The following is a 139,950-nucleotide window of genomic DNA, read 5'->3' on the forward strand; positions in this document are numbered from 1 at the left end:
GTGATGTGACCCCCCCTGCAGGTGGGGCGCTGTGAGTTCGAACTGGGATCCTTAGGCTAGCCCTTGCACTTTGCACCATGTGTGCTTAACCTGCTGCGCCAGCTCCCCGAAAGTTTTTTTAAGTATTTTATTTATTTAATTAAAAACTATTTTATTTATTTATTCCCTTTTGTTGCCCTTGTTTAATTGCTGTAGTTATTGATGTCCTTGTTGTTGGATAGGACAGAGAGAAATGGAGAGGGGAGGGGAAGAAAGAGAGGGGGAGAGAAAGATAGACACCTGCAGACCTGATTCACCGCTTGTGAAGCGTCTTCCCTGCAGGTGGGGAGCCGGGGGCTCGAACCGAGATCTTCATGCCGGTCCTTGCGCTTCTCTCCGTATTTATTTTATTTTTGAGAGAGATGCAGAGAGAGAGAAATACCAGAGCACTGCACAGCTCTGGCTTATTGTGGTGCAGGGGATTGACCCTGGGACTTCGGACCCCCAGGCACAAGAGTTTCTTTGCATAACCATTATGCTATTATTTTTATTATTACCCCCATCCTTAAAAGTTTTAACATTACTCTCTTTATACCTTGACGATCTCTCAAAGGTAGAATCCTTGCTGTATTAGGATTTCATTTTCTTTAATCCTAAACTTCACCTTTTTTTAAATATAATTTTTATTTATAAAAAGGAAACACTGGGAGTCAGGTGGTAGTGTAGCGGGTTAAGCGCAGGTGGTGCAAAGCGCAAGGACCGGCATAAGGATCCTGGTTCGAGCCCCCGGCTCCCCACCTGTAGCGGAGTCGCTTCACAAGAGGTGAAGCAGGTCTGCAGGTGTCTGTCTTTCTCTCCCCCTCTCTGTCTTCCCCTCCTCTCTCCATTTCTCTCTGTCCTATCCAACAACAACAACATCAATAACAAAACCAACAATAACTACAACAATAAAACAACAAGGGCAACAAAAGGGAATAAATAAATAAAATTAAAAAAAAAAAAGGAAAGACTGTGGTCCCAGAGGTGGCGCAGTGGTAAAGCTTTGGACTCTCAAGTATGAGGTCCCGAGTTTGATCCCCGACAGCAAATGTGCCAGAGTGATGTCTGGTTCTTTCTCTCTCCTATCTTTCTCATAAATAAAAATAAATAATAATAATAATAAAAGGAAACACTGACAAAAACCATAGGATGAGGGGTACAACTCCACACAATTCCCACCACCAGATCTCCATATCCCATCCCTTCCCCTGATAGTTTTCCCATTCTTTATCCCTCTGGGAGCATGGGCCAAGGGTCGTTGTGGGTTGCAGAAGGTGGAAGGTCTGGCTTCTGTAATTGCTTCCTCGCTGAACATGGGCGTTGACTGGTCGGTCCATACTCCCAGTCTGCCTCTCTCTTTCCCTAGTAGGGTGTGTCTCTGGGGAATCGGAGCTCCAGGACACATTGGTGGGGTTCACCTGTTTTCTTAAGATTTATTTATTTTTATTTATTACATGAGAAAGTTTCACAAGAGGCAGAAAAGAGAGAGGAGAGATGAAAGAGAGAGGGAGGAAGGGAGGGAAGGAGGGAGGGGGAGAGAAAGAGAGGGAGAGAGGGGAACCAAAGCACCACTTTGACACAAGTGGTATTGGGACTAGAACTAAAAACCTAAGTTGCATACTAGTTGATGCCATTTCCCCAGCCGCCATTTATTTATTTATTTATTAGAGACAGAGAGAAACTGAGATGGGAGGGGGAGAGGAAAAGAGACAGGGACACCTGCAGCCCCACTTCACCGCTGGTGAAGCTTTCCACCCTGTAGTGGGGGCCCAGGGGCTTGAACTGGGTCCTCGCGCACTGCACTGTGTGCAATCAACCAGGTGCCTGGCGCCCCAGCTCCCAATTTTTTGCCTCCAGGGTTATTGCTGGGGCTCAGTGCCGGCACTACAAATCCACTGCTCCTGAAGGCTATCTTTCCCCTTTTGTTGCCCTTGTTGGATTTTGCTCAAAGCCCTCTTCGTTTTGTTCCCTAATTCACAAAATACACCTCTCCCCTCAACCCCAGTCGCCTCAAATAAACAGTTAAAAAAAGGGGGGCGACAGGCAGCCGCAAAAAAATCCGAAAACTTTTTTTTTAAATTTATTCCCTTTTGTTGCCCTTGTTTTATTACTGTAGTTATTATTGATGTCATTGTTGTTGGATAGGACAGAGAGAAATGGAGAGAGGAGGGGGAGACAGAGAGAGGGAGTGAAGCGACTCCACTGCAGGTGGAGAGTCGGGGGCTCGAACCGGGATTACACCAGTCCTAGCGATTTGCGCCACCTGTGCTTAACTCCGGGAACTTTTATTTTAAACTGGCTAGACGTCAGGGGAGAGGACGCTCAAGCACATACGGTACTTCCGGTTAGCCCGGAAGTAGAGCCTCCTAAACTCCGCTGGCGGAGTGCCAACGTGAAGTGATGGCGGGTCGGATTGCACACTTAGTTCTGCTGGCTGGGGCAGCCGCGCTAGCAAGCGGCTCCCAGGGCGACCGAGAGCCGGTGTACCGCGACTGCGTGCGCGGGTGCGAACAGCGGAACTGCTCCGGCGTCGCACTGAAACACTTCCGTTCCCACCAGCCAATCTACATGAGTCTAACAGGTAAGCCCCACCCCTCTTCTGGACACGCCCTTTTATCTTGGCCACGCCCCTCACGCGCCCCCAGCCCCCTCTGAGGCCTTTGAGAGTTAGTTTCCTGGCTGCCAGACCCTGGCCCCTTTTTGAAAGAGAGGGGGGAAAAAATCTTTTTTTTTTTTTTTTTTTATTAATGAGAGAGAAAGAGAACCAGAGCATCTCTCTGGTACATGCGAAGCCAGGGATTGGCTCAGGGACCCCGTGCTTGAGAGCCCCGCCTTTATCCTCTGCGCCAGCTCAGGGCTGCATGCAACACAGAGTCCTTATATAAGTGCATGGAGCTACAAGGTGAGGAAAGCCTCATCAGCCAGGCTGATTTTCCCAGAAGCTTTTTGTTTTCTTTTCTTTTCTTTTCTATGTATTCAGTCACATGGGCATTTGTTTATAGTTACTGGGTACAGAGCCCTGGAATGACTCTGAAAACAGACCTGGACCAGCCCTCTGGGGACTCACAGTTCCCACGGGGACATTTGTCTTCTCAAGTGCAAGGTAGAAGATGATTTCAGCCTTAAAGGGCCTTTATATTAAGCAATAAGAGATTGTAGGGAAGGAAGTCATTTCAGATGTTGAGGGGGTGGCAACAGTTCTGTGAAGGGAGGATTTCCAAAGGGACACAATAAAATTTTATCTGTAGCTATAGAGGACACCTACTGTGTCATATGTCACAATAGATAGTTAACTTTTACAACAACCCTTTGCAGAAATGTCTCTGAATTCGATTTTTTTTTAAATTTATTTATGAGAAAGATAGGAGAAGAGAGAAAGAACCAGACATCACTCTGCACATGTGTTGCCGGGGATCGAACTCGGGACCTCATGCTTGAGAGTCAAAGCTTTACCACTGCACCACTTCCCTGACCACTCTGAACTTGATTTTATAGACGGGGAAACTCAGAGAAGTACCTGTGTCTTACAGCCATACTGTAAGTTATAGAGTATGGAGTCATACAGTCAGACTGGAAAAGTTTCCAATTCTGGCCCATTTGAATTGCAGTCTGTTCGCTTTACTTTCCATTTAAATTCCAGAAAGGAACACAGAGATGGGGCAGATAAGGGCATATCCAGCAGCTTGATTTATTCAGGGAGCAGGGTGAATGAAAAGGACTAATGAGGGAGGCGGGCCATAGCGCAGCCGGTTAAGCGCAGGTGGCGCAAAGCTCAAGGACCGGCGTAAGGATCCCGGTTCGAGCCCCCGGCTCCCCACCTGCAGGGGAGTCGCTTCACAGGCGGTGAAGCCTGTCTGCGGTGTCGCTCTTTCTCTCCCCCTCTCTGTCTTCCCCTCCTCTCTCCATTTCTCTCTGTCCTATCCAACAACGACGACATCAATAACAACAACAATAAGACAACAAGGACAACAAAAAGGGAATAAATAAATATTTAAAAAAAGAAAAGGACTAATGAGAAATAAAGTAGGAAAGACAATTTGGATCCAACTATTTGGGCATTATTTCCAAAGGAGGCAGATAAGCCTACAAGGGCACCTGTCTGGTGAGTGAGAACAGCTCTTGTGTTCAAGGAAAGGCCCTCAGAAATGCAGGTTCCTGGGAATCGGGCGGTGGCACAGCAGGTTAAACGCACGTTGTGCAAAGCGCAGTGACCGGCGTAAGGATCACGGTTCGAGCCCCCAGCTCCCCACCTGCAGGGAAGTCACTTCACAAGCGGTGAAGCAGGTCTGCAGGTGTCTATCTTTCTCTCCCCCTCTCTGTCTGCCCTTCCTCTCTCTGTTTATCTCTGTCCTATCCAACAACAATGACATCAATAACCACAACAATGTTAGACAACAAGGGCAACAAAAGGGGAAAATAAATAAATACATAAAAATTTAAAAAAGAAAGAAAGGGGTCGGGCGGTGGCGCAGTGGGTTAAGCGCATGTGGCGCAAAGTGCAGGGACCGGCGTAAGGATCCTGGTTCGAGCCCCCGGCTCCCCACCTGCAGGGGAGTCGCTTCACAGGCGGTGAAGCAGGTCTGCAGGTGTCTGTCTTTCTCTCCCTCTGTCTTCCCCTCCTCTCTCCATTTCTCTCTGTCCTATCCAACAACGAACAACATCAACAATGGCAATAATAATAACCACAACGAGGCTACAACAACAAGGGCAACAAAAAGGGGGAAAATGGCCTCCAGGAGCGGTGGATTCATGGTGCAGGCACCGAGCCCAGCAATAACCCTGGAGGGAAAAAAAAATGCAGGTTCCCATAGATGAATCTTACATCATAGAGGATCTGTGGCCCCGACTTGACTTACCTTGTTGCAGTGTTTCCCACCATAATGTACACTGAGGTCAAGTTCCTCATTCTTGAGTAAAAGAAGTGTAGCTATTATCTTTCTTTCTTTCTTTCTTTCTTTTTTTTAAGATTTTCTTTTTAAAATTAAAAAAAATTTTTCTATTTACTGGACAGAGACAGAAATCAAGAAGGAATGGGGAGATAGAGAGGAAGAGAGACGGAGAGACACCTGTAGCCCTGTGTCACCACTCATGAAGCTTTCCCCCTGCAAGTGAGGACCAGGGACTTGAACCCAGGTCCTTGTGCATTGCAACATGTGCCACCACCCAGCCCCCACTATTTCTCACTGTATATCTCTACCCCTTAAAACACATCTTTCATATATATTAATTATTTGCCTCCAAGGTTAGCACTGGGGCTCAATGCTAGCACTATGAATCCACTGCTCCCAGTGGCCATTTTTTACATCTTATTTGACAGGACAAAGAGAAATTGAGATAGGAGGAGGGAGATAGAAAGGAAGAGAGAAAGATAGATACCAGCAGACCTGTTTTACTGCTCGTGAAGTGTTCCCCTTGCAGAGGCTCAAACCTGGATCCTTGTGTAGGTCCTTGTGCTTCATACTATGTGCACTTAAGTGAGTATGTCACCTCCCAGCCCCCTGTCCCAATATGCTGTGTACATCCAATTGGGAGGTTAGTTTCTTTCTTTCTTTTTCTTTCTTTCTTTCTTTTTTTCCTTTAGGGTTATTGCTGGGGCTTAGGTGCCTGCACTATGAATCCACTGTTCCTGGAGGCTATTTTTTCCCTTTTTGTTGCCCTTGCTGTTTATCGTTGTTGCTGTTATTATTATTATTGGTGTTGCTATTACTGTCATTGTTATTGGATAGGACAGAGAGAAATGGAGAGAGGAGGGGAAGACAGAGAGGGGGAGAGAAAGATAGACACCTGCAGACCTGCTTCACGGCCTGTGAAGCGAATCCCCTGCAGCTGGGGAGCCGGGGGCTCTGAACCAGGATCCTTATGCCGGTCCTTGCGCTTCGCGCCATGTGCCTTTAACCTACTGCACCACCGCCCAGCCTTCCCTTTCTTTTTTTCTTTTTCTTTTTTTTTTATTGTTGTTATTGATGTCGTTGTTGGTGAATAGGACAGAGAGAAATGGAGAGAGGAGGGGAAGACAGAGAGAGAGGGGAGAGAAAGATAGACACCTGCAGACCTGCTTCACCACCCGTGAAGTGACTCCCCTGCAGGTGGGGAGCCGGGGGCTCGAACCGGGATCCTTACACCTGTCCTTGTGCTTAGCGCCACATGCGCTTAACCCGCTGCGCCACCACCGGACTCCCCCTTTCTTTTTTTCTATCTATCTTTTTTTTTTTAAAGCATAGTCCCTACACATGTGCAATTTCACCACTACAGGGTTTTTTGTTTGTTTTTTGTTTTGTTTTCTCAAACCAGAGCACTACTTAGGTCTGTTTATGGTGGTGCCTGGGATTATATTGGGGACTGTGGAGCCCCAGGCATGCAATTTTTTTTTTTTTTTTTTAAACCAGAGCACTGCTCAGCTCTGGCTTATGGTGGTTGGGGGATTGAACTTGGGCTTTGGAACCTCAGGCATGGGAGTCTCTTTGCATAACCATTATGGAGTCTCTTTGCATAACCATTATGCTATATACCCCCATCTAGCATGCAAGTCTTTTTCATAACCACTGTGCTATCTACCCTGGCCTTCAGACAGATTTTCACATTCAGATGTAAACAGAGACAGAAGAAAAGACACTAAAGCACAGGAGCTTCCCCTGATGCCATAGCACCTTCCCTTGTGGTGTTCCCATGTCAAGCACATGCTCTGCCCAATGAGCTACCACTCCAGTGCAAAAAGCTAGACTTTTGAGATATCTGTGCATTCTTTTTTACCTGCAGACCTTCATGGTCTGCATTTGAGTTTTAATTCCATTCAGGCTCTCTCCATGCCTCCCTATGCTGGGGAGTTCACCAGGCCATATTTATCTGTTCCAGGTTGGACCTGTCGAGATGACTGTAAGTATGAATGTATGTGGTTCACCGTTGGCCTCTACCTCCAGGAAGGTCATAAAGTGCCTCAGTTTCATGGCAAGGTGAGTTGGAAGGTTGGTACAGGATAGTAGTGTATTGGGAAGAAGATGACACCCCTCTAGTTTGGATCACAATATCCAAGGCAGTCAAAAATGTAGGGTGCTAAATGTGTGTTTGGAGCAGGTACCTGTTCTTTTCAAGATATACTGGTTTGAGCCAGCAAGATAGCTCACTTGGTAAGTTTGCTTGCTTTGTCAAGCACAGGACCCAGGTTCAAGTCCATCCTCCAGTGCACTCAAGGAGCGGTGAAGCCCCACTGAGGACAAAACTAATTAAATATAGATATTTAATTATTATAATATTATTTCATATATATCACAGAATTAGATGAGCCCAATATATCCTGTTTCCGGACTTAGAATAGCAGGGTCTAGAGGGCTTTGAAGTGTCCTGAGAGAGTGGTGCTGGGGTGCTTGAATGCTTACCTTGCTATAATGATGCATTTCATGGTCTACTATGGCATAATCTTTGTGCCTTCTCCACTAGGAACCTGGATAATAATAGCTCCTGTGTAATAACCCCTCAAATTTCCCGGCAAGGCACAATTTACAACTGCCTTTTGACCCAACATCTTCTTCTAGCCTGGTGAGGTTGCCAAAGATCATTCTTCCCAGTATGTTACAGTCAGCTGAGCTGGGGGGAGATGAGGACCTGTGTCCTCTAGATTTCAAGTCCATGGTGTTTCCACACTGGCCCACATAGTCTTCTCAGAGACCAGTCTTGAAGCCCTGTGAGTAGTGGACAATTATAATACAAGTTGTGGTCCTCAACCAGGGACTGGAGGGGACCTCAGTAAAAGGAGGACTAAACCTGAGCTGTGGCCAAGATTCCGAGCTGAGGAGCCAGCTGAGGACTTGATGTTAAGAAGAGCTGGGTTGGCCCAGTTGGGTCTTACATGCCTCACAGCACCCACTCCCTGTGCTTTTTTTTTTTTTTTTTCCAGTGGCCCTTCTCCCGGTTCCTGTTTTTCCAAGAGCCAGCTTCTGCTGTGGCCTCTTTCCTCAATGGCCTGGCCAGCTTGACGATGCTCTGGCGCTATCGTACCTCTGTGCCAGCATCCTCCCCTATGTACCCCACCTGCATGGCCTTTGCCTGGGTAGGTATCCTCTCAGAATTCCTGTCCTCCATTCACATCTAGGAAGGAGGAGTACGTAGATTCCCAACAGGATGCCCACCTACCTAGCCCACCCTCTTTGTTTTCTAGGGTTTTAACTTGCTGCTGTACAGTGAGCAGTCAAGGGAGAAAACAAGAAAAGTGTGGGGAGTCAGGCGGTAGCACAGCGGGTTAAGCTCACATGGCACGAAGTGCAAGGACCAGCATAAGGATCCTGGTTCAAGCCCCCGACTCCCCGCCTGCAGGGGAGTCGCTTTGCAAGTGGTGAAGCAGGTCTGCAGGTGTCTATCTTTCTCTCCCCCTCTCTGTCTTCCTCTCATCTCTCTGTCCTATCCAACAATGACATCAATAACAACAACAATAATAATAACCACAACAACGATGAAACAACAAGGGCAACAAAAGGGGAAAGAAAAAGTAGCCCCCAGGAGCAGTGGATTCGAGCCCCAGCAATAACCCTGGAGGCAAAAGAAAAAAAGAAAAGAAAAGAAAAAGAGAAGTGTGACTTAGGTCTTACTTTTCTTTCTCTCTCTCTCTTTTTATTCTACCAGAACCATGCTCAGCTCTGGATTATGGTGGGGGCGGGGATTGAACCTGGGACTTTGGAGCCTCAGGCATGAGAGTCTCTTTGCATAACCAGTATGCTATCTATCCCCCCCCCACCCCATCCTCAGGTCTTACTTTTCTAATAGGCTCCCAGACCAGGTTCTCTGTCCTGAAGGAAGGAGCTACTGACAGGCTCAATGGATGATTTATAAATACAGATGGGAACATCCTGGGACCGTGGGCCTTTTCACAGACCTCTGTAGGAGCCTCAGAGCAATCTCAGCCCCAGCCCAGGCCTGGAGACAGTGGCAGCCAGTCTGGCCTTGTCTTGGCCTGGTGTCAGACCATCCCCGGAGAAGCTAACCTACTGTATGCTCCATCAGAGTATCCAGAGTGAGTTCTGAGCTTCACAGAGTGACTGGTTAGAGAACCAGCATCCAGCCCGGTGTGGCTGTGTGAAGGGGAGCAGAGAGGGCCTTGAGTGCCGGGTGGAGGAACAGGGATACTTGTGGAGACGCGGAGCTGGCATCAGCACACCCTGGCACAGACATGAGTGAGACAGAGCCACCACTTTCTGATTATACCTCTTGTGGATAAGGGGACTTGGCCAAGAAAGCAGGAGGGGCAGAGAAATGAAGGAGGGTACACCTGTCTTCTTTCCCTTGGGGTTCTTCCAGGGACATGGTCAGCACACCCGCACCCATTGTCCCTGTGCCCCTCCTCTGCTAGAGAGACCATGTGGCAGTGCTCCCTGAGCTCTGGTACAACTCTGCATCTCTGAGGAGGCCGGCAGGCCTGAGGGACCTCAGAGCGCTTTATCTTTTGTCTTCAAGACATGGACCAGTACCATGGTCACTTCACCACTCATCTTTGCTTTTGGTTTATGATTTATTTGTTTGATTTCTTTATTTCTTTTTCTTTCTTTCTTTCTTTCTTTCTTTTTTTTTTTTTTTTTTGCCTCCAAGGTTACCACTGGGGCTTGGTGCCTGCACTATGAACCCACTGCTCCTGGAGGTCATTTTTCCCATTTTGTTGCCCTTGTGTTTAATTTCTTTTTAAAAATCACATTTGAGAGAGAATTTTATGAGTGAGAGAGAGGTGTCAAATCCACTGTGTATATGTGGCATATGGGGTGCTGGGGATCAAACCAGGAATCTCAGTAATACAAGGCTGATGCTCAACCATTTGAGCTATTCCCCAAACCACACAATTCATCTTGACCACTGTGGTCTTTCATCCTATTGGCATCTGCTACTCAACTTTCTTGCTGGTGAGACAATGCAGGGGATGCTGGATTGGGAGAGGACAGATATTTAAGGGCTGTCTTAAGGCCCCTACAGGACTTGATGTTCTGGGACTTGGGATCCCCTTATACCACCAATTCTATGAAATTGTCTTAGTGCCCACATTGACTTTAATGTTCTAGATTGGACTTTATACTTGAGCTATAGTCTGTGTGTGTGTGTGTGTGTGTGTGTGTGTGTGTGTGTGTGTGTGTGTGTGTGTTTGAGAGACAGAGAGAGAGAGAGAGAGAGAGAGAGAGAGAGAGAAAGAGAGAGAAAGGGCCCTAGCAAGCAGGAGGGAAAGATACTGAACTGAATGGAGGGTGTGGCAGTGGACCTTGTCCTGGGCTGGGTCTTTTGGTGAGAGAGTGGCACCTGCTTTCTGTTGGGGTGAGGCAGAAAGGGCCCTCACCTGCTCCAGGTCAGATCTGAGAGAGCTCAGTTCTTTTCTCTGGGAAAGGAGGAGACCCTTTCCCCCCAGCAAGGCTCATGAAGTTTTGGCACAACAGGACAACTGTTGCCCTGGCATTTTGGCCTGGGCTTGGGCTGGGCCATGGGCAGGCTTTGGGGAAAGCCTGCCTCCTATGTCACAGACCTTTGACTTCATGGAGCTGGACCCTTACTCTGTGCCAAAGCTAGGAGGCCAAACCAGTTCTCTGCCCCTTCATCCAGTAAGGAAAGTTTCTGAAGGGCAGAGGTGAGAAGGTGAGGGTAACAGGAGAACCCAGACCACCTCTGCAAGATGACTGTGTGGTGAGGACTGAGTGCGAGCCACCTCTGCAAGGCAGTGATGAGGAGACACAGGTCGAGGCTGCAGCAGAGTGATGGTTAGGCTGCAGGAAGAACTTCCTAGCTGGCAGACAGATGTTAATGGAGCAGAAAATGGCAAGAAATCAGCCCCTCTGTCCCTCTCCCTCATCTCTCTCTCTCTCTCTCTCTCTGTACAGTGCCAGAGAGGAAACCCAGGGTCTCACACATGCACATTACCACTGAACCAATTCCTCAGCCCAGCTTTTTTTTTTTTTTTTTTTTTTTCTATTTTGAGAGAGAGGGCAAAATAGCACTCCACTTTCCATAGAGTTATCCTTGCTGCTTTTGTACGATGTCAGGGATCAAACCCAGGGCCTCACACATGTGTGTTGGGTGCTGTCCCACTGAGCCACCTTTCTGGATGTAGAACCAGTCATTTTTGATGGTGGAGAAAGCTGTCCTCTTCCCATTCCATCCACCTCTTTTCCCTGAGAAGTGAGCTAACAGGCCTGCCCTGCCTGAGGCAGGGGGTGAGATACCGTGACCTCTGGGAGGGCCCGGATGGCAGCAGGCATCATAGTTAACATTCTGCCTACACTGCTTCTGAGACACCGAGTTATTTAAAGACCCACTTGTCCCCACCGCCATGGTGTCAATGACAACCCTGAGCACTGGGGCTTAGCACTGGGGTCGAATTCTTGACAGATCTGGCTCACTTGGCATGCAACCAGTTTCACGGCTATGATATTTTTGTCTCCGTTTTCTTATTTTCCAACTGACTGCAACAGCCTCCTGCCCTCCCTCCACCCTGCCTTCTTGGTCTCTGTCCGTTCCCACCCTCCTTGGTACTGGGTCCCTATCCTCCCCGTCTCCTGTGTGTTTACTCGAAGTTCTTGGTGTCTGCTGGGCCAGCCTATCACCTTCTGGCCTGTCTGACTGACCAGTTGCCCTCTCGCCCCCCCCCCCCCCTTTGGGCTGAGGAGTCGTCTTGGGGGCTTTCCCCTCCTCCCACATTCCATCTGTTCTTTGCCAGAGTCTGTCCCCCACCCCCAAGATTCTAATAAAAGCAAGAGGAATCAGGTTCATCCTTAGTGAGTGACTCAAGTGGTGTCTCAGGCTTAGAGAGGCCACTGAAGACTTGCTCACCTGGGGCCCCAAACTCCCCAGGTTTCTTCATCGCATGAAAACAAATACGCACTAAAATAGACAAATCCGCATAAGTCCTACCCAAAGTATGACTATTCCCATTTTACAGATAGGAAAACTGTGGAATAACAAAGCTAAATAACTTGGCAATGACCCATAGAAAATATAGTCAATGGGAGTCGGGCTGTAGCGCAGCGGGTTAAGCGCAGGTGGCGCTAAGCTCAAGGACCGGAGTCAGGATCCCGGTTCGAGCCCCCGGCTCCCCACCTGCAGGCAGGTCCCTTCACAGGCGGTGAAGCAGGTCTGCAGGTGTCTGTCTTTCTCTCCCCCTCTCTGTCTTCCCCTCCTCTCTCCATTTCTCTCTGTCCTATCCAACAACAACGACATCAATAATAACTACAACAATAAAACAACAAGGGCAACAAAAGGGAATTAAAAAAAAAAAAAAAACAAAACTTAAAAAAAAAAAAAAAAGAAAATATAGTCACTGTTTTTTTCAAGAGATTTATTTATTTCTTGGGGAAAGGAAGATAGCCAGAGCATGACTCTGGCACCTGCAGTGCCGGGCTTTGAGAGTCTAATACTTTATCCATTGCGCCACCTCCTGGATGCATAGAGTCATAATTTGAACCCTGGAAGCCTGGTCTTAGGGCCTGCATTAAAAAAAAGTATGTATGTATGTATGTATGTATGTATTAATAAGATAGGAGAAGAGAAAGACTGAGAACCAGAGAACTATCCTGGTACATGCAATGCTGGGGGTCAAACTCGGGATGTTATGCTTCAGAATCAAAGGCTTTATTTACTGTTATGCTTCTGTTTTTGTTTTTTACCAGAACACTGTTCAGCTCTGGCTTATGGTTGTGCCGGTGACTGAACCTGGGACCTCAGAGTCTCAGACGTGGGAGACATTTGCATAACCACTATGCTATCTTCCAAGTCTAGACCTGCATTCTTTAATCAACCAGTCAATCAGCTTATTTATTATCAGACCTGCATTCTTTCTTAATATTTATTTTTCCTTTTTTAATTTAAAATGTTTTATTATTTTTATTTATCTCCTTTTGTTGCCCTTGTTGCTTTATTGTTGTAGTTATTGATGTCGTTGTTGGATAGGACAGAGAAGTGGAGAGAGGAGGAGAAGACAGAGGGGGAGAGAAAGACACCTGCAGACTTGCTTCACAGCTTGTGAAACGGCTCCCCTGCAGGTGGGGAGCCAGGGGCTTGAACCAGGATCCTTACCGGTCCTTGCGCTTTGCACCATGTGCACCTAACCCACTGTGCTACCGCCCGACTCCCTTATTTTCCCTTTTTTATGCCCTTGTTGTTTTTTCTTGTTGTTGTACTTATTGTTGTTATTGATGTCATCGTTGTTGGATAGGACGGAGAGAAATGGAGAGAGGAAGGGAAGACAGAGAGGGGGAGAGAAAGACAGACACCTGCAGACCTGCTTTGCCACCTGTGAAGTGACTCCCCTGCAGGTGGGGAGCTGGGAGCTCGCTCGAACTGGATTCTTACACTGGTCTTTGTGCTTTGCGCCACCTGCGCTTAACCCGCTGCACTACCGCCCAACCCCCCAAGCCTGCAATCTTAATGACACTGTTTCCCAAGTCTAGGGAGAGGATCAGAACCATATTGAGGCACTCCCCAGGGAGAGGGGACTTTTCAGGGGTGCAGAGTCCAGGGTGTATATCTCTCTACAAGTACAAGGCAATCTGAGGACAATAGATCAAGAAGTCTCCTCTCTGGACCAACCACCATTTAACTCAGTCCTTTTTGTCACCTCCCCTTCTGTTGTAGGTGACAGAGAGGGCTGGCTGGCTGCCAGTCTCTGCTGTCTTCCCCTCTACCTCCTTCTCACACTAAAGATGTCCCTGAACTTGACCCACATGATTCCTAGCACCACATTGAACAGACTCTGGGAGTGGTGTCCAAGAATGGCCTAGAATAACCACCTAGCATCAGAGTCAAGAGGGGCGAAGGATCACTTAACCTGGCCCCAGGTTTGTCCTAGGAGAAACCTGAGTCCACAAGGGCACCCAGCCTTTGCCCAAGGCAGGAGAAGCATAAGCAGCAAGACAGCCTAGGACACAGGGCAGACAGGCTTCCCCCAGGCTCCCTGAACCTCAGGGACTTCTTGGACTCACTGGCTTTTGTAGTAAAGCCCTGCCTCCACCTTCACCTCTTGTATGGTCTCCTGTTTGTCCTACTGTAGTGTTTGGTGGAGCATGCCTTCTCACCCTGTTCCCTCTGCCCCTGCCAGGCCTGCACAAGTGGCAGTGTGTATGTCTCTCTTTTAAAATTTTTTTATATTTATTTATTCCCTTTTGTTGTCCTTGTTGTTTTATTGTTGTAGTTATTATTGATGTCGTTGTTGTTGGACAGGACAGAGAGAAATGGAGAGAGGAGGGGAAGACAGAGAGGGGGAGAGAAAGACAAACACTTGCAGACCTGTTTCACCACCTGTGAAGCGACTCCCCTACAGGTGGGGAGCCGGGGGCTCGAACTGGGATCCTTACGCCGGTCCTTGCACTTTGTGTCACCTGCGCTTAACTCACTGCGCTACTACCCAACTCCCCTAAAAAAATATTTTATTTATCTATCTATTTATTTATTTATTTAGTTTCCAGGGTTATTGCTGGGGCTCAGTGCCTGCACCATGAATCCACTGCTCCTGGAGGCCATTTTTCCCCCTTTTGTTTCCCTTGTTGTTGTAGCCTTGTTGTGGTTATTATTGTTGTTGTTGATATTGTTCATTGTTGGATAGGACAGAGAGAAATGGAGAGAGGAGGGAAAGACAGAGAGGGGGAGAGAAAGATAGACACCTGCAGACCTGCTTCACCGCCTGTGAAGTGACTCCCCTGCAGGTGGGGAGCTGGGGGCTCGAACCAGGATCCTTACGCCGGTCCTTGCACTTGGCGTCACGTGCGCTTAACCCACTGCACTACTGCCCAACCCCCTTTATTTATTAATGAGAAAGATAGGAGGAGAGAGAGAGAAAGAACCAGACATCACTCGTACATGTGCTGCCAGGGATTAAACTCAGGACCTCATGCTTGAGAGTCCAATGCTTTATCCCATCTCCAGGACCACACAGTGTGTATATCTCCATGCCAGCCCACTCTTCTTTCAGTAATGTGAAATCCCTGAGAAAAATGCCCCAACACCGGCCCTACAAGATTTGGAGTCCATTTGCATGATTTGTACTCTCCTTTACTGTTAACTTCCAGAAAAAAGTTCCCTCAAAGTTCCCCTGAGCCCAGCCCCTCCAGCCCACAGCTTGGTTTCCCCTAGAGCTCTGAGCTGGACTGTAAAACAGCAGCCGCTGGTCTGGCGGGTTGGGCCGGCCTGCCTGGAGGGAGCTGGGCTTGGTCCTGCAGCTCCTCCCCAGCGATTTGGCCCTAGTGGTATCTGCTTGATCTCCCAGCTTTGCCTGCCTACTTTGGGCACACCCCAAGCTGGCTGGAATCCTTCTACCCCACCCACTTCATTCCCACTCCCAGAGGCTGAGGTCACTGGCTTCCTAGGCCAGGTAGGGCTGTCATCACCAACTTGTTAGAGGAGGAGGCCAGGCCCCCCCACACACACACACCACACACACACACACACACACACACACATACACACACACACCGCACCTCCATTCCTGGGAGCTGTTGTCTTAATGATTGAGTAACCTTGGAACTCAGCTCTGCCAGAACCTGTGGGGGCTGCCGCCATGGCCCAGGGGGTTTGGGAAGTTGAGTCTGAGGAAGCTGACACTGGTTTGGGGGTCATTCAGTGGGCTCCAGAGACAGGTGGAAAGTATTTCTCTGTCCCCAAGAGCCCTTCCCAAAATGAGTTCTGGGGGGAAGGGTCTTTGGCATTTGGGGGCTGGCACACTCACTGCCCCCTCCATCCCTAGGTCTCCCTCAATGCTTGGTTCTGGTCCACAGTCTTCCACACCAGGGACACCGACCTCACTGAGGTGAGTGTCCCTCCTGCTTGCTCTTCTGCTGGGAACAGTCAGGGGAGCTCTGGAGGGTTAGAAGGCATTTTATTTTATTTTATTTTATTTTGCTTATTTTATGACCAGAGCACTGCTCAGCTCTGGCTTGTGGTGGTGCCTGGGATTGAACTCAGGACTCCTGAGTCTCAGGCATGAAAGTGTTGTGTAAACCACTGTGCTATCTCCCAGCCCCTGTGCTAGGCATTCTAAGCCCTTGAGTGCTCTGAACCTCGTCTGCCCTGTGTGAGGTGGGTGTGATGATTGATTGATGAGGGAGATGAACCTTCAGAAGGCAAAAAAAGTTGCCCCCAGGATTCCACAACCAATAAAGGGGTGGAACCCAGATTTGAACCCACAGCTGTGATGTCCTGACTACTCTTTTTATTTATTTATTTATTTTTTACCAGAGCACTGCTCAGCTCTGGCTTATGATGGTGTGGGGGATTGAACCTGGGACTTCAGAGCCTCAGGCCTGAGAGTCTCTTTGTATAACCATTATGCCATCTCCCCCTGGTCAGACTGCTCTTGAACAGGTGTACTCTGATCTTCAGTAGACACCCTCCACCTCCACTGCTTGTCTTACCATTGTTTTGTTATCATTAGGGCTTCACAGCTCCAAGCCAACTGTTTCAGCACAAAACTTCTTTCAGTGCAATAGGGGCCAAGCCTGAGCCTGGGTTGTATTCATGACCCAGCAGGCACACTATCCAAGTGAGCTATCTTGCCTCTAAAGTGCCTCCTGTGCCTCTAAAGTGTCCTCGCTGCACTCTTCAAACATTGTGTCATATGTGAATGCAAGGGCCAGCCCACTCATTTCTGGAGCACAAGACAGAGACCACCATGGTCTCAGGCCTAGCACTATGGTGTGAGATGCCAGCTAGGCCTCTGCTGCCCCTCCTTGCCCCCATCCCTGCTGGCTTCTCCCTGGACTCTGCCCTCCACAAAGCCTGTTCACCTCTTGCCTCCTGACATGGGTCCCTCATCTGGCTCTCCCTGCTCTCAGAAAATGGACTACTTCTGTGCCTCTACCGTCATCCTGCACTCAATCTACCTGTGCTGTGTCAGGTGAGCGGCTGCAGGGCCAAAGCCAGTGTGGTGGGGGAGGTAGAAAGAGCTCACCAGCTCTCCTCCAAGGGTGCTGCCCCCAGGGCCTTCCTCATTGGTCCCACAGTGCATGCGCACATACATCCTCTGCGCTGTCCTGGATGGGGCTGGGGGCTCTGGCTCTTTTTCATGCCTCCTGGGGGTGGGTGGCCTGCCCAGTTGCTGTGGGAGCAGGAGAGGGGTGCCCAACCATCTGCTGCTATTGTGGGGGGATGCTGCTCTTTGGGGTGGGGCCACCTCCATCTGAGCAGCTCTGGGTGTTGGGCAGGACCGTGGGTCTGCAGCGCCCGGCTGTGGTCAGTGCCTTCAGGGCCCTCCTGCTGCTCATGCTGACCGCTCACGTCTCCTACCTGAGCCTCGTCCACTTTGACTATGGCTACAACCTGGCGGCCAACGTGATGATCGGTGAGATGACAGCAGAGCTGAGCTGCTGGCTCAGAGTGGGGGTCAGGGTGGCACTGTTCCCTGAGAAGGCTGTTCTAGTGAGTCCCTTAGAGTGGGGGCAGAGGGAAGGGATTGGAGTGGGAGGGAAAGGAGGGTGATAGGAGAGCCTGAAGGTCTGGGGTCAAAGAGCCAAAGAGCATGGTGGTGATTGGGAAGCCTCAGCAGGGAGAGGGAGGTGGACAGAGCGAGCCTGTCCCCGCCCCCAATGGCGCCCAGGTCTGGTCAATGTGGTGTGGTGGCTGGCCTGGTGCTGGAGCCAGCGGGCGCTGCCTCACGTGCACAAGTGTGCGGCGGTGGTGCTGCTGCTGCAGGGGCTGTCCCTGCTGGAGCTGCTCGACTTCCCGCCACTCTTCTGGGTCTTGGATGCCCATGCCATCTGGCATATCAGCACCATCCCCGTCCACATCCTCTTTTTCAGGTGAGTGCTCCTCCCTGCCTGGTGTTCACCATCTGTGCGGCCTTCCTTGCCTATTCTCAGGGGGGACAGGGGGGTCATGCACTGGTCTCCCCCCACACACCCTTACGTCCTGATTTGCCGGTCTGCACCCACCCCACCCCGTTCCCCAGAGGTGCTCTCAAAGCCAGGCCTCAGTGGACACCTCTCTACCCACAGCTTTCTGAAAGATGACAGCCTATACCTGCTGGAGGAGTCAGAGGCCAAGTTCAAGCTGGACTGAAGGCCTGGAAGTGGCTCCACCCCAGTGGGGGTCCAGACCCTCCCTACTGGTGCCTGGCCTGCTCTTGATCTTTGAGATGGCTTTTTTCCCTTTGCGTCTTAAACTTGGATGTGAAGGTATAGGACCAGTCATTTGAACTGCTCATCCCCTTGTTCACCCCTACATGACTCTAACAGGTCTTGGGGCCTGTTTGGTCCTGGCCTGCCAGCATCTGGGGCTATAGAATGGCCAACCTCACCCCTGTTCCTGGAACCGAACTGGGGCAGGACTGTCTTCTCGGCTCCACCAGCTAGAGCTGCCTTGTCTCCTGCTCAGATTCCTCCACATAGCCCTTCCCTGCCTGCTTGGCTCCCAGAGCCCTTTGTCTGACAGGGAGGCCAGGTAGCACACACACCTTTGGGGATATACTGGGTCACTGTCACACTCCCCACTGCCCTTCCCCAGGGCACCACTAGGTGTCACTAGTTACTTGTTCTTTGGCTGCTTGCATGTCAAGGCAGGTCTCCCCTATAGGACCTTGAGGGCCCAGCTGCTGGGTTGCAGACATGTCTCATTAGGACCGCTGCCCCAACCAGGACCCCAAGAGGTTTTGTCACACTCCCCTTCGAGGCCAGAGAGCCTGGGACAGGAATCCCATTGGCCCGTGTGTTGCTGCTCTGGTTGGGGCCCGCACATGCATGTGTAAAGGAGTGAACTATGCTGAGTGAAGGTGAGGGACTTGGGGATATGAATCTGGGGTGTGTGAGTGCCAGCCTATGCAATGTGCAGAGGAGGGAGGGGGTGAGTGGTTTTGAAGAATGTGTTGGGGACAGGTGGATTGGCATAGGTGACAGGAATGTACGTAGACTGAGTGTGAGTGCAGGTGAGTATGTAGCACAGTGGGTGGAGGTTAGAGCCAAGTGCGTTTATATGTGTGTAGGGGGTGGGGGGATCTGACTCACCATCAACAGCTATTTATGGGACTCCTCTAAGAAATGGCTCAGCTGGTAGAGCACAGGAACTGCACACCTGCGGCTCCCGGTCCAATCCAATGCCACATGTAATGGGGTGGTGCTCTGGCTTCTCTCTCTTCCTTGTATGAAATTGTCTCTGTCTTGAATGAAATAAATCTTTTTTTTTTTAAAGCTATCTGTGGAGCTCTTGTTTTACACAAACTTCCAAGCCAGCCTCTTAAAGACAATGGATTTATCCCCAAGATCTGGCTGGGGGGAGTCGGGCAGTAGCACAGCAGGTTAATCGCAAGGACCGGCGTAAGGATCCCCGTTCGAGCCCCCAGCTCCCCACCTGCAGGGGAGTCACTTCACAGGTGGTGAAGCAGGTCTGCAGGTGTCTAACTTTCTCTCCCCCCTCTGTCTTTCCCTCCTCTCTCTATTTCTCTCTGTCCTATCCAACAACAATGACATCAATAACAACAACAATCATAACTACAACAGTAAAACAACAAGGGCAACAAAAGGGAATAAATAAATAATAAAAAATTAAAAATATATATCTGGCTGGGATTACAGGCATCTAAGCCACACATGTATATATGCACTGCATCCCATTTGCAAACCTCACAGGGCACCCACACAACTAACATCACCATCAACACCTTCAAGAAGCAAAGAAGGAAAATAAGGATCCTCTGGGCCCTAGCTGGCTTCTCAGTCCCTTTCCCTAAGCATGGTCAGCCTCCCCACTGTTAGGTCCCTTGGTCACGGCCTGGCCTTAGGAGGGGTTGGGGCAACTTCCGGGAAGAGGGGAAAGCCTTGTGGCTGGGGCTAGTTTCTGGCCTCCTCAGAAGCAAGGGTCCCACAATGACTTCACCTGGTGAAGGCAACCCCACCAGTTGCCTGCAGTCTGTGCACATTTCTGCTCACAGAATGGAATGTAGAGCTCCAGAAACTTCACATTCAGAGACAGGCTCTGTGACTAGAGAAGGGTGTCTGGATTCTTGCTCTTTCCAGACCTACTTATTTATGAGAGAGAGAACCACAGTACTGCTCTAGCACATGGCAAGCCAGAGACTGAACTTGGAACCCAGTGCATTATCTACTGCACCACCTTCAGGGTTCCTCTCTGCCCTACTGCTGGGACTCCAACTATGGGAACTTAGGTGGCCTGTGTTACTGTGTTTCTTTTTTCTTTTCTTTTCCTCCCTCCCTTCCTGCCTTCCTTTCCTTTTCTTTTTTTTTATTGCCACCAGAGTTGTTGCTGGGGCTAGCTGCCCACACAATAAACCCACAGTTCCTAGCAATTATTCTCCTTCTCCTTCTTATCTTCCTTTGATATAGAGAAACCGAGAGGGGTAGAGGAGATCGAGAGGAAGAGACAAAGACAGACACCTACAGCACTGCTTCATCACTCATGGAGCTTCCCCGATGCAGGTAGGGACCAGGGGCTTGAACCTGGGTCCTAGCAGATGGTAATATGCAGGGTGTGCCACTGCCCAGCCCTTGTGTTAGTTTCTCTAGATACTATGAACTATTTTAAGGTAGGAGGATAGCAAAGGGCATTCTTATTTATTTATTTATATTAAAGAAAACTAGACTATCACTCTGGCATGTGTGATGCTGGGTAAATGAACTCAGGTCCTCGTGATTTCAAGTTCAGTGTTCTATAGTCACTGTACTGACTCTGGGGCCACACAGGACATTCTTTTATATTTTTGTTTTATTTATGTTTTAATTGCCACCAGGATTCTCCCTAGAGGTCAGTGCCAGTAATACAAATCCACTGCTCTTGGCAGCCTTTTTTTTCCTTTTTCTTTTCCTTTCTGTTATATGTGACAGGACAGAGAGAAATTGAGAGGGGAGCGGGAGATACAGAAAGAGAAAGGCGCCTGCAGTACTAGCTTCACTCCCAGGCTCATGAAGCATGCCCCTCTGCTGGTAGGGACTAGAGGGCTTGAACCCAAGTCTTTGCACATGGTAATACATGCTCTTAACCAGGTGAGCCGCTGCTCAGCCTGAGACATTCTTAATAAACCAATATTCAACTCATCTACCTTTGCTCTGCTCACTTGTGTGAGCAGGATGCACTGGAAGGAAAGAAGAGATTGAGCTGGCTGGGGCAGCAGACAGGGTTCCGCCCTTCCCTTCTGGCTGGAACTAGGTTCCATTAAGATGTGTTCATCTTTCTGAGCGTCACCTTTGAGCAGGGTAAAAGGCCTGCTGCTGAGTGTGAGGACTGAGTACATGTGGTAGCTGACTGGTACCTCGTAGATGCTCTATGAGGACTCCTAATGATGGTATTCTTAGTGTGAGAAGCAGTGGTACAGAAATCTACCCTTGAAATCCAGGCACCTAGGAGAGACTTGGCCTGCAGTCTGAGCTCCCAAGTTCAAGCCCCAGCGTCACATATGCTAGAGTGATGTCCTGTCCTCTCCCTCTACTTAAATAACAAATCAGAAAGAGAGAAAGGAAGAAAGACAAAAGATGAGATGGGCCAGGTGGTAGTATACACATTATCATGCACAAAACTGGGTTCAAACCCCTGGGTTTATTGCAGGTGTCTCTCTCCCTCTCCCTTCTTGCTCAATCTCTCTCTCTTTAAAATTATCTTTATTTATTGGATAGAGACAGTAAGAAATCAAGAGGGAAGAGGGTGATAGAGAGGGAAAGAGAGGGTAGGGGTAGATGGCATAATGGTTATGCAGAGACTCTCATGCCTGCAGCTCTAAAGTCCCAAGTTCAACCCCCTGCACCACAATAAGCCAGAGCTGAGCAGTGCTCTGATGTTTCTTCTATCTTTCTCTCTCTGCATCTCTCTCAAAAATAAAATAAAATACTTTTTAAAAAATAATTTATTAAAAAAGAGAGAGGGACGGGCTAAGCACAGGTGGCGTAAAGCACAAGGACCGGCATAAGGATCCCGGTTCGAACCCCGGCTCCCCACCTGCAGGGGAGTCGCTTCCCAGGCGGTGAAGGAGGTCTGCAGGTGTCTGTCTTTCTCTCCTCCTTTCTGTCTTCCCCTCCTCTCTCCATTTCTCTCTATCCTATCCAACAACGACAACAACAATAATAACTACAACAATAAAACAACAAGGGCAACAAAAGGGAATAAATAAATATTAAAAAAAGCTTTAAAAAAAAAAGAGAGAGAGGGGGAAAGAGACAGAGAGACACCTGCAGCCACTCCTGAAGCTTTCCCCCTGCAGGCGGGGACCAGGGCTTAAACCTGGGTCCTTGTGTACTGTAACATGAGTGCTCAACCAGGTGCACCACCACCTGATCCTCTTGCTCAATTTCTCTGTCCTATCAAATAAAATAAGAAAGAGAGAGAGAAAGAGACAGAGAAAAAAAATCAACCCTCATGAAAGCTTCTGAAACAAACAAACAAAAAAAGCAAAAACTTAGGGTGGTGACTCTTACACCCACACAACATAAGAGATCTCTAGGCCCTTATCTTCCCACCCACCCAGCTCCAGCTTCTCAGCCCTCAGAAGCAGATGTGGGAGTTGGGCGGTAGCGCAGCGGGTTAAGCACATGTGGCACAAAGCACGAGGGCCAGCTTAAGGATCCCAGTTCGAACCCCCAGCTCCCCACCTGCAGGGGAGTCGCTTCACAGGCAGTGAAGCAGGTCTGCAGGTGTCTGTCTTTCTCTCCCCCTCTGTCTTCCCCTCCTCTCTCCATTTCTCTCTGTCCTATCTAACAACAACTACAACAAGGGCAACAAAAGGGAAAATAAATAAATAATGTTAAAAAGAGAAACAAAGATGTACCTCTTTATTTGTCTCTTTATTAGGTGTCACATCATATTTGTCTCTATTAAGTGCCACATCATATAGGGTGTCTGGGTGGATGAAATGCGTTAACACTGGGGGGTCTGGGCCCTTACACTCTCTCCTTTTGAGCCCAGGCAAAGAAGACACCTTTGACATCATCCACACCTGTGCGCTGGTGGGTGGGCATGAGGTAGGTGCGCAGGTCCCGCACCTCGTAGCCACTACGCACCAGGGCCTCCCTCACTTCCCTCTCACACACTGGTACCACCACCAGCCTGGCCTCCCCGGCCAGGTACCAGGATTCCTCCAAGCCCCCGATGAGCAGGAGGTGACCCCCCGGCCTCAGCAGCGTGGTGATGTGGTCTAGGGCCCTCTGGAAGCTGGCCAGGTCGGGACTCACAGACTCCAGGCAGAAGGCAGAGACCAGGGCATCAGCAGGCAGGGGCACCAGGCTCCCTGTGCCCAGGGGCTGGGGCTGATGCACGTCGATGGGCACAACCCGCTTGACCCTGGCTCGAAGCTGGCGTTCCTTCTCCTGCCAGGACTCACTGTATGGGGTGGAAGGCAGGCTCAGTTCTGTCACACACACACACACACACACACACACACACACACACACACACACCCCTTTCCCTGCTGCTCCCTGTGAAACTCCCTGCCCTCCTTCCAACCCTCAGCTCTTACCCCTTGCCCTCGATGAGGCAGACATGCTGGCTGTAGGCGCTCCAGTCAAAGGCCCCTGGCTCTTCCCGCAGCCAGAGCCCCAGCTCCTGGCGGTTCACCGCCAGGAAATCTGTCATGGTGATGTCCTCGAAATGGGCACAGGCGCTGAGCAGCTGGTAGATGGTGGGGCCTGACCCAATATCAATGAGAGTGCGTCCTGACACTTCACCTGGGTGTGGGGAGAAAGTACAGGTGCCGTCCTTGGCATCTCCCTCCCTCCCTCGCTCCCTCCCTCCTCTCCCTTCCTCAGTCTCAGTGTATCTCCATGGAAAGAGAATTCACCCTGGAGTTAGACTAAGGAAGCTCCAGCACTCAGGGAAAGCGTGAACCCTTTCTCTTTCCCACTTGTCTCTCCTCTCAGCTCTCTGCCTCCGCCCTTTTTAATTTTTTAAAAAATATTTATTTCCCCTTTTGTTGCCCTTTTTGGTTTTCATTGTTATAAATATTGTTGTTGTTAATGTCATCACTGTTAGATAGGGCAGAGAGAAATGGAGAGAGGAGGCGAACGAAGATAGAGAGGGGGAGAGAAAGATAGACACCTGCAGACCTGCTTTACCACCTGTGAAGTGACTCCCCTGCAGGTGGGGAGCCGGGGCTCAAACCGGGATCCTCATGCCGGTCCTTGTGCTTTGCACCACCTGTGCTGCTTAACCCGCTGCGCTACCGCCCAACTCCCTCCCTCCCTTTTTTTTTTTTTTGCCCCCAAGGTTGTTGGGGCTTGGCACTACCAATCCATTGCTCCTGGCTGACAATTTTTCTCATTTTACTGGATAGGACAGAAAGAAACTGAGAGGAGGGGGAGATAGAAAGGGAGAGAGAAAGCATCTCTCCTTCAGGTGGGGAGCTGGGGGCTCAAACCCAAATCCTGCATGGGCCCTTGAGCTTCATACTATGTGCACTTAACTGGATGTGCCACTGCCTGGCCCTCTGCCCCTCTCTCCATCTTTTCCCTTCCCTCCTCCCCAATTCTCCCTCTCAATTCTGGGCATTCTCGACTCCCCCCCCCCCCCCCAGCATCAGAGACCTGACTCCTGTCCTCTAGTCTCACCTCAAGGCTGCTAAGCTCAGCGTCTCAATCGCCATCTGGCTCTCTCCCCCACACAGCTCCCTTCAGCTCCTTTGACTTATTGTCCCCTGCCTGCCTCGGTTTCCCCTGGCTTTCCCACGCTCACCTGTGGCGAAGGTCTGTGCCAGGCAGCGAAGCTTCCAAGGCCCAACCCCGTCCAAGCGGCTCAGGTCGCCCCGTGGCGGGCTATAGTTGTTGCGGAGGTAGGCCTGGGGTTCAAAGCGCTGATAGGCCAAGGCCACTGGCTCCAGGCTGGGGTTCAAGTGACTGGCCATGTCTGCAGTGTCCTTCTGGTCTGCCCCGCTCATGCTGCTGCTGAGCTTCGTGTCCCTCAGTCTCCTGGAGGCCCCTTTATCTGCACCCAGACCCCCGCCCGGATGCCCCTCCTGCGGGGGTGGTGAGCGATGTGCTGCCCAGGGCGGCTGCGCTGCAGCGTCTCCCCACCCCATCCATCTCCGTTAGTGTCCACCCGCTTGCAAGGGGTGTTGGGGCGGGGGTGGCCGCTGGAACATCAGGCCCCGCCCCTGCTCGCTCCTGCAGCTCTTCCTCACCTGGCAGGCCCTGTTCCAGCTGTCACCCCAGCTTCTTATCCCCAGTTCCTAAACCCCCCACCCCAGTTCAGCTTTCTCCCGTTGCTCTTTTGTTCAACACCCCAATGCTCCTCTTCTGCCATAACTCAAGTTATCCCTTTCCTCAGGTCCCTTCCTCCAAGGACCCAGTCCCACTATGCTCCCCTTCCTCCTGGACCCTTTCCAATGTCCACCCACTTTCCCTAGTAAGGGCAGGCCAACTCTTCTCCGCCCCTCTATCCTCCAGGTCTGTTTCCTCCTTTCCTATCCCACCCCTGTCCTCTAACCCTGCTCTAGAAAGGACAGTCTGTTCTGGCCTCAGAACAGCTGCCCTGGGGCCCCAGAACAGGCCTCCGGTCCCTCCTGTCTGATCTGATGGCAGTGTGATAGGGGAGGCCTCAAGTGAGGTGTTCAGGGCTAATGCACTTTAGAGCTAGGCCACCCCGTGGGCTCCCAGTCACTCACCAGGGGCTGCTGGGGGGAACGCTCTGGATTTTCTAAGCGCCTGCGTCGAGGGGCACGAACGCTGAAGGGACTGGTCAGTACACATCCTAGCTGTGGAGCCAAGGTCTTTGGAGTCCCTCTGGTCCTGGGTCTCTGACCTCTTCTCCCAGTTCACAATCCATCCTGTTCTGGGGGAACCAGGCCTACAGATCCGCTTGGCTGTAAAGATGCCTAGATTTTTCTCTCCTGTGTATGGCCATACCACCCTGAACACACCCGATCTCATAAGCTAAGCAGGGTCAGACCTGGCTAGTACTTGGATGGGAGACCTCTCCTAGCCACCAAATGGAAGATGGATTTTGTGGGGCCTGCTCCATGATCTTCCTGCAGGGGAAGTCCCTCTAAGTCAGATCCCTGCAGCTCCTGTATAGGCCCCCAGACTCCTCTGTGCCAGCCCCTCCCTTTGTCCCAAGGAGAAAGTGTTTCTTTAGGCCTAATGACCAGGTTGGGACACTGGGACATGAGTCACTGCAACAGCTGCAGGGGTCAAACAGGAACCTGACCCCCCCCCCCAACCCTGCCCCCATGTCCAGACTCCCTGGGCAGAGAGAGTGGAGCACCTGACCCCAGCCAAGGTTGGGCTCTGTCTGGATTAAGGACTGAGAGGTAAGTCAGCTTCAGGGTCACTAACCCTGTCACACCCTGTACACAACCAGGGCGCTAGTTCCCACCCTCTTCTCCATGAGATCATTTAAAGCAATGCTGGGTGCCAGCTGGCCTGCTGGGCACTGCCCAGTGCCAGGGGCTGGACACAGAGGTCAGGACTGTGCAGAATTCTGCCAGGGACAGAAGGGGCACAGACAGATGCCCTATTCACAGCTCTCTGCTCCTACTTTTCTACCCCCACCCCCACCCCCAAGTGCCTGGGGTTTACCTGATAGCTCTGCCATATTTAGCTCAGCTGCAGACCTGTTCTCAGAATCGAGCACGGGGCAGACACTAACGCCCGCCCCCCCCCCCCCCCCGCACCCCAACAAGAAACCAGATTCTGGAATATGACTCAGCATTTATTACAGCGCTAACAGGGTGCTGGGGGCCTTGCCATGCCTCTGCTCTACTCACATCCCCCTTCCACCAATCTTCTTCAAGCCCCCTCCCCTGAAGGATCCCAGGCCCCTGTACACTTTTCCTCATCCTTCTCTGAAGTGGAAGCCCAGGTCAGGCGCTCCTCACACAGGGCCTCCTGCCCTCACCGGCACCTTCCATCTGTTCTCCAGGGGCTGGTGGTGCTCAGCTGTGCTGGCCCCCAGCTTGCCATGTCTACTCCCCTCCCTGTGGGAACTCCGGAGCCCTGAGCACCCTGGGCTCTAGCTCCTGCCTTTCTTAGCCCCCAACTCTGGCAAACTACAAAGCATCCACGGCCAGCAGCTTTGCTCTGTGGTCCTAGCCGGGAAGGGCCCAGCCCAGGGCGGGCACAGGGCAGCCCACAGTCCCTCTCAGCCTCTCTGTGCCTCCTGGGACATAGAGCGGGACAGGGAGCGGCGCAGGGCCCCAGGCTTGCTGACAGCCACCACGGGGGGCAGCTGCTTGGTGATCTCCGCCACATCCTGGCGCTCCACACACTGGCCGCCCAGGGCTGCCTCCAGGGCCAGGATGTCCCGCAGCTGGTCGGGGGTGTCTTCGCGCTCCTCTTTAGTGGTGCCCACCTTGGTGGGGGTGAAGATGGGCAGTGGCAGCACCCGCTGGTAGGGCAGCAGGTACTCCTGGAGCCCTTGGCCAAGGATGCCCATCCGCATCACCAGCCAGGGGGAGCGCTGCACTAGCGTCTGGCACTGGCCCTGCCTGTGGTAGGTCTCCCGCTGCTGGGCATCCTCCTCATGCAGGGAGCAGCTGGGAGAGAGGGAGTGAGAGGCGCTGAGCGCCTGGGAGCTTCCCTCCAGGCCAGGCAGGAGCTGCCCTGGGGCTGCGGGAATTAGGGAACATGAGGGGCTCCCCTTTACCCAATGGGCACTCTGGTTGCAACCCCCCACCCACACTTCAGGGCTGCAGTGCTTTGGCCTCACAGGGCTGGGGGAGGGAGATGCTGGCTAGCACTCACCCCTCCTCAGGCCGCGTGGATAGTGTCAAATCCTTCCACTCGGCCCAGAAGGCCTCTCTGCGCTCCTGGTTTTCCTCCGACACCTGGCAGCTCAGCTCTGAAGTGGCCATGATCGTGCCTCACTCTCTCAGGCTCTGCTGCTTCTGGGTCCTTTAAATAGCCCCCCTCTCCCTCCCCTAAGGGGCTATTTTCAGCCCCTCTGGCGTCAGAGGCTATAAGCAGTGCCAGGACTCACAGATAGGGGACTGGACCCAGGGCTGGGGGTACCTATACTTTGATACTCTAGCGGTCCCCAGGTCAGAGGTCATCTTCTAAGGAGATCCAGGTGCTGGAGTAGGGGCAGAGGTCCTCACAGCGCCATGTCCCTGTGCCTGACACTCCTTAGACACTATCTGTGGCAGGGCACATGCCCAGCCTCGTGCCACCTTGGCACTTACCCACTGCCCCACCCCCGGGAACACAGCAGCTCACTCAGTAAACACAGCCGGCAGAGCAGGAAGCAAGGCCCCTCTGGGCACTCTACCAGGCCTCAGGTCCTGGCCCCGTTGCTCTCCTCTGTCTGGGCTCAAGGGCACCCCACCTCACTCACTGCCGGTGCCCCTCCACAGAAGGGAGGTCTAACTGCATCCTCAGGCACTCACTCTCAGGCCTGACCTCCACCCGAAGCAGGTAACCAGGAAGCTAATTCCACACCTGGGACCCCAAGTGCCAGGATGCTAAGTGTTTTCCTTTCCCACAGCCAGTGGCAGAAGTGGCCTCCCAGGTTGAGCAAGGCAGGGTGGAGAAGTGACCCCCCCCAGCTCTCCCCCAGGGGAGGTGAGACAGGAGACCAGGGCTTCCAATGAGTGGCAGTGGGAAGATCTCACCCCAAATCGGTCATGAACAGGCCGTGTGACACTGGGCCAGCTTCCCCCTACCCGGGTAGCATGTCCCCTACTCCTTGGTTACAGCAGCCTGACAAGAAGAGCTCTGGGGCCTGCCAGCCAATGGTGCCACCCTGTAGGGGACAGCTCACTCCCAGGGAGCAGACAAGGACAGCTGGTAGGTCTGCCTGGCACCAAGGTCAACAGCAAAGGGTACAAGAGGCTGGCATCCGGGGTAGACACAGGGCACCAGAAGGCAGTGACATGAACACAGAGGACTGTGGGGACAGCCAAGCGCCCAGCAGCTGGCAAGACCTGTGGGTGCCCACTCAGGGCAGAAGTGCGCACTTGATTGGTGAGGTGGATCTGTCCTCACAACAGCCCCATGACCTAGTCTCAATTCTACAATGCAGGAAATGGGATTCAGAGAGCTAGACCTACCCATGGTCACACACCACCCACCACCCAGGGTTGAAATAGGACCCTTGCCTCTGCCTGGGCTCCAGACTCTGGCCCTGGTGAGTGTGTGTGTGTGTGGGGGGGGGGGGGGACAAAAGTGGGCCCCAGGATCCTGGGATCAGTCCAGGTCTGCTGCAAGGACTATGGTGCTCTGTCTCCTCCACCCCCACACCCTGGGCTGGAGAACTGTACTGAGCCCTCTTTAAAAGAGGCCTGGTGGGAGAAGGGGGCACATTTATCCAACCAGTCATCTGCCCAGCTGAGCCATTTCAGAAAGATACGGGTTCCAGGAACTGGGTCCCCGCGGGTTTGAGCCTCTAGTCGGCTCAAGGCAGGTTGAGTAGGTGGGTGATGGCTTGGCAGCGCTCACTTTCACCCCAGGGTGTACCTTCTCTTTCCCCAAGAGGCCGGGCAGATGGGACTGTTTATTTATTATTTGAGTTCATGTTTTTAATTGGCTCAAATTACAAAGTTCTCCAAGGAGGTCCTGGGGGAGGCGGAGGGCTGAGAGAGGCAGAGGTTCACTCCCAGCACCCACCAACCCCACATGCTATCCACCCCCCTCAAGTGCATGTGGAGAAAGGGTCCTGACCCTTGAAATTCTACCCAAAAAAGAAAAAGAAAAAAAAAAAAAATATATATATATATGAGGAGAGAGCAGGTGAATGAAAGGGCTCCCACACCTTAACACTGGTGACTTGGCTGCCCAACCTTGGGCCTGCCCAGGGCCCTGTCCTCCTCCACCATGACTGAGGCTCCTACTCCTACCTTGGCCCTGGTGAGGGAAGCTCGGTGGCTCTTCTCCCCTAGGCTGGAGCACAGTGCAAACACCAGTGGGACAGAACCCACCTGCCTCAATGGCAAAGGCCCGGGATCCAGATGTCAGACTCTGGACCCCACAACAGCTTCCAGCTGCCAGCACAGCAAGGCCTGCCTGAGGGTGGCAGCCTGGAGAGCACAGGAGTGCTGCCTCGGGGGGAAGCCGTCTCCCTGATGCTTGAGGCCAGGTCCTCTGTGGGTGGCAACCCGGCTGACTCTCTTCTGGCTCTGGAGGCTATGGTGACGGGACCCTGGCCCGCAGGGTGGCGAAGGGCACGATCAGGCTCGGGCCCCCAGCTCTCCGATGCGCTGCCGCAGGTGAAAGGCAAATTCAAACATGGTGGCTGCAAGGCTCTGGTGGATGAGGTACCGGGGCAAGCGGCCCTGGGGGAAGGTGGGGAGAAGTTCCAGGAGGGCCTCCTATCAGCAGGGGTCCCCCCTCAACAACAGGCACCATCAGGGGGCACTCTGGTTCAGAATGCAGGTGCAGTTCCGGGAATGCAACCTGGGCGGCCTCCTCCCTCACCCCAGGCAGGAAGGACATGCTGTGCCTGGGGTTTGGCTCCAGCCACACAAACAGACCCAGGAAGGGCTGGGTTGGCAGCCAGCCACCCCTCCTTCAGGGCCCTGGAGTTAGAGGGAAAGAAGGGAGGCGCAGGCCCTCCTCCAGCAACTCAGGGTGAGAAGACCATCTGGACTCTGCTCCCAGTTTCAGAGTAAGGAAACAGAGCAGGGGAGGCCCTGGGCAGGCACCAAGTTCATATGGCAGAGACCCCTTCACAACTCTGAGCCAGCCTTGCAGGCCAGCCCTCTACCTTGAGATCTGTATTCAGGATCCAGATGAAGGTGCAGACTCGGGGATTGCTGGCCGACTTGAGCACGATGAAACCCCCTGGACCATTCTCTCCCCTAAGGACAGAGGAGCCATTTGAAGGGGTAAATCCAGAGCCAGACAAGGCTCCCGTGCCCTGGTTCCCACTCTTAGTCCGCCTGGGACATGGGTACAGGAAGTAAGGGAGGGCCAGGGAGGTGGCTCAGCAGCAGAGTGCCTGACTTGCATGTGTGAGGCTCTGGATTCAATCCTCGGTACCCCACGGGAGATAGTGGAGCAGTGCTTTGCTCTCTCCTTGTATCGGTCTCTCTATTGCTCTAAAAATAGAAAACTGTTGGAGGCGGTTCAGTGGCAGTGCACTAGCCAGACAGACACCTTGTGCTCAATATCTAACACTGCGTAAGAGTGAAGGGAAGAGCTGGTCTAGGACCTGCTGCTCTGCTTGAGCAGGTCCCAGAGGCCACATGATACAACCTTCCACCCCATCCAACTCTGTGACACTTGGACACTCTTATAATAGCCTGCCAATATTTACACATCCCCAGAACACCCAAACAGGGAGCTCCTCCTCTGCCCACTGCCACTCTGCCAGGGATTCTATGTCAGCTCTGGCTGTGAAGGGGTGGGCTGGACTTCTCACTCCTGCCCAGCTTCAGGAGCACTGCAGTACCAGTGGGATCCAGAAGGGGGAACCCTCACAGGAGGCAGCCCTGGGCTGTTATGTTCACATGGCTTGGCCATTTACTTTGCCCATGCCTCTTCTCCTAAGTGAGCCCTCCTAAACCCACTTCCAGGATGAGGAAGTTGGCACTCAGAGAGGAAATGGTCTGTGGTGATGCCAAGCTCAGAGCCCCGGCCTCATATTCTTTTTGTTCTTTTGTTTGTTTTCTGCCCCCAGGGTTATTGCTGGGACTCAGTGCCTGCACTACGAATCCACTGCTCCAGGAGGTCATTTTTTCCCCATTTTGTTGCCACTGCTGTTGTTGGACAGGACAGAGAGAAATTGACAGAGGAGGGGAGGACAGAGAGGGGGAGAGAGAGAGACACCTGCAGACCTGTTTCACTACCCGTGACTCGATTCCCCTGCAGGTGGGGAGCCAGGGGCTCAAACCGGGATCTTTATGCCCGTCCTTGCACATGTGCTCAACCTGCTGCGCTACCGCCTGCACCCTGCCCCCAGCCTCATATTCAATAGTGGTCTCTACAGAATCCTATGGAAGAGGAGAGCGTGGGGCAACTGGGAAGAAGTCACTCGCAGTACTAGAGCCTGTGATGGCGACAGGAGAAGATCCTGACTCTCTTTCCTCTGAGGGACTTCTGTGAGAAAGGAGAAGCAGGAGGACAGAAGAGCAGAGTCAAAAGGATCAGCATCTCCCCAGGCCTCCCAGCCTCCCTCCCAAGACTGGTCTGTCCCAGAAGCAGCCCTGAGGTCTGGTGGCATGGTACCAACCATTCTTCCTCCACCTCCAACAGACAGAGCAGATCAGTAGGATTAGGGCCTGGGAGGGAGGAAAGCCCAGCAGGACAGGGACACGATGCAGCCTTCCCAAGAGGAAAGGCCTGGCTGTACACACTGTACCCTGTGCAGGCCTCACTGTGGGCAGGGGAGGGGGCCACAGGGGTGGCCCTGGGCTGTGCATGCCCACCTGACGTATTTGTGTGTCGGGGGCTTGGCACAGTGGGTGGTGGCGATGCCCGATGACAGATATCGGTCCCTGCGCCGCTCGATGCGTCGGACATTCACGAAGTCCCTTGGGGGGGGAGGGTAATGGAGATCAGGGGCATCGAGCCCCAAACATAAGGGAGAGGGGCCCCCTGGGAAGAGGGGGCTGGTGGTACTTACCTGGGGGAGACCACACCGCCAGCAGCCCCTGCAGACACATCGTAGGAGACGAGGGTGTTGTCTTCTACCCGCTGCAGGATCTGTGGCCATCAGGACAGATGTGAGGAAAGGCCCTGGGGCTGCACCCCAGCACGTCTGGAAAACCCCTGGCCAGTATCCTCTCTGCCCAGTTCCCTAAGAGCTGTTCCCATCACAGGCCCTGGTCTGGGTGCTGAGAACTTCTCCCTTCCATCTTTGTGGCTCCCTGCAGAAGCCACCATGGCCATCAGCCCCACTGTGCAGAGCAGTTCAATGACGGCAACCTGCCGCCAGCTCTGCTCACCTGGCAGGCAGTCACTGTCTTGTTCCAGAGCACCATCCTCTCGGGCTGCAAGATCACCTCCTGGTAGACCAGCTCTGCGGTGCACGGCAGGAAGGTCTGGGGCAGGGCAGGCACAGAGCTGGGGAGTGGCTGATATGCTTGGAGAACACCAGCCCTGCCCTCTCCGTGGGGAGAAGCCAGGCTCCAGGACACTGTCCTCTCTCACTCACCTTCATGATGAAGGTCTTTCCATGAAAAGGAACCTCAATGGTGTACACAGTGTCCCCATATTCCTGTGGCAGGGCAGAAGGGTGGCAGGGAGGTAGGTAGGAGGCAAGGAGAGGGCATGGAGTGGGATGGCAGGAATGGGTGACAAGCAGGGCAGCTTTTTGATGGTTCAGAGTAGAAAATGTTAGGAGCCTGGGGATATTTGAGCAGCCATGAAGAGACAGTGCTTCTGACAAATGTGCAACAATGAAGAGAGAAAGGCTCTGAGTATTAAGTTTAAAGACAGATGCACAGCTGTGGTCACAACCACAGAAAGTGTGTTTCTAGGCTGACGAGGGCTGCCAGAGGCACAGGCCAGAGGAAGGGCCATGCAAGCTTCCCTCCGTTTCCCAAGCTTGCTGCAACCTTTTCAGATAATGTTGTTTTGATCATGAAACCAAACACCGGACACAGGGCAGAAGCCTGGCGTCTATTCAAAGCTTGGAGCCAGGGAGCTGAGCAGCAGGGAGGTGAGCCCTGGGGGGAGGCAGCCACAGAAGTATCTAATCCAGCCTGGCCTCTTGCCAAGTGGGTGACCCTAGGCCCCAGCCCCCCTCCTGGGGCAGAAATATGGTTGCTACCCATGGGCCTCTCGGGCCTTGGAAAGGGGGAGTGAAAAACTCCCAACATGCATGGGTGGGTTAAGTGGGCTAACTGTTTTTCTTACATTATTCTTCTCAAACTTCCAGTTCTCCTCCTGGGCGAGGATCTGGTCCACCACTGCCATGGCCTCTTTCCCCTGGCGGATGTATTCCCGCTCCTGGCCAGAGAGGGCAGGCAGGAAGGGGTCAACCTGGGGCCTCCACCACAACCTGGGGCTTCTACCATGGCCTGTTTTTTCTCTAGATGCTCCACACCCCTCTCATAAAAGGCTGACTGGGCCAGTTGAGGGCTAGTCTCCCAGACCCTGCGGGACTCTAGCAGCCCAAGCTGGGACAGGTGCCCCCGCCCCTGGCATGAGGCAGACCAGGGGTCTGATGGACACCCAGATGGGCACTTTGGCTACTTGAGGATCACCTTCTTGTAGGAGCCCCTGTCCAGCCTGGCTAAGCCCAGCATAGCCCTTCCTCTGGAGGCCCACCCCAACAGGGTGGCAGTGGGCTGCCAAGTACCTGGGCAGAGATGCTCTTCTTCCCAACTTCTTCATCTGACTCATTATCAGACCCTGCGGAAAACACGCACAGATGACAATGGGAAGGGGTGGGGAGGGTGGGGAGGCAGTGGGGTTCGGGTACGGGAGTACAAGGATGTGGGGGAGAAAAGTGTGTGTGGGAGAAGACTGCTGGCTTTCCCCAGGGAGATGACAGAAGGAATAGAAAGAACAGGCTCAGCCCACCCTGCTCCTCTGAAAGTCCCTCCCTGAAGAGAGCTCCCCCCATACCAGCCCTTACCGGCAAAGGACTCCGGAGGTGAATAGAACTGGCCTTCAGACAGAGCACCGGAGAAGAGGAGGGGTCCTCGGGCAACAGCAGCCTGGGCAGCAAGATACCCTGGGGGGGCAGACACAGCAGCCATTGTCTCCGAGACCAAGGACAGGCTCTTAGTACTCCCACCCAGGCCATCTGTAAGCTCTCAGAGGCTGTTCAGAGTTGGCAAGACAGCTCAGAACTTGCTCTCAAGCCTAAACCTCTCCTCCCATGGGGCCAGACTGACCTTAACAGCACCCCTGCCCCCCAGCACTCACATCGCTCCTCCTCAGCCTCCTGGGGTAGGACTTTGAAGTCAAGGAACCAGGTCTCCAACCAGGCGAGGACAAAGGAGACGATGGGAAGCAAGTAGCCAAAGGCCCCTTTGCTGAGCAGCTGTGGAGGGAGGGGGCTGAGCTCCATGGTGGGGGTCACAAACCCAGAACCTCCTCCTTGGACACCTAGCAAAAAAGCCCACTCCCAGTGCCAGCTGCTTGGGGTGCTCTGAAGCACATGCCTCTGGGATGGATTAATGGGTTCTGCAGCAGGGTAAACCAAGGTTAGGCTGGAGGAAGGTGCAGCTTCTATTCTTAGGGTTGCAGGGAGGTAAGAGGGAGAAGTCAGTCAAGATTGGTGAAGGTGACTCTCGGAAATACTGAAGGAGAGCATTCTCCCTCACCCCAATGCTGACAAAAGGGACAGATACCCCAAAGCAAGAGTTGTCCCCTTAGAAGAAGCCCATCCCTCAGACCCACTGACCTCCGAGAGGATGACCTTGACAATGAGGAATGCACTGGACACCAGCGTGGTGACCTGCCCGGGAGAAGGAAGGAGGCAGAGGGAGGGAGAACAGAGGTTGGGGAGCGAGTCCTTCTCCAGGCCAGCCCCAGCAGGCCCACCAGCTGCCAGGAAAGCGCCCTCTTACCGCAATCACCCACCAGTGCCGAAGCCTCAGCACGGCATAGCCCAGGAGCAGTCCCGAGAAGCGGAAGAAGGCCAGGACCTGGGGGGGGGGGGGGCAACAGGCACGCTGGGGTCCCTAGCCCTTGCCCCTGCCCCTGCCGAAGGATGACCACCACCTTCACCCCTGGATTCACTTCACACCCCTGCACCTAACATGGGAGACAATGGCTAAGTCAGCATTGCTTTGGGGACAATCTGGATATGACCTTCTTGGCCAGGAGTCTTCTTCTCTCCCTTCCCATCTGGGGTTCTAACTCCCCCAACCATCTTCCCGCCCGCCCGCCCCCCCCCCAATAGAAGCCTATTCTCTCCAGTCAGAGTCAGATGTATATTGCAGAAAGAAAACAGTCCAGCCAGAGAGTCATTCCTCGGTTCCCTCTCTGTTCCCAGACTCACAAAGATGTCAAAGAAGGAGGATTTAAAGTTGTAGTGGACGATCTCCTGCTCCAGGTTCTTCCGGATGCCTGTGTTGGTCTGAAAAAGAGCACAGGAACAGCTCTTGGGCAGAACTGGGAGGAGGGGGCAGAGTGTGGAACCAGGAAGAGAGGCTGGCAGTGTTAAATCCACCACCCAAAGAAGCCCCCAAAGCAACAAGGGAACCTATCCTGAGGCCCGAGACTCCAGGCACTAGAGCAGAGAGGTGGTAGAGTAGACAGAACTCACCTGACTTGCAAGCATGAGGTCCCATGTTCAATTCCTAGCATTTCATGTTCCAAAGTAATGCTCTGGCTCTCTCTCTTCCTCTAACTATCTCATTAATAAGTTTTTTTGTTTTTTTTGTTTTTTTTTCTTTTAAGGATCCTAGACAGGCAGGGCAGGGCTCCAGTATAGACTTGTGGTTCATGGGCACAGTGCCTGGGAAGGGGCAGACCTGAAGGGCCTCAGGCTGTGCAGATAGGCAGGGTTCTGGGAGCCAGCCTCACACCAACTGCTTCGGAGCTCCATCTTCCAGCCAACCATCCATCTAGGGTGATGGGGGCTGGGGGTGGGCAGGAGAGTCAGACAGGGCCCCAGGTGGCAAATCAATTGATTAGGTTTGGGCTTAATGGGTGAAATCCATCACACTGCTGGAGCGGGTGGTGTGGATAGTGAGCAGACATGTCTCCTGTTTTTGTTCCAGTCCCCCTGCTCCCCAATTGCCAATGTTTTTACCAGCAACCTAAAGACCCTGGCTTGGACACCAGTGTCCAGGGGCCTGGGGAGTAGGAGGGTGATCTGGACAGCCCTTGAAAGCCTGATTCCTCAGGAGGAATGGGATAGCAGGCCCAGGCTTCTGCAGGTGGGGTGGCAGGGCCATTGAAGAAGGGAGGGTACAAGGAACCCTTGGAAGCAGACCCTTCATAACTATCTCAACCAGGGCCGCATCAATCTCTAGGAGATGATCCAGTATGTATGTGTGTGTGTGTGGGGGGGCTTGCTAAAGATAAAAATGGTCAGATCACTCACTGAGTGTGAGTCTCAGGGTCAGCTAAACATCTGGATTTTTTTTTTTTAAGGTTCCCAAGTGATTCTGAAGGTCATGCGTGTGCGTAATCAGGTGCACCACTGCCTGGCCTCCAGAAGCCGCCTCGCTAACATTTGCACACACCTGTACCTCAACTTCAGAACCACCTTGGGCCCCATGAGTCCTCCTTGACCCCACTACCTGAGGACTCCCCCTACCCCACTCCACCTCACCCCAGCCTCTTTCTATGCCACAGAATGATTTTGTTTGAGCTCCAGAGCCTTGCCCACCCCTGCCAGCCGCCAGCTCTGGGATCTGTGTCCTTCACCCCTCTCTCTCTCCAGAGAACCATCCTTCCACCTAGGTTCCCAGCAATGCAGGCAGCACCAGCCCAGCCCAGCCCCTGCTTTGCCCTAATCCCTGCTGGGGCCTTTGTTTTCATTGACAATGCACAGTCTGTCAGAGCACTGAAAAGGCATAACCTCCAAAATATAAACACAGCACTACAAAAATGAATGTTAACAGAAGTTTAAGTATCTAGCAAGTGAAAACATATTAACTCTACTAACTGTTAAATCCAGCTTAAATAAAAAAAAAAAACATTTATTTATTCTGGATAGAAACAGAAAAAAATTAAAAAGGGAGGCAAGATAGAGAAGGAGACATACACCCACAGCACAGCTTCCCCAGTTGAGAAGCTTCCCTTCTGCAAGTGGGGACCAGGGGCTTGAACCTAAGTCCTTGCAAACTGTGATGGGTGGATTCAACCAGGTGCAACACCACCCTGCCCCTGATTCCAGCTTTCTAAAACTGTGCATTACATCTGAAAACAATGTGAAAGTTAGCTCGGTTTGCCTTTTTATGTGTGTTTGTTTTTTAAACCCTGCAAGAATCCCCATGTATGCTAAGCTACTATAATACAGTAAGAAGTGTAGAGAATTATTATTATTATTATTTTGCCTCCAGGGTTATTGGTGGGGCTTGGTGCCTGCACTATAAATCCACTGCTCCTGGAGGCTATTTTTTCCCTTTTATTGCCCTTGTTTATTGTTATTGTTGTCGTTGTTGGATACAACAGAGTGAAATCAAGAGAGGACGGGAAGACAGAAAGGGGGAGAGAAAGATAGACACCTGCACCTGCTTCACCATCTGTGAAGTGACCCCCCTGCAAGTGGGGAGCTGGGGGCTTGAACCAGGATCCTTACACCAGTCCTTGTGCTTTGCGCCAAGTGCACTTAACCCGCTGTGCTACCACCAGCCCCCACAGTCAGATAAATTTAGAAGCAAAATTATCAAAAACTTTCCTGGCAAGAAAATATGTATTGAGTGGTGGCCTGGGAGGTGGCACAATGGATAAAGCATTGGACTTTCAAGCATGAGATCGTGAGTTTGGTCCTTGGCACTGCATATGCCAGAGTGATGCTGTGGTACTTACTCATTAATTAAGCAAACAAATCTTTAAAACACATGTACATATTGAATGAAGGATGTAGGTAACTTTTAGTGTTGGCTTTGATGTTGCATGGGACCTTAAGAAAGAAGACAGCCAGCATAGGAGGCAGTTGGCAACATGCATGAGGTCCTGGGTTCAGTCTCCAGCACCAGAATTACAAAGAAAGGAAGGAAGGTCGTCTAAAATCAGAGAGGTCTTCAAAAGACCCTTAATCCTTGCTGCGCCTCAAGCTACTCCATCAAGAAGATGGACCTTAAGTCCCCCGGTTTCTGTGGCTCCATCTCACTGAAGGTGTCGATTCAGCTCCAGTGCATAAGACAGTCGCCCTCAGAACCCTGCCTAACCCCCTACCTCAACATACCCAGAGTTGAATGTATCCTCTTTGCCCTAGACCAGTTACCTCTCCAAACTCCTCATTTCTTCTTCTTTTTTCTTGTTGCCTGGGCTTCATTGTTCCAGGCTGACTTTTTCAAGAGAGAGAGAGAGAGAGAGACGGAAAGAGGGAGGGAAAAACACCACAGCACTAGAACTTCCTCCAGTTTGGTGGGGTCAGGCCTAAACCTCAACCGCGTGCATGAGAAAGCAGGTGTACTACCTGGGGAAATCATCTCCTGTGCTTTCTTTTTCTCTCTTTTCTTGCCTCCAGGGTTATCGCTGGGGCTCAGTGCCAGCACTACAAATCCACTGCTCCTGGCAGTCATATTTTCTATTTGTTTGGATGGGACAGAGAGAAACTGAAACAGGAGGGGGAGGTAGAAAGGGAGAGAGAAAGAAAAATACCTGCAGACCTGCTTCACAACTCATGAAATGTCCTCCATACAGGTAGGGAGCCAGGGGCTAACCTAGATTCTTTCTTTCTTTATTTTGTTAATTTGTTTAAAAAATATTTTATGGGAGTTGGGCAGTAGCACAGCGGGTTAAGCGCACGTGGCGCAAAGCACAAGGACCGGCGTAAGGATCCGGTTCGAGCCCCCGGCTCCCCACCTGCAGGGGTGTCGCTTCACAGGCGGTGAAGCAGGTCTGCAGGTGTCTATCTTTCTCTTCCCCTCTCTGTGTTCCCCTCCTCTCTCCATTTCTCTATGTCCTATCCAACAATGATGACATCAGTAAGAACAATAATAACTACAACAACAATAAAAAGACAACAAGGGCAACAAAAGGGAAAATAAATAAATAAAACAAAATAAATTGTTAAAAAAGATTTTATTTTATTTTTGAGAGAGATGCAGAGAAAGAGAGAGAGAGAGAAAAAAAAAAAAAAAAACACCAGAGCACTGCCCAGCTCTGGCTTATGGTGGCGCGGGGGATTGAACCTGGGATTTCAGAGCCTCAGGCATGAGAGTCTCTTTTCATAACCATTATGCTTTCTACCTCCACCCTCTTTTATTATTTTTAAAATTTTATTTTTTTGAGAGAGATGCAGAGAGAGAGACACACACAGAGAAACACCAGAGCACTGCTCAGCTCTGGTTTATGGTGGTGTGGGGGACTGAACCTGGGATTTAGGAGCCTCAGGCATGAGAGTCTGTTTGCATAACCAGTATGCTGTCTCCCCGGCCCCTAACCTAAATTCTTGAGCGGGTCCTTGCACTTAGTACTATGTGCACTTAACCAGGTGCACAACCACCAGGCTTCCCGGGTGAGTAGCTTTTTGACCCCCCCCTTTTTTTTTTAAAGAATTTATTTATTCATGAGAAATGATAGGAGAGAGAGAACCAGACATCACTCTGGTATATTTGCTGCTGGGGACTGAACCCAAGACCCCATGCTTGAGAGTCCAAAGCCTTATCCACTGCGCCACCTCCCGGACCACCTTTTTTTTTTAAATATTTATTTATTCTCTTTTGTTGCCCTTGTTGTTTTATTGTTGTAGTTATTATTGTTGTTGTTACCGATGTCATTGTTGTTGGATAGGACAGAGAGAAATGGAGAGGAGGGGAAGACAGAGAGGGGGAGAGAAAGATATTCTCTTTTGTTGCCCTTGTCTTATTGTTGCAGTTATTTTGTCGTTTCTTTTTTTCCTCCAGGGTTATTGCTGGGCTCGGTGCCTGCACCATGAATCCACCGCTCCTGGAGGCCATTTTTCCCCCTTTTTGTTGCCCTTGTTGTTGTAGCCTCGTTGTGGTTATTCTTCTTCTTCTAGCGTTTGCCCTTCTTCCGTAGCCAGTCAACAGCGTCAGGTTGAGCCTGATGTAAAGTTTCGAGACCTCCTTTGAATCTGGAGAGGTGGCAGTCGTTGACTATGTGGGTCATAGTCTGTCTGGAGCCGCAGGGGCAGTTCGGGTCGTCTCTGGCTCCCCAGCGATGGAACATAGCGGCGCACCGGCCATGGCCTGTTCCATAGCGATTGAGGAGGGCCCAATCATAACGTGCTAGATCAAAGCCGGGTTGACGCTTGCAGGGGTCTGTGATGAGGTGTTTGTTCTTTACCTCAGCTGACTGCCAACTCTGTTTCCAAGAGACTGGAACAGAGAAGTTCAGTGTAGGCGTAGGAGACCAGATTGGATGACGAGACGTCAAGCGTTGAACAGGGTGGGCGAAGATATCCGCGTATATTGGCAGGTCCGATCAAGCGTAGACGTGGGAAATGAACTTAGATGATGCCACATCCCGACAAATATCTGGCGGGACGATGTTGCTAAGAACTGGCAGCCATGGAACCGGGGTGGAATGGATGGTTCCAGAAATTATCCTCATGGAGGAATATAATTTGGAATCGACCAAGCAGACATGGGGGCTACGGAACCATACTGGGGCACAGTATTCTGCAGTGGAATAGCATAATGCCAGAGATAATGATCATAGTGTGGAAGCGCTCGCGCCCCATGAGGAGCTGGCCAGTCTTGCAATGATGGTTATTATTATTGCCATTGTTGATGTTGTTCGTTGTTGGATAGGACAGAGAGAAATGGAGAGAGGAGGGGAAGACAGAGAGGGAGAGAGAAAGATAGACACCTGCAGACCTGCTTCACCACCTGTGAAGCCACTCCCCTGCAGGTGGGGAGCCGGGGGCTCGAACCAGGATCCTTACACCAGTCCCTGCGCTTTGCGCCACATGCGCTTAACCCACTGCGCTACCGCCCGACCCCCTATTGTCGTTGTTTGATAGGACAACGATAGGAAGGGAAGACAGAGGGGGAGAGAAAGATAGACACCTACAGACCTGCTTCACCACCTGTGAAGCGACTCCCCTGCAGGTGGGGAGCTGGGGGCTCACACCAGGATCCTTACGCCAGTCCTTGCACTTTGCGCCACGTGCGTTTAACCCGCTGTGCTACTGCCCGATCCCTGACCCATTTTTTAAATAAGATGTTTGTTTATTTGTTTGTTTTTTACCAGAGCACTGCTCAGCTCTGGCTTATGGTGGTACAGGGAATTGAACCTGGGACTTCAGAGCCACAGGCATGAGAAGAGTCTCTTTGCATAACCATTGTGCTATCTATTCCTGCCCTTGACGGATTTTTTTTTTTTAAGTTTTTATTTATTTATGAGCTGGCAAAATAACTCATTTGGAGAGTGCGATGCTTTGCCATGTGTGTGACCCAGGTCCAAGCCTGTCCCCCACAGGATTGAAGGAAGCTTCAGTGCTACTGTCCCTTTCACTCTCTTTGCCTCCATCTTTTTTTTAAAAATTACTTATTTAGGAGCCGGGTGGTGGTGCACCTTGTTGAGCGCATGTATTACAATGTGCAAGGACACAGGTTTGAGCCCCTGGTCCCCACCTGTAGGGGGAAAGCTTTGCAAGTGGTAAAACAGTACTGCAGGTGTCTGTTTCTCTCCCTATCACCCCCTTCCCTCTTGATTTCTGGCTGTCCTTATCCAATAAATAAAAATTAAAAATAAATAAATAAATATACTTATTACTGGATAAAGGCAGGGAGAAATCGAGAGGGGATGGGGATATGGAGAGGGAGAGAGACAGAGTGACTGACACCTGTAGCCTTGCTCCACCACTTATGAAGCTTTCCCCCCGCAGGTGGGGACCAGGGGCTTGAACCTGGGCCCTTACGCACTGTGATGTGTGTGCTTAACCAGGTGCACCACTGCCTGACCCTGTCAAACTCCTCACTTGTATCAGCAATGTCATCATTTCCCTATTACCTAAAATTCAGATTAAGTGGTAGGAACACGCCCTCTAGAATTCCTGCCTACACTACAGAAGGAAAACAAGGAATGCTTCATACAAGCTGAGTTCCTTGTTGAAGTCACAAAGTTAGCAGGAAGGAGGAGCTGGGACAGACCAAGCAATGGGACCCCTACCCCAGCTGGCCAGGGACTGTAGGGGGCAGGCTGGGAGCAGGCCCTGTACTGACCAAGAAGTTGTTCCCAGGCTGCTAGGCAACATCTTACCAAATCAGAGAGGCTAAACTGGGGGGTACTGGACAGTGCTTAAAACAGGGAGGGCAGGGAGTCGGGCAGTAGCACAGCAGGTTAAGCGCATGTGGCGCCAAGCACAAGGACCAGCATGAGGATCCTGGTTCAAGCACCCGGCTCCCCACCTGCAGGGGAGTCGCTTCACAAGTTGTGAAGCAGGTCTGCAGGTGTCTATCTTTCTCTCCCCCTCTGTCTTACTCTCCTCTCTCCATCTCTCTCTGTCCTATCCAACAACAATATCAATGACAACAATAATAACTACAACAATAAAACAAGGGCAACAAAAGGAAATAAATAAATATAAAAAAATTAAAAATAAAAAAACAGGGAGGGTGAGCCAGAGGGCACTAGAAACTGGGAGTTGTTACTGTTTTGCTTGTTTGTACCTTCTGTTTTTAGACCAGACCCTGGGATAGAAGGGTCAAAAAATGTTTGCTGATGCAGCCCAGCAGGTGGCACAGTGGGTAAAGTGTTACACTTTCAGGCATGAGGTTCTGAGTTAGATTCCCAACAGCAGATGTGCCAGAGTCATGTTCTGGTTCTCTTTCTCCTCCTCTTTTCTCTCATTAATGTGTAAATAAATCTTTTTTTTTTTTTTCTCCAGGGTTATCGCCTAGGTTCAGTGCCAGCACTATGAATCCACTGCTCCTGGAGGCAATTTTTTCCCCATTTTTGTTGGCCTTGTGGTTGTTACTGTCATAGCTATTGTTGTTGTTGTTGGGTAGGACAGACAGAAATCGAGAGAGGAGGGGAAGACAGAGAGGAGAGAAAGATAGATACCTACAGATCTACTTCACTGCCTGTGAAGTGACCCCACTGTAGGTGGGGAGCTGGGGACTCGAACCAGGATCCTTACGCTGGTCCTTGCACTTTCCACCATGTGCGCTTAACCTGCTGCGCTACTGCCCAGTCCCCTTTGTTTTTTTCTAAACATGTGGTTGTGTGTGTATTATCTTTATTTATTATTGGATAGAGACAGCCAGAAATTGATAGGGTAGGGGGAGGTAGAAAGGGAGACAGAGAGACACCTGCAGCACTGCTTCACAACTCAAAAGCTTTCCCCCTACAGGTGGGGACAGGGGGCTTGAACCCGGATCCTTGCACACTGTAATATGTGCTCAACCAGGTGTGCCACCACCTGGCCCCCAAATACATCTTTAAATAAAGTTATCTGGATGAAGGAACAGAGTCAGAGAGCAATGCAGACCAGAGTCAAGAAGCTACAATAGTTCATGCAGAGCCACTAGGTTCTCTCCTTTCTCAAAAGCATCCATTATGGGGCAGCATAAAGCACCAGCCAAAAGTGTGGCAACCAGCTATAGAGATAGCATAATGGTTATACAAAAAGACTTTTATGCCTGAGGCTCCAGGTTCAATCCCCAGCACCACCATAAACCAGAGTTAAGCAATATCCTGGTGTATCTCTGTGTGTGTGTATCTCATGTATCTTTCCCTCTGTAGCTTTCATTAAAAGAAAGGAAAAAAAGAGGGGGCGTGTGGTGACACACCTGGTTGAGCACACATTACAGTGTGCAAGGACCCAGGTTCAAGCCCCCTGTCCCCACCTGCAGGGGGAAAGCTTCATGAGTGGTGAAGCAGTGCTGCAGGTGTCTCACTGCCTCTCTCCCTCTCTATCTCCCACTTACCTCTTGATTTCTGTCTGTCTCTATCCAATAAATAAATATAATGAAAAAATTAAGAAAAAAAAAGTGTGGCAACTGGGAGGTGGCACAGTGACTAGGGTGTAAGCATGAGGTCCCAAATTCAATCTCCAGCTTCACATATGTATGAGTGTGCTCTGGTTCTCTCACTTTCATGCTAATAAACAAACACATCTTAAAGAAAAAAAGAAAGAAGGAAAGAAAAAAAAGAGAGAATAGAAGAATAGAATAGAAAAAGGGCATGGGTTCAAGTCCTACCTCCTTTGCATACTTGCTAAGAGACCTTGGGCAAACGACTCAATCATTCCAAGCACCAATATTTTCATTTAAAGGACAAGAGAGGTAACACTCCCAATGGAAAATGAGGCCCAAATGGCCCCTACGTCCAACACTGAGTGTGTGACAACTCCACTCCCACCCCAGCACCCCCACTCACATTCAACTCGATGATCCAGAGCAGGGAGATGAAGAGCAGGTCGAAGGTGACGAAGAGACAGAAGGTGCGGCGGACATCTGAGATGGCCTGACGCTTCTCAGGAGGTGGTGGCAGGAAGTGCGAAGCGAGGCTCTGGCTGTGGGACAGCGAGGAACCCAGAGAGGCCACCGCCGGCAGGCTGCGCTCCAAGTCTGGGGCCAGCTCCCTGGACAGTTTGTTCATCCTGGTGGGCTCCCACCTCAAGGCAGGGAGGCTGTACCTAGTGGCAAGGCTGGGGGTGAGGCAAGTGGATGGGTCAAGCCCTGCAAGGCCAGGCCCTGCAGGTCTCCTAACTTGCTCCTCCCTTCACACCCAGCCCCTAGGGGTTCCACTCCTCTGAACTCATCAGGCTCCTCCTGGTCCAGCCCCAGGCCGAGAGTTAGCAGGCTGCCCAAATTCCCTCTAGAGTCGACTTCCAGACTACAGGAGTTTGAGCAACCCTCTCACTCTGCCCACGACTCTGCCAAGCCCAGCAGCAAGCCCCCTCCCATGGTTCACCCTTGGGGGGCTATGGGGTTCTCCCCAGTGCGGGGCCACAGCCATGTGCTGTCAAGCTCAGTCCTGCTGTTCAGCCTCAGGTCCAGTCAACAAGCCTCCCAGGCCTGCCCCCACCCTCAGGAGCACAGGCCCCAAGCTCTTGTTCTTTGTTTTCCCAGCACAAAGCCACATTCCCTCCCAGCAACCAGCCCTACCCTCCCACCCCCTAATCCATGGCAACTGGGAGGGGCTTTGAAAGCTGTGTCTGTGTTCAGAGTTAGGACAACAGGGCATGGTCCCTTCTCTCTAGATCCACCCCAGGACCAACCTACATATGCTGCTAAAGGAAGTGTCTCCAGATTGCTTACAACCTAAATCAGATCCTGCCACTTGCTCTGGGCCCTCCAGTGACTCCTGATCCACCCTACGCCCTTACCCTCCAGGCCACGGTGGACATGACTTTGCCCCACCCCAACAACACCAGCCTTCTTTCAGGCCCCTACGTGCAGCAGCCTGGGATGTGGACCCAGCTTTCCCTGCTGAGCCTTTTCAAGTGACACCTCCAAGGGGTCAGGCAGTAGCGCAGTGGGTTAAGCTTAGCACATGGAGCAAATCAAGTAACATCTCCAAAGTCCTCTCGTGGGAGCCTCCCACTCTCCTGTCCCCTGCCACAGTTCCTGTCAGGGGCTTCTACTCTCTCCCATGAATTTGTCACTCTCTGAGACCCTCTGGTTTACTGTTCTGCAAATTCCCAGGTACAGGAGGGCCTTTATCTGATGGGTCACAGCACAGTGCCTAGCACCTAGTAAATAACTGGGTGCTCAGCTCCAGGCTGCACAACAGAGGGGCCAGGCAGACCAGAGAAAAAGAAGTGGCCATGATCAAAGGCCATCCACTTCACTGCGCACAGAAGACAACCTGTGGCCGTGTGTCCTGCCCACATGGGCTGGCATGGCTCCCGCTGCCTAGCAGAGCAGAAACTGGGCTTAGAGAGGTGATGGCTGCCACTTAACTGTGACCCACTGTGCAGCCATGGGACTGAAGTTCCCATGAACCCTAGAGACAAAAGAAGCCCAGAGCAATCCTCCACCTCTTGTCCTAATCAAGAGGTCCCTCCACCCTGGGGCCCCAGGTTCCTCCTCCAATTCTCTGGCAACAGGTTCTAAGAGACCCTGCCCCTGGGAGGGTGAGTGGGTGCAGGGGAAGGAGAGTGAAAAGCTCTGTCCAGAACCAGAGGAGCTGACTGACTGGCTTTGGAGGCCTGAGCTGTTGGGCTCCATCAGGAGATTTGTGAGTCCTCTCAGGCCTGGTAGCCCTTGGAAGATGGGTTCTGAATGTCTTTTGAGGCCATCCCTCAGCACCAAGTCCTGTGGGCCCCATGGCAAGCTCATCTGGAGGGACTGAGAGAAATCTGGGCCTGCTCAGGAAGGAAGACAGTCAGAGGAGGGGTTGTGACAGACTGCCTCCTGGCAGTGGGACCCCTGACATCCGTCAGCTGGGCCTGGTAGCAGACCTTGCACCTGCATCCCTCACTGTGGCAAGCACGCAGCTCCAGGGTGGGTGGCATTTCTTTGTCTCTAATAGCCCTTTTGTCTCCTGCCAGCCCAGTCTCCATCTCTCTTCCTCCTTCCGGTCTCTCTCACCAATACCTTTTCTCTTCCCTTTGTGTCTTCATCTCCACCTGTCTGGGTATTCCTCTCTACCTCTCTCTCCCCTCTATGAATCTTCTGAGTTTGTCTCTCTCCTCTCCCCCACATCCCTCAGTTCTCTCTACAGGGTGCTAGGGCTCCCTACTCCCAATCTGCTCCTGTGTCTGTCTGTCTGTCTTGTCTTTCTCCCTCCTTCCCTAGGGACAGTACTCGGGTGGCAGCAGCCTGCTTCTGAGATACACTGGGAGTGGCAATGCCACTGACACTCGCACACACAGACAGCCCTGATGAGGCGACAGACACAGATGGGAGCTGAGAGCAGAAGTGTTGGAGAGCCTGGGAGAGCTGCAGGCGCAAGGTATATGGGAGCCAAAGCTGGGGGCCCGGAAGCAGGGGCAGTGGCTAAGATGGGGGACAGGCAACTAAGACAGGGACAAGCGAGGGGACACTCCACAAAAGCACCTCAGAGAGGCCAACAAGCCAGAGCTTGTGGAGTAGTAGGAGCAGTTAGTGGCCAGGGTCAGGAGACCTGAGTTCCAGTCTGGGGGCAGCTACTCATACCCAGTCCTGCTCAACAAGCCAATGTCTCTTCACTGGGGAGAAAGGGTAGTGGTTTCATGAAACCCTCTTTTTTTTTTTGTTACTTTTTTTCTTTTTTCCCTCCAGGGTTATTGCTGGGCTCGGTGCCTGCACCATGAATCCACCGCTCCTGGAGGCCATTTTTTCCCCCTTTTTGTTGCCCTTGTTGTTGTAGCCTCATTGTGGTTATTATTATTATTGCCATTGTTGATGTTATTCATTGTTGGATAGGACAGAGAGAAATGGAGAGAGGAGGGGAAGACAGAGAGGGGGAGAGAAAGATAGACACCTGCAGACCTGCTTCACTGTCTGTGAAGCGACTCCCCTGCATGTAGGGAGCCGGGGACTCGAACTGGGATCCTTACGCCGGTCCCTGCGCTTTGTGCCACATGCGCTTTTAACCCACTGCGCCACCGCCCGACCCCCTTGAAACCCCCTTTTTAATACAAGAGAAACAAACAATACCTTACTTGGAAACTTGAATACAAAAACAGACCTTTTTTGGGGGGGAGGGGGATGAGGACAGCTAGGGAGACAGCTCAGCAATAAAGTACATATAGGGCATGCATAAAGCCCTGGGTTTGATTCCCAACACCACAAACCCATAAAGATAATAACACAGTGGATCGGGAGGTGGCGCAGTGGATAAAGCATCTGACTCTCAAGAATGAGGTCCTGAGTTCAATCCCCGGCAGCACATGTACCAGAGTGATGGCTGGTTCTTTCTCTCTCTCCTCCTATCTTTCTCATTACTAAATAAATAAAATCTTAAAAAAAAAAAAAAAGAATGAGTACATCTTAGAAAAAAAAAAAGACAATAACACAAATAGAATATCATAAATGGCAACTCAGGAGGTGGCACAGTAGATAATGCACTGAACTGTGAAACTTGAGGTCTTGAGATCAGTCCCTGGCATGATATGTGCCAGAGTGATGCTCTGGTTCTCTCTTGCTTCACTTCTCTTTTAATAAAGAAAAAAAAATCTATTCTTTTAAAAACGACATCAACAACAATAATAACCACAACAAGGCTACAACAACAAGGGCAACAAAAGGGGGAAAAAAGGAAAAAAAAAAAAAGGCCTCCAGGAGCAGTGAATTCATGGTGCAGGCACCCAGCTCTAGCAAATACCCTGGAGGCAAAATATATATCACAAATGGGGTAGGGGAGAGAGCACATCAGTCTTGCATGCTTGAGGCCCCAGAGGTTAGAGGTTCAATCCCTAGCACCACCAGAGCCAAGTCAGTGTTGAGCAGCTCTCTGGTCTCTCATAAAAGTAGATCTAAAAGCCATACATCAGACAGGAGGCAGATTACCAAGATATATGAAGAGCTCACCAAACTCAGCAGTAAGAAAACATGATGGGGGTCTGGTGGTGGTGCAGTGAGTTAAGCACATGTGGCGCAAAGCGCAGGGACCGGCGTAAGGATCCCAGTTCGAGCCCCCGGCTCCCCACCTGCAGGGGAGTCGCTTCACAGGCGATGAAGCAGGTCTGCAGGTGTCTATCTTTCTCTCCCCCTCTCTGTCTTCCCCTCCTCTCTCCATTTCTCTCTATCCAACAACGAACAACATCAACAATGGCAATAATAATAATAACCACAACAAGGCTACAAAAAGGGCAACAAAAAGGGGGAAAAAATGGCCTCCAGGAGCGGTGGATTCATGGTGCAGGCACCGAGCCCAGCAATAACCCTGGAGGAAAAAAAAAAAAAGAAAACAAAATGACGGGCCAGGCAGTGGCGCACCTGGTTAAGCGCACCCATTACAATGTGCAAGGACCCAGGTTTAAGCCTCTAGTCCCCACCTGCAGGGATAAAGCTTCACAGGTAGTGACGCAGAGCTGCAGGTATTTCTCTATCTCCCCATTCCCCTCTCAATTTCTCTTTCTCTATCCAATAATAAATTAATTTTAAAAAAGAAGGAAAACAAATGATCCCATCCAAAAATGGGGATAGGGTATGAACAGAATATTCACCATAGAAGAGATCCAAAAGGCCAAGAAACACATGAAAAAATGCTCCAAGTCTCTGACTGTCAGAGAAATGCAAATAAAGACAACAATGAGATACAACTTCACTCCTGGGAGTCGGGCTGTAGCGCAGCGGGTTAAGCACAGGTAGCGCAAAGCACAAGGACTGGCATAAGGATCCCGGTTCGAACCCCGGCTCCCCACCTGCAGGGGAGTCGCTTCACAGGCGGGGAAGCAGGTCTGCAGGTGTCTGTCTTTCTCTCCCCCTCTCTGTCTTCCCCTCCTCTCTCCGTTTCTCTCTGTCCTATCCAACAACGACGACAACAACAATAATAACTACAACAATAAAACAAGGGCAACAAAAGGAAATAAATAAATAAAATAAAAATATTTTTAAAAAATTTATCACAACTTCACTCCTGTCAGAATGACATACATCAGAAAAGATAACAGCAGAAAATGCCGGAGAGGGTGTGGGGTCAAAGGAACCCTCCTGCACTGCTGGTGGGAATGTCAACTGGTCCAACCTCTGTGGAGAACAGTCTGGAGAACTCTCAGAAGGCTAGAAATGGACCTACCCTATGATCCTGCAATTCCTCTCCTGGGGATATATCCTAAGGAACCCAACACACCCATCCAAAAAAGATCTGTGTACACATATGTTCTGAGCAGCACAATTTGTAATAGCCAAAACCTGGAAGCAACCCAGGTGTCCAACAACAGATGAGTGGCTGAGCAAGTTATGGTATATATACACAATGGAATACTACTCAGCTATAAAAAATGGTGACTTCACCGTTTTCAGCTGATCTTGGGTTGACCTTGAAAAATTCATGTTAAGTGAAATAAGTCAGAAACAGAAGGATGAATATGGGATGATCTTACTCTCAAGCAGAAGTTGAAAAACAAGATCAGAAAAGAAAACACAAGTAGAACCTGAAATGGAATTGGCATATTGCACCCAAGTAAAAGACTCTGGGGTGGGTGGGTGGGGAGAATACAGGTCCATGAAGGATGATAGAAGACCTAGTGGGGGTTGTATTGTTAAATGGGAAACTGGGGAATGTTATGCATGTACAAACTATTGTATTTACTGTTGAATGTAAAACATTAATTCCCCAATAAAGAAATAAATTTAAAAAATAAATAAATATTCACTTTCACTCCTAAAAAAAAAGAAGTTGAAAACCAAGGTCAGAAGAGAAAACACAAGTAGAACCTGAACTGGAATTGGCGCATTGCACCAAAGTAAAAGACTCTGGGGTGGGTGGGGGGAGAGAATACAGGTCCAAGAAGGATGACAGAGGACCTGGTGGGGGTTGTGTTGTCATATGGAAAACTGGGAAATGTTATGCATGTACAAACTATTGTATTTACTGTCTAATGTAAAACATTAATTCCCCAATAAAGAAATTTGAAGAAAAAAAAAGAAAAGAAAAAAAGAGATCCAAAAGGCCAACAAACATGAAGAACTGTTCCAGGTCACCAACTGTCAGAGAAATGCAAATGAAGACAACAACGAGATACCAATTCACTTCTGTGAGAATGTCATACATCAAAAAGGACAGCAGCAACAAAAAAAGCTGGAGAGGTTGTGGGGACAAAGGAACCCTCCTGCACTGCTGGTGGGAATGTAAAATGGTTCAGCCTCTGTGGAGAGCAATCTGGATGGCTAGACATGGGCCTTCCATATAACCCAGTAATTCCTCTCCTAGGGATATATATATATACCCCAAGGACTCTGTAACACCCAACCAAGAAGATACGTGCACACCTATGTCATAGCAGCATAATTTGTAAAAACCAAAACCTGGAAGCAACCCATGTGCCCAACAACAGCTGAGAAAGTTGTGTTATATATTCACAGTGGAATACTACTCAGCTATTAAGAATAATGAACCCACTTTCTTTGACCTATCTTGAATGGAGCTAGAAGGAATTATGTTAAGTGAGAAAGACAAAGGCGAGTATGGCATGATCCTACTCATAAAGAGAAGTTAAGGGAGTCGGGCAGTAGTGCAGCAGGTTAAGCGCAGGTGGCACAAAGCGTAAGGACCGGCATAAGGATCCCGGTTCGAGCCCTGGCTCCCCACCTGCAGGGGAGTCGCTTCACAGGCAGTGAAGCAGGTCTGCAGGTGTCTATCTTTCTCTCCCCCTCTCTGTCTTCCTCTCCTCTCTCTGTCCTATCAAACAACGACAATAATAACTGCAACAATAAAACAAGGGCAACAAAAGGGAATAAATAAAACAAATATTTAAAAAACCTGAAAAAAAAGACATACGAAAGAAGAGCAGAAAGGGATACTAAAAGCAGAGTCTGGCTGAGTCTGGAGTATGGCACCAAAGCGAAAATCTCTGGGTGGAGGGTGAGAGTAGATTTTCAGCTTCACCGTGTGTGTGTGTGTGTGTGGGGGGGGGGGGGCCACACACAAAGAACTTTGGAGACGAGAATGGTGTTAATATACACTCCTACTAACTTATAGTTTCACAAATCACTATTTAATCAAAAGTGGGTTGAATGTCTCAAACTCTTTGATGCGTAGACCACAGTTCTGAGTATATGTCCCTTCGTTCTTAGCACTTAAGACTTCAAACTGATAACCTGACTGAATTTTAACAGTGGGCTTTAACTGTTAATACATTTCTAATAATGAAATTTTCTTTGAAATATTAAATTACCTACAAATTGTTCTGCTTTATAGCTTTTTTAAAAATTTTTCATTATCTTTTTTTATGGCTAGTAACAGTCAGAAATCAAGAGGGAAGGGGCAATAGACAGGAAGAGAGACAGAGAGACATCTGTAGCACTGCTACAACCCCTCACAAATCTTGCCTCTGATAGTGGGGACTGGTGGCTTGACCTGGGTTCTTATGCATTATAACATTATAACTCAACCAGGTGCGCCACCACCCAGCCCCTGCTTTATATCTTAATGCTTTTTCAGCCACCAAGTTGTAGATGCTACCATGACACCAACCTGGCTTCCCTGGGCAGACGACTTCACCAATGTGTCCTGGAACCCCACCTCTCCAGAGTCCTGCCTCACTAGGGAAAGAGACAGACAGGCTGGGAGTATGGATCAACCTGTCAACAACCATGTTCAGCAGGGAAGCAATTACAGAAACCAGACCTTCCACCTTCTGCATCCCATAATGATCCTGGGTCCATACTGCCAAAGGGATAAAGAACAGGAAAGCTTCCAAGGGAGGGGATAGGATACAGAGCTCTGGTGGGGGAACTGTGTGGAATTATACCTCTCTTATCCTATGGTCTTGTCAATATTTCCATTTTAAAAATAAATTAAAATCAATTAATTAAAAATAGGTATAAAAAAACAAGGCGGGGGAGGGTCACATACAAGGAGACAGCACAGTTGTTATGGAAAAGACTTTCAGGCCTGCAGATCCAAGGTCCCAGGTTCAACCCCACGCAACATCATAAGACAGGACTGAGCAGTACTCTGGCTTAAACATTTCCTTTAATTATTAAGTGTTGAATTCTCAAGTATGAGGCCCTAAGATCAACTCCAGGTATCACATGTGCCAGAGTAATGCTCTGGGTCTCTCTCTCTCATAAATAAATTAAATAAATAAATAAATAAATAAACCTTAAAAATAACACATCTGGGAGCGAGAGGTAGCTCAGTAGGTTAAGCGCACGTGGCATGAAGCACAAGGATCCCAGTTCAAGCCCCCGGCTCCCTACCTACAGGGGGTTGCTTCACAAGCAGTGAAGCAGGACTACAGGTGTCTTATCTTTCTCTCCCCATCTCTGTCTTCCCTTCCTCTCTCGATTTCTCTCTGTCCTATACAACAACAATCACAATGGCAACAAAACAGGAACAAATGGCCTCCAGGAGTAGTGGATTCATAGTGTAGGCACTGAGCCCCAGCAATAACCCTGAAGGCAAAAAATAATAATAGTAACACATCTTTTTAGGTGAGGAAAATAGCATAGTGGTGGTATAAAGAGATTCTCATGCCTGAGGATTCATAGTCCCCGGCTCAATCCCTTTTACCACTAGAAGCCAGAGCTGAGCAGTGTTCTGGTAAACAATAAGATAATATTAAGCATTAAATAGGATCATCATAAACGTTGAAGTGGTACTCTGGTACCTCTCCCTCTCTCTCTCTCTTGCCTCCAGGATTACTGCTGGGACTCAGCGCTGGCACTATGAATCCACTGCTCCTGGAGTTCATTTTTTATTTTATTGGATAGGACAGAGGGAAACAGAGAGATGGGAGAGATAGAGAGAGAAAGACACCTCTAGACTTGCTTCACTACTTGTGAAGCATCCCCCTTGCATGTGGAAAGCCAGTGGTTCGGACCCAGATTCTTGCATTGATCCTTGCACTTAGTACTATGTGCACTTAACTGTGTGTGCCACTGCCCCACCCCATATCTCTCTTATTAAAACAAAAACAGGGCTGGGTGGCAAGTGAGTAAATGGAAGATCATATGCATAAACTCTCAGGTTTGATCCCCAGGACCACTTAAACAAACACACAGACAAGTCACAGAGAGCCTCCATCTCTCCTCCCACACCAGGGCTACCTCCAGGCATCCAAATGACTTTTTTGAGATCTGCTCCCCGCCAGCTTAAGAGGTGAGAACCATCTTGGCCTGGAGCTGCCCTCAGCAGTCCCCTCAGCACTTGTCCTCTGGGAATCCAGGCACCCTGGCCCTGGAGGATGGAGGGTGGAGGCTAGCAGCTGCCAGCAGAAGAGCTGGATCTGGCTTCTCCTGCAGAGCCCACCCTCTGGATGAGGGGAGGGATGAGTGGTGTGAGGCTGGAGACAGCAGGGCTGACACCCAATCCTCTGGGAGCAGCACCCCCTTGCCAAGCCTGCCTGTCACCTGCCCTCCCAGCGCCTTCAGAGGTGTCAGGCATGGAGCAGCATGTGTGGCGTGAAGGAGCCGGCCTGGGACGCTGTAGACTTGAGACGTGTGTGTGTGTGTGTGTGTGTGTGTGTGTGTGTGTGTGTGTGTGTGTGTCTCCACGCACATACTCAGAAGCTGAGCTGCTAAAGCTTGTGAATGGAGGAAGGGAATGAAAGGCTTTACCATCCACAGCTGAAAGGGAAAGAGGGGTGAGGAGCAGACAAGTCAGGAATCTGGGCACAAGGGACTGATTATTCAGGTTGATGCAGAGAGAAAGGGTCAGTATAGGTGCTCAAATACCCACGGGGGTGGGGGGGGAGGGAGGAAGCGGCAGGGGCAGGTCCTCTCTCACAGATGGCTGTCCAATTGCAAAGGGGCTTTTTGGATGGTATCCTGGATTCAGGTCAGAAGGAGATAGTAGTAGAGAGAATGGTCCTCTGAGGTCTGGGTTCAAATCTCCATCAACCCTCATTAGCCGTAAACTCTCAAGTAAGTATTACCCAAGAAGTTATATTAAATAGAGGCAACAATGATATATATGATGCAATAGAGATACCGTGTACACTTTAAAATGGATAAGGGAGGGAGTTAGGCGGTAACACAACAGGTCAAGCGCAGGTGGCACAGAGCACAAGGACCAGCGTTAAGGGTCCTGGTTTGGGCCCTGGCTCCCCCACCTGCAGGGGAGTCGCTTCACAGGCGGTGAATCAGCAGGTCTGCAAGTGTCTATCTTTCTCTTCCCCTTCTCAGTCTTCCCCCCCTCCATTTCTCTCTGTCCTATCCAACAACAACGACATCAATAACAACAACAATAATTAATAACTACAACAATAAAACAACAAGGGCAACAAAAGGGACTATATAAATAAATATTTTTTTAAAGGCTATAAAAAATGGTGACTTCACCGTTTTCAGCCGATCTTGGATGGACCCTGAAAAATTCATGTTAAGTGAAATAAGTCAGAAACAGAAGGATGAATATGGGATGATCTCACTCTCAGGCAGAAGTTGAAAAATAAGATCAGAAAAGAAAACACAAGTCGAACCTGAAATGGAATTGAAGTATTACACCAAAGTAAAAGACTCTGGGGTGGGGTGGGTGGGTGGGGAGAATACAGGTCCATGAAAGATGATGAATGACATAGTGGGGGTTGTATTGTTAAGTGGGAATCTGGGGAATGTTATACATGTACAAACTATTGTATTTACTGTTGAATGTAAAACATTAATTCCCCAATAAAGAAACAAATTATTAAAAAAAAAAAAAAAGAAAAAAAAGATCAGAAAACACAAGTAGAACCTGAACTGGAATTGGCGTATTTGCACCAAAGTAAAAGACTCTGGGGTAGGTGGGTGGGGAGAATACAGACCCAAGGTGTCTCTCTCCCTCTCTATCTCCCCCTTCCCTCTCAATTTCTGACTGTCTCTATCCAACAAATAAAGGTAACTTAAAAATGGCTATGGTGGGGGTGCACCAGGCAGTAACACAGCAAATTAAACGCTCATGGCGCAAAGCACAAGGATTGGTGTAAGGATCCCAGTTCGAGCCTCCAGCTCCCCACCTGCAGGAGGGGTCATTTCATGGATAGTGAAGCAGGTCTGCTGGTGTCTGTCTTTCTCTCTCCCTCTCTGTCTTCCCCTCCTCTCTCCATTTCTCTCTCCTTCCAGGTCTCCATTCTGCTTGCTCATTCTAGAACAAGCTCTTTTTCCTGGGGCAAACTCTTAATTTGCTAGAGATCACTTCAAACGTCATATCCTAGAGGTGTTAGAATGGATGTCAAAACCCTGAAGCTGTTTTTTTTTTTTAAGTTTTTTTCTTCTTTTTATATTCATTTATTTTCCCTTTTGTTGCCCTTGTTGTTTCTTATTGTTGCTGTAGTTATTATTGTTGTTATTGATGTCGTTGTTGTTAGATAGGACAGAGAGAAATGGAAAGAGATGGGGAAGACAGAGAGGGGGAGAGAAAGATAGACACCTGCAGACCTGCTTCACCACTTGTGAAGCGACTCCCCTGTAGGTGGGGAGCTGGAGGCTCAAACCGGGATCCTTATGCCAGTCCTTGCATTTTGCACCATCTGTGCTTAGCCTGTTGCACTACCGCCGGACTCCTGAAGCTGTTCTTTAGTAGGCATTGTGCCCCTGCAGTGAGTCTCTAAACTTCAGTCACCTCATCATTTATGAAACAGGCATAGAACAGTGCCCACCTCATAGGCTATTGAAAGGACCAGCAATGGCCATTTGCTCAATTAACAGTAGCCTTTGCTATTAGGGGCAGCAGGTACAGTGTTAGAGCAGGGTCCAGGGCCAGGCATACCTGGCATGGCACTTGCCCAAACAGGATCCCATCAGAACTGGAAAAATGGGCATTGGCCCTGGGGATCTGACCAGAGATGGTATGCAGTAGGTTTTACTGTAGTTTAGGAATCAGTGCCTATACCATCAGGCTGGGGGGGGGGGGGGGGGGGGAGTCCCTAACACACCACTCTAAAGTAATTTGAAAAGTTCTCTATACAAGTGGGAGTTTAAGGAGAGGAGGACATGGCAACCATGATAAATAATATCTCAAAGTTGAAGCAATGGCCAGGGAGATGGCTCAGTGTTAGTGAACAGGACTCACAGGTTCAAGGACCCAGATTTGAGCCCCAGCATCACCAAATGCCAGAACAGAATGCTCTGTTTGTCTCCTCTCCTCTCTCTCTCTCTTCTCTTTCTCTCTCTCTCTCCCTCCCTCCCTTCCTTCCTCCCTCTCCCTCTCTCTCTGTGTGTGTGTGTCTGTGTCCAGACCACCACTCAGCTCTGGCTATTGGTGACACCACGGACCAGATCTCGGACTTCTAGTATGCAATTCCTATCAATATGCTATTTCTAGAGCCCTTTTCTCTGTCTTTTATAAAAATAAAAGGGGGCTGGGTGGTGGCACATCTAGTTAAGCACACATAGTACTAAGTGCTAGGTTTGAGCCCCGATCCCCACCTGCAGGGGTTTTGCTTCATGAGCGGTGAAGCAGGTCTGCAAGTGTCTTTCCCTCCCTCTCTACCATCCCCTCTCAATTTCTCTCTGTCCTATGACATGAAAAGAAAAAAAAAAAAAACAGCCACCAAAAGCGGTGGATTAGTAGTGCCGGCGGTGACTAGAGGAAATAAATAAATAAATGCCCAAGAGGTGGCATAGACTTGGAAGTATGAGGTTCCAAGTTCAAGCCCCAATATCCCATGCACTAGAGATGCTCTGGATCTCTCCCTCTTCCTATTTTAATGTTAATAAATAAAAATTTTAAATCTTTAAAAATAAAATCACAGATGGCATGGTACTATAAATAGTGTTGAACTCTCAAGCATGGGGTCCCAACTTTAATCCCTAGCATCACATGTACCAGAGTGGTGCTCTAGTTTTCTCTATTTCTCTCTCTCAAATAAACCTTTAATTAAAACACAAACAACAACAACAAAAAGCTGAAGTTAGCCCCATTTTTCCTTTCCTTCAAGGGAAGTTGAAAACGACAAGTCAAATCAAAACAGAAGCTGTACTGTGTACATTTCCCTCCCCAGCTGGGAGGCAGACAGTAACATTTACTGGAAAGCCCTTAAAAACCCATCTACTCAGCCTTCCTGGCCCGTATAGGCCAGCCTGTGAAATGTTGGGGATGTCTCTGACCCCTAGCCTACTCAGGGGACTCATGAGTCAGGCTCACTCCACCCTTTTGCGCTACTGGCTAAAACTTGGGGCCAGTAAGGTCAGGCTCTCAAGGGCAGTCTGAAAAGACTCCATCAGCTTCTGCAAAAGACCTCAGTTCTCTCTGCCCACTCAACAGAAGGCCCATGTGGCGGGAGTAATTCAACACAAACTCTTCCTAGCATATAGGCCTGACACCAAAAGTCAGGGTCAGTCTCTTCCTCGTCAGAGTTCAGAGGGACACACAGCTGACCAGCTGTTCCCTGATCCAGTGATGAGGCAGCTGCTTCCAGGCGGGGCTGGGACTCGTGACAGCTTCTGGGAGACGGTTCTTAAAAGTCTCGACAGCTAAGTGGTCTTGCCCTGACCTGACTCAACTCCTTCACATGTGAGATGGAGCCGACAATCCCTACCAGGCAATGGAAAAAGGGTGAGCTGTCAAATGAACAGGAACTCAGTTGCCCACCCCAACCCCACCCCCCAGCAACAAGTCTAGGTGTGTGAGCACATGGACTAAAAGCCTACAGTGGGCTGCAGTGTCGTGGTCCATGGGACACTTCCTGCTGAGGAAGGCTGACGGCTAAAGGCTATACAGCTTCACGCTGTAATCAGCACTTCAGAAAGCTAAACAGGAATGTGGGTTCCCAGAGAACTTCTGACCCAGGCTGGAGTAAGGTCTGGGAAGCCACTGGGAGTAGGAGCCCTGTGACCAGGGCCTTAAAGAATCAGGCTCTATCAGCTGAAGGCAAGGGGACCCACATTGGTCAGGCAAAACAGCTTGGTCTAAAGCCCAGGCCAAGTCCACAAAGTGTGCATTCAGACCTGACTACTCCACGGCCTCCCCCAAACATCAGGTAACCAGGCGTCCCCAGGACATCTTCCCTACCAGCTCCTCACTCAAAGGACAGCTCTTCACGATTAAATTGGGAAAGGAACCTCTAGTTTCATCAGAAGGGGCAGTCTCTGCTCACCATTCCAGCTCAGCCCCATCCACTGCCTCACCCCCACCCTCCAGTGCTCATTCAGGGGGTCCAACTCTCCATTCTCTAAGCCCACCCAGTCTCTATGTCCCTTAGGTAAACTCATGTTTTAGGACAGAGCTCTCACTAATTCTCAGCTTCCCTGGGAAGCTATTCTTAGCTTTCTCTCCCTTGGCTTCTCAGAGCTCCATGTACACGCCTCTCGAATTAAGGCTTATCATGTGACATTTATCCATCGCACATTCATTTTCATTTCCCACCCTCAGGTATTTCCTGTTGTTGTTGTTGCTGCTGCCACTCGAGAATCATCAGACTGGACTGACTTTTTCAAAGAGAAAGAAACAGAGACACACCACAGTACCAAAGCTTTCCTCAGTGCCATGGAGGTGAGGAGCTGGACCCTCGGTCACACATGGCAAAGCAAATGCCCTCCCAGATAAGCTATGTCGTTGGCCCATAACCCCAGGGCTTTTCCACCCCTTTTCCACTTGGTAAATCCAGACCTGGCCCCAACACTCTCCACCTCAGCTTTTTATTTCACCACAGTCAAGAGTGTGGGTCTCTGAGACAAAATGAGAAGTAAGCCATGCTAGTTACCCTCAAGCAGATTATGAAACCAAGTCGTACCCACTGTTCTATACTGTTTTTATATAAACAAGAATGGTTGGCAGTTACAAGCATTTATGTGCTCACTGTTTTAAGCCTTCACAGTGACTTTAGAAGGCAAGCATGCCACTATTTCCATTTTACAAATGAGGAAACAGAGTCACTGGTTTTATCAAGCTCACAAAACAGTATCAGAGCCCAGAAAATCTGATTCAGGATCCACATGCTCAACCACTGCATTATTACAGTCAGAGTTCTGCAAGGACAATGACAGCAATATTTAGGGGGGAGGAGGAAGAGAATGTGCGTGTGTGTGTGTGTGCGTGCGTGTATGTGCGTGCGTGGCTGTGGAACATGCAGACTCTGCTGCCTCGGCAGAGAATGAGGGACAAATACAGGCAGCTTGACAGACAAAAAGAGAAGAGGTGGGAGTCGGGCGGTAGCACAGCGGGTTAAGTGCACATGGAGCAAAGCACAAGGACCCGTGTGATGATCCGGGTTCCAGTCCCCGGCTACCCACCTGCAGGGGAGTCACTTCACAGGCGGTGAAGCAGGTCTGCCGGTGTCTATCTTTCTCTCCCCCTCTCTGTCTTCCCCTCCTCTCTCCATTTCTCTCTGTCCTATCCAACAACGACATCAATAATAACTACAACAATAAAACAACAAAAACAAAAAGGAATAAATAAAAAAAAAATTACACAGTCTGCAGAGTCTTATTACTGAAACCTAGAGTGCACACCAGAAACTGGAAGTTGAGGAGGACCCAGGTCACAGACTCCCATCTTTTACCACTGGCAATGTAATCAGAGTTTTCAGCGAGAAAGTGACTATTTAATTTCTGTGTCTTAAAAGGATGACAAGAGTTACAGGTTGGAGACTAGGTGCTGACAGCCATGACTGAAAGTTGCTGAAAAGCCACTGTGCCATCCTGGTGAGAAACACATCAACAAGGTTGCTAACGGAAGAGTGGAGCCGTGGGACCAGGGTTGAAGCCTGCTCAGGAAATGAACTGGATAGATCATCTCAGAAGTAGAGCTGACAGAGAAGAGGAAGTGTGAGCTATTTCCCAGGATTCTGGCTGGAGTGGGGATGGCAGAGGAAGGATGAGTCTGCAGAGGGAAAGACCAGTTCAAGTGGAGACACCCGAGCTCCAAGTGAAGTGGAGCTGTCCAAACTGGGAGCGAGAGGGCCAAGCTGTTCTGAAGATGGGGATCTGGGAGCATTTCCAGTGCTTAGCAGATGAAACGCGATTCAGTGCAGAGTGAGGGGCTGAGCAGAAGAGCAGAAAGTGAAGTGCTACCTCTGTCAGGAGAGTATGAAGAAACTGGAGCTGCTGACACTAAGGAAGGCAAAAATAGGTGGGTGGGTGTGTGGTGGACTGTCAACTAAGTTAATGAGAAATGAGTGTCACTGGTGTTATGTTCCTCTAGGAACTTTTTTTTTTTTTTTTTTTTTACCAGAGCACTGCTCAACTCCAGTTATGGTGTTGCGGGGGACTGAACCTGGGACTTTGGAGCCTCAAGCATGACAGTCTCTTTGCATAACCATTATGCTATCTAAAAATACTTTCAAGAAAAATACTTTCAAGAGCACTTTGCTGATAGGACATTTGCACAGTAACTAAAGCATCCAATTTGCAACCACCTCCACCTTTCCTTTTTAAAAAAATTTTTTTATTTATTTATTCCCTTTTGTTGCCCTTGTTGTAGTTATTACTGTTGTTGTCGTTGTTGGATAGGACAGAGAAATGCGCAGAAGAGGGGAAGACAGAGGGGGAGAGAAAGAGAGACACCTGCTTCAGACCTGCTTCACCGCCTGTGAAGTGACTCCCCTACAGCTGAGGAGCCAGGGGCTTCAACTGGGATCCTTATGCTTTGTGCCATGTGTGCTTAACCCGCTGCGCTACCGCCCAACTCCCCCCCCCCTTTATTTTTTTACCAGAGCACTGTTCAGCTCTGGCATATGGTGGTGCAGGGGATTGAACCTGGGGCTTTGGAACCTCAGGCATGAGAGTAACTTTGCATAACTATTATGCTCTCTACCTCGGCCCAGCCTCCACCTTTCCAAGCCACACCTGTCACTGCTGCCATTTTCAGGGCAGCACCCTCCAGGTACCTCCTGTCCCTCAACTGAATGCTTTCCCACATGTCCTCTAAGGGAACTGGATAGACTAAGTGTTTTATTACATTGACTACATTCATTCTCTCCACTGTGAGTTTGTTGCATGTTCTGAAGAGAACTAGAATAACTGAATGCTTTTCCACACAGTTTACATTAATGAGGATTCTCTCAGCAGGGGTAGATAGCATAATGGTTATGCAAACAGACTGTCATGCCTGAGGCTTCAAAGTCCCAGGTTCAATCCCCTGCACCACCATAAACCAGAGCTGATCAGTGCTCTGGTAGGGAAAAAAAAAAAAAAGGGGGGGGGGTTCTCTCCATGGTGAGTTTGCTCATGTGTCCAAAGATTGTTTACATTCATTGGGTTTTTCTCCACTGTGCATTCTTTCATGTTTCTGGAGAAAACAGGAATAATCAAATGCTTTCCCACACTGTTTATCTCTCTCCCTTTTCTATAATCAATCAATCAACCAATCAAATTTAAATACTTAAGAAAGAAAACCCTTTCGAGGTCAAGCAGGAAGTCATTCCCAGCAGTTTCCAAAGGAAGTTGGAGGGACAGGATGCCTGTGAAACGCATACCTACCCGAACGTATAAATATTTTCCTCCTCATTCTCGAAACCTGACCCTCCAACTTGCGCCCCTGGTGTCCCACCTCTCAGACCCCGCAGACCTGAGAGGTCGATCGGGACCTCTCGGGTGGGTGGGGCGGACGGGACCCCTGAAGCCCGCGCGGGGCGGGGCAGCGCTGGAGGGGGCGGAACCTGGGACACGACGGGTGAAGAAAAGGTCGGACAAAACCTAGAACGGACTCCGGGCAGGGCAGCGCGCTCCGTAGCAACATAGAGCCTTCGTACCATCACCCCGTCCCAGTGACCTCGCCAGGACCCACCTGCTCCATGTCACCCCGAACTCCGGCTCTTTCAGTCTCAGCCGCCGCAGTCCGGCTCAATCGGACCCGGCAGAGCCTCACAGCGGAAAGGGATTTTCCGGCGACGCCACTTCCGCCACGGAATCTGCCCCAGAGGGCGAACCCGGGCGTGCGTTGGTCTGAAGCCCCGCCCCTTCGCCTTAGACCACGTTTATTTACATACACACCCCGCCCCTCGCCTCAGGTCCCCCTCTAAGCCCTCCCGCTGCGCAGGGCCGGAAGTAGGGGTCGCCGCTGAAATTAGATTTTGTTTATTATCCTTTTTACTAGTGGTTTAATAATGATTTACAAGACTATAAGATAACAGGGCTATAATTCTGTACAGTTCCCACCACCAGAGTTACGTGTCCCATCCCCTCCACTGGAAACTTTTCTATTCTTTTTTTTCTTAGATTTTTTTTTATTATCTTTATTTATGTATTAGATAGAGACAGCCAGAAATTGAGAGGGAAGGGGGTGATAGGCAGGGAGAGAGAGAGAGAGAGAGAGAGAGACACCTGCAACACTGCTTCACCACTCGTGAAGCTTCTCCCCTGCAGGTGGAGACGGGGGCTTGAACCTGGGTCCTTGCACTCTATAACACATGAGCTTAACCAGGTGCGCCACCACCCGGCCCCCTGAAACTTTTCTATTCTTTACCCCTCTGGGAGTATGTATGGATCAAAATTACTTTGGGGGTGCAGAAGGTAGGAATTCTGGCTTATATAACTGCTCCTCCACTAGACATGGGGGTTGGCAGGTCGATTCATACCCCCAGCCCGTTTCTATCTTTCCCTAGTAGAGTAGAGCTCTGGAGAGGTAAGGTCCTGGTCATCTGCCCAGGGAAGTCAGAATGGAATCATAGTAGCATCTGCAACTTGGTGGCTGAAAGGTGGAAAGATATAAAGCAAGGCAATTGTTTAACAAACAGGAACCCAAAGGTAGGAATAGAGCAGATGAAATAAGGGGTCTTGAAAAATTCATGTTAAGTGTGAAATAAGTCAGAAACAGAAGGATGAATATGGGATGATCTCACTCTCAAGCAGAAGTTGAAAAACAAGATCAGAAACGAAAACACAAGTAGAACCTGAAATGGAATTGGTGTACTGCACCCAAGTAAAAGACTCTGGGGTGGATGGGTGGGTGGGGAGAATACAGGTCCATGAAGGATGATAGATGACCTAGTGGGGGCTGTATTGTTAAATGGGAAACTGGGGAATGTTATGTATGTACAAACTATTGTATTTACTGTTGAATGTAAAACATCAATTCCCCAATAAAGAAATAAATTTAAAAATAAAAAAAAAAAGAAATAAAGGGTCTTCTGGTGGGAAGGAACTAGGAAGTCTATTTGAGGTATGTTCCAAGGGAACCATGACTTTAATAATTTCTTTTTAAATATTTTTGTTGTTGTTGTTGCCCTTGTTGTTTTTATTGTTGTAGTTATTGTTGTTGATGATGATGTCGATGTTGGATAGGACAGAGAGAAATGGGGGGGAGGCAGAGAGGGGGAGAGAAAGATAGACACCTGCAGACCTGCTTCACCGCCTGTGAAGCGACTCCTCTGCAGGTGGGGAGCCGGGGGCTCAAACCGGGATCCTTAAGCCGGTCCTTGCGCTTTGCATCACATGCACTTAACCCACTGCGCTACTGTCCGACTCCCGACTTTAGTAATTTTTACCTGAGCTTGACAACAAACATGCAAGTAGACTAAAAATATTTTCTGGGAAGATGGTTTTAGAGTTGAGAATAGGGCTTAGAAAGCTGGATTAAGGGAGTCAGGTGGTAGTGCAGTGGGTTAAGCGCACGCACGTGATGCAAAACGCAAAGATCACCATAAGGATCTGCAGGTGTCTATCTTTGTCTCCCCGTCTTCACCTCCTCTCTCCATTTCTCTCTGTCCTATCCAACAACGACGCCAAGAATAACTACAACAATAAAACAACAAGGGCAACAAAAGGAAATAAATAAATATTTTTAAAAACTGTATTAGGGCAGAGAGTAGCCCCCAAACATGAAGAAACATAGATACCATTAACTGTTGAAATTATATTTTAATACGGTCTTCTGAAGGGTGTTAGGACTGGGAAAGAAGCCTTGAGGTGTCTTTGTTATTGGGTTACCTAGACCTGATACTGTTGGAGGGAAGGGGAAACCTCAGGAGGGAGTCCTATGGTGTGGCCTTTGGCGTTCTCTTTCCCCAGTCAACCTCCATCAGTCATCCCCTACAGGGATCAAAACTTGTCTGGTCCTTCCTAAGAGCGACTTGAGTTTGATGCCTGCAGGAATGACTGCTAGATGAGGGACTGGACTCTAGGGTTGAGGCCCTGACCTCTGGCTGTCCTATTAGGAACCCTGTGCCCTCCTCCTCCCACTCCTTTTCCCTGAAAGAGGAGTCTCGGCACAATTATCTACAAAGGTTTATTACAGCGCAGAAGCAATTCAGGCCTGGAGTCGGGGAAGAGGGGAAGGGAGCAGAGCAGCTGGAGGACAGAGGGAACCAGGGTCCTCCCACCATGTGCCCCCCACAGAAGGGTATATACTAGGCAGCATTCCTGGCATCAAAGCACAAACAAAACGCAACAAAGCACCCTCTGCCAGTCCATCTTCCAGGAACCCAGGCTGGAGAGGAGCAGGGTTAGAAGAGTAAGATTTCCAAAAAATTGAAGCTATGGAGAAGGATGTCTGAATCCTGGCTCCTGGTATAAGCCAGTGAAGGGAGAAGAGGGAGTGATAAAGAACTAGGGGCACCTACAAGTTCTCAGCACCCCCTTCCCCCAGATCTTGGGGTCCTGCCCTGTGGGTTTCCTGTGGCCAGGGGGAGAGGATCTGGGGAGTAGGATCAACCTTGGTCCCATCACTGAATGTTCCAATGCAAGCTCTTGCGTTTCCTGTTGGGTGGATGGATGGGGGTGACTGGCAGGGGGAGGCATCAGGCAGCAAGTGCCCAGGGTCTCTGGGCATCAGCCAAAGGTGGGCAAACAAGCAAACACAGACCAGCCTTATTCTTCTAGAAGTCAGAAGCCTCAGACCTAGCAAGTGAGGAGATGGGTACAAAACAGGGTGGGGACACTCAGAGTGGGTTTCTGGGGAACAGTGATGCCCCCTCCACTTCCTTCCAGGAGATGCAGAGCTGGGTGCCTATGTGCCTGGCTCAGGTAGGGCAGGATGGTGCGGCTCCTCCCCAGGCTCTGCAAAACAAGCAGAAAGACTCAGATCTACCTGTGTCCACAGTAACCCTGCCACCCAATCTCCCAGACCCAAGCCTCACCATTTAGTGCCTGGTCTCCCACTTGGTCCTCAGAGGTTCCATCTCTCTCAGCCTCATCCAGAGGGGGTGGGCGCTCCCAGGTTCCCTCCAGACCCTGGCTACAGGTTGTCTTCTGCCCAGCTGTGAACAGAAAAGAGGCTAGAAGCAGTCTCTGGGTCTCTCTGGCTGTGTGGAGCATGAGCTGTGTCTCTTGGATGGCTGGAGCTAAACTTTCTTTCAGTATTTTTTGTTATTGTTGTTTCTAGAGCTTCACTGCTCCAGAACAGTGATTTCAGGTAGATAGATAGATAGACAGACAGACAGACAGACAGGCAGGCAGGCAGGCAGACAGACAGACAGAAAAACAGACAAACCACAGCCTCAAGGTGTCCTTCAGTGAAGTAGAAACTGTGTTAGGGGGCGAAGTGGTGGCGCATCTGGTTAAGCGCACATGTTACAATGCACAAGGACCCAGGTTCAAGTCTCTGGCCCCCACCTGCAGGGGGAAAGCTTCACAAATGGTGAAGGAGGGCTGCAGGTGTCTCTCTGTCTCTCTCCCTCTCTATCTCCTCCTTCCCTCTTGATTGCTGGCTGTCTCTAGCCAATAAAGATAATAAAAAATATTTTTTTAAAAAAGAGAGGGAGTTGGGCAGTAGTGCAGCAGGTTAAGCACAGGGGGCACAAAGCGTGAGGATAGGTGTAAGGATCCCGGTTCGAATCCCCGGTTCGAGGCCCCGGCTCCCCACCTGCAGGGGAGTTGCTTCATAAGCGGTGAAGCAGGTCTGCAAGTATCTGTCTTTCTTTCCCCCCTCTGTCTTCCTCTCCCCTCCCCATTTCTCTCTGTCCTATCCAACAACGATGACATAAATAACAACAACAATAATAACTACAACAATAAAACAGGGAAAATAAAAGGGAATAAATAAATATTAAAATATTTTTAAGAAAGAAAGAAATGGTGTTAGAACTCAATCCAGGTCAGCTATCTTGATGGTTCAAATTTTATTTTATTTATTTTTGCCTCCAGGGTTATTGGTGGGGCTTAGTGCCTGCACTACAAATCGACTCCTGGAGGCTATTTTTTCCCTTTTGTTGCCCTTCTTGTTTATCATTGTTGTTATTATTGTTATTATTGTCATTGTTGTTGGATAGAACAGAGAGAAATCGAAAGAGGAAGGGGAGACAGAGAAGGGTAGAGAAAGACACTTGCAGACCTGCTTCACTGCTTGTGAAGTGACCCCCCTGCAGGTGGGAATCCAGGGGCTCAAACTGAGATCCTTATGCCGTCCTTGTGCTTTGTGCCCTGTATGCTTAACCCAGTGCGCTACAGCCCAGCTCCCTATTTTATTTATTTTTTAGGTTTTTTTCTTTTAATATTTATTTATTCCCTTTTGTTGCCCTTGTTGTTTTATTGTTGTAGTTATTATTGCTGTTGTTATTGGTGTCATTGTTGTTGGATAGGACAGAGAGAAATGGAGAGAGGAGGGGACGACAGAGAGGGGGAGAGAAAGACAGACACCTGCAGACCTGCTTCACTGCCTGTGAAGCGACTCCCCTGCAGATGGAGAGCCAGGGGCTTGAACCGGGATCCTTATGCGGTTCCTCGCGCTTTGTGCCACGTGTGCTTAACCCGCTGCGCTACCACCAGGCTCCCTTTTTTTCATTCTTTTTTTTTTTTTAATTAATTTATTTATTTATTTATTCCCTTTTGTTGCCCTTGTTGTTTTATTGTTGTAGTTGTTGTTGATCTTGTTGTTGTTGGATAGGACAGAGAGAAATGGAGAGAGATGGGGAAGACAGAGAGGGGGAGAGAAAGACACCTGCAGACCTGCTTCACCACTTGTGAAGCGAGTCCCCTGCAGGTGGGGAGCCGGGGGCTCGAACCAGGGTCCTTACACTGGTCCTTGTGTTTAGCGCCACCTGTGCTTAACCCGCTGTGCTACTGTCCGACTCCCTTTTTTCATTCTTTATTTCAAATAGAGAGGAAAAGGGAGAAACAGTAGCACACTACTTCACTGTCCAGGGAGCTTCCCTCTGGTGTTATAGTGTTTTCATGTGGTGTTGGGCTGGCTTTATGCATGGTAAGGCACATGCTCTATAGATGAGTTGTCTCCCAGCCTGGAAGCTAGGCTCACAGTGTAGTGGAGAGAGCACTGAACTAGGATAGCTCTTCCAATGAGTTAGCTTTTAACCTATCGCATAAGGCTGTCTGTGTCTTTATGAAAGGGATGATGGGAGATAAATCCTTTAAGATCATAATTAGGGCCTAGAGGTAGATCACTGGGTAGAACACATGACTTGCCATACATGAAGGCCTGTTTGTTTGTTTTTTAACATTTTATTTATTTTAATGAGAGAGAGATACCAGAGCACTGCTCAGCTCTGGCTTATGATGGTGCTAGGGATTGAACCTGAGACCTCAGATCCTCAGGCATGAAAGCCTTTTGCATAATCACTATATTGCCTCCCTAGCCTAAGACCCTGGGTTTGACCCCTCACACCACATGGTGGCACCATGAAGCTTCATGGTTGGTGGAGTAGGTGCCGTGGTGTCTCTCCTCTCTGTGTGTGTCTTTCCCTCTCTCGATTCTCTTAAAGAATGAAGAAACTGATTCAAGGAGACTAGTCAGTGGTATCACACATGCACAAGTCCCTAGGTTCATTCCTTTATGATACACTTAAGAAGAAAATAAAGGGTTAAGCGCATGTGGTGGGAAGCACAAGGACCGGCATAAGGATCCCGGTTTGAACCCCGGCTCCCCACCTGCAGGGGAGTCACTTCACAGGTGGTGAAGCACGCCTGCGGATGTCTATCTTTCTCTCCCCCTCTGTCTTCCCCTCCTCTCTCCATTTCTCTCTGTCCTATCCAACAATGACAACAGCAACAACAATAATAACTATAGCAACAATTAAAAAAGGGCAACAAAAGGGAAAATAAATAAATAAATATAAAAAAAGGAAAGACTGGCTAATGATCTACCCTGCCCAGGTAACCAGGAGCGCCCGAGGGGTGGTAGTTGCTATTTCTCCTAGGAAGCCCTATTTTGACTCTTTGTCCTATTGCTGAAAATGCATTAAAAATGTTTTTATTGGGAGTTGGGCTGTAGCGCAGCGGGTTAAGCACAGGTGGCGCTAAGCTCAAGGACCGGTGTCAGGATCCCGGTTCGAGCTCCCCACCTGCAGGCAAGTCCCTTCACAGGCGGTGAAGCAGGTCTGCAGGTGTCTGTCTTTCTCTCCCCCTCTCTGTCTTCCCCTCCTCTCTCCATTTCTCTCTGTCCTATCCAACAACAACGACATCAGTAATAACTACAACAACAAAACAACAAGGGCAACAAAAGGGAATAAATAAATAAAATAAAATAAAAAATTTAAAAAAATAAATAAAATGTTTTTATTTATTTCTTAATTGTATAGAGACAGAAATTGAGAGGGGATGAAGTGATAGAGAGGGAGAGAGACAGACACCTGCAGCCCTGCTTCACCACTCACAAAGCTTCCCCCCCCCCCCACAAGTGGAGACCAGGGGCTTGAACCTGGGTCCTTGTGCACTATGATGTGAGCACTTAACCAAGTGGGCCACCACCTTGACCTTTACCCTATTGCTTTTCCTAAAGGAACAGCTTCCTTTCACTTCCTCTCCACCTGCCCTCGGGGTGGGGGTGGGGGAGTGTCTCAGCACTAGCTGATGCAACTTTTCTAGCTGGAACTTTTGCACCCATGGCTCATACTCTTTCCCCCTATGCCAGAGATTCCAACAGGAGGCCCAAGCCATTTTGTTTGGGAGAAGAATTGGACAATTTAAGCAGGGGTAACTGGCTGTTTATTCATCCCTACAAATCACAAGACCAATTTTTTTTTCCCCACCAGACTTATTGCTGGGGTGCTGGGGTTCGGTACCTACAAGACTCTACCATTCCTGGCAGCCTTCTTCTTTTTTGGAAGAGAGTGAAAGAGCAGGAGAGAGAGAAAGTCAGAGATGGAGAGAAAGGGAGACACTTTTCCTGCAGCATTGTTCTACCACTCATGCAGGTGAGGATTAGTGACTTGCATCCAGGTCCTTGTGCATGGTGACTTCTATGGATGCTCCAGTGGCTGAACCACCACCAGGCCTCTAGGATTTTTTCCTCCTTTTTTTTTTTTTTTTTTTTTTTACCAGAGCACTGGACAGCTCTGGCTTATGGTGGTGCAGGATTGAACCTATTGAACCTGGGACTTCAGAGCTTCAGGCAAGACTGTTTGCATAACCATTATGCTATCTACCCCTGCCCCTTTTTTTCTCCTTCAAACCAGTGGGTTAAGCACACATGAGGCAAAGCACACAGGACCAGTGTTAGGGTCCTGGTTCGAGCCCCCAGCTCCCCACCTGCTGGGGGGGGCAGTCACTTCACAAACAGTGAAGCAGGTCTGCAGATGTCTATCTTTCTTGCCCCCTCTCTGTCTTCAGCTCCTCTCTGGATTTCTCTCTTTCTTATACAACAACAATAGCAATGGCAACAACAACAAGGGCAATAAAATGAAAAAAAATGACCTCCAGGAGCAGTGGATGCATAGTGCAGGCACAGAGCCCAGTGTTAACTCTAGAAGCAGAAGAGAGAGAGAGACAGAGAGACAGAGAGGGACAGAGACAGATGGGGAGACCAAACTACCACTCCACCACTTATGACACTTCCCTTGGCATGATGCTCTCAAGGGGCTTGGGCCCAGGTTCTTACACATGGTAAAGTGTGTACTCTACCAGGTTAGCTATCTTCCAGCTCCCAAAACCAAAAAAAAAGTAATAATTAATGTACAAAAAGAGGGATAGACATGCCACAGCCTCCTGTGACCAGGCATGGAAGAAAGTTTAAGGTTTAAACCCTTCCTTCCTAGCAATTCTATGGGTCTTGGTACAAGATATTCTGTGGGCATTTTTTGGATCTGGGAACCCTAGCTCTAAAGGCTTTGGGAAAGGCCCTGGGACATTCCTGGTATGGTCACTTCCCAGGCAGTGGGGGCAGAGGTACAAAGAACCAGGTTGGCTCTTGAAAACCAGGTTCTCCATGTAGACACTAGAGGGCAGCATCTCACCTCCAACCTAAGAAGAAAAAGCAGAAATGCTCAGCAGCCAGCCCTCTGCTCCCAGCGGAGATTATATCCTACATTCAGAAATCTAGGTGGTGGCTGCACTCGACAATGTCGGTCTTTTACCTCCTTGCACCCCCTAAGTGCCATGAATGGGAGCTCTAGCCTTGGGTTTAGCTTCAATCTCACATGTTCTTGCCTTAATTCTAGGGCCTGAGAAGAACAATGCTGAGGTTAAGGAGGCTAATCCCTTCAATGTAGAAAGTACATATGCATCATATTGATGCCCAAAAACTTAATCACAGGGTGGCTGGAAGGTGGTTCACCTAGTAGAGTGCACACATTACTGTGCAAAAGGACCCGGGTTCAAGTCTCAGGCCACCACATGGGAGCAACTACCTACAGGGTGGGGAGTCGGGGAGCTTCACAAGCAATGAAGTGGTGCTGCTATGTCTCTCTTTCTCTCTCCTTCTTTCCCTCTCTGTCTCTCACCCTCTAGAGGAAAAAAATGGTTGCAGGGTAGTGGAGTCAAGCCCTAGTGATAAACCTTGTGGTGAAAACAAACAGGGGCTAGTTGGTGACACACCTGGTTAAGTGCACACATTACAGTGCACAAGGACTCAGGTTCAAGCCTCTGGTCCCCACCTGCAGGGGGAAAGCTTCATGAGTGGTGAAGTAAGACTGCAGGTGTCCCTCTGTCTCATGCCCTCTCTATCTCCCCCATCCCCTCTCAATTTCTCTCTGTCTCTAATAATAAATAAATAAAAATATGAAAAAACTAAACTGTTATTCCTTGGCATTCACAGGAGACTGATTTCAACAGAGCCCTTCAGATACCAAAATCCACAGATGCCAAGTCCCTGAATGTTGGCCATCAGTATCCACAGCCAAAGAAGGTTGGCTGAATCCGGGAATCTGGAACCAGAAAACAGAAAAAAAACTCCAACGTGGACCTGGAGGTGGATAAAGTGTTGGATTCTCTAGCATACAGTCCCAAGTTGGATCTTTAGCAGCACATGTACCAGAGGATATCTGGTTCTCTTTTGTTCTCTCTTCCTGTTCCCCTTGCTAATAGATAAATCAAATATTTTTAAAAAGAAAGTTGAAAAAAAGAAAACAGACATAGAGAGAAAAAAGAAAGAAAGGAGAAAAACCACTAGGTAGGGACCAGGAGATGGCTCACCCAGCAGAGTGTGTGCCCTATCAACGGTGAGGCCCTGGGCTTGAACCCCAGCATCATATGCAAGTACCATAGATAGCGTCAGGGGGGGCACCTTTGGAGAGTGGAGCGATGTTGTGGTGTCTCTCCCTCTCTCCTCTCTCAAATTAATGAAAAATAAGCTTGGGGAAGCTACTATACATGTAAGGTTCTGGACTTGTTCCCTGGTGCCATAAAAAAGAAAGAGCTGGGGGCCAGGCAGTAGTGCAGCAGCAGGTTAAGCGCACATGACACAAAGCACAAGGATCCCAGTTCGAGCCCTCAGCTCCCCACCTGCATGGGGGGGGTCACTTCACAAGTGGTGAAGCAGGTCTGCAGGTGTCTCTATCTTTCTCTCCCTCCTCTCTCCATTTCTCTCTGTCCTATCCAACAACAACAACAGCAATAACAACAACAATAATAATAACAACAGTAAACAACAAGGGCACCAAAAGGGGAAAAAATAGCCTCCAAGAGCAGTGGAATCATAGTGCAGGTACTAAGCCCCAGCAATAACCCTAGAGGCAAAAAAAAAAAAAAAAAAAAAAAGAGCCCCTGATCTAAGTGGACACCTGTAGTTCAAGCCCATGTTTGTTAAACCCTGCAGCACAAGGGGGCAAGTGGTAGAGCACCCGACTGAGTGCATATGTTACAATACACAAGGACCCAGGTTCAAGTCTCTGGCCCCCATCTGCAGTAGTGAAGCAGTGCTGCAAGTGTCTCTCTCTCTCACTCCCTCTCTCTATCTCCCCCTTTCCTCTAGATTTCTCTGTCTCCATCCAATAAACAAAATAATTTTTAAGATTTAAAAAATATTTTTACTCATATTTATTTATTTATTCCCTTTTGTTGCCCTTGTTTTATTGTTGTAGTTATTATTGTGGTTGTTACTGATGTCGTTGTTGGACAGGACAGAAAGAAATGGAGAGAGGAGAGGGGGAGAGAAAGACAGACACCTATAGACTTGCTTCACCGCCTGTGAAGCGACTCCCCTGCAGATGGGGAGCTGGGGCTCAAGCTGGGATCTTTATGCCGGTCCTTGCGCTTTGTGCCACATGCACTTAACCCGCTGCACTACCTCCCGACTCCCATAAAATATATTTTTAAAGAAAGGGCATAAAATATATTTTTAAAGTACTAGGGCAGGGCAAGTCTCACTGGAAGAGGTGTGTGCCAAGACAGGGAGCAATCAGGCCTCAGGCAAGCTGAGTGTGAGGCATCTATGGGTGAGAGGATGGGGAGGCGCTCCAGGGTTCCCGGCCTTTCAGAGCTGGAGGGACATGTCCCAGGACCCCCCCCCCCCAATCCACCACATAAGCCAGGTTTCACAGCCCCTTTGCTCACCAGAGCCCCTGCTGCCCTTCAGAATTTCAGCCTGGCTGTCCTCCTCCTCCTCGTCCTCGTCCTCGTCCTCCTCATCCTCATCTTCATCTTCCTCCCTTGGGTAGCCCAGCTCTCGAAGCTCTCCCAGTTCATCCTCCTCCTCTGAGGCCGGGTTCTCGCTCAGGTTGCCAATGGACTGCAGGTGGGACTCTGCGATGCGCTGCACGGCTGGCACATGGACCGAGAAGGCAAAGGTCAAGGCCAAGAAATAGTCAACGGAGCTGGAGCAGCATGTAGCCCAGCCTCCTTCCCATGGCTGGGGCAAAAGCCAACTCCTCAGGGGCCCAATTAGAAGGCTGAAGGCTGGAGGTCAGCGTCCAGGGGATGGGGGTGGGGGGGAGTGGTGGGGGTAGCCTGTAGACCAGAGCAGAAGCAACAAGGAATAAACTCTTGATCCTAGTTGACCTTTAAGCTGCCCAAATATGCTGCCGCCATCCCCAGAAACTGGCATTAGGCAGGCCCCCCCACACACACACACACACCACAGGGTGTCAGACTGGGCAAGACCAGGCAGACTCAGCTTAACATTCTCTGGCTGGGGGACTTGCTCCTCTAGGGAGTCACTGGAGACCATGTCCGACCGCTACTGGTCCAGGCAGAAGGCCCAGGGCCTGCGCACAAAGGGCTGGAGGATCTTATCCCTTTTAATTACTGGGGGTATTCCCAACCTACTCACCCAGCTCCATCACCACCCTGTGCTGACCCCACCCTCTGGCCTGGCTCCATCATAGACATCACCCCACATACACCTGTTCCAAGTTCCAAGGGGCAGAACAGTTCTACAACTTGGAACATAGCAGCCTGCAGCCAGCAGAGTCCTTGCTTGGGGATGTGGCGTGCTCACAGTCCCCACAATCTTGACCCACATCCCCAAGCTTCCAGCTTCCTCTGTGGTGACCTAGAAAGCAACAAACACCCCCACCCCCCCAACACCACCAAAGCCTGCTGGGATAGGGCCTAGGAAGAGAAAAGCGTGGGTAGCTAGAGAGAAGTTACTAAAAGGAAGGATCAGCAGCTTAGGAGGAAGCCCCAGGACTGGGGGGGGGGCTCTATGCCCGGGGGGGGGGGCAGGGGTTTCAGGGGCAGAGGCACAAGGGGTATAGGAGCTGACTGAATGTGAGAGCATGAGAGCACTTCACAGCCCAGAGACAAGAGGTGGACAGACTGGGGGGAGTGTTGCAGCAGCACCAGCAGCACACACACACACACACCCCAAAGCCCAGAATAGGTAGATACAGGCTGGAAGTCCCCGGTGCCCTGAGCAGGGCACTATCCTCCTGCCAACTTAGGGACTGAGCACAGAGGCCGCATTGTGTGCTTGCTGCCCCACCCTGCCCCCAGCTCATAGCCTAGGGCCTCCCGCTGGCTCCAAACAAGCTACCCAGGCAATAAAAGCCCAATAAATCACCTTGTCCCGGTCTTGGGGACACAGCAGAGCTTCACCTTGAGCCAAACAGGAGAGCTCAGCCTTGGGGAACCTTCCCCCTCCAGGTTCAGGATTGAAACTCAGTCTGTGCTTACACTCCCACACCCCCATCCCAGGAGACATCAGGAACTTTGCTTTGCTCCCAAAGAAGCTGAAGCTGGCAAAACTGTGCCCTTCCAGAACAGAGGGTCCAGGGAGGCTGCAGGAAGGGAGGAGAAGTGGAGGCAGCTCCCCCAGCAGCCGGGGGAGAACTGAGTTCGTGAGCCAACTTGAACGGTGACAATAGGTGTGTGCAGAGCCTGGCTGCCTCCCGCGCCTCCTCCCTGCCTCTTGCCTCTCAGGCTCTCTGGGGTCTCTCCCTCACCCTCCCACCTGTCTCCTTAATCTGCTTTCTTATCTTCCTCCAACCCAACTACCCCTTCATGAGCTCCAGGGCTCCCGAACACCCCCAGATGGCCTGCCCTGTCTCTCCTAGAGGCCCACCTAATGTACAGCCAGTTGCTAGGATCAGTTGGGGGCCAGGGGGATATTAATTTCTGGCCCTGTGCTTTCCACCCCAGTCCTCTAGTGCCCACAATGAAGTGTCCATCTGAGATGACACGCCTCCCTCACACCTGCTTCAGAGGCTACCCTTCCTCACTCTTTCAGGTGGGGATTCCTTCCTGGGGCTTGCTGTCCCTTCACCTTCATATCCTGCAGGAAGAGAACAGCCCCTGCTGCCCCTCTCCATCTCCCCTCCCTGCTCCCTGCTCCCTGCTCAGCCTGGCTGACAGTTACACCTGTTGACCTTGGCAGGTGTTGGGGACACATTCAACCCACCCCAGAAGGGAAGCTCAACACACCCTTCTGGTCTCCCTCCCTCCTTCAGTGGGAGGAGGAGGTGGCCACACCCCGTCTGTCCCACCTCCCTCTCCAGGTGCACAGTCCCTTTTCCCTCAGGACGGCCTGTGATTCCTGGTGCCTCCCCTTTGCACAGCTGTGGCCTCCTCCTGGAATGCCCTTCCTCCCCTCCCTGCCTCCAAACTTCAGCTTAAGCATCCTCTCAGAGTCCCCAGGAGTAGAGGCCCAAACTCTCTATTAATCTGCCCAGTGCCCCCCACCAGTGCAGTCTGGCATACACTGGGGTACACTGGGCATGGAATAAGTGTCAGCTATAGGGACAAATCACCTGCTCCTGCAGAAAGAAAAAAGCAGCCTGAGAAGCCCCCAGTGAGCAGATCTGGTAAATGTCACTCAAAGGAGAGGGAGAGAGGGAGCATGGTGGGCGGTCAGAGCACACTAGTGCTGGGAGGAGGGACTCGCTGCTGGGTCTGTGTGATGCCTGCTGATCACCTGAGGCCAACTGCTTCTTTTCTGTCCACAAGCTGACTTCAAGACCCCCAGTCATCTCATCTGGCCCCTGGGTTCCATTATTTTTTTCAAGGTCAAATTAAGAAGGTGGTGTCTCAGGGCCAGGTGGTAGTGCAGTTGATAGGTCACACATGCTACAATGTGCAAGGACTTGGGTTCAAGTCCCTGATCCCTACCTGCAGGGAGAAAGCTTTACAAGTGGTGAAGCAGTGTTGAAGATCTCCCCCCCCCCCCGCCCCACTTCCCTCTTGATTTCTCTCTGCCTCTGTTCAATAACTAAGTAAACAGTGGTCTCTCAGTAGAAATTGAGGATACACAAGACAATGGCCTCCCACAAACAATGGTCAACATTTCACCACCACTCCCCCAAGTCAGCCCAGCCCCAGGGGTCAAGGAGACAGACAGACAGACAGGTGGGGGGAAGAGTACCTTTCAGTGAGGGGGGTGTGTAGGCACAAGGATTGGGTCTCTTCGATTTGTGATGGTGACCCTCTCCTGAGGCTCTCTGCAGGGGTGGGGGACAGGTTAAATAGGCTGCTTCCCTCAGCCTTCCCTCCACCCATGGTAGCCTAAGCCCCTTAGCCTCTCCTGAGGACCCCAGACTGTGCTGCACCTTGGCTGAGCCTGGGGTGTCCCCTTTGCTGGAGAGAGCCTCCAGAAGTAGTGACCTGGCTCCCATAAGACCCTTGATTGCCTTTCCATGGCTCTCACCAAATTTAAACAAAGGAAAGATGAAGGCAAAAGAGCATCCACTGGTGGCCCCGACACCCAGACTCTCACTGGAGGTACCTATAGATGTGCTAGTGGGCACCTAGGTGTCTTTCTGATGTGATTTTGTAACTTAAAAGTTATCCTATCCACCCAACCCCAAGGGGCCCTGGCATCCCTCCCCCCAACTGGCTCTGAGAACTCACCTGGTGGGGGGAGGCTTCCTCCTCTGTGAGAAGAAAGAAAGAGAATCCAGATTACTTTCCCAAAGGGCAGGGTGCCCTTTCCTTCTAGGTGCTGGGAGGTGCCTGGTCAGTAAGTTAACCCAGCAGAGGGAACCCCCACACACACACACCTCACCCACCCATCCTCCATCTTCAGCTCCATTATGGGACTTCACCAGGGCTCCCCAAAAGATATTAATGTCAGGGTGGGCTGGGGGGAAGTGGGCAGGGGAGAGGCCCACCTGGTGAGGAGTGCTCTGAGAGCCGGAACAGCATGGCAGGGGTTGGTCTCCTGCGCCGAATCTGAAGGAGATGGGAAAGAAGGGGGAGGGGACAGAGAGGTGGAGGGAGGTGGCAGGACAGACACCTGCAGCCCCCCACACCCAGGCAGCAGGGAACAAACAGTGCTTTAGAGTCCCTCAGGGAACCTTTGAATCAAAGGCTGTCAGAATTGAAAGGAATGCTTAACTCATACAGCCCCCTCATTTCACTGAAAACTCAAGGCCCAGAGAGGCTGAGCAAAGAGCTCAAGTGACACAGCACACCAAAGGAGAGAAGAGGACCAGCCACTGACTCAGCCTGTTCCCATAGCTACTCCAGATATGGCATCGTCCCCAGCCAGGACTCCTCATCTCTTGTTTTTGAAGACAGAAGACCCCTGGAGCTGACTTCCGTTGGCTGCCCCATGGGCCATGGCACCCATATAAACCTGTCACCAAAGGTCAACTCAAGAGCTGCAAAGAAACTGGAGCTGGCTGCTGAGGGTGGCTGAGTTGGGGCCTGACAGACACCATAACCTCATACTGGCAGGCGAGAATTCTACCACTGAATCACCAATGCCCTCATAACCGCATACTGAAACTCAGCTGCGGGCCTGAGCCTCAGATTCAGAGGGGGCTGGCGTCAGGGTGGGCTTCTGGGCACCAAGTCTGGACACCTGCTGCTTTTAGAAATCCTCACTTGAGTGGTCCAGGAGGTGGCACAATGAATAAAGCATTGGACTCTTAAGTATGAGGTCCCAAGTTCAATCCCTGGCAGCACATGTACCAGAGTGATGTCTGGTTCTTATTCTCTCTCCTCCTATCTTTCAAATAAACAAACAAAATATTTTTTTAAAAGTAAAGGATGACGGAGGAGCTAGTGGGGGCTGTATTGTTACATGGAAAACTGGGAAATGTTATGCATGTACAAACTATTGTATTTACTGTCGAATGTAAAACATTAATTCCCCAATAAAGAAATTTAAGAAAAAAGAAATCCTCACTTAGTTCTCATTTCAGTAAATAAATAAGTAAAAGGATCAATAAACTGTATCTTCCAGAGTATAGGAGCCAAGGTGAATGGGGCTATGAGGTGAGGGGGCACCAAGCACCCCTGACTACGCCCCCCCACACACACACACTCACCCAGGTTGGCAGTAGGATCACAGTTAATTGGGTCTCCGCTGAGCTCCAGGGAAAGGCTGGACGGGGTGGGGGGCAGGGGGAATCCAGCCGCTTTAAAGCCCTTTCCCTGCACGCTCCACCACTGCCCTGGAGACCACGAACCCCAACCTGCCCCTCCGCAGCCTCAAAAACTGACTTTGCCCCACTCTCACTGCTCTTTTGGGAGCCCGGGGTGCCGGCAACAAGTGACCCCCGGCTAGGTGGTGCAAGGAGAGGCGCTCTAGCTCTCTGCCTCCCCAACCCCCTCTGGAGACCTCCCAGCGCTCAGGAAGGTGCTCCTGAGGACTCGGTAGTCGGATTTGTGCTCCCCCCGCCCCGCTGTGCCCCGCATCTGGCAGTAGTGGGAGATCAGAGCCGGTTTCGACGACCCTAGGCCGGGTGCGGGCAATCGGGCACCGAGCGGTGGGGAGACCCCTCGGTAGAATGGGGTCAATGTACCAGTTTTTCCTCATATCTACTGGCGCCGGCTGGGACCCGGGCGGGGGCCCTCTGAGGGTAGCCTGGGGAAGGACACTCTGCAGGGTCCAGAGGGCAGTCCCCCCGCACCTCCCGCTGGCAGCGCCCCACCAGCACCACTCTGGCGGCCCTCAGTTGTCCCGCCCGGGATCAGGACCAAGGCCCCGGGAAAAAGTTGCACAAAACTCCAGCGAACTTCCCGCGCCCCTTGCGCCGCGCCCGAGGCCGGCGTGCCCCCCAACCCCATGCCCAGGTCAGCTCGCACCAGGCAGCACCCCCTGAACGCAGAGGGGCCGGGGAGAGCTGGGGGCGCTGCGGGGAATGGGGCGCGGCCCCTTACCATCTCCACCTGGCGGGGGTCGAGCTGGCTCGGGGGCGCGGGCACCGAGAACTGGATCTTCTTGCGGTCCTTGGGGTCCATGGCGCTGGGGGCAGGGGGCGCGCGGCTCCGGGTCCCGGGCTGAGGGGCCGGCTGGACTCCCCGGCGCTGCTCCACGCGCCGCGCCGCCAGCGGGCTGTGAGTGAGGAGGGAGGCCGGAGGAGGGAGGAGGAGGGCTGAGCTCGGGTAAAAATACCGCGCGGGAGGCAGGAGGCAGGAGGCGCGAGTGGGAGGGGTCGGCAGCCCTGGTCCCGCTCCCCCGCGCTCACTCGCTGCGCTCCACCCGGCTCCCCGCGTCTTCTCCTCTCCGTCTCTCCCTCTCGGCTTCTCTGCACCCCGCCTCAACCTCCCTACCCGCCTCTGCGCTTCTGGGGCGCTCGCGATCTCACCCCCTCAGCCCAGCCTCGGGGTCCTCAGCCCCCCCCCCCCCCCCCCCCCCGGCTTGGCACTGGCGCCCCGGCGCGCGGTGGGAGGGCGTAGGGGAAGCGGCCAATGAACGCCGAGCGCCGCGCCCCGGGGGCCACTGAGGGTGGGGAGCGGGAGCTGGGGCTGGGGGCCCCCTGCAGCCTCCCCAGAACTCCGAAGCTGCATTATTGATGGAGTCCTGCGGGGAGGAGGATGGGGGTGGGTGGAGGGGGACTCTGGCCTTAACCCCTTCTGGGCCCGGGAAACCCGTGAGGTCCGGGACCGAGTACCAGCATGTCACGCTGTAAATGGGGGTGTCCTAGAAAGCGAGTGAGTGTGAAAGAGCGGGCTGTGCGTGGGAGGACACGTGTCTGTCTCTGTGGCGGGCTGGACTGTGTGTGCGTGAGTGCCAAGGCCCTGCGGTGCCTGTAGCTAGTGAGTGTGTGTGTGTGTGTGGGGGGCTATTGAGTGGGGGGGTCGCACAGTGTGAGTGTGTGTGAGTCTCAGTAAGTGTGTCAGAGTGTCAAGCATGCAGGAGTGAGTGGCAGAGTGTGGGAAGACAGTGTGTGGGGGGGCGGGTGTAGGTGTGGAGAGCATGTCAGAGGCTGTCAAGATGATGGGCAGGCAAGAGCCAATTGGGTTGGGGGCTACATCCCCAGTTCTAGCCTGTGAGGTTGGGGGTGAAGTTGTGATGATGTGAGCACCTCCTGAGTGTGTGTGTGGGGGGATAATGTCCCTGCCATGATGTACCCTGGATTCACATGTCTTCAGCCTCTTCTCCCCAAAGCAGCCCTGGGGGGACCTAGTTGGGGTATTGGTGGGGACAGCCTGTACACGTGCCATCACGTGTGTGAGTTTATGCAGCACTGGAGAAGAGGTGTGTTACCAAGGTGTGAGCTTCTCTCAGCCTGCAGAAGTGTTTCTGGGTGTCTCAGGAGTGGGAAGTTGGCCCTAAGAGCCAGAGAGCCTCTGCTTACTTGCCTAGGCCCTGGGCATCTGTGAGAGAGGGCCTCAATGCCCCTCTACAGGCTAAGAGCATGGTGCATGACCATGTGTGTGGCTTCCTGGTGCACTCTTTGTGTTAGCTGTCTTCTCTCCTGGTCATATGCAGTCAGGAACACCCCCACCCTCTCCTCAGTGTTCCTCATCTTCCAACAACTTTTCCACTTCTGGCCCCAATGGGCTGGATCCTTGGCAGAGCACAAGCCCAGAGCAGTCCTATGGCAATGGGGTCCTGAACCCCGTATCAAGCTCCAGAGTCAGTGCCCATTCTGGAGGGTGGGGGGTGGGTGGGAGGAGGCAGGTGTGGCAGGAGGGCAGACCTCTGATTGGAAGCTTGGCTGCTGGCATCCACATCCTCCAACCACAGGCCTGGCTCAGACTTCACTGTGTTTGTTGACTTCAGTGCTTGTTAGGGGAAGAGTCAAATGCCAGGCTGCTAGCCCAAGGGTAAGGGCATCTTCCACATGGGATGTGGTGGGCAGTGGCAGAAGCCAGGTTGGCAGTGCCTTGGGAAGGTAAACAAGCTGGTCCTGTAAGTCCCAAGTGCAGAAAAGATATGGCGCAGGCAGTGACCTGAATGACCACCAGATCACACGGAGGGGAAGGGGGACCTGTGACTTCCAGTGGCAGGAAGTGGGAAGTTGTGTGTGTGTGTTGGGGGGGGGGGATAATGGGACTGAGAACAAATAGATAGGTGACTACAGCATAAGAACAGAGAGCTATCACCACCAGTCCCTTCTGAGAGCTCCTCAGGGCTGGGGTTTGGGGAGCTGAGGCTGAGGCTGAGGCTGTTTGACCAAGGAGAACTTGTTCCTGAAGGTTCTTCCCAAAGGGCGGCTGCTCTGGGAGGCCCAGGAGCAGGAGAGACATTCCCCCCCCAACACACACACACACAGACCCAGGTCAGGAGCACTGGGAAGGGAGATACCCCCCATCTTGGTGAGGCTCAGAAGTCAGGGTGCTTGGGGTTTCAGGGCAAGGTCTTCCCTTTCTACCCCCAGCCTTTGCCCAGGCACCCACAGCTCCAGCTTCTAAACCAACCTGGGCTTTGAGGAGTGGGTGTGAGTGACTGACAGAGGTGAGGCCCTGGAGGGGCAAGAGCAGGAAGGGGCAGAAGGATGACAAGAGTCAGAGGGTGAAAGAGAGAGGGGGGGAAAGGAAAAGAAATAAAGGGGGGAGACAAAGAGAGACAGAGAAAGCCTCACCATGGAGAGAGGCAGGAGACAGAGATGGAGAGAGTAAAAATAGCTCCACATTAAGATGATTGCAGCTCGCAGCTCTGCCCTCCGTGAGGAATTAAATGAGGTTTTATTACTTTGTGTTTTTTTTTTTTTCTCTCCTGGATCCTACGCGACTTCTCAAGAACTTGGGGAAAAGTTTTTCAGGTGGGCGGCCAGGTGGCGGGGGCTGTGTGGGTGACAGGAGGAAGGGAACAGGATTCTGGGAACTGGGGGTGGTGTGGGCAGGGGTGAGGACTGAGGAGGGGCTGGGGAGGGTGGCAAAGCCCAGCAGGGGCTGGGGAGGGTGGGGAGACAGTGGGATTGAGCACATCCTGAGGCATTGAGAAGCCAGGGGCTAGTGTGACCTCCCTTCACTTCAATTTAGAATTAATCATATGCAAATGAGATGTAAAAATAATATGCCATTCCTCGGTTATTATTCTTGAGTTGGAAGCTCTGGCAGTTGAGCCCAAGGAACAAATTGAAAACCTTGTTTGACTTAACTCTGATTGAACTGTGGGTCTGTTTCTGCTTGGACTGACAGCAGAAGTCTCTCATCAGATGTCTATTAATGGATCCCAGGTCTCAGCACACTATTTTGAGATGTGCCTTTTTTTTTTCTTCCACTTTTTGTTGTCATTGTTGACATCATTGCCAAAGTGCCTGCCTGCCTCAGTGCCTGGCTTACAAAAGGTATCATGTCTTCTCTGGAAGGTGGTTTGGACTCGGGGATGTGAAGCCTTTGCCCTCTTTAGGGGAGGTGGAGAATAAAGGCAATCTGGAAATTTCCCTCTCTTCCTCCAAGCACGAAGACAGAACATAAGCTGGTGGGTGGGGGTGGGGGTGGGGGTAGTAAGGAGGGTTGGGTACCTGAGTAAGAATCTTAAGTCTATCACTGTGTGGCCTTTGGAAATTTCTTTACCACTCTATCGCTCGGTTTCCATGTTTAAAGCCCACCCAGTCATCCAATAAGAAGCGATTAATAAAGTCACCAACCTGCAAAGATTGAAGGCTTCCCTGGAGCTTTGGGATGCAGTTCCAAAAAAATATCAGCAGGTGGCAGAGTTGGCCAGGGTTTGGACAGTTGTGCTGCTGGCACTTAGGTCTGTAACTGGGCATCACACTCGTGACCTTGGCACCACGGAGCTAAGCAGAGTTGGCCAGGTTGGCATGTGGTAGTTGGAAGAGAGGCTCCAGGAAGTCCCGGTAAGAGCTCACTGGGCACAGTGGGGCATCTTTCCCTGTTCCAGGGGGAAGAGAGGACAGAGCTCCATAGCCCATCTCTGAAAATCTGCAGGCACCCAGGGAGAGGGCAGGGACACCCCCAGCCAAGTGAAAGGTGGTGCCAGTACAAGGAATTTGACCATCTGAGACACCCATCCACACCTGTTTATTCATTCATCATCTGTCCCATTACTCTCTCTATATATTCATATGTGGTGCTTTCTAAAAAAGATTTTTATAAAAATAGCTTTTGGGGTGGGGGGTCAGGCAGTAGCACAGCAGGTTAAACGCACATGGCACAAATTGCAAGGAACAGCATAAGGATCCTGGTTCGACACCCACCCCCCCCCCCCGTCTCCCCACCTGCAGGGGAGTCGCTTCACAGGCGGTAAAGCAGGTCTGCAGGTGTTTATCTTGCTCTCCCCACCTCTCTCCCCTAGTCTCTCGATTTCTCTCTGTCCTATCCAACAACAACATCAGCAATGACAACAATAATAATAACGACAACAAGGTCAACAAAATGGGAAAAATGGCCTCCAGGAGCAGTGGATTCATAGGGCAGGCACCCAGCCCCAGCAATAACCCTGGAGGCAAAAAAGAAAGAAAGAAAGAAAGAAAGAAAGAAAGAAAGAAAGAAAGAAAGAAAGAAAGTAAGAAAGTTAGTTAGTTCCCCCTTTGAACTAGACCACTGCTCAGTTTTGGTTTGTGGTGGTACCAGAGATTTGAGCTAGGAACACTAAACCTTGAGTATGAGCGTCCTGTAAACTGCTATGTTATCTTCCCACCCCTTGGGTGCTTTAAAAAAACAAAACAAAACTCGACTTTATTGAGTTAGAGTTTATGTATAGTTAAATGTATCAGTATTTTTTTCTTTTTAAAAAATATTTATTTATTCCCTTTTGTTGCCATTGTTTTTAAAAAAGATTTTATTTATTTATTAACGAGAAAGCTAGGAGGAGAGAGAGAAAGAACCAGACATCACTCTGGTACATGTGCTGCCGGGGATTGAACTCAGGACCTCATGCTTGAGCGTCTAATGCCTTATCCATTGCGCAACCTCCTGGACCACTAGCCATTTTTTTAAAAAAATATTTATTTATTTATTCCCTTTTGTTGCCCTTGTTGTTTTATTGTTGTAGTTATTATTGTTGTCATTGTTGTTGGATAGGACAGAGAAAAATGGAGAGAGGAGGGGAAGACAGAGGGTGAGAGAAAGACACCTGCAGACCTGCTTCACCGCCTGTGAAGCGACTCCCTTACAGGTGGGGAGCTGGAGGCTCAAACTGGTATCCTTACACGGGTCCTTAAACTTTATGCCATCTGCGCTTAACCCACTGCGCTATCACCTGACTCCCTGCTGCTTTTTCTTAACTACTGACATACATTTATTTATTGCCACCAGGGTTATCACTGGAGTTTAGATCCTACATGATGACTCCACTGCTCCTGGCAGGCATTTTTTTCTTATTTTTCCATTCCCCCCTTCCTCTTTCTCTTCTCCTCCTCCTTTTTTTTCTTAAAGTTTTCTTTTTTATAATATATATTTTTATTTTTTATATTTTATTTATTTATTTTCCCATTTGTTGTCCTTGCTTTTTATTATTATTGTAGTTATTGTTGTTGTTGTCATCATTGTTGGATACGACAGAGAGTAATGGAGAGAGGAGGGGAAGACAGAGGGGGGAGAGAAAGATAGACACCTGCAGAGCTGCTTCACCACTTGTGGTCATGAGGATTTCAGAGAAAAGGACATTATTTGCGCTACCACCTGACTCCCTTTTTTTCCCCTCTTTTTCTTTTTTAACCAGAGTACTGCACAGCTCTATTTATGGTGGTTCAGGGGATTGAATCTGAGACTTTGGAACCTCAGGCAGCATAATTATTTTGTATAACCATTATGCTATTCCTCCTTCTTTTTTATTTCATTTATTATGATAGCGATAGAAATAGAGAGGGAGAGAGAAAGATACCCACAGTCTGCAGTCTGCTCTACCGCTCATGAAGCTCTTTCCCTGCAGGAGGGGACTGAGATCTTAAACCCTGTTCTTCCCATATAATAATGTGTGCTACTGCCTTTAATACATCCAGGGTGCATATGAGTGGAAGGTGGAGCTCGCATTGGAGAGGTTTCTGCCTTGCTGGGCATTGAACTGATGGAGAGGAAGTGTTGGGGTGGGGGTGGGTGTGTGTGTAGGAAGGGAGGCAAAGATCAATGTGCTGAGGTTGCCCTCTGGTGGCACATATGAGTAAAAGGTTTCTGTGCCCTCTGGCGCCCTCGTGTGGGACTCTGTTGAGAAGCAAGAGCAAGTAAACAGCCCACAGTGGGGGGCAGCAGCCGCAGGCACCTGGAGACCCCCTGCTCTGGCCACTGCCTGGTACCCCCCGAGGTGCCAGCTGAGGCTGCCCCTGAAGAATGCCAGCTGCCGGAGCCCCGCCGCCTGCCTACCACCCCCTCCACCAGCCTCACACACACTCCAATCCCGGTCCAGTCGGCTGCTTCCATTCCCTGAAGAAGAGGCCCTAAAGTTAAAACAGCTGTTAATTTATAAACCAATTTTTCCGTGACTGCTTAATAAATCGCCAGCAGCTGCTCTGCCCCCTCCTCCTGCCCAGGCACCCGGCCCCGGGGGCTCCATGGAGAAGCTCAGAGTCATCAGCCTGCCCCTCCTGCCTGCTTCCTCCAACTCCCCCAGCTTGCCCTATTCTCCCAGGAACTGGGCACTTGTGGGGAGAACCCTGAGGAACCCCACTTTTCTGGTGTTCGGTGGAGTGGAGAGGTGAGGGTGGGGTTTCCTCCGTTAGCAGGCTGCAGGCCAAAGGCCCACCCTCCCAATACCCTACAACTTCCCCCACACGCCCAGGCCCAGAAGGTAGACATAAAGGGTTATCTCAGTTCTGAGGACATGGGGGGAGGGGCCGCCAAACTCCCTAGGGAGTGTCGGGCCACTGGCTCATCCTGAGAGCACTGGAATCTCAGTTCCTGACAGCATGGTGGTCGCCCTGACAGATGCTAACCATTTCCCCGACCCTGCTGATTGCTCAGGGGTGGGCTGGGAGGGGGTGAGGAGTACTGCTCCAGGGCGGGGCCTCCCCAAGCCATCTTCTGGATAATGAGCAGGGCTTCCTGGGCATCCCCTTGGCCCTTTCCTCTGACATATAAAAACACCTCAAAAATCCACTGGGGTGGGGGCCCTGAGAGCAGCAGACATAAGGTATGTTCTTTCTTTTTGCACCCTGGGAAAGGCTCCTCTCTATGGTGATCCCTGACTTTTTGGCAGTGGTGGGTGGGGAAGGGGTCCCAACCGTACCTCTGCAGACACCAGGAGCTCAGTAGGAAAAGAGAAAGAGGATGGTGGCACACATTAGGTCAGGAGTTCAATTCCTGCTCCTGTACTGACTTGCTATGTGTCCTTAGGCAAGTAACTTGGCCCCTCTTTCATCTGCACCTCCATTTATAAAATAGGGGTAATAATTACAAAATCTTTATAAAAATTAAATAAGGCAATGCTCATACAAATTCTAACATAGGGTGGGGAATATAGCATAATGTAACCAATATAGCATAATGTAACCATTCAGAAATACTTTCATGCCTGAGGCTTCCAGGTCCCAGGCTCAATCCCCTGACCCACCATAAACCAAAGCTGAATAGTACTCTGGTGAAAATAAATGAATTAATCAAATTTTTAAGATTCAAAGATTTTTTTAAAAAGATTTTTAATTTACTTATTGATGAGAAACATAGGAGGAGAGAGAGAAAGAATCAGACATCACTCTGGTACACGTGCTGCCAGGGCTTGAACTCAGGACCTTACACTTGAGAGTCAAGCGCTTTATCCACTGCGCCACCTCCCAGACCACTCATATATATATATATATATATATTAATTTTTTTAAATATTTTATTTTATTTATTTATTCCCTTTTGTTGCCCTTGTTTTTTTTTTATTGTTGTAGTTATTATTGTTGTTGTCGTCATTGTTGGATAGGACAGAGAGAAATGGAGAGAGGAGGGGAAGACAGAGAGGAGGAGAGAAAGATAGACACCTGCAGACCTGCTTCACCGCCTGTGAATCGACTCCCCTGCAGGTGGGGAGCCGGGGTTGGAACCAGGATCCTTATGCCGGTCCTTGTGCTTTGCGCCACCTGCGCTTAACCCGCTGCACTACAGCCCGACTCCCTATTTTTTTTTTTGTCTTTATTTATTTATTTTTTATTTTTTTTTATTTATTTTTATTTAAGAAAGGATTAATTAACAAAACCATAGGGTAGGAGGGGTACAACTCCATACAATTCCCACCGCCCAATCTCCATATCCCACCCCCTCCCCAGTAGCTTTCCCATTCTCTATCCCTCTGGAAGCATGGACCCAGGGTCATTGAGGGTTGCAGAAGGTAGAAGGTCTGGCTTCTGTAATTGCTTCCCCGCTGAACATGGGCGTTGACTGGTCGGTCCATACTCCCAGTCTGCCTCTCTCTTTCCCTAGTAGGGTGGGTCTCTGGGGAAGCTGAGCTCCAGGACACATTGGTGGGGTCTTCAATCAAGGGAATCCTGGCTAGCATCCTGATGGCATCTGGAACCTGGTGACTGAAAAGAGAGTTAACATACAAAGCCAAACAAATTGTTGAGCAAACATGGACCCAAAGTTTGGAATAGTGGAGAGGAAGTGTTAGGGAGGGTACTCACTGCAAACTCTAGTGTACTTCTGCTTTCTTACTTTGGTGCCATACTCCAAATTCAGTCAATTTCTGCTTTGCGTTTCTACTTTTTTTTTTTTTACATGCATAACATTCCCCAGATTCCCATTTAACAATACAACCCCCACTATTTCATTCATCATTTTTCATGAACCTGTATTTTCCCCACCCATCCACCCACCCCAGAGTCTTTTACTTTGGTGTAATACTCCAATTCCATTTTAGGTTCGACTTGTGTTTTCTTTTCTGATCTTGTTTTTCAACTTCGGCCAGAGAGTGAGATCATCCCATATTCATCCTTCTGTTTCTGACTTATTTCACTCAACATGATTTTTTCAAGGTCCATCCAAGATCGGCTGAAAACGGTGAAGTCACCATTTTTTACAGCTGAGTACTATTCCATTGTGTATATATACCACAACTTGCTCAGCCACTCATCTGTTGTTGGACACCTGGGTTGCTTCCAGGTTTTGGCTATTAGAATTGTGCTGCCAAGAACATATGTGTACACAGATCTTTTTGGATGGATGTGTTGGGTTCCTTAGGACATATCCCCAGGAGGGGAATTGCAGGGTCATAGGGTAGGTCCATTTCTAGCCTTCTGAGAGTTCTCCAGACTGTTCTCCACAGAGGTTGGACCAATTGACATTCCCACCAGCAGTGCAGGAGGGTTCCTTTGACCCCACACCCTCTCCAGCATTTGCTGCTGTTACCTTTTCTGATGTATGACATTCTCACAGGAGTGAAGTGATATCTCATTGTTGTCTTGATTTGCATTTCTCTGACAATCAGAGACTTGGAGCATTTTTTCATGTGTTTCTTAGCCTTTTGGATCTCTTCTGTGGTGAATATTCTGTCCAAGTCCTCCCCCCATTTTTGGATGGGATTATTTGTTGTCTTGTTGTTGAGTCTGGCAAGCTCTTTATATATGTTGGTTATTAAACTCTTATCTGATGTATGGCATGTAAAGATCTTCTCCCATTCTGTGAGGGGTCTCTTGATTTGGGTAGTGGTTTCTTTTGCTGTGAAGAAGCTTTTTAATTTGATGTAGTCCCATAGGTTTTTTTTTTTTTTAAAGAAAATGATTCAGAGCAAGTGAGGTGCATGCATAAGACCTCAGCTCTGCTAAATAAGTAAATGAATATTACAGTCTTGACATATAGTAGGTGGTTACAAAGTGGAACTTCATATTACCTTTTCATCCATTGCTGAAAAGAGTAGAAACTAAATCTCCTGGGACCCTCAAGTAGCAAATCTTGGGGTGGGACTGCTCAAATTTCCTGAGAAAATAGGGGAAGAGTAGAAATGCTGGGGACAAAATTAAGGGGGAAAAAATCCAGGGCCAGGAGATAGTTGACTTGGTAGAGCACACACTTTGCTAGGTGCCAAGACCTAGGTTCAAACCCATCAGAACCACAAAGGAAAACATTAGGGAAGACGCAGTAATGCTGTGGTATCTCTCTCTGTGTCTCTCTTTCCCACTCTGTCTCTAATTGTAATTGAAAGTGGGGAGGGGGGAGGTCACCAGGATCAGTGGGATTACATAGGCACAAGGTCTTGATGGGGAAAAGAAAAGGGGGTTACCTGCATGTGGCACAAAGCGCAAGGACCGTTGTAAGAATCCCGGTTCGAGCCCCCGGCTCCCCACCTGCAGGGGAGTCGCTTCACAAGTGGTGAAGCAGGTCTGCAGGTATCTATCTTTCTCTCCCCCTCTCTCCATTTCTCTGTCCTATCTAACAATGATGACATCAATAACAACAACAATAATAACTACAACAACAATGAAAAACAACAAGGGCAACAAAAAGGGAAAATAAATATTTTTTAAAAGTGTTTTTACAAAAAAAGAAAGAAAAGAGTTCCATAATTAGAACTGGATTTTTTTTCTTTATTTTTCTCTCTTAAATTTATGAGAAAGAACCAGAGCATCACTCTGGCACATGCAATGTCAATAATTGAACTTGGGACCTTTTATTTGGGGGTCCAACACTTTATTCAATGTGCTACATCCCAGGCTGCAAGACTTGTTTCTTTCTATGTAGTTTTTTTTCTCCTTGTGTTCTGGGTCTTTCTATTCCAGTTTATAACCCTCCCCACTCTCATATACACCATCACACACACACCACCACCACTACCTTACTTAGGTTGTCATCGTCCTAGCCCAGTACACTTCTTAAGAAAGAAGCAAAAGCCTCTACCCCAATTCAGCTCCTGAAGCCCTCACTTCTCAAAGAAGCAAAACTTCAGGGTCAGAGAGACAGCTCAGCAGTGGAGCACAGGACTTGCATGTCTGAAACCTCAGAAGCACGAGGTTCAATCCCCAGCACCACCAGTAGACCAGGGATGAGCAGTTCTCAGTGTATCACCTGCACATTCACTGATATTCATACACATGAGCTCTTGCTCATACAAATAAATAAATCTAAAAAATAATGATGCAAGTTCTCCCCTTTAAGGTAAATCCCTCCTATTTCTTCTCTTGTTTTCAGTAGAGGCTGTTAGGACCTTCTCCCACCCCCCCACCCCCCCAGTGGGATGCGGGAAGCATCTGGACTCTGTGTCACAGGGTCCAGCCTGACATGAGCCTGGCCTGACTGAAGTCTCCCTGTGTACCCACAGCAAGTAAGCCAGCCTCAGAGCCTAGCTCTCCAGCTGTAGAGTGGGGAGAATTCCAGAACCTATCTCCTGGGTCCTGTGAGGGTTGATTGGGATATTGTCCATCAACTTCCTGGCACAGGGCCTGACTTTTAGCAGGTGCCAAGGATGAAGATACAGTGGTGGGGAGAGAGGTGGCAGGTGTGGTGAAAGGAACCAAGAAGCCAGTAGTAGACTGTGGGTTTAAATCCCACTGCCCTGCTGGCAGCTCAGAGGCTTTGGGCAGTTGTTTCAAACTAGTGGTAAGGCCTCTGAGTGCTGGGGTCCTTCTCCTGCTACCTGAGTCAACAGTAACAGCCATTTCCAGGTGAAACTTGGACACTCACAAGCTTTACCCCTTGAGAGTGGTTGGGTGGTACAAGGTTTGGGGGGTGAGCAGAAGCAGATGCAGACCTGGCATTGGAGACCCTGACTCAGGGCAGGTCTCAACTTCCTTGGTGTTTCTCCTGGATCTTGATCTGAGCCCAACACTTTTCTCTGTCCCTACCCACTGGTTCTGCAAAGCAGGGAGCCCCTCCCTGTGTCCAGGTCCCGACTACCTCCTGGAAATAAAGCAGGGTCCCTGGGGCCCACTCAAGCCCAGGACTGCTCTGCCAGGGTGCCAGCTGGTGCCCGGAGGGGGCGGGGCAGCGGCTTGATCATGTGGAAAGGGAAAGCTAGAGGCACCTCCTATGCTGGTGGTTCCTCACCAGAAACAGGACAAGGGGCGCCCAGGACATCCGGGTAGCTCTTCCTCTTTAGGCTGACTGAGCTGAAAGCTCAGCTCGACCAGCCCAGTGCCTCAGTTTACACAACCGACCCGACCCGAAAACAGACCCTCCACTCCTGTCACCAGACCCGAAAACAGACCCTCCACTCCTGTCTCCCTGGGGGCCCCAAGGGCCTTGGCATTGGCCTCGCAGCTCCTTCTCTCTTCCCTTTCTTAAAGAACCCAGCTCGGCCTCCTCCCTGCTTCCATTCTCTCCGTAGAAGCCAGCCGGGAGGACACTTAACCCCAGAGGACCAAGGGGTTAGCCAACTCCAGGGGAGAGCTCGTCCCCGCAGGGCCTGGGGCTGCACCCCCTCAGCCCGCCGCGACGCCCGCACCGCCGCAGGGGTGGCCCGGAGCTCCCAGCTCGGCCCCTTCCTGCCGCCACTGGCCCTTTAAGAGCCTCTCCGCGCGCTGCCGTCCCGGATCAGCCAGAGAGACCATTAAAATTTTATGCAGAATGAAAATGGGCCAGGTCTCCAGCTTCCTCGCTCCCATCCAATGATTTATTACTCGCAAATACCACAGAACTAATTAGTATAGTAATTAATTAATACGCATTTGCATATTTGCATGTGCAATTAGTGCAGTGGAGTGATTACTGGGAGAATGAGGGGCCCCGGATTGTCAGATGTGAGGGGGAAGTGGCCTGGAAAAGAGTTAGTGGGAATGAACTTTGTAGGGAGCGCGCAGGCGGGAGGGTGGGCGCGGCAGGCGGCCGGGGCCGCGGGGGCGCCTCGTGGGGTGCTCGGGGGGGCAGCGCCCGGCGCGCCAGGCCCGGGGTCCGCCGCGTCACCCCACGCGGGCCCGGGGTCACGACCCGCGCGCCCCGCCCGCCCCGCCCCGCCCCCGCCTCGCCCCCGCCTCGTGGCACGGCTCCAAGCGCGCGCCTGATTGTTATGCATTGTGTTTCGTGCAGCGAGCGGAGCCGGGCGGGATGGGGCTGGCACAAGCTGTTTCCCTGCCACGCGGCGGTGGCACCTTAAAGGGACAGCGTCCTCCGCCCGCCCCCGCGCCCCCACCTCCCGGCGGGCCTCCCCGCAGCGGGCTGAGGGCGAGCGCCTGGGAGGGGGCGCGGGGCACGTGCCGAGGGAGCCGGGGCGGGAATTCGGGCCGCGAGCCTGGCTGGGGCGGCTGGGGCGCACTGGGCCTGGCGCCAGGCGCGGGTGGGGGACGTGGGGGCGGCCCGGAGAAGGCCAAGGAGGCGAGGGAGCGAGTGGCAGCCCACTGCGTGACAGGCGGCTCCTCATAGGCCATGGCTTGGCTTCTGATACTCACGAAGATCCCTGTGAGGCTGTGCTCCTTGTTCCCATTTTACAGCCAGAACATAACTGTGGCAGGCGGCCTGTGATCAAGTGACAAAACTGGGGCATATTCCCAAGTGCTCAACCGAGGTGCCAGAGAAGGAAGCAATATTTCCTCAGGGGGCATCAAAGCAGACTTCCTGGTGGAGGAAGCAATTCACTGAACCTTCAAGGGGCAGAAGAGCACCTTCTGCTGATGGAGGTGGATGCAGGGTAGAGAACAATCATGTTTAATGTGACAGTCCTGTTGCATGTGCCCACTCATGAAAACTGAGGAAACCCAGTCCAGGGTACTAGTTCCTGTGACTTGTGACTTAGGAACTTGGACAAAGAGCAACTTAGAGTTCCAGCCTTGGCCTGTGTCTGAGGCAAGGTCTTCTGTTTCCACAGTGTGGTCATGAGGATTTCAGAGAAAAGGACACCGTTTGTATTTATAAGAGCATGAACTTGAAGTCATATTGTGCTCGGTTCAAATCCAGCCTCTTCCACTTACTAGCTGTGGTCCCTGGCCCAGCAACCATAATTTGACTTCTCTGTGCTCCAGCTGCTTGCTTCTGAGGTCATGGTGAGAAGAGATTAGATGATGCATAGGAAACCCAGTGCTTGGCACAGCTAATGCTCACCATTGTCAGGATCCATTATCTGTCATTGATCAAATGTTACATTAGTACGGAGACCTCGGGGTCCTCAGGGACAATAGGACCCCAAAGCAAGAGTCAGAATCATCTTTTCCTTCCTTTCCTTTTTCTTTTTTTCTTTTTAACATTTATTTATTTGATAGGACAGAGAGAATTTTAGAGGAGAGGGAGAGAGAAAGAGAGACACTTGCAGCACTACTTCACCACTCCTGAAGCTTCCTTCCTGCAGGTAGGGACTGAGGGGCTTAAATCCAGGTCCTTGCATATTATAATGTGTGTACCTAACCAGGTATGCCATGGCCATGCCTCCTTTCTTTTTAAAAAAGATGTATTTATTAATTAGTTAATGACAGGAGCTGGAAGCTGGCACACTCAGTTAAGCACATATATCACCAAGCACAAGGAACCAGGTTCAAGACCCCACTCCCCACCTGCAGAGGGGGCACTTCAGGAATGGTAAACTAGGTCTGCAGGTGTCTGTCTATCTCTCTCCTTCTCTATCTCTCCTCTCCCTCTCAATTTCTCTTTATCCTGTCAAATTAAATAAATAAATAAATAAATAAAAGGAAAAAATGGCCACTGGGAGCAGTGATTTTGTAGTGTTGGCACCAAGTTCCAGTGATAACCTTGATGGCAATAGAAAATTAATTAATTAATTAATTAATTCCAGAGAATCCAAGCATTCTGTCACATATAGTGAGTGCCCTGGATCAAGCTCAGGATTTCATGTTTAAGAGTACAGGTCTGCAACACCCCCCTGGGCCACCAGAGTCCTAGTTACTAGTTTTGACTCTGTCACTCACTTGTGTGGCATCAGGCAAGTAGCTTCTTACTGTATTGTGATTACTTATTAGTAAAAATGGGCCACAGCAGTTGGGGAAATAGTTCAGTGGGCAGAGCATTGGATTTTGGTGTCTAAGGTTCTCAGTTCAGTCCCCAGTACCTCATATACCAGAGACTACCATGTTCTTTCTCTCCCTCTTTGTCTCATGTGAACATCTCTTTCTCTCATATGTAGTAAATAAAATGTATATTTTATTTATTTATTTATTTTCCCTTTTGTTGCCCTTGCTATTTTTTTATTGTTGTTGTAGTCATTGTTGTTATTGATGTCGTCGTCCTTGTTAGATAGGACAGAGAGAAATGGAGAGAGGAGGAGAAGACAGAGAGGGGGAGAGAAAGACAGACACCTGCAGACCTGCTTCACCGCCTGTGAAGTGACTCCTTTGCAGGTGGGGAGCCAGGGGCTCAAACCAGGATCCTTGTGCTTTGCGCCATGTGCACTTAACCCGCTGCACTACCACCCAACTCCCAAAATATTTTTTGTACATTTATTTTTTTTTTCCCTTTCGTTGCCCTTGTTGTTTAACATTGTTGTGGTTATTGATGTCGTTATTCTTGGGTATGACAGAGAGAAATGGAGAGAGGAGGAGAAGACAGAGAGGGAGAGAGAAAGACAGACACCTATAGACCTGCTTCACTGCCTGTGAAGCGACCCCCCTACAGGTGGGGAGCCGAGGGCTTGAACTGGGATCCTTATGCCAGTCCTTGCCAAAATATATTTTTTTAAATATTTATTTATATTTATATTTCCACTTTTGTTGCCCTTGTTTTTTTAATATTTTATTTATTCATTCATGAGAAAGATGGGAGGAGAGAGAAAGAACCAGATATCACTATGGTACATGTGCTGCCAGGGATTGAACTCAAGACCTCATGCTTGAGAGTCCAATGATTTTACCCACTGTGCCACCTCCTGGACCATGCATGACCTCGTTGTTTTTTACTGTTGTAGTTATTATTGTTGTTGATGTTTTCGTTAGATAGGACAAAGAGAAATGGAGAGAGGAGGGGAAGACAGAGGGGGAGAGAAAGAGAGATGCCTGCAGACCTGCTTCACCGCCTGTGAAGGGACTCCCCTGCAGGTGGGGAGCTGGACTCCCCGCCAAAATATTTTTTAAGAAGGGGGGCAATGATCCATGATACTCTTACTATTAGATTGTTCCTTGTGCCCACTTAGCCCTTCAGTGAGGTAAAGAAATAACAGCTAGGTCTCATTCAGGCGCTGAGCCAAGAAATCTCAGGTTAGAGTGAGTCGGACTGTAGTGCAGCAGGTTAAGCGCAGGTGGCACAAAGTACAAGGACTGGCATAAGGATCCTGGTTCAGAGCCCCTGGCTCCCCACCAGCAGGGGAGTCGCTTCACAGGCGGTGAAGCAGGTCTGCAGGTGTCTGTCTTTCTCTCCACCTCTCTGTCTTCCCCTCCTCTCTCCATTTCTCTCTGTCCTATCTAACAATAATGACATCATCAACAACAACAATAATAACTACAACAGTAAAAAACAACAAGGGCAACAAAAGGGAAAATAAATAACTAAATAAAATTTTAAAAAATAACAATAATAACTACAACAATAAAAATCAACAAGGGCAACAAAAGGGAGAATAATAAATAAATTTTAAAAAAGATATAGGGCTGAGAAAATAGCTTAATGGTTATGTAGAAAGACTTTCATGCCCAAGGCACCAGAAGTCCTAGGTTTGATCACTCGAGTACACACACACACACACACACACACACACACACAGACACACACATCTCTACCATCCATGAAATTCCCTCCCTATTGCCCATGATGATCCCAGAGATCAAACCCAGGGGCTCATGCATGGTAAAGCACATATTTTATCCCCTGGAACATTTCCCGGCCATATACTTTTTAAAGCAAAGCATCATTATTATATCATATCATGTCATATCATAATACACACACACACACACACACACACACACACACACACATATATATATATATATATATTTTTTTTTTTTTTTTAACCAGATCACTGCTCAGCTCTGGTTCATGCAATGCCAGGGGGTCGAACCTGGGGCCTCATGTGTGCAAGTTCTGTGCTCTACCTGTTGAGCCATGTCCAGACCACCACAAGCACTGACTGAAACTACTCTGGTCTTGAGGGCCTGCAGGAAGCCCAGCTTTCCCAGAGGAAGAGGGCCTGGAGCAAGAACCTAAAACAGAAGGATTCTGAGATATTGGGGGATAACTCTACGGAGCAGTCTCAGCAAAGAAGGGAAGACAGCAGGAATAGATGCAGTGGAGTTGAATTTATCCCAAGTGGGGCAGGAGAAGGAAGGAGAGGGTCTGGAAAGTTTGAAGCCCAAGCAGGGAGGGGCATCTAGATTTGGGTGGGGACCACCAGGGGACACTGGACTCTCCTGTGGTCTCAGAACCAGGGTGTGGGGGTTGTATGCCCCCCCCCCTCAACCTTCATGCCCCAAGTCCTTACTCTGAGGGCCACTGGGAGGAGCCTGTTGCCCCCTACCCCAAGTTCATTTCTCCAGACTGAAATTTGTGCAAAAGGTAGGGACAGAAGTTTGGAAGAGTGAACTTGACTGGGCACCCTGAGCCTTACTGCTTTAGGAGTCTCTATTTTTTAAAAAAAATTATTTATTGGGGGTTGGGCTGTAGCGCAGCGGGTTAAGCGCACATGGTGCAAAGCGCAAGGACTGGCAGAAGGATCCCAGTTCAAGCCCCTAGCTCCCCACCTGCAGGGGAGTCACTTCACAGGTGGTGAAGCAGATCTGCAGGTGTCTTTCTCTCCTGCCTTTCTGTCTTCCCCTCTGCTCTCCATTTCTCTCTGTCTTATCTAACAACGATGACAACAACAACAATAATAACTACAACAACAATGAAAAACAACAAGGGCAACAAAAAGGGAAAATAAAAAAAACCTGGCTGAGTCAGGGTGACAGGAGGGTAAAATAAACCTTCTAACAAAGCATGAGAAGTACTAGAACTGCCCTGCCTGGGTAAGTCAGGGAAGACTCCCAGCAAGAGGTGTTCACCAAGGAAATATATTGATGAGGAATAAGGATAAATTTGACTGGCACTGGTGTACCCTGTAGAGTGCACACTACCATGAGCAAGGATCTGGGTTCAAGCCCCCCTCCCAGTTCCTACTTGCAGGTATGTGAGGGTGGGGGTGCTCCACCAGTTGTGGGGCGGTGCTGCAGGCACCCTCCTTTTCTCTGTCCCCATTGACTTCTCTCCATCTCTACTGCTCTCTCAACCTCTATCAAAAACAGAAAGAAAGAAGGGAAACAATAGCCACCATGAGCAGTGGAGATGTGCAGGCCCTGGCCCCAGTGATAACCCTAAGATAAAAAATTAAAATTTAAAGAAGGGTGTGGGTTTGACCAAAGGGAGACTGAGAGATCCATCAGGGAAGGAGCACTTATCAGAAAAATAGGGCTCAGAAGTCAAAGGTTATGGGGCAAAGGTCATTATTTCCCCCGAGGAGCAAGGGAGCAGCCTTGGGAGTAGGGGATGAACCTTGCTGGATGATCCTACTCTCCATTGCCCTCTGGCCCAAGCTGGCAGCAGGAGGAGGGGGAAGGATGCAGCAGTGGTCTGACCAGCACTCTCAGCATCGTGCCTGGCCCCTGGACATGTGAACACCCACCTTTGGGTGGGGTTGAGCTCAAGCCCAGAGTTGGAGCCCAGGGAGTGAGCAGAGGAAGTGGAGGAGACTCCTGGTGGGTGATCTGGAGGTCAGGACAGGAGGTCAGCATGGAGGAGGGGGGGATCCAGCTCACTGGCTCCGCCCCTCCCCCTCCCCAGTGGCACCACAAGGCACGCAGCCGCATATCACCCGTGCCAGCCCTCACCTCCCGGCAACGTCGCCGCATTCTCAGCCACGCCATCTGGCGTGCCCGCCGTTCCCCCAGAACACTGCAGTGGGAGGGGGAGGGGGCAGCAGGGCAGGTGCCCACCCCAGAGCCAAGAAGAAGCCGCAGGTCCTCCCCCCTCCCCCTGGTGTTCTTTTGGACTTGAGGTGGGGCAGGGGGCTGAAGAAGGGGGTGGCAGGTGCTCTTATGCTTCAGGAGGAAGCTCCAGGCCTCCTGAACTGATGGAGCAGGCGTTGTTTGGGCAGTGCCAGCCTACACCCTCCCCACCCCTCCCCCTGCAGCATAGCGAATGCCAGGAGCAGAGGCCCTCAGGGGCTCTCCAAATTCCTGCCTTTCCCTTCAAATCAGAGGCAGGGCTGAGAAGGACTGCTGCCTCCTCCTTACTGTGTTCCCATGGCCCTCCTCTTTCACCTGCCTGCCCACCTCAGCCCCTGGAAGCCCTGGTGGTGAATTTAGTTGTCTGCCACCAAAGCACCGGCCCCTGGGTTCTAATCCACCTGTTCCCAGGACTTGGCACATTGGTGGGAAATCAAAGTTTCTCTCTTCAGCATGTTTGTCCCCACCGGTCCTATTTGGGACATGGTGGTGGCAGTGGTGGCAACTAGCTCTACATCCTTCTGGGTTTCAGAGGAGAGTGGAGCCTTCGCAGACTTCTGTATGGAGGTATTTATCTTGGTAGGACAGAGGGTGTAGTGAGCAGTTTTATGAAACAATTGTCCTACTCCCCCTCCACACACACCCCAAGATTCCCCCATAGCACTCGGGAATAACCCCAACCCTCTCCTCCACACTCTCAGCCCCCACACACCAGGACCCAATCCTGCACAAAATGGCTGCCACCCCTCTGAGGCAGCCATTTTAGGTGCCCAGATTGTGGCCTCCCTTGGGATGGGACTATGTCTCCATGGGAACCTCAGACCTTAGCTTCCAGCCCCATCCCTGGGAGTGGGGAGCAGAAATGGGAGTCTTCCAGGTCTGGCTGAGGTATACACCCTTTCCCTTTCTTCACTCACAGGCCCGAAGGGGACTAGGCCCCTCACCAACTCCCTTCCCCCAATGCCAGAGGAGGAACAGATGGCATCTCTGGGTGTCCTCCTTCCATCTCCTTCCTTCCATTTCTGGCTCTATCTGTCTCTCTGTGTCACTGCATCTCTGCATCTCTGGGTGTACAGAGAGGAGTGTGGATATCCCTGTATGCTTGTGTGTATGTGGACATGCGTGTCTTGAGATTCTTTCAAGCCCATGTCTGAGGCAAGCCCATCCCACACCTCCCTCTCTGTTCCAATTTCCTCCCCCTTTTTTCCTTCTTTTTCATTGTAGCTTCAGGAAAGAAAAAAAAAAAGAAAAAAAAAAACAGTTGGAATGTGTTGAGTGAGAAAAACTTGTTCCATTTTTCTGAAGAAAGAAAAGACAAGGGCAAGACACAGACTGAGAGAGAAGGAAGCTCCCATACCTACAAGCCTGCCCCCCCCCCCCCCAACCCTGCTTCTCTGGAGGCTGATGAGGGTTATCCTGGACTCAGGGCTGAGCTCATCCTGACAGAAAACAGGGACAAGTGGAAGGACATCTCTAGAACTCCCCTATCTGAGCAAATTTCTGTCCTCCATCTGGAACAGAAAGCAGCATGAGTAAGAGCTGGTGACATACCCAGTGGGCTTAACTATCCTTCCATGTCCAAAGAGGGGTAGGCAGCAGCATTTCCCTACAGAGAAGCATCAGTTCACTCACTTATGCCTTCTTTCACTCACAAAGCCAACAAAAAGGGGGTCGGGCAGTGGTGCACCAGGTTAAGTGCACATAGCTCAAAGCACAAGGACTTGCACAAGGGTCCAGTTCAAGCCCCCAGATCCCCACCTGCAGAGGGTTCTATTCACAAGTGGCGAAGCAGGTCTGCAAGTATCTCTCTCTCTCTCTCTCTCTCCTTTCCCTCTCAATTTCTATCTTTCCTATCCAATAAAGATGAGAAAAAATGGCCTTCAGGAGCAGTGGATAGTGCCCCACCCAGCCCCAGTGGTAACCCTGGAGGCAAAAAAAAAAAAGAAAAAAAACAAAGTTGACAAAAACTCAGCTCCCGCGCAGCGGGTTAAGCGCAGGTGGCGCAAAGCACAAGGACTGGCATTAGGATCCCGGTTCGAACCCCGGCTCCCCACCTGCAGGGGAGTCGCTTCACAGGCGGTGAAGCAGGTCTGCAGGTGTCTATCTTTCTCTCCTCCTCTCTGTCTTCCCCTCCTCTCTCCATTTCTCTCTGTCCTATCCAACAACGACAACAACAATAATAGCTACAACAATAAAACAATAAGGGCAACAAAAGGGAATAAATAAATAAAATAAATATTAAAAAAAATAAAAAAAAAAAACTCAGCTCCCATATAGACAAGGTCTCCTGGATGTGAGGTGAAGGAATACTCAAGACATTAATATTGTACTGTGTGTTGACAAAGAGCTGGCAGCTATCAAAGGCTCGCTGTATCACTGGCCTTGTGGGTCAACCCATATAGTCCTGACAACAGCATCATGGGGTGTAACATAATTACCCCCATTTCACAGATGAGAAGCCCAAGACTGGGAGGCATTATGGAACTTTCTGAAGGCATCTATGTTCTTTCAAACTAGTACATGGGGCTGAGTGGGAGTCAGAGCCCAAGCATGCGCATGTCACCAAAATGTCCTATGGCTGGCAGCGGGGAGAAGGGATCAAAAAAGGGCCACATGTTAAGATTAAAGACTGAACCAAGAGCCATACAGCTTATTGGTTGAGCACACATGTTGCTATGTGCAAGGACCTGAGTTCAAGCCCCCAGTTCCCACCTGCAGGGGATGGGCACTTCACAAATGTCAAAGCAGTGCTGAAGGTGTCTCTCTCTCTCTCTTCCTTTTTATTTCCTCTTCCTTCTCAATTCCGGTCTCTATCCAATGAATGAATAAATACATAGATAAGTAGATAAATTACTTAAAGTAAAGGCCCAACCCTCATTAAAAGAACAGAAAAGACTTTGAGGCTGTGGTCAGACCATTTGGTTCTTCTTCTCCTCCTAGGCGCCATCCTCTGATTTCTCTCCGCTACGCTCACATGGGCCAGACCGGCTGCTGTCGCTGGGGTCTTATTTCCCAAACCCAGGATGCTGAGGCTGAGTATGGGCTTGTAGAAGGAGCTCTGGGCTGGGAGTCAAGCCTCTAGTGATTGGGTCTAGTTCTACTTGTGGTTCCTGGGCAAATCAGTCTCCCTCTTTGGGCCTCTGTGAAAGGAGATGGGGCTGTGCCCTTTGGGGCTCCTGCCAGAACATGGCCAGAAGAGAGCACCATTCCCCTTCTCCAAGGCCTCCTGAGCCTTTGCATGTGCTTCCTCCTTCTACCAGTATCAAATCCATCAGCACACAGTCCCCTCTGAAAGCTCCAAGGAGGAGAAAATAAGACTGACCTCACTTGAGGATAAACCCCACCCCCATCCCTGTACCACCACAATGCTTGACACACAGTTGATATCAGAGTGTATGTATACGTGTGTGTGTGTGTGTGTGTGTGTGTGTACTCTCACACACATTTAAGGTACAACTGACGATGAAGAGTGAGCGGGAACCAACAGAGTGGATCTCAAACACACATACCCAGATCAGAGGGTGGACAGGGGTCTTCCTACAACTGACTATGATTACTTACTCACACACATCTATCTGTCTAAGTGGGTGTATGCAAGTATCTATTTTCCGGCCACCAGTGAGGAACAGGTGTGTGTCTTTCTTTTTTTTTTTTAAACTTTTTTTTTAAATCTTTATTTATTTGATAGAAACAGCCAGAAACTGAGTGGAAGGGGGGGAGTAGAGAGAGGAGACAGAGAGACACCTGCAGCACTGTTTCACCACTTGTGAAGCTTTCCCCCTCCCTGCAGGTGGGGACAGGGGGCTCAAACTCGGGTCCTTGCACACTGTAACATGTGCGCTCAACCAAGTGCGCCACCACCCGGCCCCTGGTGTGTGTGTTTCTGAAGCTGCCTCTCTCAGCTGCTGCCATGGCCTCTGTTTGGCCCAGGGAGAAGGTTGAAAGGTGAGCTATAAGAGCAGCAGTTTCCTACCTGTCTCACCAAGACACCTTGTCTGACCTCCTCAGGACAGGAGTTGGTGTGGTATTGTCAGCAATGTTTGCAGGGGGGTGTCATTCAGAAACTTTGGGCTGCCCCTGGCTACCTCCCTGGAATAAGCCAGCAGAGAAAGCCACTGGTGGACTGGTCACTTGTCTCTCATGGGTCTTGGGGGGAGAGGGGATAGGGAGTGATAAGCTTCTGGGTTTGGATTCCAGACAGAGCCCCTCTCCCAGATGAGGGGTGCAGAGGCTCAACCTAAGGGCTCCTCTCCACACCCACTCTAACATCCACATTCCCCCTCCGAAACACCCAAGGAAATAGCTCCCATCAGCTGACTCCACAGATATACACATGTCCCCACAGACACACACACGCCCATGCAGAGGCACAGACATCCAGGCAAATCTTTCCTTTTCTCTGTCTTTCCCTTGGTTTGAATTTCGTTCAGTCACATATGTTGTGTGTGCGTGCGGGTGGGTGGGGGATGGGCAGACAGGGATGAGGGATGGCTTAGTGCCAACATCTACCTATGGGGCTTGGGACAAGGATGCCCCCCACACCCAACCCAGGAGGGGGCCTCAGCTGTGCCTTTGTGGCTGAAGGCTTCCTCCCTGGGAGTAAAAGCAAGCACAGGGGTCTCCTCCCCAGACCCCAAGGGGTCCAGTCCCTGACCCACCTTAGGGGGGCTACAAGGGAAGAACTGGACAGAGTAGGACCCTGGAAGGCGCAGGAAATGGGGGGTCACTACAGCACCACCCAATTTCTAGTTTTGCCATTCCATTGTTCCCTTGTGGGGGGCTCTATATCCAGGGGGGCAACTCCTCCCACCTCCCTCTCAATCCCTTCGTTCCCTGCGTTGGGCGGGGAAGGGAGGGCAGCAGAGATATTTATTTATTTCCTTTATTTATTTAATTTTTTTTTTTTTGGAGTAGAGAGTGACAGATGGCGGCGGGTCCCGGGGGAGCCGGCTCTCCCCCAATGCAGACGCATGCCAATCACCGTCTCTCATGTGATAGCTGCTGCCCGTGACGTGCCAAGCCCATATGGCCTGGCATAGAGGCTGGTACCCCGCCTGGTAGAGATGCCACACTCGCTCCGCGGTTCGCATGGCGCTCTGAAGACGCCGGCGCCCGCCGCCTTGAGGAGCCGCTGCCCCCGCTCCCTGAAGATGGGGGAACAATGAAATAAGCGAGAAGATTCCTCTTCTCCCCCCTCTCTCTTGCCCCCTCCCCCCTCCCCTCCCCTCTCCCCTTGACTCCTCTCCGAGGTAAGTTGTCCGAAAGGGAGCTAGATCTGACCCGCCGGTGGGGGGTGGGGGGCGACTGCTTCGGCCCACGAGAGGGTCCCCAAATCCCTCCTCCCTGGGAAGATGCCCCCTCGAGGGGTGGGCACCAGAGGTGCCTGAGTTTCCTCTCCCCCAGGGGCTGCAGCTCTGGGGTCTGTGGAGGGAGGTGCCTCTGCGTGCAAGGACTGGGAGGAGACCAGCAGGATCCTGGGGGGCGCGGAGGCTGAGATGAGAAACCCCCCTAGAGTTATCCCGGAGGAGCCTGCGACCTTTCCCCACCACCAAAAGAAAGAAGCAAACAAAACACAATTTCTGCCCCCCATCAACACCGAAATACAACGAGATCCTAAGAGCCGTGTGGGAGGGAGGCAGTTTGGAGGGGGCAAGGGTTGCCTGGCCCTCGCTTTCCTCCCCGCGCCCCAGTTCCTTAGCCCTCGCCGCCCGGAGTGGGCTGTGGGAGCTGGGGACGCCTGGGCTGGAGGAGCCCATCCAGCCGCCTCTGGAATTGGGGCTGCGGGGGTGGGGGCCCAGCCCAAGGCGGCTGGCGGCCAAGTTGCAAATTGGATTAGGGAGCGTGGGGGTGAGCGCCGCGGGCGGGGTGTGAGCCGGCCGGCCGAGGGGCCCGGGCCACCGAGCTGCACCGCGGGGCAACAGTCCCCGCTCGACCGCCCAGCTTCCTCCAGCGCCCGGAGGGCGCGCAGCCTCCCCCAGCGCAGACACCGGCTTCCTAGGACCCCTTGGCCGGCCGGGGCCTCGACCCCCGCAGACCAGCCTGAGGCGCTGGGCGGAGCCGGGGCCCTGGGTCGGGAAGGACCCGGGCTCAGCTGGGCCGGCTCTGGGCGGGGCAGGCGCAGGAGGAGGTGGGGACCCGGGACCCCCCAGCAGGAACTCGCGCCGGCCCCAGGGGGTGGGAACTGGTTGGAGGGGCGGGAGTGACCCCCGCGCGCCCCTCACCCTGTGCTGTCTGTCTCCCCTCCCCGCTCCGCCGGGCGCCCGCAGGCACCATGCTGACCCGCCTGTTCAGCGAGCCCGGTCTCCTCTCGGACGTGCCCAAGTTCGCAGGCTGGGGCGACGGCGACGACGACGAGCCGAGGAGCGACAAGGGCGACGCGCCGCCGCCGCCTCCGCCCGGCCCGGGGGCTCCAGGGCCCGCCCGGGCTGCCAAGCCAGTCCCTCTCCGCGCGGACGACGTGCCGGAGGCAGCGCTGGCAGAGGTCAAGGAGGAAGGCGAGCTGGGGGGCGAGGAGGAGGAGGAAGAGGAGGAGGAGGAAGGGCTGGACGAAGCCGAGGGCGAGCGGCCCAAGAAGCGCGGGCCCAAGAAGCGCAAGATGACCAAGGCGCGCTTGGAGCGCTCCAAGCTGCGGCGGCAGAAGGCGAACGCGCGGGAGCGCAACCGCATGCACGACCTGAACGCGGCGCTGGACAACCTGCGGAAGGTGGTGCCCTGCTACTCCAAGACCCAGAAGCTGTCCAAGATCGAGACGCTGCGCCTGGCCAAGAACTACATTTGGGCGCTCTCCGAGATCCTGCGCTCGGGCAAGCGGCCCGACCTGGTGTCCTACGTGCAGACGCTGTGCAAGGGCCTGTCGCAGCCCACTACCAACCTGGTGGCCGGCTGCCTGCAGCTCAACTCACGCAACTTCCTCACCGAGCAGGGAGCCGACGGCACCGGCCGCTTCCACGGCTCGGGCGGTCCGTTCGCCATGCACCCCTACCCGTACCCGTGCTCGCGCCTGGCGGGCGCCCAGTGCCAGGCGGCTGGAGGCCTGGGCGGCGGCGCGGCGCACGCCCTGCGGACCCACGGCTACTGCGCCGCCTACGAGACGCTGTACGCGGCGGCGGGAGGCGGCGGTGCCAGCCCGGACTACAACAGCTCCGAGTACGAGGGCCCGCTCAGCCCCCCGCTCTGCCTCAATGGCAACTTCTCGCTCAAGCAGGACTCGTCGCCAGACCACGAGAAGAGCTACCACTACTCTATGCACTACTCGGCGCTACCCGGCTCAAGGCCCGCGGGCCACGGGCTGGTCTTCGGCTCCTCGGCGGTGCGCGGGGGCGTCCACTCGGAGAATCTCTTGTCTTACGATATGCACCTTCACCACGACCGGGGCCCCATGTACGAGGAGCTCAATGCGTTTTTCCATAACTGAGACCTCGCGCCTGCCCCCTTCTTTTTCTTTCGCCTTTGCCCGCACTCCTGCCCTCAGCCCCCTCCCCCAGCGCAGGGGCGCCCTCACCTACCCGCGCGCGGGGCGCGGGACGCGGGGCGCGGGGTGCCGGGCCTGCTGCTCTCTTGGCCAGTGCGGGCTTCTTACCTGTGGGTGGCCCATCCCGGGGGGCCTCATTTCCCCCAGGGGCCTCGCCTTCTTTCTCCCCAAGGAATTCCCCTCCCTTTCCCTGGGAGGACATCTCCAGGCACCCCACTTGGGGCACTCCCCGGAGACCCGCCCCTTCCCACTTTCCTTACACTTACTTGGGTTTCCTCTGCCCCTTCTCTCCTCTTCATCCTCCCCTCCACCTTGCAGGCCCAAAGGCACTGGTTAGCGTGCAGCTGAGCTGTGGGATACTGTTTTCCCCTCTCGTTGTTGTTGTTATTATTATTATTGTAATTATTGAAACAGACACCGAGCTGCCGAGGCTAAAAGAGCTGGGCACCCCCTCTTCCTTGAAGAGGGCAGAAGTCGGGGCTCCGGAGCCAGGACCGCCCTCACTCCCAACCCCTAGTCTCAGTTTTCTGGTTTTAACTTTGGCGGGAGGGAATATGGAGTGACAGGAAAGAGAGAGGCCAAGATCATTTGTAACTAGAATCCGTTTTTCCCCTTTTCTTTTCTTTTTTTTTTTAAACAAGCAAACATATTTTTAAAAAAATAAAGGAAAGAAAGAAAAGCTAAGAGGTGACGGAGGCCGAATCGGATCGGAGAGCAAACGCAGTAAGAACTTTTAGAAGCAATAAAAGGCAAAAAGAAAAAAATACTACTACCAATAATAATAATAATAAAAGACACAAATATCTATGCAAGGAGGTTCTGACTGAGCCTAGCGGCCCGGCCCCAGCCCGGCCGGCCCCGGGATGCTGCTCCCACCCGCGGGCCGCGCCGCTCCAGCGCGGATCTGTGCACTTTGGTGAAATGGGGGGGGCCGCGCCGCCCCCACCCCCTCCCCAGGTTCTTACAATCAGTGACTCGGAGATTTGAGACCCCATTGCCACTGCCCTACTCACCCCATCCCCCGCCCGTCCCTGTTGTGCGTCATACTGTTTTTTTTTAATTATTTAAAAAAAAACCTGTTTCCAAATTTGTATGGAATGGCAAACTGTTTGGGGGGTCGGTTTGGGGAGGGAGGGTTTGCATGAGAGACACACACGCGCACCACACCGCACTCACATCCAGGCCCTGTGCAGGCGTCGGAGGTGGGGGGGGGAGCAAGGAGAGTTCCCCGGCCACCCCTCTTCTCTTTCCCTCTTGGGAGAGTGGAGACCGGACAGCCCCGCCCCTGAAAGACCGTGCCTCAGTACCGTGAGCTCAAGGTGGTTGGAGAGGTTTTTTTTTTTTTTTTTTCGAGGCATCCACTTGGCTCTGGCTGGCAGGTGGGCAGGAGAGGGCCAAGGACTATAGGCTTACCCGAAAAAAGGGCAAAAGGAGAAGCTCTCCCCACCAGAGGCAGGAGCTCAGGCATCCAAACCTATGATGCAAAAATGCAAACCGGCAGACAACACACCTACACACCCACCCACACACTCACACGCAATTTTACCTTCCTCTTGTAGCGAAGACGAAAACTCCCGTCGGACACCCGAAGTGCATTGCGTGTTTCTGTTCAGTTCAATGACGATTAATAAATATTTATGTAAATGAGATGCAAAGCCGGACCCGGTTTCTCACGGTGGCCTCATTTCATTTGGGGGATTGAGCTGGTGGGGCTCCAGCGATGGCGACACGAGAGTCCGGTGTCTGTTTACAGACCAGGCAGAGGGGCTCTGGCCATTCCTAGATGGGACTCTCACCTTACAAACCCCTCATGCCTGCCCTCTGGGCACTGAAATAGCTAGCCTGCCTGGTTGCCCCTCCCAGACCAGGCTGGCTCCCAGCACCCAGCCTGGTACTAACCTCTCCCTCTCATTTTCGGTTTTCAAACAGCCCCTACACCTCCTTTGGAAAGCCAAATACTTTTTTTGCCACTGAGAAATGATCAACTGGGGGGTCACTTTGCAGCCCTTTACTCACTGTTGCCACCCCCCCATAAAGATTAGCAACTTGAGCCAGACAGAGATCTTTTCAACTAAAAGAGTATAGTAACGGTGAAATACTAGGAGGAAGGCTTTTCAGTCTTGGATGGTATTTTAGTAGAATCAGAAGAACTGGCTAGATTTTTTTTTTAATTGAAATGTGTTGGGGTGAAGGAGTTTCAGTCTAGAGCCCACCTGATGGAATGGAGATGACCTAGCCTTGAGCTGTTTCTAGTTGGGCAGTGAGAGGCCCCCTGCCATATGCCCCAAAAGGTCCTTTTCTGCCTGGTACAGGAAGGGAAGTAAGAGAGAAGGAACCCCTAGCTTGTGTAAGCAAAGAAAGGCTCCTCAGGGGAGTCCTTCTTCCCAGTTCACTCCCTTACCTCAGACAATTCTCCCTGGAGCTTCAGAGGCAAAAGCAGCTCTGAACCAACCTTTCTGAAAGGACAATCCCCCCTCAGATACCAGTATCCACCAGACTGAACCCCCGAAGTAGAGTAGGAGCTAAGTCCCAAAGACCCATATTCCAAAGCTTGAACACTTCATGTCAGGGTGGAGCTGCTTCTGCTGATGTTTCCTTACATATTTTTCTAAAAACAAAACACTGTTTCTCACCTCAGGGCTAAAATGGGGTTGATGGTGATGGGGTTGGGATTCAAGGTCAGGCTTGCTTTAAGACTTTTAAAGGTTGGATCTGAGACCACAAAATGAAAGCTCCTTGACAAAAGTAGAGAAAAGGTAATTGAAGTGTGTGTGTGTGTGTGTGTGTGTGTGTGTGTGTGAGAGAGAGAGAGAGAGAGAGAGAGAGAGAGAAAGGGGGGGGGCTTGAGTCCTGCAGCTCCCATAAAAGATCACCAGCAAACCGTCCAGCAGAGAAGATGCCCTCCATCTGCACCCTGGGATATTGGGTGAAATGGTGGGGGCACAGAGCTGTCCACTGTTTGGTGCTGATTCCCATCCAGCCTGGCACCTTCAGCTGCAAAGGGAAATTGCCTGTGTCTGGAGGGGCAAGGGGGAGGGTCAGAGAGACAAGAGTCCAGCACAGTCCCTTTCCAACTCATCAAGTGGAGAATTTCATTGGAAGTCTGTCAAAAAAAAAAATCTCATGATCTTCTATGAAATTCTCACAGGATTACTTCCCTAGAATGAGATTAAGAACTGAGCCCATCACCCCCATGATCCTGCCATGCTGGTGGTCTACTAGGGCCTGATAAATCTCCAAATCATTCCTATTCTTAAAAGAAAGGAGACAACCCACCTCCCTTCTGCCCCACCTCTAGCACTGAGTATGAAGCAGTCTCTCAGAGCCAGATCTGCTCATGGTTTGGAATAAAGTCTGGCAGGAGTAACTGGAGAGAAAAGGTTTTAGCATTCATCCTGGTCTTCTCTTGACCTAGGAGCAACGTTAACTAGACTTCTCTCCCACTTAGCCATTGTCCAAGAACTTACTCTAAAGTTCTCATCTAGGTGGCCTGTAGGTGGTTTGCAGTTGAGGTCAAAAGATGTGGCTCTCCTGAACAAACCACAAATTTATGCTTTACCCTTCTACTCCTCAGGCTAGATTCTGTTTTTGGAGTCTGATTCAAATCCCTTTCAAAACATGTTGAGAAATGTTTATGTTGGTTGGACAGGGATGGGGTGGGGCCTTTTGAAGTGGGGATATCAAGTACCTCATTTTTTGTGAAGCGTAGAGCCCACAAGCAGCTGTCTTCCCAACTCCTGACCCTTCCTCCACGTGCCCTACACTCTGGCTGCACTCTATCCTCCCATCACCCTCCTCCCAGCATTCAACTTCCCTTGTGAGATATGGGGATGAGCAGGAGAAGAAGATGCATGAGGACAAGCAGTCCCAAACTCCCCCTAGCAGCTCGTTCTCTATCTCTCTCTCTCTCTCTCTCTCCCTCTTTCTCTCTCCCTCTCTCTCTCTGCTTCTCTCTTTCCCCCACTTACAGAGAGAGAGAGAGACTCCAGGAACAGAAGGAGGTTGTGTGTGGTGGTGGTGTTTGTGTAGAGAAAGTGAACTGGGGGAAGAATAGCTGGTGGGAAGGAGCCAGGGGAGAAGTCACAGAAAGGACACCCACCTTTCCTTTGCCTAAACAACAAGATCTCCAAGAGTACCAGCCAGCCCACTGCCAGGCCAGAAAAGTGGAGCCTGGATCCAGGAGAAGGGCATTGTCCCCTTAATTTTTCAGCTTCCATCTGAAGACCAGAATATGAAAATGATAGAGAAAGAGACGTGTTTCTGAGTCCAGGTCATCGGCCTGTCAGGTGGAAGGGGAAGAAAAGTTGTTGCTGCTTCTCTGCTCTTCAGTCTCATTCCAGGATGACTGGGCTAGTGAGCCATGACACCCCCAACCCTTTCCAGAGAACTGCTAGTAAACCCCAGACCCCCAGACTCTAATTTTATCAACCAGAGAGACAGCCCAATAAACTACTGAACACAGTCCTGGGGAGCTGAGCCCCCATGGGAATCAGCGACAGGGAAGCCTGACTAGCCACCTAGACTCCACTGGTTGTGATTGCTTCTCTTTTCCCCTTTTATGGAAAAAAATTTACAAACCTGAAGAGGCAAGGATCTCCCCCAGAAGTCAGAAATGTTGTCTCATTTAGGTGACATCTGCTTCCTTCTCTCTGCCCTCAGAATCTTTAATCCAAAATTGTCTGCTCCTCAGAGGAAACTGTTGATCTTAGCGGTTATTGAGATTGAATATAGCTCTATGTCCCACCACTGAGTTCTTGAAGGAAGGTGGGAAGAAGGAAACTGCAAGGGCCAGACCTGACTAGCCTTCAGCATTCACCCCCAGACCCTCACCCCTTTCACATTCAGGCTCAGCCCCAGATTCCACATCTCTGTGCTAACAGATTTCTGAGAGGTGGGGGAAGGAGGGGGCAAGCAGCCTCAGCTGTCAGGACAGGCACCTGGCTCACTGCCCTGAACACTGTCACTTTTCTCTCTTAAGGGCTGAGTCTCCCAGACATTGGTCACAGGCTCCCAGGGGGCTGTGATGACCTGGACTATGAGCCCCCTTGAACCCTGGTCCTCTTGCAGTCTCTGCCATTCTGAACAAAGTTTATTTTATTATTATTTTTTCTTTTTTCCTGGGCCAGAAGTGATGAGAAAGATGTCCTTTCTCAGCCGATTCAAGAGGGCCGTTCTAGTCTCTGAAACTTTTTCCATCCTGGAGCATTGGGTTGTGAGCACTTTCTGACTGCTGCCGCACCCCTTCTGGCAACTGAGCCCCAGGCTGGGCTCACAGGCAGGAGGGCAGGTAGGTTCTTTGAGGAAGACCCCTAGTGCCAGGGAAGGAAGCTAGAGCGTGGAAGGGAGAGGGCGAAGGGGAGTCCTAGATGCTGGCCATTCCAAGGGAGCCGGGTGGAGGGTGCCGCCCAGATGTGCACCCAGGTGTGTCTCGAATCCGCAAGCTGTGGGACGGGGGAGTGGGTGGGTGGGGTGGCTTCCAGTTCCAGAGCGCAGGGGCGCAGCAGTGTCTCCCAGGGCAGACTGCAGCGGCTGACTCCCACGCCCGCAGACTGCCTGATGTCTGGCTAGTCCAACCTTTTTGCTCACTCTTCCACCTCTGCCTGAGTCTCCTTTCTCTTTCTGGAATTAATTGAATTAAGGCCGGGTCTTTCCGTGGTGCTTCCTTCTCCCGCCTGAGGCTGAACTGACCAGGCGGCCAAGGCTGCGAGGTCAAGTCCCTCTGGGGCCGCAGGAGCTCCCAAACCCCTTCGGGAACCCGCGTGCCAGTTCCTACCCTCAGCCAAGTCTTCGCCAAGGGCACAGCTGGGCGGGGTCTGGGCAGTCCGCCCGGCTTGGGACATCTGTTCTTGCCAGAGTCGTATTAGAGGCGAGGGGTGGGGGTGGGGGGCTCAGAACCAACTCCTCAATCCCGACCAACGCCTGCTTTCTCGGCCGCTGGCGGTAGCAGAGAGAGATGCGGGATTCGTGTAGTTTTTCTCTTTCCCTGGGGAAAAGCGAGAGAATTGGCACAGGGCAAGTGGGGTTTTCCACTCCTGCCTTTGTCGCTTCCCTCCCAAATCAGTTGCTACTTTGGCCCTCAACTCCTGGAGGGCCACAGGGTCCTGCAGCCCCGCGAGAACTCCCCAAGAATTCCTGGAGGAGCCCGGGATACTCGGAGGCTGTGAGCCGGCGGGGCAGGAAAGGATCCCGCTTGCAGCGAACTCGCGCTCTGCCGGGCCGTGAGGCTGAGGCCCCAGTGCCACACAAGGGGAGGGTTAAAGATGACTTAATGAAAATATCTATCGAAAACATTTGGGTTAGTCTGGGTGACCTGGAGCAAGGTCTTTTTTTTTTTAAATCAGATAATCACAACCCCCTAGCAAAACTAAACCAAAATCCATACTACTGACCATATTTTAGAAAAAGATAGAAACCTCCCTCAGATACTTCTCCCTGGATGCCGCCAAGCTCCCGCCTGGCAAGTCCAGCGCCTGGACACCCTTTCACTACCCCAGCACCCTGGCGCCCAGCCCATGTCGCCCCTTGGCCACCCTTCGCCCGTGCGTTGGTGCCAGTCTGTGCCACTCAGCCGGTGCCCAGTGCCCGGTGCCAGGCATGGGGGGAAGGTGGGGAGGAGCCGAGGCTCCAGCTTAAATTCCATGGCATCTGTTCATTATTATACAGTGAGGATTTTTATATGGACAGCTAAATTAAAGACAGATTTTTGCCAGAATTGCAGATCCCATAAAAATGATGACACAGGATGGGGGCTTTTTCTTTAAAAAAAAAAAAAAAAAAAGAAAGAAAGAAAGAAGAAAAGAAAGGAAAGAAAGATTCAAAGAAACACAACCCAACAAACCCCAGCCTTTATCACACTGTACCCTCTCTTCTGACATCCAGGAGCTTCTCTGCCCCTTTGGTCTTCCTCTTCCTCTCCGGCTACCATGGGCTCCCATGGAGAGCCAGACCCTAGAGGCTCGCCCTGTCCAGCCTGTTCAGATGTCCACAACCAGCTGCCCAGCCAACCTCAGCTCACTCCACTGGGGCCTGGGCCATGTGTGAGTGGCAGGGTGGGAGTCAGAGCTGGGAGGGGGCACCCACAAAGGGGACTTGACCTTTCTGCACCCTAACTCAAAAGGAGGTGTGCAGTTTGGGGTCCTTTGTCAAAGCAAAAGGAAGCCTGTAAAAGGACCAGGCAGGTGGGACCCTCGGCACTAGAGCACAGGATACCCAAAGGGTGTGTCCATTGGAAAAAGTGGTAGGAGGTTTTCAAGGTTTCTTAGGGGTTTTAGAGTGCTAGAACCTGCACTTAGAAGATACTCTAGGACTTTTGGGGGTTGGGGATTCAGGGTCCCATGTGAGAAAGCAGATGTGGCAGGCTTTGGTGGTTTGGAATGGTGGACATCCATCTATCTACCTGGGGTGCTCAGGAAGACTGGGGGGAGTCTGGGCAGACAACCCAAATGATATGGCAGCTTAAGGGCCACTCTCCAGGATTCAGAAGTGCCCCCCAATTTAATCAGAGCCTTTCTTAATTTTCTACCATACATATTTTTTTCCAGGGAAGGAAAAAAGAAATATCTTTGGCATCATGCCCTCTCCAGAAAATCGCTCTGTCTGTATCTGTGTCTGTCTGTGACTCTGTCTGTATGGCTGTCTGCTCATCTCGCTCGACTCAGCGCTGACAGAATTCATATCAGAGGAGTGAACGCAGGGACATCTGTGTGTGGAATGACTGTGCCTACTCGAACCTGCCAATCGCTCCTGGCACGAGCTGGGTAACAAATGCCTGTTACCTCAGAATGCTGGCGGTGGGGGTGGGCTGGAGGAGGGCGCCTGGCACCACCTCAGTTTCAGAGCCCTGCCAAGACCCCCTCCTGCCCTCCGTGGGCCCCACCCTTCTCTGAGTTGGGGGTCACCTCCTTGGATTACTCATTAATTAGCTGTTATTAGAAAGTGTGGGTGTCGCTCAGCTGGGCAGAGCTGAGGTCGTCTACATCCTCGCTCCCCTCCGGCCATCCCGGCAGGCTTCCCAGATTAACTTCGGGTTTCTGCAGAGGGCAGGCAGGCCGCCAGTGGAGCGCGGATAGAGGGCTTAGGGAGTGGCGATGACGGTGGTAGGAGGTTCACGGAATGCAATGGAAAGGGGTCTCTGGAGCAAAGGGTTCCGCCCAAGTTGCCAGGAGGAGTTTCTGTTGCAAAGTGTGAGGGTCTGTTTAGAGGGTTTGTGTAGACACGTCTGAGACGGTTTGTGGGGTGGGGCAGACCGAGAGGGATAGAGAGATCACAGACAGAGACCCCTGAGGGAGCAAGCCTAACCGACAGGGCAGGAGGAAAGGGAGAAGAAAAGGCGAGAGGCCAGGAGCTGTGCCTATGGGCTCAGTTCTCCCGCAGCCTCCAGATCCTGCCCAGCGACCCTGAGCCCCCCCCCCCCGACCCTGAGCCCCCCCCCCTGCCCCAGCCCGCCCTCTGCCCAGCGGGTTCTGCCATCCGCGGCGGGGGAGGGGGAGGGCGCCAAGCCACAGCCGGTGCCAGCTGGGGGGTGGGGGGAGTGACTGCGCGGAGGGGCGGAGAGCACATCTAAAATTCCGAGACATCTGTTCAACCGAGGAGGAGATACCGGGCGCAAGTAGGCTGGGCGCCCCCGCCGTGCCGGCTCTGCCCGCGTTCCAGGGGCGGGACCCCCTGCCCACCCCCATCTCCTCCCCACAGCCACTGCCGCTGGCTTTTGGAAGTAGAAAAAGCGAATCTGGGATGGACTGGGGGTGGGCGCAATGACTGAACCCCTGTCCTGTTGGTGGGTTTTTAGAAAAGGAGAATCAGGGCACAGGGGATGTGAAAGTAGGGTTGAGGTCTTGAAAAAGAGGGTGCTGAGAATGTCTTCCCAGAGCAACTACACACAATCCATTATATACACTCAACTACAAACCCTCTTGTTCCTGTGAACACATATAACTGACTCCTTTACACTCAATTGCTTATTCATTCAAGCAATTTTACTGGGTGTCTATCCATGCTGGGCCTACGTTAGATATTGGGGAGACATTTCCCTGCCCACCAAAACTGTGAGCACACTTAAATCCCCAAGCACACAGGTCTGCCCTCACACTCACACACTCTGCTCTTACTGACTTGGAGACCTGCAGGAAGGGAACTCCAGTGAAAACACCACTCTCCCTCAGCTACAAGCTGGGGTGGGGGGCATGGCTCCAAGAGAGGGTCTAGGCACTTGAACAGAGGCTTCTGGACCCATGGCCAACTGCTTGTCATCTTATCTACTCCTCAATGTTGGCCAGAGCTCTGCCCCCAGGTTTTACCTGAGTTTCAACCCTGCTCTCCATCAAGTCTTGCCCACCCCTCTCTTTTTCACACCCGGCCTGGCAACTGCCCTTCACCAGGACTGCCCTAACTGGACAATAGAGGCCAGGCCTCTCAGCTGGGAAATGTCCATGCGGTTGCTACTTAAAAACTGATTTATGAGGCCATGGCGGCTGTGGAGGCTTGGCCTGCAGTCCTGGTTGTAATCAAGGGCATATGCCCATCTCGCCTGGCACTGCCCAGCTTGTGAGCCCAGCCCTGGCCTCTGCTCTCCTGTTGGGAAGAGAGGCATAAAAGGTACCAAGTCTCCTTTCTTCAAGCCATCTCTCTCCTACACCTTCTTTCTTTCCCTCCTCTCCCTTCTCCTTTTTCCTCCTCCTCTCCTTCCTCCTCCTCTTCTTCCTCCTCCTTTCCTTTCCTCTTTCCCTCCTCCCTTCATTTCTCCTCCTTCCCTCCCTCCCTTTCCTTCTCTCCCAAGTGGCACAGACCAGCCTGTGTGCCGGGCTGGCGCTCACAGCTGCAGCCCATCTGCTATGATTGAATGGTGACAGTGATGAGACAAGAGCTGGGGGGAACGGGAGGATAAGGGGGCTGCCCTACTACCCTTCACCCCTCCTGTGCCAACCCCCACATGCTTCCTTGACCTCCAGAATGAACCCTTCCATTTTGCCTCTGCAGGGTAGGGAAACCCCGTAACTCTAGATAGCAAGGGAATCCCCTTCTTCCCAACTAGATTCCTGAGAATTAATAAGGGGGAGAAGAAAGGAGCAAAGGGGTTGGTATAACTGGGGTGGTGGTGGTGGAAGAGCAGTCTGGAAGAAAAGGCCCAAATGTCCACACTCTAGAGGTTTGAGTGGTGTCAGGGAATCAGTGTTGACTGGGGTGGAGTGCTGAAACTTCAGCCTGGGTCAGGAGGCATTGACTGGGGCTCATGCTTCAGCTTTCTCAGGAACCCAGAAATGTATCCTTCATGACCTCTGGAGGGTACCTTGTTCCCTAGACCCTATCTATCACTTTGCTATGGCGGTTCCTCTTCTGGATCTCAGGTATACTTCTGCCTCCCTCTCTTCAGAAGAAATTAAAGAACTAAGAAAACACAGTTCTCCTTGGTGACCAAAGAGTTTGGACCTGAGACTATAGTACCAAAGTTTAGTTAAGCATGAAGAAAGATTTCTCAACTGATCTGGTGCCAGAGAAAATATAATAGCAACAACAGCATAATACATAAACTAATATATATTTGGAGTTTATTTAGTAGTAACTGACTTATACATGAGCTAATAATCTTCTCAACCACAGTGTGATGCTGGAACTTTCATATCTGACAACATAGACAATGACTCTGAGGCACTTACATCCATCCTAGGGGTGGTTGCAAAAAAAAAGAGAGAGAATAGTTAGGAAGTCCAATTTAAAAAAATATTTTAAAAATTAATGAGAGAGAGAAAGTGAGGAGTAGGAAGAAGAGGGAACCAGAGCATAACTCTGGCACACAAAATGCTGGAGAATGAACATGGGACCTCAGGTATGAGAATCCAGTGCCTTATCCACTCTACCACCTTCCAGGCTGCCCAATTTTTGTAAAGGAAATCCAGTATCTTTTCTTTCCCACTTATTCTTCTCCTGCCTTTGTTCTTCTTCTGCCTGTTCCTTATCCTCATAACCCAGTATTATATCTCCAGTAAATGCCCAAAATATGCAGTTTTTTCCTCCTGCCACTACCCATTTATAATGAGTTAGAAACATGCAAAGGAGACCACATTCTACTCACAAGGAAATCATATATATGTATATATATATATATATATATATATATAAACTGCATTTGACCCCACCTAATTGGCTAGGGCAGCTGCTCCTCCTATCTGTGGTTCTGGCCCAAGAGGTCTCTCTGTATGAAGTTGTGGGTGGATCACACCTTTGTGAATAGCTACTGGATCGGGCTGGACTTCCAGTCTAATCTGGGTCACTGGGAGACCTGAGGGGAGCAATTTGCCCCACCTGTCATACTTCCCTTGAACACTAGAATCTGTCTGGATCACTCCTGCTCTAAATTACCCCTGTCATCTGCATCACCACGCTCCTTCATTTTTTGTCAATCGTTTTCCTCTTCCTTCTTCCATTCACCTTATTTTAAATTTTATTTATTTATATATCGATTTACTTTGGATAGAGACTAAGAGAAATTGAGAGTGAAGGAGGAGAGAACCAGGCAGTGGTGTACCTGGTTACTAAGCACAAGGACCCACTCAAGGATCCAGGTTCAATCCCCAGCTCCCCACCTGCAGGAGGGATGCTTCATGAGTTGTGAAGCAGGGCTGCAGGTGTCTTTCCCTATCTATCTATCTATCTATCTATCTATCTACCTATATCTTCCCCTCCTCTCTCAATTTCTCTCTGTTCTATCCAATAAAATGGGTGGGGGAAATGGCCATCTGAAGTAATGGATTTTTACTGTCATCATGGAGCCCCAGTGATAACCCTTGAAGAGAGAGAGAGAAAGAGAGATAGAGAGAGAATATAAAGAGGGAGAGAGACACCTGCAGCACTGTTTCACCTCTGATGAAGCTTCCTCCATGATGGTAGGGACCAGGAACTTGGACCCAGGTCCTTGTGTACTGTAATATATATGCTCTACCAGGTGCACCATTGCATGGCCCCTCATTTATCTCCAGTCATTCTTTCTCCTTCCTTGTCTTCTCTTTTTCTCTCCTTCATTTCCTCTTTGTTGCCTATTATCAAGTAACATGGCAAGCACTTTTGTCCTTGAAATTTCCATCCTTCCAGCAGGAAAATGGATGTTCCTCATTTCCCATGTTTGACAACTGAAAAACTGTTTCTGGGAAAGTAATTCATAATAGATAGGCAGTCCCACTAGAGCAAAGTCCTTATCTCAAGAGAGGGAGATAGGAACCCATAATCCAATATTGTGGATAAGCACTAAGCAGCCACTAAATCCCTGCAATCCCCAGAACAAATCCAGATCAGCATTGCTGTCCACTTGCCTAACACAAATTGGGATAAGGAACCAGGTGTGGGAGCTTTTTGCTGGGTCATAATAGGGTTTCCCTGATGTTTGTTTTCTTCTACTATTTTGAGGTCTTCTAAAGCAAGAAGGCACATGGAAAGGGATGAAACCACAAAAACCACATATCCAGATTCCCTCACCAGGCAACTTCACCAAACTTTTAACATTCTTGGTCCTTAAGAGCAAAGATGGAAAAAGTATTAAGTGTGACCCTGGATTTTACCAGAAGTGAAGACTGAAATCACCTTCCATCCTCATCTTCCTTCCTCTCTTAGTACATAGATATTCCTTGATCCTTCTGGTGTCCTCTCAAGTCTTTATATATCTCTCTTCTTCCTTTATTTGTGGATTCATCCCTTTCTTCTCCTCTCTCTTCCTTCCTTCCTTCCTTTTTTTCTTTCTTCCTTCCTTCCTTTCTTTCTTTCTTGTCCACTACCCATCCCTCTGGGTCTTGTCCGTCTGTAAGCAAAGCAGTCTGTTTCAGCACCGTGGACAGAGCCACCGGGAGGCTTTTACCAAACAAGTTAAACCAGAGAATGGCAAGTCATTACCCATGAGTTTTTTAGGGTGTGTGAATGTGCATGAGTGTACTCGAGCCTGTGTGAATGCCTGTGTCTGCCTCTCTCCAGGGCACCTGCCTGTGGGTGATTCTGGGTACATCTGTGTGTTTTGTATCTGTCTGTGCCTTGTCCCCGCCTGCTCCCTGTGTCCCTGGCTGAGAAAGGGGACAGGATGGGGACGCTCCGTTCTGGAGGTGGGGGAGGCAGCGGGTGGCTTAGTATCCCAGCCGGGCCTGGGGGCGTTATCCTTGCCCAGACGCGCGCCAGGCACCATGTGGCATGTGTGCCAGCCGGCACAGGCTGAAGGCATTCTGCCCAGCTTGGGAAGGGAGGTGAGGAGGATGCAGAGAGCTGGAGACAACTGAGAAGAGGTGGAGAACTGACCTCAGCTCTGGGTCAGTCCCTTTCCATCCTGTGTGAACTGCACCCATAGGCATATGCATGAAGAAATATACAAGTTACTTGCTTTTGTTAGGGTCCAAATGGATGAGTATCACTTCACACATAGACTCAGAGGAAATTATCCTTTTGTGTAACAAAGCACTATCCCTCATACAGAGGTGAGCCTCCTATAACAGGCAATTTACTCTAAGGCTCTTGTAGATTCCAAGACAAGTGCATTTTCTCCTACAGATGGACAGATGTTCACAGTGCAGAACAGATCCTGGGGTTTCTGCTTTTCCTACCTGAAACAGAATGGGGGATAATGCTGCCTCTGTGCTTATCTGGGAAAGAATGAGTGAGGGGTAGGAGGCAACCAAAATTCTCCTTTCCATCACCCCTGAAATTCTTTTTTTATTTTACTTATTCATTCATTTACTGTACAGGGACAGAGAGAAATTAAGAGGAGATAGGGGAGAGAAAGGTAAACACCTGCAGCACTGCTTCACCACTTGTGAAGCTTCCTCCCTGCATATGGGGACCAGAGGCTTGAAGCCATGTCCTTGTGTACTATAACATGTGTGCTCAACTGAGTATGCCACCACCTGCCTCCTCCTCTGAAATTAAATATATATATATATATATATTTCAATGAGAGATACAAAGAGAAAGATACAGAGAGAAGCCTAAGCACTGCTTAGCTCTGGCTTATGGCGGTGCTGAGGTTTGAACCTAGGAGTGTAGAGCCTCGGGCATGAAAGTCTTTTGCATAACCATTATGCTATTTCCCTAGCTCATGAAACTCTATCTACCCACATCCAGACCCCACCCCCACCCCAGGCCCCTGAGAATCTGGTGTACCAGAGGCAATTCTATATTTTTTATTCCAAGTTCAGTGCTGACTATGTGTGCCAAGGCCGGATATTTCTTAATGAGCTTTAAATATGAAAATTCATGGAAAGGATTTAACTCAAGACAGTTGTCATCAAGTAATCACTGTAATACTTCTTAGATCAGTGCTATGGAAAGGATGACTAGCAGAATTAAATGAAATTATGTAGTCAAGTCTTCCAGCACAGTGTCTGACCCATAGTGGGCACTCAGTGGACACAGTTATAGTAAACATTTAATGGTTAAATTTCAGGGACTCAGATAGTTAGGAGGAAGCTGAAAGTGACAGAATTCTCTGTAAACTCTAGAATGTATACACACACATGTGCAGTAGGAGGAATGACAGACTTACAGAACAAAAACATGGAAGGACAAGCTGAGAAGAAAAAAAAACTGGGGTGTTGTGAGGGGATTTCTGGGATGGGTCATTCAGACTTCTGTCCTTGGGAGCCAGGGATATTCTCCAAGGATCTCTATTATCAGAACTTTTTTCTTTTTCTCCTCCAGGGTTTCACTGGGGCTTTGTGCCTGCATAATTCTATTACTCCTGCAGGATTCTTTTTTTTTTTTCTCAGATAGAAAGTGAGAGTCAGGGAGTCGGGTGGTATCGCATCGGGTTAAGTGAACATGGCACAAAGTGCAAGGGCCCGGCTTAAGGATCCCAGTTCCTTAAGGATCCCAGTTCGAGGCCCCGGCTCCCCACCTGCAGGGGAGTCGCTTCACAGGCAGTGAAACGGTCTGCAGGTGTCTGTCTTTCTTTCCCCCCTCTCTGTCTTCCCCTCCTCTCTCCATTTCTCTCTGTCCTATCCAACAATGACAACATCAATAACAACAACAATAAGTACAACAATAAAATACAAGGGCAACAAAAGGGAATAAATAAATGAGAAAGAAAGTGAGAGGCAAAAAAAGAGAGAGTCAGAGAGAGAAGGAGAGACACCACTGCACCACTCCCCTGCTCTAGAGCTTTCCCCTTTGCATCGTGCTCCCGTGTGGTGCACAGGGGCTTAAGCCCAGGTCTTTGCACACGGCAAACTGTACACTCTACTGGATGAGCTATTTTCCAGCCCTTACCACACCCGAGCTCTTGATTCACACCTTCCCTTTAGCTTCTCTTTTTTTAAATTTTAAAAAATGTATTTATTTTTTATGTAATAGAACAGAGAAAAATTGAGAGTGGGAAGAGGAGATAGAGAGGGAGAGAGACACATGCCACACTGCTTCATCACTCATTAAGCTGCCCCCCTGCAGGTGGAGACTAAGGGCTTGAACCTGAGTCCTTGAGCATGATATGTTCACCCTACCTTAATTGTAGCTTCTCTTGGCTCCCTCCTCACCTGACTTCTTTATAATCAACATTTTTTATTAGCAATACTTGTTTCTTAAAAGATACAATTGTAGATGGTCTTATACTAGTTCCATTAAACTTTATTTATTTATTTATTTATTTATTTATTTTTAAACAGCACGGCTCAGCTTTGGCTTATGGTGATGCTGGGGACTAAACCTGGGGCCTTTGGTGCCTCAGGCCTGGAAGTCTTTTTGCATAACCATCTTCTTCTAGCGTTTGCCCTTCTTCCGTAGCCAGTCAACAGCGTCAGGTTGAGCCTGATGTAAAGTTTCGAGACCTTCTTTGAATCTGGAGAGGTGGCAGTCGTTGACTATGTGGGACATAGTCTGTCTGGAGCCGCAGGGGCAGTTCAGGTCGTCTCTGGCTCCCCAGCGATGGAACATAGCAGCGCACCGGCCATGGCCTGTTCCATAGCGATTGAGGAGTGCCCAATCATAACGTGCTAGGTCAAAGCCGGGTTGACGCTTGCAGGGGTCTGTGATGAGGTGTTTGTTCTTGACCTCAGCTGACTGCCAACTCTTTTTCCAAGAGTTGCATAACCATTATGTTGTCTCTCTAGCTGAATCTCTTCGGCCTTTTGGCTAAGATCAAGTGTAGTCTCTCTAGCCAGTCCCCCACCCCTGCGCATTTCAGTAAATGGCAGTGCTCTGTTAGTTTCTCTTTTTTAATTTTAATTTTTTTTTATTAATTAGAAGGATAAGAGGAGAGAGAGAAAGGACCAGACATCCTCTGGTACATGTGCTGCCAGGAACTGAACTCAGGACCTCATGCTTGAAAGTTCAACCCTATATCCACTGCACCACCTCCCAGACTACCCCTATTAGTTTCTCAATCCAGACACCCAGGAATCATCTTTGAGTTCTTCTTACCTCACTCTCCATATAGACCTTCACTGAAATCACTCACTGTTACTCGAAAACATGCCCCGAGTCTAGACTCTTCTCTCATTCCTCAATGCTTCCTCTGAAGCCAGGTCTCATTTCACACTTTGGTTGTCTCAAGCCTCCCACCTGCCCCCTCTGTAATTAATTCCCTCCACAGTATGAAACATAATATTTTTTTTAAAAAAAAGATTTTATTTATTTATTCATGAGAAATGATAAGAGAGAGAAAGAACCAGACATCACGCTGGTACATGTGCTGCCGGGGATTGAACTCAGGACCTCATGCTTGAGAGTCTAGTCCCTTAGCCGCTGCACCACCTCCTGGACCACAAACATAATCTTTTTTTTTTTTGCCTCCAGGGTTATCACTGGGGCTTGGTGCCTGCACTACAAATCCACTGCTCCTGGAGGCCATTTCTTCCCCTTTGTTGCCCTTGTTGTTTATCGTTGTTGTTGTTATTATTGTTGTTGTTATTGCTGTCATTGTTGTTGGATAGGACAGAGAGACATGGAGAGAGGAGGGGAAGACAGAGGGTAGATAAAAAGATAAGACACCTGCACACCTGCTTCATCGTCTGTGAAGCGACGCCCCTTCAGGTGGGGAGCAGGGTCTCGAACTGGGATCCTTAGGCCAGTCCTTTTGCTTGGCACCACCTGCGCTTAACCCGCTGCGATACCGCCCAGCCCCCTGGAGCATAATCTTTAAGGGGCAATGAGTTTACTATGCGTGAGGACTCAGGTTTGAACCCTAGTACCACATAAAATCATCAAGGACTGCACCAGGGAAGTACCATAGATAGTGGAGAGGTGCTATGGTATCTTTCCTTCTCTTCCTCCTTCTCTGTATCATTTTCTCTATCTGAAATAAAAGGAATGAAAAAATTGGCCAGGGTAGTGGAATCATGTATGCACAAGGGACTCAACTCTGCAAAAAAAAATATGCACACACACACACACACACACGGTAAGCCTGACACCATGGCTTACTATCTCTGGAGGCTCCCTCAACACAGAATGAAATGTCCCTGCCTTGGGGCCAGGTGGTGGCACACCTGGTTGAGTGCACATGATACAATGCACAGGGACCTGGGTTCGAGCCCCCAATCCCCACCTGCAGGGGGAAAGCTTTACAAGTGGTGAAGCAGGGCTACAGGTGTCTCTCTCTTTCTATTTCCCCCTTCCCTCTTGATTTCTGGCTGTCTCTATCCAATAAATAAATCAAGATAATTAAAAAATAAATAAAAAGAAAGATGTCCCTTCCTCCCTCCCCAGTGTCATATTCTGTGTCTGACTCTCCCTCTCCTTAGCCTTGCCTCATGGGCTTCTCTGGGCACTCTGCAAATGCTCAGAGTACCTACCTTTCCACCCTTGAGACCAAGCCTACGTACTCTTCCCTTTGCTGACCTCCTACTCTTCTTGGCTAACAGCTTTTCATTCTATAAGTCTTTCTCTCTTTTTAGATTTCTTCTTTTTTTAAAGATATTTTATTTAAAAAAATATTTATTATTGGAGATATACAGAGAGAAAGATTGAGAGGGCTGGGGGAGATAGAGGAGAAAGACAGAGAGACACCTGTAGCCCTGCTTCATCATTCATAAAGCCTTCCCCCCTGTGGGGACCTCATGCACTATAATGTGGGGACCTCATGCACTATAATGTGTGTACTTAATCAGGTATGCTACAGGCTGACTCCTCAAGTCCCAATTTGTCCACATTCTTTCTGATGCTAGGGGAGTTTTTCTGATGCTTTTATCCAAAATGGGGCCTTCTTATTCTCTAGTTTAGCCTTCTGTTATTTTCTTTGTAACACATAACTGCTGGCCTTTTTTTTTTTTTTTTTGTCTGCCTCTTCTTTAGGTCTAAGCTCTTTAAGGGCAGTGTTCAGATTGGAGTAGGTACTTAGAGTCAAGCACAATTTTAATATCCTCAGGGAGGGGCAGGGAAAGTTATGCAAGTCCTCTAGCCCAGGCTACAATCTGCCTCACTAAGGGTCTGTCTCATTTCTCTTACTCCTAGGAGGCTGTCTGATGACGGCCTCCTAATTATATTTTACTTGACTATAAATCTTTTCGTTAAGTGTAATTGAAGAATATACCTTTCGAATCATTGCATTAACCTAGCATCCAGTCTGAGGCAGTAATTAAAGGTTTCCTATTATCTCCAACTGGCTGAGGCAGGGGAGTGAGGGGTATGAACTGTCTCAGAGACCATCCAACATGGGAGCACCATCCTTCCTGCCCCCAGAGAAGATAGAGGTACAGGACCCAGGCTGCCTACAGTTTGGGCTCAGGGTGGGTGGCAAGCATGTTCCCATTACAATATTGGACAGCTGGGAGGTCTGTCCAGACCCCAGTCTAGCACTTTCTTTTGGGTCTTGACTCAGCATTCTCTCGGGTGGAAGGTCAGAAAGAAAGATAGAAGGAATAACCACTCCCCTCTGCACTTTGTATCAGTCAGGTCTATCCAATTCAATCTTGGGAGCTTCCTGGAAAGAGGATAAATGGGAGCCAGGTGGTGACATACCCAGCTGAGTATTCACATTACCATGCACGAGAACAGGGTTCAAGCCCCTGGCCCCCACATGTAGGGGGAAGGCTTCAGGAGCAGTGAATCAGTGTTTCAGGTATCTCTCTGTCTCTCTCCCCTGTTTGCCTCCCTCTTCTCTTTCAATTTCTCTCTGTCTTTTCAAATAAAGTGGAAAAAAAAAGATAGTATCATCTCTCAGACACCAAGCCCCAGAAATAACACTTGTCACAGTTAAAAATAAATAAATAGGGAGTCGGGCTGTAGTGCAGCAGGTTAAGTGCAGGTGGCACAAAGTGCAAGGACCGGCATTTGGATCCCAGTTCAAGCCTCCGGCTCCCCACCTGCAGGGGAGTCACTTCACAAGTAGTGAAGCAGGTCTACAGGTGTCTGTCTTTCTCTCCCCCTCTCTGTCTTCCCCTCCTTTCTCCATTTCTCTCTGTCCTATCCAACAATGATGACATCAATAACAACAACAATAACAACAACAAGGGCAACAAAAGGGAATAAATAAATATTAAAAAATAAATAAATAAAAAGAGGGGTCTGGGTGGTAGCACACTGGGTTAAGTACACTTAGTGCAAAGCACAAGCCAGTTCAAGGACCCCACTTGAGGCCCCAATTCCCACCTGCAGGCGGTCACTTCGCAGGCGGTGAAGCAGGTCCGCAGGTGTCTATCTTTTTCCCCCTCTCTATCTTCCTCTCCTCCCTCAATCTCTCTCTGTCCTATCCAACAACAACAGCAATAATAGCAGCAGCAACAGCAAAACAATGGGAGAAGATAGCTGCCAGGAGCAGTGGGTTCGTAGTGCAGGCACCGAGCCCCAGTGATAACCATGGAGGCAATAAATAAATAAATAAATAAATAAATAAAATAATGAAACTGATACTCAAGAGAATCTGCTATATGACTAACTAGACTTTAAATTAAAAGGCCAAGGGAGGGGGGTCGGGCAGTGGCGCAGTGGGTTAAGCGCATGTGGCGCAAAGCGCAGGGACCGGAGTAAGGATCCCGGTTCGAGCCCCCGGCTCCCCACCTGCAGGGGAGTCGCTTCACAGGCGGTGAAGCAGGTCTGCAGGTGTCTATCTTTCTCTCCCCTTCTCTGTCTTCCCCCTCCTCTCTCCATTTCTCTCTATCCTATCCAACAACCAATTGCGTCAACAAGGGCAATAATAACCACAACGAAGCTACAACAAGGGCAACAAAAGGGGGGAAAAATGGCCTCCAGGAGCGGTGGATTCATGGTGCAGGCACCGAGCCCAGCAATAACCCTGGAGGAGTTAAAAAAAAAAAAAAAAAAGGCCAAGGGAGAGGAAGACCTAACTAGTAACACTGTGTCCTTTCAGAACCCCAGTACAACCCTAATAGGCAAGTGCCCTCAAGCTAGTTCCTCTCCCATTCTAGAACTCCATGTCCTTAACACTTCTGGTTTCCTAAACCCCAAATGCTAGTCATTTTGACAGTGTTCTTTTATACCCCACACTGACTCAAAAGCAAGTCTGTTTGCTTTGCCTTCAAAATAAATTCAGAATATGAACATTTCTCTTTCCCCCACTGCTACCAGCCTGGCCCAAGCTTCTGTCACCTCTCTCCTGGAGGCTTAAAGCTTCTGCCCTGGGTCCTCATCAGTTTATTTGTGATATAACAGTCAGAGTGATTTTTTAAAATAACAGATTTATTGAGATATTATTTTTCCATTTCACATGTTCAATTCAGTATTAACCATAAGCGATTCTGAACATTTTCTTTCTTTCTTTCTTTCTTTCTTTCTTTCTTTCTTTCTTTCTTTCTTCCTCCAAGGTTATTGCTGGGGCTTGGTGCCTGCACCACGAATCCACTGCTCCTGGAATTTTTTCCCCTTTTTTTACCTGGCTTTTTTTTTTTTGTTTGTTTGTTTTTGTTTTTTATCATTGTTGTGGTTGTTATTATTGTTGCTATTGATGTCATTGTTGTTGGATAGGACAGAGAGAAGTGGAGAGAGAAGGGGAAGACAGAGAGGGGGAGAGAAAGATAGACACCTGCAGACCAGCTTCACCGCCTGTGAAGCGACTCCCCTGCAGGTGGAGAGCTGGGGGCTCAAACCCGGATCCTTACGCTGGTCCTTGCGCTGGTCCTTGCGCTTTGCGCCACGTGCGCTTAACCCGCTGTGCTACCACCCTACCCCCGATTCTAAACATTTTCACCATCCCCAAAAGACACTCAGACACATGAGCTCCTCGTTTTTCTCCATAGTCCCCACCCCCTAGGGAACCCAAACAAACAAAATCTTTTTTTAAAAAATATTTATTTATTATTGGATAGAGACAGAGAAATTGAGAGGGGAGGGGGAGAGATAGCAAGGGAAAGAGCCGCCTGCAGCCACATGCTTTGCGCCACATGCACTTAACCCGACTCTTTTTTCTTTTTCTTTTTTAAGTTTTTAAAAATTATTTTAAACTTATTTATCGGATAGAGAGCCAGAAATTCAGAGGGTAGGAGGAGATAGAGAGGGAGAGAGACAGAGAGACACCTGGAGCCCTGCTTCACCACTAATGAAGTTTTCCCCCTGCAGGTGGGGACCAGGGGCTTAAATTGTTTTTTTACTGGGGGGATTAATGGTTTACAGTTGGCAGTAAAATACAGTAGTTGATACATATGTAACACTTTTCAGGTGTCCACATAATGACCTACCCCCCACACCTAGGTCCTCCTTCACCATCAGGTTCCAGGACCTGAACTTTCCACCCCACCACACCCCACACCCTATAATCCATTACTTTGATGCAATACAACAAACCCAGTCCAAGTTCTGCTTTGTATTTTCCCTTGTGTTCTTATTGTTCAACTTCTGTGTATGAGTGAGATCATCCCATATTCATCCTTCTCTTTCTTGACATCTCTTTAACAAGCTCCATCCAAGATGAGGTGAAGAAGGTGAATTCACCCTTTTTAATAGCTGAGTAGTATTCCATTATATATATGGTATATATATATATACCACAACTTATTCAGCCACTTATCTGTTGTTGAACACCTACCTATGTTGCTTCCAGATTTTGGCTATTACAAATTGTGCTGCTATGAACATAGGTAAACACATATCTTTTTGGATGGGTGTGTTTGGTTCCTTAGGATATATATATTCTCAGGAGAGGAGTTGCTGGACCATAGGGTAGGTCCTTTTCTAGCCTTCTGAGAGTTCTCCAGACTGCTCTCTAATGGGGCTGGACTAATTTACATCCCCACGAATAGTGCAAGAGTGTTCCTTTTCCCTCACAATTTCTCCAGCATTTTTTGCTGCTATCATTTCTGATGTATAACATTCTCACAGGAGTGAAGTGCTATCTCACTGTTGTGTTTATTTGCATTTCTCTGAAATGATATTTTTCAGAAAAAAAAATGAGCATTTTTTTTTCATGTTTCTTGGCTTTTTGGGTCTCTTCAGCTCTTATGTATTTTGGTTATTAGCCTTGATGTATGGCATGTAAAGATCTCCCATTCTGTAACTAGTCTCTTTGTTTGGGTGGTAGTTTCTTTTGCTGTGCAGAAGCTTTTTAATTTGATGTAGTCCCATTGGTTTTTTTTTTTTTTTTTCCCTCCAGGGTTATTGCTGGGCTCGGTGCCTGCACCATGAATCCACCGCTCCTGGAGGCCATTTTTTTCCCCCTTTTGTTGCCCTTGTTGTAGCTTCGTTGTGGCTATTATTATTGCCCTTGTTGACGCAATTCGTTGTTGGATAGGACAGAGAGAAATGGAGAGAGGAGGGGAAGACAGAGAAGGGGAGAGAAAGATAGACACCTGCAGACCTGCTTCACCGCCTGTGAAGCGACTCCCCTGCAGGTGGGGAGCCGGGGGCTCGAACCGGGATCCTTACTCCGGTCCCTGCGCTTTGTGCCACATGCGCTTAACCCACTGCGCCACCGGCCGACCCCCCCCCCCCCATTGGTTTATTTTACATACAACTGGATTTTTTTTCCCTCCGGGGTTATTGCTGGGGCTCGGTGCCTGCATTACAAATCCACTGCTCCTGGATTTACTTCACTGCTTGTGAAGCAATTCCCCCTTGCAGGTGGGGAGCAGGGGGTTCAAACCCAGATCCTTGTGTAGGTCTTTGCATTTCCTATTATGTGCACTCAACCCAGAGCACCACCTCCTGGCCCCCTGCAATTGGATTTTTATCATTGAAGATACCTATAAAATTTAGATGGAAAAGAGTGCTGCCAATATTTTCTTCTATGTATTTGATAGTTTCTGAACTAATATCCAAGTCCTTGATCCATTTGGAATTTACTTTTGTGTTTGGTGAAATGTAGTGGTTCAGTTTCATTCCTCTGCATGTTTCTTTTTTTTTAAATTTATTTCTTTATTGGGGAATTAATGTTTTACATTCAACAGTAAATACAATAGTTTGTACATGCATAACATTCCCCAGTTTCCCATTTAACAATACAACCCCCACTATGTCATTTATCATCCTTCATGGACCTGTATTCTCCCCACTTATCCACCCCAGAGTCTTTTACTTTGATGCGATATGCCAATTACATTTCAGATTCTACTTGTGTTTTCGTTTCTGATCTTGTTTTGCAACTTCTGCCTGAGAGTGAGATCATCCTGTATTCATCCTTCTGTTTCTGACTTATTTCACTCAACATGAATTTTTCAAGGTCCATCCAAGATCTGCTGAAAATGGTGAAGTTACCATTTTTTTTACAGCTGAGTAGTATTCCATTGTGTATATAGACCACAACTTGCTCAGCCACTCATCTGTTGTTGGACACCTGGGTTGCTTCCAGGTTTTGGCTATTACAAATTGTGCTGCCAAGAACATATGTATATGCAGATCTTTTTGGATGGATGTGTTGGGTTCCTTAGGATATATCCCCAGGACAGGAATTGCAGGATCATAGGGTAGGTCCATTTCTAGCCTTCTGAGAGTTCTCCAGACTGTTCTCCACAGAGGCTGGACCAATTGACATTCCCACCAGCAGTGTAGGAGGGTTCCTTTGACCCCACACCCTCTCCAGCATTTGCTGCTGTTACCTGTTCTGATGTATGACATTCTCCCAGGAATGAAGTGATATCTCAATGTTGTCTTTATTCGCATTTCTCTGACTATCAGAGACTTGGAGCATTTTTTCATGTGTTTCTCAGCCTTTTGAATCTCTTCTGTGGTGAATATTCTGTCCAAGTCCTCCCCCCATTTTTGGATGGGATTATTTGTTGTCTTGTTGTTGAGTCTGGCAAGCTCTTTATATATGTTGGTTATTAAACTCTTATCTGATGTATGGCATGTAAAGATCTTCTCCCATTCTGTGAGGGATCTCTTGGTTTGGGTAGTGGTTTCTTTTGCTGTGAAGAAGCTTTTTAATTTGATGTAGTCCCATAGGTTTATACTTGCCTTAGTCTTCTTTGTAATTGGATTCGTTTCATTGAAAATGTCTTTAAAATTTATGCGGAAAAGAGTTCTGCCAATATTTTCCTCTAAGTACCTGATAGTTTCTGGTCTAACATCCAAGTCCTTGATCCACTTGGAATTTACTTTTGTATTTGGTGAAATACAGTGATTCAGTTTCATTCTTCTGCATGTTTCAACCCATTGTTTCCAACACCATTTGTTGAAGAGACTCTGCTTCCCCCATATAATAGTCTGGGCCCCTTTGTCAAAGATTAGATGTCCATAGGTGTGGGGCCTCATTTCTGGGCTCTCAATTCTATTCCACTGGTCAGTGTGTCTATTCATGTTCCAGTACCAAGCAGTTTTGATGACAATGGCCCTATAATACAGTTTGAAATCTGGGAGTGTGATGCCTCTGGTTCTGTTCTTTTTTCTCAAGATTGTTTTGGCAATTCTAGGTCTTTTCTGGTTCCAGATAAACATTTGTAGCATTTGTTCTATTCTCCTAAAAAATGTGCTTGGGATCTTGATGGGGATAGCATTAAATTTATAGGTGGCTCTGGGTAATATATTCATTTTGATGATGTTAATTCTTCCAACCCATGAACATGGATATCTTTCCACTTCTTTGTGTCTTTTTCAATTTCTTTGAGTAGTGACTCATAATTTTCAGTATACAAGTCTTTCACTTCTTTGGTTAGATTTACTCCTATATAATTTATTGTCTTTGTTGCTATAGTAAAAGGAATTGATTTCTGGATTTCTATTTCTTCTAACTTAGTGCTTACATAGAGGAATGCCACTGACTTTTGAATGTTAATTTTATAGCCTGATGCCTTACTGTATTGCCTGATGATTTCCAAAAGCTTCTTGCTGGATTCCTTAGGTTTTTCCATGTATACTATCATGTCATCTGCAAATAAGAGTTTGACTTCTTCTCTTCCAATCTATATCCCTTTAATTCCTTGCTCCTGCCTGATTGCTATGACAAGAACTTCCAACACTATGTTGAATAGTAATGGTGATAGAGGGCAGCCCTGTCTAGTACCTGATCTGAGGGGAAATGCTTCCAGTTTTTCACCATTGAGTATGATGTTGGCTGTAGGTTTGCTATATATAGACTCCACTATCTTCAGGAATTTTCCATCTATTCCCATTTTTTGTAGTGTTTTGATCATAAAGGGATGTTGGATTTTGTCAAAGGCTTTCTCTGCATCTATTGATATGACCATGTGGTTTTTGGTCTTGCTTTTGTTGATGTGGTGGATCACCTTGATTGATATACGTATATTAAACCAACCTTGCATCCTGGGATAAACCCCATTTGGTCATGATGAACAATCATTTTGATATACTGCTGTATCCAGTTGGCTAGAATTTTGTTCAATATTTTCGCATCTATGTTCATCAGAGATATTGGTCTGTAGTTTTCTTTTTTGGTTGTGTCCCTGTCTGCTTTTGGTATCAGGGTGATGTTGGCTTCATAGAAGCTGGCAGGGAGTATTCCAGTGTCTTCAATCTTCTGGAAGACTTTTAAAAGTAGAGGTATTAGTTCTTCTTGGAAGGTTTTGTAGAATTCATTTGTAAAACCATCTGGTCCAGGACTTTTATTTTTGGGGAGATTTTTGATAACTGTTTCAATTTCATTAGCTGTGATGGACCTGTTCATGTTATCCACTTCCTCTTGACTTAGTTTTGGAAGTTGGTAGGTATCTAGGAAATCGTCCATTTCTTCCAGGTTCTCTAGCTTGGTGGCATATAGTTGTTCATAGAAGCCTCGCATGGTATGTTGAATTTCTGCGGTGTCTGTTGTGATATCTCCTCTTTCATTTACTATCCGATTTATTTGGGTCTTCTCCCTTTTTTGTTTTGGCTAAAGGTTTGTCAATTTTGTTCACTCTTTCGAAGAACCAACATTGATCTTTTGTATAGTTTTCTTATTCTCAATGTTATTTATTTCTGCCCTAACTTTAGTGATTTCTGTCCTTCTGGTTGCTTTAGGGTTCCTTTGTTGTTCTTCTTCTAGGTCTTTAAGATGTGCAATCAGGCTGTTTATTTGTGCTTTTTCTTGTTTCCTAATGTGTGCTTGTATAGCTTGTATAGGGGGGAAAGCTTCATAAGTGGTGAAGCACGGCTGCAGGTGTCTGTCTGTCTGTCTGTCTCCCTCTCTATGTCTCACCCTCCCCTCTCAACTTCTGTCTCTATCCAATAATAAATAATTTTTAAAATATTTATTTATTTATTCACTTTTGTTGCCCTTGTTGTATTGTTGTAGTTATTATTGATGTCATCGTTGTTGGATAGGACAGAGAGAAATGGAGAGAGGAGGGGAAGACAGAGAGGCAGAGAGAAAGATAGACACCTGCAGACCTGCTTCACCACCTGCGAAGTGACTCCCCTGCAGGTGGGGAGCCGGGGGCTTGAACTGGGATCCTTACTCAGGTCCTTGTGCTTTGCGCCACATATGCTTAACCCGCTGCGCTACCGCCCAACTACCAAATAAATAAATTTTTTTAAAAAATTTTTTATTATTTATTTATTCCCTTTTGTTTCCCTTGCTGTTTTATAGTTGTAGTCATCATTGATGTCATTGTTGTTGGATAGGACAGAGAGAAATGGAGAGAGGAGGGGAAGACAGAGAGGGGGAGAGAAAGATAGACACCTGTAGACCTGCTTCACCACTTTTGAAGTGACTCCCCTGCAGGTAGGGAGCTGGGGGCTTGAACTGGGATCCTTACACTGGTCCTTGCACTTTGCGCCACCTGCACTTAACCCGCTGCACTACAGCCCAACTCCCAAATAAATTTTTTTTTAAAAATCCAAGAGACAGTTTAGTTATTCTTTAAAAAAAAAAGAAAAGATTGTTTTGGCAATTCTATGTATTTTCTGGTTTCAGATAAACATTTTTTAACTTTTGTTCTAGTCTCCTAAAAAAAATTGGGTGGGACCTTGATAGGGGATTGCATTAAATTTGTATATGGCTCTGGGTAGAATATTCATTTTGATGATGTTAATTCTTCCAACCTATGAACATGGAATATCTTTTCACTTCTTTGTGCCTTTTCCTGTTTCCTTGAATAGTGACTCATAATTTTCAGTATACAGGTTTTTCACTTCTTTTGTTATGTTTATTCCTAGATATTTTATTGTAAAAGGGACTGATTTCTGGATTTCTTCTTCTGACTTAATGTTTGCACAAAAGAATGCCACCAACTTTTTTGTGTTAATTTTATAACCTGACACCTTACTGTATTGCCTGATAATTCCAGAAGCTGGATTCTTTAGTTTTTTTTTTTTTGTATTATACTATCATATCATCTGCAAATAGTTTGACTTCTCTTCCAATCTGTATCCATTTAATTCCTTGCTCTTGCCTGATTGCTATGGCAAGAACTTCCAACACTACATTGAGAATTTAATTTAAATGAGATAAATAGAGAGTCCAGTAACTCAGTGGGTTAAGTGCACATGGCACAAAGTACAAGGAACAGTGCAAGGATCCCAGTTCAAGCTTCCGGTTCAAGCTCCTGGTTCGATTCCAGTTCGAGCCCCCCCCCCCCCCCCCCCGTTGCCTACCTGCAGGGGAGTTGCTTCACAAGCAGTGAAGCAGGTCTGCAGGTGTCTATCTTTCTCTCCCCCTCTGTCTTCCCCTCCTCTCTCCATTTCTCTCTGGCCTATCCAACAACAATGACATCAATAATAACTACAACAATAAAACAACAAGGGCAACAAAAGGCAATAAATAAATATATTTTTAATGAGATAAATATATAGAGAAAGAGAGAGATCAGATCACTGCTTATCTCTGATATATGGTGGTGCTGGGAATTGGACCTGGGGCCTGGGAGACTGAGACACTGAAGTTTTTTGCGTAACCATTATCCTATCTTCCCCAATAATAAAGGTTTTAGGATAAAGCATCTTAAAGGTAATATCTAGGGCTGGGGAGATAGTATAATGGGTATGCAAAAAGACTTAGTCTAAGGCTCCAAAGTCCTAGATTCAATCCACAACACTACCATAAACCAGAGTTGAATAGTGTCCTGATAAAAATAAATAAAAGTAGCATCCATGCTCTTTTTAAAATTATCTTTACTTATTAATTTACTGAATAGAGACAGCCAGATATCAAGAGGGAAAGGGGTAATAGAGAAGGAGAGAGACAGAGAGAAACCTACAACACTGCTTTACAACTCACAAAGCTTTCCCCCTGCAGGTGGGGCTCAGAGGCTCAAAGCCCGGTCCTTGTGCATTGTAACATGCACTCAACCAGATGTGCCGCCACCTGGCCCCAGCAGCATCCATTCTCTAAGGGCAAGTAGTGAAAACCCATCCTGAGGTTCAACTCTTGGCTACCTGGATTTCTCTTTTTTCCCTTTTGCTTTTCTGTTCTTTCTTGCCCCAGTTACATGTTCCACACACATGCAACCCCTGGGAAATCTTTAACATACCTAACTTCCTAATCTATTGACTTGTCTTTTTTTATTCTTTTCTATTCTGACCAGTCCCATACTCTGAATTTCAGTTTTCAGATTAGCCCTGGAGATCTGAATGGATAGTCACTGGCAGACTGTTGAAAGGACAATCAGTCTCCTTGCCTGAGCCCTCCAAGAATGGTGGCATTCACTTGTTGTGCACACAACATGGGCCAAGTCACGAGTTAAATGCTTTAGACCAGTGCTGTCAGAACTTTCTGTAGTGATGGAAATACTCTGTTTCTGTTCTGTGTAATATGGTGGTCACCAGATAATTTAAGGCTATTAAGCAATTGAAATGTGACTGAAAAAATTAAGTTTTAATTTTATCTAGGGATGCAGGAAAGTGGCTCAGCCACAGAGCACATGCCTTAACTTACATGCATGCCATTCTGGATTTGACCCCTGGTACCTCATAACAACAAGAAAGACAAAAACGAAATGGAACATGATAAATGACAAAGTAATGCTCTATTCTCATTCCCTCTCACAATTAAAAAAATTTTTAATTGTAAGTCATTTAAATTTAAACAGCCATGTGTAACTGGTGCTTTTCAATTGGGTCAAATGGGCAATTAAATTTTTACAAATATCATGGGGAGTAGTATGATGATCCCTATTTTACAGATAAAGAAGAATGGCTAATTAGGATGAGAATCCAGACTGGTTGTTTTCTAGAACCTTCCAAGGAGCTACATCAGAGCTTGAAGGGAGGGATTACATCTGCAAGGAGGGTGTGGAATGACATTCATTTTATCATTCATAAATGACATAATCCCTTAAAGGCTAGGGATCTGCCCACATATCTTTTATTGAGTATCTCCTAGGACACATATTTTTTAAAAAAGATTTTATTAATGAGAAAGATAGGAGGAGAGAGAGAAAGAACCAGACATCACTCTGGCACATGTATTGCCAGCGATTGAACTCAAGACCTCATGCTTGAGGGTCCAATGCTTTATCCACTGCACCACTTTCCAGACCACAGGGCACTATTTTTTTTTTAAAGAGAGAAACTAAAGCACCAATACACTGTTTATGATGTTTTGGTTTTGTCCATCTTGTTTTTCTGTGATGTCAAGAATACAAGACATGAACTCTACCACAGAATCACCTTCCTTTGTCCCCGTAGGGCACATTTTTATCCCCACTTGGCATATGAGAAAACTGAGCCCGATTCAGCACCTACCCCATCTCCTAGCTCCTGGCTTCTCTCCTTGTTTTTCCCCTACTCCTCTGCCCCTGATCTTGCCCATCCTTCTTATAGGAAATAAAGTGATCCTTTTTTTTCTTTATTGGGGGGATTAATGATTTATAGTCAACAGTAAAAGACAGTAGTTTGTACATGTGTAACATTTTGCAGTTTTCCACATAACAATTCAACCCCCTCCTCTGCCATCATGCTCCAGGACCCCCCCCCCCCCGCCACACACTACTCCAGAGTCTTTTACTTTGGTGCAGTACTCCTTTTTTCTTTTTAATATCTTTATTTATTTATTGGATATAAGCAGCCAGAAATTGAGAGAAAAGGGGGGAGATGAAGAGGAAGAGACAGAGAGATACCTGCAGCATTACTTCACCACATGTGAACCTTTCCCCCTGCAGGTGGGGACCAGGGGCTTGAACCCAAGTCCTTACACATTGTAACATGTTTGATCAACCAGGTGTACCACCACCCTACCACTAAAGTGATCCTTAAAAACAATTTTCTAAGAGCTAGGTGGTAGTGCACTTGGTTGAATGCATATATTAACATTTACAAGAACCTGGGTTCAAGTCCCCGGTCCCCACCTACAGAGAAGCTTTATGAGTGGTGAAGCAGTGCTGTAGGTTTCGCTTTATCTCTCCCTCCCATCTCATTTATGCTATCACATCAAATAGATATTTATCTTATAAATGATAAATCTATAAGAAAAAAGAAAGCAAAGAAAGAAAAAGAAACATTAGTTGGGTCATGTCTTCCTTTTGCTGGAAATTTGACCATGTCTCCCCATTTTAGTCCTGGAGAAAATCAAAGTTTGCACAAACACCAGTGGGACCCCTCATGGTCTGTGTCTCCCTCCATTCCCACTCCGAATTCAACTGCTAATGATCCCCAACCCTTATGCCCCATCCTTCCAGTGTACTGGCGCCACTGGGTCCTTCAGGCCAGGCCTGCCTTACAGCTGTTTTGTTGATTACTCCATTATCCACATTGCCAGCACCAACACCTCTTAAAGCATTTCCCATACTGCCCTGCCAAGTAAGACTTACTCTGACCTCTACTTGAAAAGGTAACCTTCCTAGGGCTGGGGAGGTAGCATAATGGTTATGCAAAAGTTTTTCATACCTGAGGTTCTGAGGTCCCAGGTTCAATCTCCAGCACCACCATAAGCCAGAGTATAGCAGTGTTCTAGCCTCTCTCTTGCTCTCTGTAACTTTTTTTCCCCTCCGGGTTATTGCAGAGGCTCAGTGCCTGCACTATGAATCCACTGCTCCTGTGGCCATTTATTTTTATTTTTGGATAGGATAGAGAGAAATTGAAAGGGGAGGGGAAGATAGAGAGGGAGAGAGAAAGATAGACACCTGCAGACCTGCTTCACCACTTGTGAAGCATCCTTCCTGCAGATGGGAAGCTGGGGGCTGAAACTGGGATCCTTGCACAGGTCCTTGTGCTTTGTACTATGTGCACTTAACCCAGTGCACCACCGCCTGCCCTCTGTATATCTTTAATTAAAATAAAATAAATAATATATTTCATTAAAAACATCACCAGTTCATGACCCCTGCCTTCTAACATGAGTGGCATTCACTGATGTTTTATGCCTACCTCCCTAGAGAAGGAGTTTCTCAAAGGCAATAATCTTTCCCTGAAATATCTGAGTTTCAGACAGTGCCTGGTACAAAGTAAGACATCAATGGAAATATATTCAATAAATTAACAAGCCTGTTCCAGCTACTTCTGCTTTTGTAGCAAAAGGGCTTGGATTGTTTTTATTTATTATATGTTATACATATCATTTTAAAGGATTTATTAGAGAGGAGAGGTAGAGGAGAGAAGCAGAGCATCACTCTGGCACATGTGGTGCTATGGATTGAACTAAGGACCTCATGTTTGGGAGTCCAGCACTTAATCCATTGCGCTCCCCTCCCCAGGCTTCAGTATAATTTACTATTATTTTCCTTTTATTAATTTTTTAATTTCCACCAGGGTCATCGATAAGGCCTGCACAATGAATTCACCACTCCTGCTGGCTGTTTTTTCTTTTTGACAGGACAGAGAGAATTTGAATGGGGTGGGGGAGAGAGAAGAAAAGAGACAAGGAGATACCTGCAGTACTTGCTTCACTGCCTTGAAGATTCCCCCCTGTGGGTGGGGAATAGGGGCTTGAACATGGGTTCTTGTGCATGGTAATGCATGAACTCAACAGGGTATCTCACTCCCTAGTCCCTTTATATTATTACTTATAAATAGTTCTGGCTTATGATGGAACTGGGGATTGAACCTAGGACTTGTGGGGTCTCCGTCATGGAAGTCTGTTGTGGGGAGTTGGTTGGCAATGCAGCGGGTTAAGCAGATGTGGTGCAAAGCGCAAAGACCAGCGTAAGGATCCTGGTTCGAGCCCCCAGCTCCCCACCTGCAAGGGAGTCGCTTCACAGGCAGTGAAGCAGGTCTGTAGGTGTCTATCTTTCTCTCCCCCTCTCTGCCTTCCCCTCCTCTGTCCATTTCTCTCTGTCCTAACAACAACAATAATAAGTACAATAACAATAAGAAAACAGCAAGGGCAACAAAAGGGAAAATAAATAAATATAAAAAATATTTTAAAAGGGAGTTTGGCGGTAACAGCAGCAAATGCTGGAGAGGGGGTGGGGTCAAAGGAACCCTCCTGCACTGCTGGTGGGAATGTCAATTAGTCCAGCCTCTGTGGAGAACAGTCTGGAGAACTCTCAGAAGGCTAGAAATGGACCTACCCTATGATCCTGCAATTCCTATCCTGGGGATATATCCTAAAGAACCCAACACACCCATCCAAAAAGATCTGTGTACACATACGTTCTGAGCAGCACAACTTGTAATAGCCAAAACCTGGAAGCAACCCAGGTGTCCAACAACAGATGAGTGGCTGAGCAAGTTGTGGTCTATATACACAATGGAATACTACTCAGCTATAAAAAATGGTGACTTCACTTTTTTCAGCCAATCTTGGATAAACCTTGAAAAATTCATGTTAAGTGAAATAAGTCAGAAACAAAAGATGAATATGGGTTGATCTCACTCTCTAGCAGAAGTTGAAAAACAAGATCAGAAGAGAAAACACAAGTAGAACCTGAACTGGAATTGGCATGTTGCACCAAAGTAAAAGACTCTGTGGTGGGTAAGGGGGATAATACAGGTCCAAAAAGGATGACAGAGGACCTAGTGGGGATTGCATTGCTATACGAAAATTCAAGATATGCTGAATTTCTGCAGTGTCTGTTGTGAGATCTCCTCTTTCATTTATGATCCGATTTATTTGGGTCTTCTCCTTTTTTTGTTTTGTGACTCTGGCTAAAGGTATGTCAATTTTGTTTACTCTTTCAAAGAACCAACATTTACTTTCGTTGATCTTTTGTATGGTTTTCTTATTTTCAACGTTATTTATTTCTGCCCTAACTTCAGCTATTTCTGTCCTTCTGGTTGCTTTAGGGTTCCTTTGTTCTTCTTCTAGTTCTTTTAGATGTGCAATCAGGCTGTTTATTTGTGCTTTTTCTTTTACCTAATGTGTGCTTGTATAGCTATGAACTTCCCTCTCAGTACTGCCTTAGCTGTGTCCCAAATATTTTGATAGCTTGTGTCTTCATTTTCTTTTTTTTTTTAATATTTATTTATTTATTTATTTATTTTTGCCCTTGTTTTATTGTTGTAGTCATTATTGTTGTTGTTATTGATGTCTTCGTTGTTGGATAGGACAGTGAGAAATGGAGAGAGGAGGGGGAGACAGGGAGAGAGAAAGATAGACACCTGCAGACCTGCTTCACTGCTTGTGAAGCAACTCCCCTGCAGGTGGGGAGTGAGGGGCTTGAACCGAGACCCTTATGCCGGTCCGTGTGCTTTGCGCCACCTGCGCTTAACTGCTGTGCTACCGCCTGACTCCCTTGTGTCTTCATTTTCATTGAAGTCTCGAAACATTTTGATTTCCTTGATTTCCTCTTTGACCCAGTAGTTGTTAAGTAGTGTACTGTTAAGCTTCTACATTTTGGGACTATTACTAATCTTTTGTTGATTATTAAGTGTTAGTTTAAGTCCACTGTGGTCTGAGAAGATGCTTGGGATGATTTCAATGCACTTGAATTTGCTGATGCTGTCTTTGTGGCCTAACATATGGTCTATCCTTGAGAATGTTCCATGTGGACTTGAGTAGAATGTGTATTCCAGGATTCGACTTCCGGAGGCAGAGCTATGAGAAGCAGATCGCTTTCTCTCCTCTCCTCTCCTCTCCTCTCCTCTCCTCTCCTCTCCTCTCCTCTCCTCTCCCAGATCAA

General features: G+C 49.5%; 6 protein-coding genes across 10 annotated transcripts; 2 read left to right on the forward strand and 4 right to left on the reverse strand.

Annotated features, from left to right (window-relative positions):
* Positions 1–2,384: 2,384 nt before the first annotated feature.
* On the forward strand, positions 2,385–19,146 carry PGAP3 (post-GPI attachment to proteins phospholipase 3). Of its 2 annotated transcripts, XM_007530948.3 has the most exons (8): positions 2,387–2,599; positions 6,871–6,968; positions 7,910–8,062; positions 15,710–15,772; positions 16,797–16,858; positions 17,166–17,302; positions 17,558–17,759; positions 17,955–19,146. In XM_007530948.3, the coding sequence occupies exons 1-8, from the start codon at positions 2,419–2,421 to the stop codon at positions 18,016–18,018; spliced, it is 960 nt and encodes a 319-aa protein (XP_007531010.1). In that variant the 5' UTR covers positions 2,387–2,418; the 3' UTR covers positions 18,019–19,146. The 2 variants fall into 2 exon arrangements, with proteins under 2 accessions (XP_016047093.1, XP_007531010.1); XM_016191607.2 differs by lacking the exon at positions 7,910–8,062 and having other exon boundaries at positions 2,385–2,599.
* A 3,576-nt stretch (positions 19,147–22,722) lies between these two features.
* PNMT (phenylethanolamine N-methyltransferase) lies at positions 22,723–26,455 on the reverse strand. The gene is made up of 3 exons (XM_007530962.3): positions 24,622–26,455; positions 23,411–23,618; positions 22,723–23,274 (listed from the first exon to the last, which is right to left on the reverse strand). The coding sequence occupies exons 1-3, from the start codon at positions 24,962–24,964 to the stop codon at positions 22,836–22,838; spliced, it is 990 nt and encodes a 329-aa protein (XP_007531024.2). The 5' UTR covers positions 24,965–26,455; the 3' UTR covers positions 22,723–22,835.
* Positions 26,456–26,582: 127 nt separating this feature from the next.
* TCAP (titin-cap) lies at positions 26,583–28,271 on the reverse strand. The gene is made up of 2 exons (XM_007530947.3): positions 27,627–28,271; positions 26,583–27,418 (listed from the first exon to the last, which is right to left on the reverse strand). The coding sequence occupies exons 1-2, from the start codon at positions 27,734–27,736 to the stop codon at positions 27,025–27,027; spliced, it is 504 nt and encodes a 167-aa protein (XP_007531009.1). The 5' UTR covers positions 27,737–28,271; the 3' UTR covers positions 26,583–27,024.
* A 1,109-nt stretch (positions 28,272–29,380) lies between these two features.
* STARD3 (StAR related lipid transfer domain containing 3) lies at positions 29,381–62,772 on the reverse strand. Of its 4 annotated transcripts, none has more exons than XM_016191621.2 (15): positions 62,616–62,772; positions 44,748–45,018; positions 35,776–35,853; positions 35,342–35,419; positions 35,176–35,229; positions 34,695–34,812; positions 34,402–34,500; positions 34,123–34,175; positions 33,678–33,770; positions 32,974–33,036; positions 32,765–32,860; positions 32,443–32,522; positions 32,246–32,350; positions 30,583–30,676; positions 29,381–30,151 (listed from the first exon to the last, which is right to left on the reverse strand). In XM_016191621.2, exons 2-15 carry the CDS (start codon positions 44,967–44,969, stop codon positions 30,047–30,049), a joined length of 1,338 nt encoding a protein of 445 aa, XP_016047107.1. In that variant the 5' UTR covers positions 44,970–45,018; positions 62,616–62,772; the 3' UTR covers positions 29,381–30,046. The 4 variants fall into 4 exon arrangements, with proteins under 4 accessions (XP_016047107.1, XP_007531006.1, XP_016047110.1 ...); XM_007530944.3 differs by having other exon boundaries at positions 44,748–45,006; positions 62,616–62,771; XM_016191624.2 differs by lacking the exon at positions 62,616–62,772 and adding an exon at positions 62,309–62,442.
* A 2,268-nt stretch (positions 62,773–65,040) lies between these two features.
* Positions 65,041–79,896, reverse strand: PPP1R1B (protein phosphatase 1 regulatory inhibitor subunit 1B). The gene is made up of 7 exons (XM_007530942.3): positions 79,475–79,896; positions 77,476–77,536; positions 77,216–77,238; positions 76,731–76,806; positions 73,487–73,693; positions 65,905–66,024; positions 65,041–65,824 (listed from the first exon to the last, which is right to left on the reverse strand). The coding sequence occupies exons 1-7, from the start codon at positions 79,553–79,555 to the stop codon at positions 65,775–65,777; spliced, it is 618 nt and encodes a 205-aa protein (XP_007531004.2). The 5' UTR covers positions 79,556–79,896; the 3' UTR covers positions 65,041–65,774.
* A 23,437-nt stretch (positions 79,897–103,333) lies between these two features.
* On the forward strand, positions 103,334–106,328 carry NEUROD2 (neuronal differentiation 2). The gene is made up of 2 exons (XM_007530941.2): positions 103,334–103,457; positions 104,475–106,328. The coding sequence occupies exon 2, from the start codon at positions 104,480–104,482 to the stop codon at positions 105,620–105,622; it is 1,143 nt and encodes a 380-aa protein (XP_007531003.1). The 5' UTR covers positions 103,334–103,457; positions 104,475–104,479; the 3' UTR covers positions 105,623–106,328.
* The last annotated feature ends 33,622 nt before the right edge of the window (positions 106,329–139,950 follow it).

The sequence above is a fragment of the Erinaceus europaeus genome, chromosome 12 (genome assembly GCF_950295315.1).
Source record: "Erinaceus europaeus chromosome 12, mEriEur2.1, whole genome shotgun sequence".
Taxonomy (NCBI): domain Eukaryota; kingdom Metazoa; phylum Chordata; class Mammalia; order Eulipotyphla; family Erinaceidae; genus Erinaceus; species Erinaceus europaeus.

Excerpts from the sequence above, each read along its gene's own strand:
- PGAP3 (XM_007530948.3), top strand. The coding sequence starts at position 2,419 with ATGGCGGGTCGGATTGCACACTTAGTTCTGCTGGCTGGGGCAGCCGCG. Across the intron at positions 16,859-17,165 it reads ATCTACCTGTGCTGTGTCAG|GACCGTGGGTCTGCAGCGCC; the intron begins GTGAGCGGCTGC and ends GGTGTTGGGCAG. Across the intron at positions 17,303-17,557 it reads GGCGGCCAACGTGATGATCG|GTCTGGTCAATGTGGTGTGG; the intron begins GTGAGATGACAG and ends AATGGCGCCCAG.
- PNMT (XM_007530962.3), bottom strand. The coding sequence starts at position 24,964 with ATGGGGTGGGGAGACGCTGCAGCGCAGCCGCCCTGGGCAGCACATCGC. Across the intron at positions 23,619-24,621 it reads GGCACAGACCTTCGCCACAG|GTGAAGTGTCAGGACGCACT; the intron begins GTGAGCGTGGGA and ends CCCCACACCCAG. Across the intron at positions 23,275-23,410 it reads TGCCTCATCGAGGGCAAGGG|TGAGTCCTGGCAGGAGAAGG; the intron begins GTAAGAGCTGAG and ends CACCCCATACAG.
- TCAP (XM_007530947.3), bottom strand. The coding sequence starts at position 27,736 with ATGGCCACTTCAGAGCTGAGCTGCCAGGTGTCGGAGGAAAACCAGGAG. Across the intron at positions 27,419-27,626 it reads TCCACGCGGCCTGAGGAGGG|CTGCTCCCTGCATGAGGAGG; the intron begins GTGAGTGCTAGC and ends CCTCTCTCCCAG.
- STARD3 (XM_016191621.2), bottom strand. The coding sequence starts at position 44,969 with ATGAACAAACTGTCCAGGGAGCTGGCCCCAGACTTGGAGCGCAGCCTG. Across the intron at positions 35,854-44,747 it reads TCTGGATCATCGAGTTGAAT|ACCAACACAGGCATCCGGAA; the intron begins GTGAGTGGGGGT and ends GCTCTTTTTCAG. Across the intron at positions 33,771-34,122 it reads AGAAGAGCATCTCTGCCCAG|GAGCGGGAATACATCCGCCA; the intron begins GTACTTGGCAGC and ends CTCTCTGGCCAG.
- PPP1R1B (XM_007530942.3), bottom strand. The coding sequence starts at position 79,555 with ATGGACCCCAAGGACCGCAAGAAGATCCAGTTCTCGGTGCCCGCGCCC. Across the intron at positions 77,239-77,475 it reads CTCAGAGCACTCCTCACCAG|AGGAGGAAGCCTCCCCCCAC; the intron begins GTGGGCCTCTCC and ends TTCTTCTCACAG. Across the intron at positions 65,825-65,904 it reads GGGAGACCAGGCACTAAATG|AGCCTGGGGAGGAGCCGCAC; the intron begins GTGAGGCTTGGG and ends CTTGTTTTGCAG.
- NEUROD2 (XM_007530941.2), top strand. The coding sequence starts at position 104,480 with ATGCTGACCCGCCTGTTCAGCGAGCCCGGTCTCCTCTCGGACGTGCCC.